Source organism: Gorilla gorilla, chromosome 5 (assembly GCF_029281585.2).
Source record: "Gorilla gorilla gorilla isolate KB3781 chromosome 5, NHGRI_mGorGor1-v2.1_pri, whole genome shotgun sequence".
NCBI classification, from domain to species: domain Eukaryota; kingdom Metazoa; phylum Chordata; class Mammalia; order Primates; family Hominidae; genus Gorilla; species Gorilla gorilla.
The window spans coordinates 164,142,118-164,257,646 of record NC_073229.2 but is presented as its reverse complement, the minus strand read 5'-3'; the positions used below and the strand labels follow the sequence as shown (position 1 = coordinate 164,257,646).

Sequence of the window (115,529 nt, the reverse complement as noted above, 5' to 3'; positions counted from 1 at the left end):
CAGTAATTCCCAATTTTGGCTGCATGCTAAAATCATTAGTGGAGTTTTAGAAAAAAAAATTATACTTAGTGCCTTTATCCAGAGACTATATTTAATTGATGCAGAGTGAGGACTGGTCATTTTATTTTATTTTTACTTCCCCAAGTAATTCTAATGTGTGTTCAGGTTTAAGAACCACTACCCTGTACAGTGATCCCGATACTATGTGACCTGGTAAAATGGTAAACATTATACCACACCATCTTGTAAAATGGCAGTCTAATATAGTAGGTCTGGGATGGGGCCCATCATTCACGTAACTAACAATTTCCCAGGTGATGCTGATCCTGCTGATCCACAGATCACACTTCAAGTAACAAGGTGCCATATGACTCAAACTTCCATTATTGTTTCCTCCGCCCTCCAAATGACTTTCTGTGCGCAGTCAAAAATGGAATCCTCCCTTTAAAAGGGTCCCCATATATCTTATATAGTTTACTCATTCATTCCCTAAATATCTGAGTCCCTACTGTGTGCCAGACATTGTTATAAACAGTGTCTAAAGTGGCTATAACTTATCCCAATCAACTTCTTTAAAATAAACGTCTGAATAAAATAAATCACACTATGTAAAATCAAGAAGCTGATATTGGCATTCTACCTTGAAAATGTGCAGATCCGTGGCTGTCTTGGAAATGGCCAAACAAGGCAAAGGGAAAAAGTATGGTATAGTGTGGAGATTATGCAACACAGGATAAAGAACAGAAGCCTAGGTACTGTGTATCTGAGTCTCTGTTGCCTCATTTTTAAACAAAGATGATGACAGTAGCAGCATCACAGGGTTGTTGTGAGTCAATAAGAGCCTGCATTTAACAGTGTTTGTGAACAGAAATGTATTATATTATTCTCATAAACTGGCTCTTTATGTTGAAATCCTGAGAAAATTTTCCAAAAGATTAACTTCTCATTTATGTGTAATTCCTTGCAAATAAGTTCCACAAATTTTTTTTTACCATTTAGCAGCTTTGTGAATGAACTTAGCATAAATTTTTTAAATAGAAGAGGAAAAATCAATGATAACAAAGCTAATATATCTTTTCCTATAATAAAGACTTCATAACTACATATTCAGATTACATATGTAGATTTTTAAGTATATGAGCTTCAAATGAGTTCTTTGTACATTTTAGAGATGCTATAATAACTTCAAAGCAGTAAGGGGAGGTAATAAAATATGCAAAGCCCTACCATATAGACAGTTTCCAAACACATACTGATGAGAAGATCATCTCTCTCAACAAAGTCACATGCATCCTATTAAGAAAAACCCTTTACAAGTGGTTTCTTTACATCTCATTCTTATAAAGAGAAGGGAATTGCCATCACACCCTTCAAAAACCAGGATGCTTCTTGTTTTATGGATCATAGAAATTTTGCATGATTATTTCCTGCTCTTGAGTTGGGAAATTCTTCAACATGCAAAGTAGTAAGTTTAGGTCATTTCCCCCTTTTTTAGCCTTAGCAACAAAAACTAAACTTGAAGAAAATATTTTTAAATACTTATTTTTTTAATAAAAGTTAACTCTAGTTATTCATACAAAATTTCAAATTTGTGCTGATTTTTCTCATTGCTTTTCATACTTTGATTATATTTGTCCAATTTTTCTTCTGAAATAAACTTTGGCTTTAGCACATCTACAAAAATGCCAAACAGGAAAACAGGACAAGTTCTAATGTCTATCAGGGTTTTGGCAAAAACCCTCTCATGTCTATCAGGGTTTCTGTCTGCTACCGTACAAACTCAAATGAGGACATGAGAGTGCTTTTTAAAAGGTTGTTATGCTTAATCTTTAAGTTTTGATTAAATTAATACTGTTCTACTATATAATTTTTTTAAAAAATAGTGCTGACAAGTGTTTCATTTCCTCTTCTGTAAAAGTGTCTCAAAATAAGCAAACAAATAATATCTGAAGAATAAAAAACAGAACAAACAGCTCTGAAAAAGACAGGTGGCAATCAAAGTCGTACATATTCGTATACTATGATTAGTTTGAGAGGCATAATGTTTATGAATGAGAAACATATTTTTGCTACTGATCAGATTCAAATATTCTAGAAACTTGGAATTACAAACATTTGCTTCTTTGCCTGTCAGGGGGCAAATACAGGCAGCAGCTAGAGAATAATTAGTAGAAATATGATGGCAGGGAGTAACATTAAATATTATTAGTTAAAATGACAGAAGTGCAAATTGTGAAAACTCAATATATGGTCAGCAAGGCATAATTGGAAAATATTTCTTAAAAGTTTAGGCTGTGACTCAAGGAAGTTTAATCTAGAAATAATATCTTTTTTAAAAAATCATTTCAACATAGATCATATCCGCTGCATCTTCACAGGTCAAAATAAATTGCCCTTTTCCTCTGATGGTGAATCATAATAGTTTCACAACATGGTCTTAAAATCCACTTAGATAACAAATGGTTGAAAATAATGAATTCTAGATTTCTTCCTTTCGCCATCAGTCACCTTGAAGATGGAAAGGCAAAGAGTCAGTAGTTGCTTATTGCCTTCCATTGCATTGCACTGATATCCAGACACAGTGGGTGCAAGGAAAACAAACTGGCATGATCTTCCTGCACTTTCTAGCACAGTATCATTTGAAACTAATGAAAAGAGCAAGTCCTTCAGACAACAAAATTGGTTATTCATTTACATGATACTTTGATAAGAAAGAATTGTGATCTCTCTCCACCTTCTCAAAAATATCTTTCCTGTTTATCATAACCATCACGGGCACGAGCACTCCTTTGGGTTAAACAGAATTGTCAGGGAGTCTATTATGGCCATATAAAAATGTCTCTCACTACCTGGAGTGGAATAAAATCTCTAGAAGTCTCTTCTAGCTTTATCCCATTAGCTTAAAAATGTAGACCAGTGTGAGAAATTTACTAATTTTCACTTTAGTTCAATCAATACTGGCCCCAAGAACAAAAATTACAAAGCAAGGAAATGTTGATTGGGGACAGAAGTAATGAGGGCATAGGTGGGCAATGATAATTACACTGGCAGAGCCAGAGGCAAGGGTGAGGGTGTCAGGTGTAGTTGGGGACATCTGTGAATGGAACAGGACATGAGTGTGGGGGTTAGGGACAGGGAGCATCCCGTATTCACTTGATAATTTTTCATAGAACCAGCTCCATAATGTGCCATTTGATGATAGGGGGAGGATTGTTCAGCTTGTCTTTCCAATCAGGGAACCTCAATTACAGAAAAAGAGATGCATGGTAGCCCCTTGCCATTTATGATGGATATATTTTGAAGCATCCATGATTTCCCAAATTCGCAATTACTACTGTTATAACTAATCTTCTCCTAAAATGCAATAAAGTACAATTGAAAAATTTAAGCAAGCTCTTCAAAGCTCTTAATGAGTCTAAGAATATACGGCTAATAATATAGATAAAGTTTTTTCTAACTAAAAACAATCATAAAGCGTTTTTTTTCCCACTTTCTATTCTCTTTAATTTCTGACATTGTCTTTCTATTCCCACTCCCATCTCCCATCTGGGTAAATTTCAACAAGGAATCCTAGTACCCAACACTTCAGACCAGTTACTACAATGCACCCAAAAATATGGAAGAAGAGAGGATGCCTGCTGAGAGCCAAGGTTGTTTGGTTGGACAGGCTTTGTGAAGTATGTTCTGATTACATCACCAATGAGAGCACATTCATGCCTTAGCAAAATGCAAATCATCTCAAGTACTGTCAACTATGGATGTCTTATTTCTTAGGAAGAAACAAATACATGTTGAATTTGTAAATCCCAGTCAACAGTCTACTTTATACAGATTATTAAACACTTTGTGTAAACTTGCTTTTTTTAAACTTCTTATCTCTATGCTCACTGGAGAATTGGGGAAACTGGCAGCTGATGGAGGCATCTCATTTAGATCTTCATATATAACGGTGTCCTGTGCAACCTTTACCCACCAGAGTATTCCATGAAATAGATATTTGCTTTTGCCATAGTGTCAAATTTTCACTGAGGAGAATTTTTAGTTCCTTATTCTCTCAGTCTCCAAATGATTAGTCTGATGCTTTAAATACAGTCATCACTTTTTGCCTTTCTGAGTCAGTTTTTCCTTCACTGAAAATGGCAGCTGCCAGTTCTTCCCTGGCAAGGTCTTTTCTATCTGCCCAGTATTTCAGCTTTCTCCTTAGGGTACTAATATTCGCTCACCACATATCTGTACCACTCTTCTCAGTACTATGATTTCTCTAATACACTCAAACTATTTGTAAGGAGATTTTTACATACGTCTCTGGCTGTGGGCAAAAAGAGAATAAGCTGAGTTCAAATTGAAGAAAGACCACCCTCACCAAGCAGAAATTACTCATTCTCTGATTGTTACCATCCAATGTTTTAAAGCACCGACTCTGGTTGTAGTTGCCTAGTGTTTACTCTTTCATTATGTTATGCTTATTATCATGTAGTCCAGAATAGCACTAACGAGACCAGAAAACACAGATGAACTTACAGGCAATGCCTGCGTTTTAGTCTAATTAATGCCTAACTTCCAACATCTGAAGGTGAAAGTAAGGGCAAAGTATTTTCCACTAACCTAGGGCATCTTTACTTAGGAAACACAGATTAATAAAGAAAAGGTAAGTGTTACACTGCCTACCACTCCTAGTCTGAGAGGTGAGTTTGGGCAGAGTCATTATGTAGCTCCAATACTCCAAGCCAGCTATAGCCATCTTGAAATTGGCTTGGGTAGCCTGCAAACCAAAGAGGGAGACCTTGCCAATATAATTTACTATAAGAAATAGAGGTGATTCTAAAATGCCAGTAAGGCAAGTTGCCTTTATATTGAACACTCCCTCGAAAGCTTCCTAGAACTAAGGATTTAAATCTTTTCTGACTGCTTCATCTATATTATCACTTCAAAATTCTTTGATATGGGATGAGTACTGCCTGGATCAGTAATAGGTTCCTTAAGGAATACCTAACTAATAGCAAGTAACTGATATTTTAATGACATACATATAACTTATGAATTTTCATTTTTATTTAAGCAAAATTCTGTATATCATGCATCTTTAGGATGAGAGGGAGAAACTGCTATCCAAATTGATTAATAAAAAAATTATTTTGAGTTATTGGATTAATATTTATTCTGGTAAGTACTCACACAATTTCAAGCCATGTTACTCTTGACCACCGAATAGAATTATAGGATCATCCTAAAATTCCAACAGAATTTTTTACTAGTCAAAGCAGGTGTTCTAGTTTTAGAAATCAAATCATGATTTTTGGCCTCATAACATGAACAACAAAGCTAAGCTTCCCAGATTTCTATGTTCTCTTTTATCAAGCTTTAAATGTATAAATATTTACATAGGCCAAATCTAGGTTCACACCAAAGTGTTTACATGAGGTTTTGATTCAAGTAGAAACACTGAACTTGATGTATCATTGTGATGATATTATTACTATGATATTATTTATTAAGCCGCATAGTATCTCTTTCTCTGCATGTTAGTCACCTACACCTGGACTTGACTTCACTGAGGATAAGAATAGTGCCTTACTCATTTCTCTCTCTGTGGCTCAATGTGGCCCAATAATGCTTGTTAAATGAATAACTGCTGCCAACAAATACTTGTTCAATGAATGAATCAATCAATGAAGAGGCACTGAGGACATATCTTCCCCCACAGAAAGCCTCTCATGACCACAGTGCACAATTACAAAACCAAAATAGTAGCTAACAACTTGAACTCCTGTATAAAACCAAAGGAGCCTCTTCGGGAATGTCCTTCTATCTGAAACAGCAATATAATAGTTAAATCCATTTCACCATAAGCATTTAATTATCCATTCCAATCTACTCATTTAGGGAGGTGCTGTTCTCATTGATTATTTTACAATTAGAACGGAGTTCAGATTTGTGGAAGAAAATGGGGAGAAATTTGGGCCTTTAAAAAGTAACATTTTGTGCAAACCACACAAACCTCTGAGCCGTATTAAAATTACCGATAAGCAATCTTAGAAAAACATTCTCCAGTAATGGCTAACTGGGTTCTTGCAGCAAAGCAAATTGTTTTTTCTTGGCAAGCATCCCACAAGCAATAGGCAGCAAGAAATTGTTTGTGCTACACATACAAGTTCTCATGTGTATCTGCAATTCTAATGCCAAATTTGGTCCTATCTCAAAAGCCACTTTAACTGAAAAGACAACTGCCGGAGACTTTACCAGGATATCTAGTCAGGAACTCCAAGATCATCAGAAAGAATTTCCATGTATTACTGTGGCCAGTATGGAAAATCACACTGTCCATTTTGGGAAAAGATTCCTACACATTTTCTTCTCCTTTCTCCTGGCAAGAATTTTTGTTTGGTCAAGGACATCTGGTTAGCATGTAGCACACAGAAAACATACTGCTTGTCTTTCAGTAAAATACACTTAAAATAACTAAAATGACATCAATGTCCAGAAAAAAGGAAAAACAGAAGAAATGTGCATTGGTGCATTGTGATGGGTCATGGAGGGCTTGCAGTGGCCAAGCCAGGTGGGCTAAGCTAGAATAGACAAGTGAAGATCAAGAATTTGAAGCAATGTTTTGAATGAGATAGAGATATATAGTGGAACCACTGAAATTTAAGTAGTCATTTCACAGGAAAGGGGGGTCTATGGAATAACTTCTTAGGAGAGAAGAGTGTCGACACAAATAAGGAAGGTTCTATAAGTGTTCCTGAATAGATGTGGGTAGGTGCCAGGTTTACACACACACCCACTCAGACATACACACACAATTTGGCTGCAAGTATATAGTGTGTATTTTTAGAATCCATTTATGAGTTGATGTGACTTTGTTGTTTCTTGAGAAGTAAGAAATGGCTTTCAACTAAGTTAAGCAAGACATAAATAACTGATTTTCAGGATTTATTACCTTTATAGATAATACCTATATCTTAAAACTAACTGCCTTATGCATAGAAAAGAATAAGGCAACAGAGAGAAAGTAAAGGCTGGAGAAAGGATTAGAAAGCAAGGGGGGACTGCCTTCAGGACCTCTATCGCTGACCAATTACATGGGTTTCACAGGAGATCACCCAAATATGAAGTATATGCAGAATTGAGAGTTTGTGCCAAGCTGCCATTGTCTTCTGACATCCATTAAACTTATACTACAGTAGTCCCCCCTTATCCTCAGAGGATATGTTCCAAGACTCCCAGTGGATACCTGAACCTGCAGCTAGTATTGAACCCTATATACCCTATGTTGTTTTCTATACATACACACCTATGATAAAGTTTAATTTATAAATTAGGAAAAGTAAAAGATTGTCAACAGTAACTAATAACAAAATAGAATGATTATAACAATATACTGTAATAAAAGTTGTGTGAGTGTGATCTCTCTCTCTCTTGCTCACTCTCAAAGTATCTTATTGTACTGTACTCACCTAATTTTGAATCCCAGTTGGCCACAAGTAACTGGAAACTGAGGAAAGGGGGGATACTGTATTCTGTCACTTACACATGACTCTGCTTTTTTCCTATCCAAAATCACAGAAGAAAGCACTCTTTTAAAAGATTTATTTATAAATTTAGTCTATTAAGTGGAGGTTTATGTGGTGATAAGGCAAAAAAAAAATGAGAACCAGATTGTTTTTCTGTGTGCAATAATTCCTGCCAAGGAAAGAAGCAAATCAAGGAAATTTTTTTTTTTGGATTTTAAAAACTGTAAAGTTTCCTTTTTATGAGTCTTCACATTATTTTAATGCTTTGGTGATATTTTCTTGTAATACTTTTAGTTTTAGGGCATGTGGATAAAAAAAGTAAAATAGAAAACAGAAACCATATTTGAAGATAAAAGTGAGAATATTATTATTGCTCTAAGTAACAAGAAAACATCCAGATTAAAAAAGATGGGTAAAAATCTTGCTGATGGTTCCTCTATAGGTCATATTTTACTCTTTCTAGCTGTCTTGAAGTTGCCAAATTCTATGTTCAAATGTCCAGCTTCATGGAGATACAACTTTTTATCCATGGAAATAAATACTGAAATAAATTATATTGGTTTATAATTTATTTTGAGACTCAGATTCTGGATTTATACTTATTCCTGGATGTATTTTATTGTCAATTCATGCTACCCTTATATTAGAAACCTGGAATGGAAATTGCTCATATTTATTGTCCTGCAAGTACAAAATTTCTCAGTGTTCACTGCTATTCAATGTAGTATCTGCTAGAATGGGTCACTGTTTTAATCCAGCTGTATTAGCACTTTATAAATGCAATAGAATCAAATTCTGTATTGGAAAAAACTGAACTCTTTGGAATATGTCAGTAGTTAAAGAAGTAAGAGAAAAAAAACCCCAACATTCCATGAGCTATATGTAGCAATAAAGAATATTTAAATATGGAAAATTTCCAAGGAATGAAATCAGGGTTGGGAAGTAAGAAAAATACTGCTGAAATATCTTCAAAAGTAAATTAAACGTCTATGGGAGACTATAACGTCTAGCAAGCATAGTTTGCAAACACTGATGTCCTGCATGCCATTACACCACCAGTTCAGCCTCTTTCTCCTAAAACATAGCTGATTGCACTTTGTCTCCATGTGAACAATGGTTCCATTTTATAATGGAAAAGATACAAAAATAGGATAGGTGTCTTGAGATTCACACTGCAGTAACACTCTACTAAAGATATTGGATGGATTGCTGGATTCCTGAGTAAGATGTGGCGCAAAAGTACTCCCAAGGTTTTGGATTTTCAGGGAATCACACTACCATGGTGCTGCTAACTTACTTTGTAACGTAGACCACTTAAATATTCCAGAATCTGGGGTTAACAAGAAGTTAGACAATTAACGTATTATCATTGGAGTTGCCTCGGCAAGATCCCTGTCCAGCCAAGCCTAAGAGGAAGAAAGAATAAGGACTGAGCTCTGAGCTCCATGTCTGGGCCTTTTAAATCAAAACTGCTGAGGCTCCAGACAGTGCAAACTTCTTCAAAGACAAAATTGTGCCCCATACACCAACGATTGGTGTGTGTTCTCCCGACATCAGGTGGTTCCTATATAACCAGGACCTCCAAATAGGCAGGGGGAAACCCAATCTACTACTTCAGTCTAAAACACGAGCAGAAAGTCTCAGGCATTATCATAGTAACTGTTCTTAAAACTGAAGAAAAAAAAAAAAAGGCACAGTCACATGTGCCTGTAGTCCCAGCTACTTGGTATGCTTGAGGCAGGAGGGTCACTTGAGCCCAGGAGTTCAAGTTCAGCCTGGGCAACAGAGCAAGTCTCTGTCTTTAAACAAACAAACAAACAACAACAAAACTCTGATGCTTTAGGAAAACCTGGTCTTCTAGCCCTCTGCCTCATATCCTGGCTTTCTGGCTTGGTCCTGCGTACTTACCTTAGACTTTGAGAAGTAGATTAAAGTATTGGTTGAGCCGTATGGGTTCTGGGTTCTGATCACCTGGTTGAGGTCTGATCAAGTAGCTAAAGTTTACTCACCAGTTATAAGACTTCTGGCAAATTTCTTAAAGTCTCTATACTTTATTTTCTTCATCTGTGTAAGGGGGTACAAAACTGCATCTTTCTAATGGCGTTTTTATGTGGTTAATTTAGTTAATGTTCATGAAACTCTTAGCACAGTGTCAGAAATATGGCATGTGCTTAGTAAGTATCATAATGAACCCCCACACTGTGAGCTATTGAGTGTTTGAATATCACAGTTCTGTCTTTGCCGTCCTCCTTTGTTCACTTGTGACCTTCAATGGCCAGACTGATGAATTTGGGCCTCAGTGGCCTCCAACTATTATCCTCTGGAGACTCAAGCAGTCAAACTTGCCATAGATGGTGGAGTTCTGTTTCATTAAATTCTGCTCCAGAATACCCATCTTCTCTATTGTTTAATTGCTCCAACTAGGAAGTGACGTGAGATTTTCTAAAAGGCCCCTAGAGCAAAAACAGATATGTTGGTATTTGTACTTCCAAAGCTTCCTCAATTATACTTTAAAAAACAATTCCCGAGCAATGAATTTTGAAACATAAAAGACTTTCTCAGGATTGTTGGATATCATTATATAATTCTATAGTTTCTAAGTAGCCTGATCTTTAGTTCCCAATTTATCCTATGTAGAAAACCCAACTGTGGTGTCCAAGCTAAAATAAGAGTCTATAAATGAAGACACAGAGTCAGCTTTATGTTTAAAACATTTAAACTAACTTTGTTGTAAGAAAAAGCTTACATACTAAGAATTGAGAGAGTTTCTGCTAACTGGTTCTGGAGTTATGTTTTAATTGTGTGGTTTGCTCACAATTCACAAAAACAGAAAAAAATTAAAAGGTCATATACAAAAAACTAATATTCTAATAGATACAATTTAAATTTTGAACTTAGGGTGAAAGACTTTGAAAGTTTCCCAGAAATGTGACATAGACAGTAAATGGTTGGTGCCACGGATTTGCAAAACAAGCTCCTAGTCTTCTGAGCCTGCTCTGAAGAAAGAGAAGATTGAATACAAACAGTGATTGACTGTCACCTCAGGAACAGTCCCCAAGAGTTGCAGATCAACCTTTAATCAAAAGGAAGCATCTGAAATATGGATCAGTTGGATTCTTTTTGAAATACAGGATTTAAATCAATGCCCACAAGAAAAATGTCATCAGTAATATGCACTAGAGAGCTGGTAGTTTAGAGCTTCCAAACAGCAAAAGATACTAAAGAACTAGGTGCCCTTTGTAAACAAAAAGTTTGGCACTGAGTGTGAACACACATCTCAGTTTTGTAGTCCAACCAATGAAAGGAAAATGGCACTTCTCTCTTAAAAGCTTTAACAAAAAAACCATCATTTTCTGAGATCCCCAATAAATATCACAAACTGAGATCTTGGTTCTTCATTTACCCAATACACTAAAGTAGAGAAGACCAAGGAAATTGAAAATGATTGATAGGGAGAAGGATAAGCAGGGAAAAGCTTAATCCTTTTTCCTGAACCTACCTATTAACTAACTATGCCCTGATAGAATTACAAATATCCATGTTTAAATTTTGACAGTTTCACTAACAAATTAAAGGATTGCAATTGGAACTCATAGAAAAAGCCAGCAGCAGCAAGTAGTTTATTGTTCTTAATGCAAAGATCAAATGTCCTGAAATCTCTTTTTCAACTTGGCATGTTTTGGAAGTATTTTGCCTGCTTTACCTCAGAAAGAATAGATAAAAAGAATTCACACAGCTTTACATGAAAATGAATAAGAATGACAAGTATCCCAAAATAGTACATGTCATTTGGTGCAAGATAAAATATACCACAAAATGAAAGATCAACTTTTTACTCCCTTTCTATTCTTAAGCACCAACACAAAGTCTTGCCTTCTTTTTTCTGAGTTACCTGACCAACACATTTTGCCTTTTTCCTCCTATGATTACACACCTTTTTTATTTTTATTTATTTATTTTTTTGTAGAGATGAGGTCTCACTGTGCTGAGCTGAGATAGCCTGTCCAGGCTGGTCTCAAACTCCATGGCTCAAGTAATCCTCCTGCCTCAGCTCCCCAAAGTTCTGTGATTACAAGTGTAAGCCACTATCTCCAGCCTCATTACACATCTTGATCACATTTTTTTTTCTCTCCTAGAAAACTCAATATTCCATGCCTGTTTTCTACAACCCCCCCCAAAAAAAATTCCGTTCTTTCCTTGTGGCAAAGACATTCAGAAACCAACACTGTGTCACAGCTACTCCCTAGCAGTTAGAGGTTCATCTGTTGACAATTGGAAAGGGGCAAGAGAGACATCACTTAGTAGGCCTGTGTTTTTCCCGCAGTTACTGAGTTTTGTGTACCTTAAAAATGAAAATTGCATATTCTTGGCCATGGTCATGTTTTATATGTAGGAAGAGATCTGTAAACAATTCAGAAGATACTAAATTTAGTGAAAGATGTGAATACATTGAAGTCTTTTGAGAACGACTGAAGCTCATTCATTTACAACAGAACGGAACATTTCTGGGGTAAGGAAGAGGCAATAGAACGCAAAACCGCACCTTTCTGAGTGTGAAATAGAAATGAATGGGAATCCCAATAGAGTTTATTCCTTAACCCCACTGTACTGGTAAATAATAGTTCATGTCCATGGTGCTCTTGATTCCCTTGAAATGGTCATTAAAATTTCTTTCTTCCCTCTGGTTCATCTCTCTCTCTTTTCCCTTCCCATCCCTTCCCTTCCCTTTCTTCCTGTCTTTAGTCATGTTTGGATTGATTTTCAGAATGTTTAGACTGTTTCCTCACGTTGTCACCAGCTCATTACCACAGAATTACACTTCACAAACAAGAGCTGGCTGGAGAGCTAACTTGGCTTAGCTGTGCTGAGGGAATTATTATTATTATTATTATTATTATTATTATTATTATTAGAGACGGAGTCTCGCCCTGTCATCCAGGCTGGAGTGCAGTGGCGCGATCTCAGCTCACTGCAACCTCTGCCTCCCGGGTTCAAGCGATTCCTCTGCTTCAGCTTCCCGAGTAGCTGGGATTATAGGCACGTGCCACCACGCCCGGCTAATTTTTGTATTTTTAGTAGAGACGGGGTTTCACCACGTTGGCCAGGATGGTCTTGATTTCCTGACCTCGTGATCCACCTTCCTCAGCCTCCCAAAGTGCTGGGATTACAGGCATGAGCCACCGCGCCCGGCTGGGAATTATTAAAAGGATAAATTTCTTTCTTTTTGAAAAGACAAGCACAGTCTGATCAGCGGGCAGGCAGGGCCGCTGCCTGTTCTCTTTTCAGTGCTGTCTTGTGGCCTTTGCTCCCACAGAGTCACTCACTGATGAAGTAAATAGCAGCAGTGGTGTTTTTCTGCTAGGAACCAAGATCCCCCGTGTGCTTTGCTGCAAGAACACATCCTTCACAGCTTTATTGTAATGATTTTACCATTTCTGCTGTTGTTACATGTACTAACAACTAGAAGTCTATATTTCACAATGATATTAAGCACTGAACTTTACATACACACACAAACACGATAAAGAGTTATCAACACATGCTCTTTAAAGCTAAATGCTTTCCTCAGTACTCCAGCTATGGAATTTTGTATATATATATATAATGTGTGTATATATATATATATATATATATATATATAATGTGTGTATATATATATATAATGACCATATATTCCATATATATGGAGTATACATATATATAAAATATATATGGAATATATATTCCATGATTTTTTATGTAGTGTTGTTTTCCTGATCAGATAACTTTGATTAGGCAAAAAAGTCTAAAACCACCTAGATAAATAATAGTTTAGAGGTATACATACAACATGAAAATGCTGAAAGTAGTGAGCATTGCATATTTGGAAAATAATTCAATAAGAAATTCTTTCTGTGCATATATTTAGCAGCACATAGAGTTTAAAGGGAGAAAATAGAACACAAAAAGTTTATGAGTCTCATATGTTTTGCTCTGTCTGGTAGTCTGTTTTTGACATTATTATCAGCGAACTTTTGGCAAGAGACTGTGATGTCATCAGTGAATATTTAAAAACAAAAACAAAAAAACATCAGACTCCAGCAAGTCTATTTGTCCCTCTCAGAGAATTTTGGCAGATCAGAAAATCTTTGATTTGTGAGATAGTTTTTTTCAATAAATTATCTTTGGTTACTTTCTTTGTTTTACATTTTATTGGTTTTATCAGACATGTGAAAAAATTTTCTATGTTTACCTACTAGAATCTCCCATGGGATGCTTCTTATAAAGAGTTAGTACAAATATGCAAAATTAGAGCAAATTATGGTGTTGTTATTGCCTATTCCAAAAGTATTATGGAAATACTGGGATAAATGTCAGAGAAGCCAGGCCCAAGAATGAGAACATAAGGAAAATGACTTAACTTAGCATTTTTACATCTATTAGAATCACGGTATACAGAGATACTCTTCACTTTCTACCCGTACCTATGATCCTTAGTGATATGTGCCATATCTAGAAACCCAGAGTTTAACATGCATTACTAATCATGCTTCTTCTAAATCAACTCCCTACCCTAATAACTAACAGAATATTTTCCCCTCCTCACTCATTCCCAGCCCTCATTAGCAATTCCTTCTCCTGGGCTTTATTTATCATGAATTGCACCAGTTTGACCAGACATCTGTTCTCTTAGGAGTGTTAAAGCTTCCGTGTCTAATGTTCCTTCCAGAAAAGGCAAGGATCTTACATGCTCTTGACTTCCATGATGAAAGTGCATGGGTAATTTAAAATACACATTATCAAGAATGTGTGATAGCATAAATGAGCCAAATGTGCCTTGAAGCCCTTAACCAAGCCAGTAGGCTATAGAACTCAGTTCCTTCCCCCATATCAACGAGTTGGAAGAACAGCATCTGGCTTGGCTTATTGACCACTGAGGGGTGGACCATGCCATGAAACATAGAGGTCAAAATTCCCAAGGCTGGCATCAGGATGATGATAGGGATACTGCTGATGTTCAGATGATTTCTGTTTACCACAGTAATTGGCTGTTCCTAGGCTAGAGGAAGCCAGGATTAAAATACAGCCAGAGAGGCTTCTTTTTTTTGCTGAGGTCTCTGAAACACCCAACAAAGGGTGAAGTCCAGAAAATAATTACCTTGTATTTCTGCCTTGGCTCTTTCACACAGTTTTTATTCATATCTCATTTGCTATATCTTAATAAAGATATCAGTTACTTTTGAATTAGGCTTTTGTCAGATTGCCAATATCTTGAAATCTTAAAAACTCACTGCAAATGTGAGCACAGACTTTGAATAACCTGGGCAGCTGGCCAAGCACTGAAGATCTTTAAGACAAGAGTAGTCAGCCATCCCACTTAATGTTTTGATTTTGTGCTAGAATAAAAAAAAGACTGGACCAGATAACCTTCTAACTCAAAGATTCCATGACTCTATTTTTCAAATATCTTCATTTTCCAAGTATTCTACAGGAGAAATACTAAAACTGTGTGGTTTGTTGTGTTTGCCTCTCTCTCTCTCTCTCTCTCCCCTCCCCCTTTCTTTTTTCTTTTCTACTCATCCCACACCCAAATATGGTGCAATAACAAATTCCTTCACTAAAGCAGCAGAGTTTTTAGTTATTACCATACATGTTTTTAAATTCTCCCCTCACTGATGAAAACATGTGATATGAAATACTGAAGAAACCTCAGGGGCATTCCAAGCATTTATGGACAAAAAGTCATGACTTGTGGTATTTTCCTTCAAAATCCATGTGAACTGAATCAAAGAGACATAAGAATGTACACTTAAAAACTTCTGAAACAGAATGGATGCATTCTGTCATTGACAATCCATTAATATTGTAACTCTGAAATAACATAAATCTGTCTATTCCATTCCATCTCCCTCAGCATTCTTCTAGTGCAAGGCCCCCTATTCTTATCTAGACCACTAAAGCAGCTTCTACACAGGCCTCTTCCCATTTTGCTCCAGGCTGCCTTTATGTGAGTACTGGGTTAAGCCTCCAAGAGTTCCTATCACAACTCTGCATAAAACCATTAGTTCCCCTCTCCCTACTAAGTAAATGCCTGACCTTGATATTTAAGTATTTCCAAAGTTTTGCCTTGCCTTGTTATTTTAGCTTTATTTTCTACAATGTTGCTACATATTCCCAGAATGCAGTATTTCTCAATCTTGTCACTATTGGCATTTGATGCAGATAATTATTTGTTGAGAGGTACTGTCCTGGACTTTGAACAACGTTTAGCATCATTCCTGGCCTTTACCGAATAAAAGTTAGTAGCACTTCTAAGTTGCAGCAACCAAAATTGTCTTTGGACATTTTGCAGTGTGCCCTAGGTGGCAAAATCATACCTGATTGAGAAACACTGCTATAATAAAATCAAATTGCATTATTTGTTGTTCCTAAACCATGTAGTTCTTCTACTTAACAATACATATTTATGGATAATAATTTCTTCTAAAATATTACCATAATCCCCCTCCCCCACACACTCCTTAGTTTTACATGTTAACATTTCAGGGGACATCTAGAGCTTCCTCCATGAAACCTTTCTCAATTTCTGCGTACCAATGTGGTCACTCCTTTAAACCCATCCTTTGTCTCCATCTTATTCATTAAACATCCTTCCTTTCCGGGCTTACAATATTTACATTGATCTATTTGTCAAATTGTCCTTGAAATGTTCAAATTAATTCGTTCAACTTATAAGCATTGAGCCCCTATAATGTGCCTGGCATTGTTGTATTCGTTGAGAACTACTAGAGTTCTGAGCAGAGCAAGCACTTTCCTTCTGTCGAACTCACAGGTCAGGGAAGAGGTGGATGGTAGAGGGAGTGTGTGTGTACAGGGGGACAATAATAAATGAGTAGTTTCTTTTTTTTTTTTAAGAAATACACCATTTGAGGAAACAAACAGATGGTGCAATAAACTATACGTAGAAACTCTTTAGATACAGCAGTCAGGGAAAAGCCTTACTGGGGTATGATATTTAAACTGTGGATTGAAGTATAAGAAAGCTATCCTCATATTTTTGCCTTTAGAGATACCAGCCTGTGCAAAGGCCCTGAGGCAGAAGTAAGTTTGGCTTATTTGAAAACTTGACAAAAATGCCTAGGGCTGGCTTATAGTGAGCAGAGGAGAAGGATGTAGAAAATTAATTGAGAGAGGCAAGTAGAAACCAAACTGTGCAGAGCCTGTTAGTTCAAGGTAAGAATTCTGGATTTTCGTTGAAATATTTTAAGAAGTGAAGGGTTTTATGCAGTGAGGTGACATCATCTGATTTACACTATTAATACATTACTCTGGGATTCTGTATGAAGAATATGGAAAAGGAGTGTTTCAGTTTAAAGAACCTCAAAATTAGAGGATATCTTAATTTTTTCTATAATGAAAACTCCACAAGGATTAAATTCCCTATTCTAGAACACTGTGCATGTATCACAAAGGAGTTGGTGTATTGACCTCTTCAGCCCTTGGAAGAGTTTGCTTCTGGTTGTATCTCAATGTGCCATTGAAATATTTTCCATGTGTGCCATAGCAGCAAGAAGGATAGGAAGAGAAGCACTGCTAAAACACAGCATTAAAATAGTTGCCCACATGATTATTCAACAACTCCAAAAGACTGGGAACTCATTACCTCCAAAGAGAGCTTTTTCCAGATTTGGAAATATCTGCTTTTCATTGAGCTGAGTCACAAATGTGTGGGATATATTGATGAGCTCATGAGTAGATCCATTTGGCTCAGGCAAAAGTTCTTTTAGATGAGGCTCATCTAACTCAACAAAACCCCTCCTCCATCTACCAAATTGTCTGCCTTTGGGGAAAAATATTATCCTGTGCCAAGGACTTGTCCCATTTACACCTGCTTCTCTGCCTAGGCCTCCCTTAACCCCATTTTCCAATTATTCCAACCAGTCTTCCTCCCTATAAGATGATTTTGGTATCTGTGATAAGCTTCTCTGATCCCATCACCATCTTCAGGTAGCTAGTCATCCCCTCCTCTTCTGTGTCTTCTCTATTAAACTGTAAACTCCCTGAGGACAGGGACTAGGCCTTATTCATCTTGGGAAGTTAAATGTCTACTATATTACAGATGTCTAGTAGAAACTGGTTAATCATTATGGGTGGAGTAACTCTGAGATTTGGGGTAAAATGTTCAAATATTTATTCTACTAATTATGGGAGTTACTCATTCAAACATTTGTTCCACAAATATTACCCAGTGCCTGTGTGCCCAAGTGATGGAAATATACATGGGCCCCACCTCATGGAGCTTATGATCCAGATGAAGAGGCAAACACTAAACAAATATTGAATGATAAATAATTATTAAATGATATGAATTTTACAAAGGAAAAATAGAAGGTGCCATGAGAATACATATCACGGAAACCAAATTTTGCCTGGGTGTTCAGGAAGCCTTTCTTGATGGAACGAGATTGGAACTAAGACCTAAAGGATGAGTAAATCTTGAGAAATGCACTTTAACTCCCTAAGCCTCAGATCCCTCACCAATAAAATGGGGCAATAATGCCTTTTCTTTAGAGTTCTCCCAAGAATTAATTAGTTAGCATATGTAAAGTACCTGCTACAGAGAAGGAATTCAACAACTGGCAGGTTTTTTCTCCCATAATAAATGAGGAATGAAGGCAGCCTGAGCAAGCAAAATAGTGGATGAACCTGAATGCTTCCTGTCATGTGATGAATTGTATTCCCAAAACATATATGTTGAAATCCTAACCCCTAGTACATCAGAATGTGACCTTATTTGGAAATAGGGTTATTGCAGACGTAATCAGCTATGTTAAGATAAGATCATATTGGAATAGAATGGACATTCAATCCAATATGACTGATGTCCTGTTGAGAACGGGTAGATTTGAACACAGACACAGGAAGGAAGAACATTATGTTGCGATAGAGACAGCAATTGGAGTGCTATAGCTGCAAGCCAAGGAATGCCAAAGATTGTTGACAAGCCACAAGAAGCTATGAAGAGGTAAAGAAGGATTCTCCCCTATGGGTTTCAGAGGGAGCATGCCTCCGTCCATACCTTGATTTTGGACTACTAGCCTCAAGTACTGTGAGACAATAAATTTCTCTTGTCTTAAGTCACTCTGTAATACTTTTTACAGCAGACCTAGGAAGCGAATACATCTCATAAAAGGATTTGGAGGCTGGGCACAGTGGCTCATGCCTGTAATCCCAGCACTTTGGGAGGCCGAGGTGGGCGGATCATGAGGTCAGAAGCTCGAGACCAGCCTGGCCAACATGGTGAAACCCATCTCTACTAAAAATACAAAAATTAGCTGGGTGTGGTAGCACATGCCTGTAGACCTAGCTACTTGGGAGTCTGAGGCAGGAGATTCGCTTGAACCCGGGAGGGAGGGGGAGGTTGCAGTGAGCCAAGACCATGCCATTGCACTCCAGCCTGGGTGACAAAGTGAGACTTTGTCTCAAAAAAAAAAAAAAAAAAAAAAAAAAGGATTTGGAGTGCCTGTTACATGCAATGATGCAGACTTTGAAGACTGATGAGTTGGAAGGTAGAAGTTGAACAAGCAGACATATATAAAAAGGTGTCTTAGGAAGATAAGTCTAGAAATTTAGCCATGTTAATATATTTCCTGTTCCCAGTAGATCCATATGCTCCTTGAGGGCAGAACCCACGCCTTCCATGCCAAGCCAAACTCAAAATATACTGACTAAATGAGATCTTTCAAATAAACACTTTGGTGTGTAAGCTATTTATGAAAAATTTGGAGGTAAAACATTTTAACACATTGAAATTTTACTCTTCTAAAGTAAAAATCATCTTCTCATTTTATTTAATTGAAGAGGCAGCGCATGCAGTAAATTAGGCCCAATTTGCATGCAATTGTGCATGCAATGTAGATCTTGGCTTTAACTAGGGAGCAAGCTGTGTACAAACTCAAGCACCCTTACATTTGAAGTTAACATTAATTGTTTGCTTAAATTTTTCAGTACTTTCCTTCTTTTGCTTTCAAAGACAAATATTATAGCATTTTGCTTTCTAATTTAAAGACCACAAAATCCATAGCTGATAATAAGAATCTATCCCTCAGGGGCTAATACATTTCTCTGACAGCATAGTAGTAATGCCCACAAGCTCTGTAGCAAGCCTGTAATTCCGTAAAAAAATCTTCATGGCTTTAATTCATATGATTTTGCTCTGTTTAATTATATTTATCATCCAATAATATTCTGTGCTTATAAAAATAGTGAATGGTATATAGAAGAAGCAATGTACTGTATCATATTTTATGAAATTTCATATGCCATGTGTATTGATTGTGTATAAACTAGAGAACATATTTGTTTAAGTTAAGGTTTTAAATTCAATTTCATACCAATTCCTTCATCTCATTATCTGTAATATATTTGTTTACATCCATGAAAATGTTACCTGGTTAAATTACAAAATTTTTCCTAATTCAGATTGATTTATATCTTCTACCCTCTTAATTTGTGTGATTTCATGTTGTGATCATTAAATAATTAAAAAAGGACCTTAGTTTGATCAAATTAATATTGTTGCCCATGAATGTTAATTAAATTTGCAAGGAAAAAGAAAGCAGAAACCAGATAAAAGAGAAAGCTGGACATGTTTAAAGATGCTATGCTGACCTTACAATAATTCCAGTACAAGCAATTCTCAAGGTCTTTCACATGCCCCCCAGACTCCCACTCCTGTGACACAGAACACCCATTGACACTTTTATTCTTAGAAGCATTCATCTTTAGAAATTGTCCTTTAGTTCCCCTTTCTGCAAATTTTCTTCTTCTTTAGAAACTCCCAGATTTGTCCAACTATCCCCAATCAGTGGTTTTTAAATTTTAATGGCAGCTACAAAGATGCCTGGACCTCCATCAAACATTACCGAAATCAGATTCTTGAGGGATAAGGCCAAAAAATTTGCATTTTTGAAAAACACTCCAAATAACTTTGCTGCAGAAGATCTAAAACCTCAGAGGGAGAAATACTGTCCTGGACTTTTCGGCTCAGTGATGCCTTCCCAGCACACTCCACTTGCAACCACTGGATCCTCCTCCTTCCTAGTTTACAGACATTGTGTCTGCATATACCCTCCGTTGTTCTTTTCTCCTCTTAAATGTCATGTAATCTGCTGGACTATTTGGGCTACTGAGAGAGTGCTAGGAGGATTTTGCCAGTTCACATGAAAGCATCTTCATAAAAGTCTTCTGATGGCTGTGGCCAGCCCCCTTGGAAGAGGTCGTAACCTGGACCTGGGAATATCGTTCAGGTGATAATTAGGATTTCACCATGTTCCTTAAATAATATGTTGTGCACGTCTTCCATTTGCACAATGATATAGGACAACAGTGAATATCTCTGGAGGGGACTTTCTATTGGATAGATCTTAGCTTGAATTCCCAGTCTACTATGTGCTACCTATGTGGCCTAGGTCAAGTAACGTGACCTCTCTGCGCCTTGCATTTATCAAAAGGAAATAATAATTTATACTTTCCAGAATTCTCTGGATTAATAGTAGTGTATGAAAAGTGTCCATAACATGAATACATGGTATTTAATAAATAGCATTAAAAACATATGCCAAAAGTGTATCATTTCTACGAAGAAAAAGACTGGTCTGAGATCCTTAGTGGTGCCAGGTGCCCATGCAATCCTTGCACTACTAACAAAGGCCATAATTGTGGAGTTTGTCCTAAATTCTTAGCTGCAACCCCATGGGTAAATGTAAAGGCTGAGATAAGGATAAAGGCAAGACCATTTAAATTAATTGAAGGTCCTGAATTTTTTCACTTTGGGGAACAGCTTAGGGAGGGGAAAGAAAAGAATCTCTCCATTAAAACGGTCTTTAAATTGGCAAGCAAACACTTTTTGGTTAATATCAAACAAAGGATCAATGTAAGAAAAAAATTATGTATTTCTCCTGTCCAAACTACCATATTTCAGAGCATACTCATTGGCAGTTTTCCATCATTTCAGTTTCTGGGACAGGGACAGAAGCTTTGGACAGCCGGTTTGTTTGTGTTTTATTCTTTTCATTTGTTTGTTTAATTTTCCATTATGAATTGGACAAGAAATGTGCAACCAGATTCCTGCATTAAATATCCCTGGCATAAAAGACATGCATTAAATACCCCTGAGATAAAGGACATCCCCAATATACTCCATCATTAATGAGCTTAGTACTGAGTTTCAATCGCAAGAGAGGAGTGGCAAGTTTTGATATGTCCTACAGCAAATGATCGAAGGTTTTTACCCTCCTTGTAGTATGAAGAAAGTATCAGTCAAGTTATCTCCTAGCCTGGAATGAACAGGTGAGTAGTTTCTATGTCTTAGATATTACTACCATGAAGTGAAGGATACAATTACATAACTGTAGGCTGGGCGCGGTGGCTCACGCCTGTAATCCCAGCACTTTGGGAGGCTGAGGCGGGCAGATCACAAGGTCAGGAGATCGAGACCATCCTGGCTAACACGGTGAAACCCCGTCTCTACTAAAAAATACAAAAAATTAGCCAGGTGTGGTGGTGGGTGCCTGTAGTCCCAGCTATTTGGGAGGCTGAGGCAGGAGAATGGCATGAACGCTGGAGGCAGAGCTTGCAGTGAGCCAAGATCTCGCCACTGCACTCCAGCCTGGGCAACAGAGCAAGACTCCATCTCCAAAAAAAAAAAAAAAAAAAATTGTGTAGCCATAGAATAGGTTTACAGCCTAAAATCCTACACAAACCTACCATAAGCTTTTGTGAATTAATGAGACCTTTGAAGCATTAGACATTTTATTCCCTCTTTCTTAGCATCGTAGTTGGTCCTCAATATCGTGACAATTTCATGCAGGCAATACTTATTTTGAAATACGTATTTTCAAAGCATTTCGATGCCTACTTTTCCCATAAGAGCATTTAGATTCTTCAGTAAATGAACCTAGACATACAATTTGTGTCTTATCTTCCACTGGCCAAAGCAACTTATATAGATTTGTTTTCTCACAACTCTGCAAAATACAGTAAATACAAGAATAGTGACTTTTTAATTTTGTGGACTAACTGAGGAAAACAACGATGAGGACAGTCTGGAGCAGGAGTAGGCAAACTATAACCCATGGGCCAAATCTGGTTCAATGCCTGTTTTCATACATAAAGTATTATTGATTGAAACATAGCCAGGTTCATTTGTTTATGTATTGTCTAAGGTTGCTTTCACACTAAGATGGCAGAGTTTTAAATATACAGATACTTATTATCCACAAAATCATCAGTACTTACTATGGCCCTTTACAGAAAACATTTGCCAAATCCTGGTCTGGAGCACAGCCCTAACAATTTGAAGACCAATGTCTGTGGCCTTCCATAAATTTTCACTTGTTGACAATCCCTGGACAGCAGATGGAATTTAAGCTTAAACAATCTGGTTATTTTTATATTCTTAAATATGAGAAGTTATCTTAATTTTTGTTGAATACCTACTAGAAGTATATTTAATTCTCTATTAGATGATATGATTTCCAAATAAGTTTCTGAAAACTACCATCCTACACATTATTCTTCTTCAGAACTCTTTGAGTACATTTTCAAATATAGACAAAATGAAAAGCAGACTTTTAAAATAGTACTTTGATGGGAAATGCATTATTGTAGTAGTGTATATAAGAAAAAGAAAAGGACAAGAAGGTGATGCACAGAAATTGCCTTTAGATATTTGAGGTTATATGTATAAAGATATATATGCATATACATACATATAATCTTATAGATAATTTGTATACTCCTTTTGATTCTGGTTTGATCCTCCAGATCTATAATTCAACACAAATAATAGTGAATTGCATGTTTATTGACTTTTTTAGGTAAATACTTTTACAGCCTAATGTCATACAGTAGCATCTGATAACATCAGTTTAGACGTGGAACTGCTTTACTTAGAATTTGTTTTTCTCTGAAAGGGTCAAAGTATCCTTAATAAAAGAGAAAGATTTCCCTTATGTTTTCAGCTGGCCACAGCAACTAGGCATAACACTGAAAAAAAAAAAAAAAGACAAGTAAAACTGTCTTTCAAACTTCTATTTGCCCTTGCAAAGTGTCCTGGCTTAGGTGGATATTGAATATTGAATAACTTTGTCTATTCTTAATCCAAAGACAGTGCAAAGCAAAACACTAATAAAGAAGGATTAAGACTAAGGCCACTACATAGAGTCATCAAGTCGTAGAAAAGACTATCATAACATTTCTGTCTCCACATCTAAGTTATCCTAAAATAGAAGCTGTTCTTTGAGCAATAGAGCGTCCTTGCACTGACCTGGAGCACTGATGCAGAGACCAATTGGGTTAGAATTAAATTACATAATCATTTAGTCATAGTACACATTCTTATTGAGTGACGCAGGCATCAGACATGGTACTATGTACTGAGTGTCCAAAGTCATGCAACGCAAGGTCCCTGTCTTCATGGGGCTTTTATTTAGCGGCAAAGGGAGACAACTCAATCTGGGAGAATGTGGAGAGTGCTATACTCTACTGGAGTTCAAACCTGTGACTCCCACCCTTACGTAATATGAACATGTTTTATTTAACTCATTAATTAATAAGATGTTATGACCAGATCAAAAGTTGTTTTATAAGCTGGACAGAGACCATCTTAGAATGAGATTGATGGGTAGATTTAAAAAGTGGCTCATGTCCAACAGGACCATAAACCTTTGGAGTTATCTGCTCCACCTGGCAGAAATTATTTGCAGCTCCACCATGCAAAAAGCTACAAGTCAACAGCGAATGCTACAAAGTCTGGAATTTGTAATTAATAGTAAACAGTGAGGTAACCTAAGTATATTAGTTAATCTGTAGGTGGCCTTCTTTCAAAAAGACAATGAATGGAGGCTGTCCACATTTTTTACTTATTTCTTAAGCTTCAGATATAGTTTCTGAAGCACAGAGGAGGCCACCTTGAGGTCAGGATGGGGCAAGGCAAGCATGGCAGCATTTGAGCTAAGATTTGGAAGCTAAGTAGGAAAAACTGGCCATGGATGTGAAGATGGGCATTCCAGGAAAGTAAAGAAAAATATGTGGCAACTTCACATTCATTCCTGTGCTACGCTGTGTAATTCCCCTGAAGGCTGGTAATTCAAAAAAAAAAAACCTCTAGAAAAAGATAGAAAACACAGAAGTTCCCATTTTTAGAATGGAGAATCAATCTGCCAAGTTTAGATAGGCATGGATTAAGAAATAAACTCACAAGGAAGCATTATATTATCCAGAAGCTGTGAAGGACCAGAATGCCTCCACAAAGCCTAGGGGATGTTCCACATTGGACCATGAGCCTAGCGAATGACTGAAAAAGGGCAAAAAGGGGGAAAAAACTGTAAATGGTCTATTTCCTAGCCACATGTGCTGCTTGTCTGAATCAGGTTACGGTCTCTCACTTACTCTATTTAGAATTCTGTGCATCTGGGTGTATTTTTTTCTAGTGTTTCCTATCATATCAGTGACAGAATTGTCAACACAGAGGTATCCATAAATTATACTGCAGTCTAGTAGTTTCCAGTGTCTGCGAAGCTTGGAACAAAAGACTCAAATGCAAATGTGAGCTGCTTAATTCAGTGAGTATTTGTGATGTTACCCAGGTGCCAATGACATCTTTCTGACCAGCTCAGAGGCACCAGGGAGCAACCCAACATACATTTTTAATGTGCTCAGCTGTGACAGCATATACACACAGAAGACCTTAAGGCCTTAAAGCCATCCTCCTGGAAACCACTGCACTTTTAGGGACCCAGAAGAAATGGTTTAATTAATCTTCTTTTTCAGGGTAGCTTTTTTTGATATAAATTATGTACACTGAAAACCTGCCAATTATAGCAAATTAAGGGACTTGGCAAGTGCATCCCTTAGAGGCAGATGGTAAATAATATCCAGATTCTGATTTGAAATAGGACCAGAGATTAGCTGGTGCAGAATGTAAAAGCAATCCAGATATGAGAAATAAACAGATTTAGTGTGAGCTCAAGAGGAGGGCTTTGGTTTGGGAGAGCTACAGTGATGCATTGAAAATGGATGACTCATTATCACTACGCGCATTTCCCTGAGATGAGCCAGCTCCAAGTGCTTCTTTCTGTGATTCTTTGATGAACAATTATTTACTGCATTAGTATCTTCACTATGTTACTCAGATGCTTCCGTTTCCTAATCTGTGCAATGAGCATAGAGCAGGTTGGGGTGAGTTTTTAATGTCATCACCACATCATGTGCTCCGTGTAGTACTTGACGTACAGTAAGCGTTCGAAAATCTTAGCTGTTTTTGTTAGTTATGACTACCAAAATAAAGAACAACTCTCACATACCTTCACCCTTATGTTTTGGCCAAAAATCCTAGCTAATGCTTATGAAAGCTGATTATGTGCTTCTACCTGATTCCATCAATTTCTTTCCTTATTAATAGCATTCAAAATAAAGAGTCTGACCTTAACTTTGTTTATTTTTCCTTCTTAAATCAACCGTTAGCATTCCTCTTATCTATTAGGGCTTCCCATAATACTCTCCCCCACCCTCTGCCTTTTAATGTATAGTCTAGATCATTTGTGCTTAATTAGATAAAACCTCATCTCTTGTCTCTATACAACATTTTAGTATCTATTGCTTCACTGATAATGTAAAAATTTTTGCCACATACAACACAGCTTTACAACATAAAGCTTCATGCATGATTTCATACCATGCTTCATACTCTTACTAGCTCTTCCACTATTCTCATTTATGCATGAGGAATGGGAGGCTCAGAGAGTTTAAGTACTATGCTTTTGTCACACAGATAGTGGGTCCCGGGAGCTGACTTGCCTTGACATTCTGTTGTCACTCAAAGACTGAAAACCACACAAAACCAAAGGAAATCGTGAAAGATAAAAGTGTTCAGGTTGGTGTATCCTTGAAAGTGCCAGAAGAGAACTCCACTACGTATATCAAAGTTAAGGTGATTATCTAGGGAGAAGGTTAGACACATGTAAGACCAGATAATATTACTTCTCTGCTCACGTTTTTACTCCTCCAACCTCAGTTTGTATCTGGTTTGAGTCACTACAGCAAGGAGGATGGTGACCTCACCTTATTTGCTTAGTAACTAGATTTCTTGTTTTGCTAATTCACCACAGAAATAATTTAGAACAATTACTGGGTTCAGTTACAGATTCCACACTTTGGGGGAAAAAAAAAAGTAGGGTAAAGGCAGGGAGACATCCACCAGATGACAAGGTACGAATGGAGGTTAGAATGAAGGTAAATGGGCAGAGCCAACAGAGCAAAACTCTCAGGCTCTGCTTGCACAAAGCTGTCGCAATCCTGCAACTCCCAGAAAACAGTCGTCACATTAGCCAGTACGTGTACGGCAATCTTCCCGGAGTCCGAAGTCTCAGATAGGACAAACTCAAGCGCACATTCGTCATGTAATTCATGTTCAGCCTAGGTTGCTAAAATTAGGGAATGACTCAATCATCATACACCATTACAGCTATTTTCAAGGCTGTAAGTGATGCGTTGCACCGACACTGATGCAAAAGCTTACCCCAATTAGCTTCTGCAAATGCTCTTCCTGCAACAGAGCTTCGTTTCCTAGGAGCCTTCAATCTAATTACAAAGCTTGATTCTCCCGCAGGGCCTGCCTGGCCAGATGATTTCATTTTACTTTTAGGCTAACCTTTGCCATCAGTGATGTCACTGAAGTGTTCCTTCTCTTGAGAGGCTCCTAGGAGCACACTAAAAGGTTAATTTGTTTGATATTTGGTTAAAGAGACTTCCCTACTGGAGGGGCTCTGTTTTGCTGTAGGCAGGTAATGGTACAAAGCAGGCATCTTCAGATGAAGGCAATTTGCACCCAGCCAGCACCAACATAGCTTTATGTACTAACTATCCAGGAGCCACTCAGATAGAAAATCACTGCTGAGACAGAAGTCAATGGATCCTTTCTACAATTCACATTATTCACTCAAGGAGATTTTGCATATTTCCTAGTGCTTTTTTCTCTCAAAAACAAGAGCTACAAGGCTCAGTGGAAAATGTAACCAGCTACGCAACAGGAAAAACTTGTGTTCAACCACCTTAGGCATCAGAAAAACAAAGGAAAAAGCACAAGTAACGTACATGCCACAATTCCATAATTATTATTCTCCAAACTCAAAGTATATTTGCTACCTATAGACATCCTCTCCACCCTTCTCTGCCCTTTCCCTAGTGGCCCTTGCTGTGCAGAACTAAAGATGCTATAGAAAAGCTCAGATCCCAACTATGGCCACCTGTAATGGTTATGCTTATTATAGAGAGCCAATGCTGACAATGAGGGTGTATAAACCAAACCAAGGCCACAAGGTAAGAAGCAGAAATCAAGGCAACCTAATTATTTTTTATGAGTCACGTAATAAAAAAGAATCGATTCCACCAATTTTCCCCATTTACTAATGCCATTCAAAATAAACATTCTGACTTTAACTTTGTTTATTTTTCCTTCTTAAATCAACCCTTAGCATTCCTCTTATCTATTAGGGCTTCCCATAATATTCTCCCCCACCCTCTGCCTTTCAATGTGCAGTCTGGATTGTTACTTTTGCTTAATTAAATAAAACCTCATCTCTTGTCTCTATACAACATTTTAATTTCCATTACTTCACTGATAATGGAAAAACCTTTACAACGTAAGAATATGAAGCATGATATGAAATCAGCATATGAAAGTAGCAAATGAAAAGGGGTAGCTATTAAAATGAAATAGGAGGGTCCATGATCAAATTCAGCAAAACAAAAAAACATAGACAGAATGAACGCACACACAATACTCCCTGAATATAAAAATGTAGTTTACATTAAACACTGCCATATGAGATAAAAAAGAAAAATTACTTTATTCAGCAGGTAATAAATTATAGGACTTGTCTAAGGGCTCTTAAGTGAAATTTTTAAAATAAATACATCCTTAGATAAGTTTGTAAATAATAAAGTAAAACCTGATTGTTGAAAGTTTGGGTAAAGATAGCAAATGGAAGAATGAAGACACATCAGATCACATCATTTACATTTTCCATTATGCCTTCACAAATGAACAAATGAAGAAATTTCAGAATAAAATAAATCATGATCAGCAGCAATGAAAAAGGAGTGCTGCACAACTGAAACTATAAAACATTATTAACAAGCAAAGAAACCAAAATGAAGCAACAGAAGATTCTAGAATAGAGCAGAGCAGTGTGGGCAACATAACTGGCTTCTAAACTTTCACCAGCATTCTAAAAGTAATAATGCTGAGTTGATAATATACGAATGATTTTCACTGACTGCCAAACTTTGAAGAAGCAAATTGAAATTGTACTCTTGTATTTTTTTTTCTTCTAACTGAAAAAAAGTGAAAGTAGTTCCTGGGAGGGAGAGTGGAAAGGAGGAAATTAAGAAAAAATGAGGATAGTTAAGTTTGCAGGGGTTCACTGTGGGAACAATATGCAAACCTTAATGTCTACAGAAAATCATGATTTAAGATGTTCAACACAACCTTAGCTTATCACCTTTTCATCTCCCATACTCTCAACTTGTAGCTCAAAGCAACAAAAGTAGATAGCAATCATGGTGGAAAAGAAATAAAAAACTTTTTTTTCATTTTATCAGCAAAATTAGCAAATCAGATTACCTCCGCCAAATAATTCACATTAAGTATAAGCAATGCTAAAACAATCTGAATGCCAACAATTGAAAGACATTATAGGGGGAAAAAATCAATAAATAACTGGAAAGTAAAAAATAGCATAAAATATGCAAAAGTCAAGAAAAAACATGTATGAAAAAAGCATAGCACAGGAAGGAACAAACATCTCCATAAATGCATTGCATTATGCTATAGAAATAGGTAAGAAGAAGATCATTTCAATTTAAAAAAAGAAAATGGAAATATGTTTTAATAAAAGCATCAAGCATTAAGTAAAATTGATGTCCAAAGCAAGAATATTATGAAACATATTAATCAATTTTAAGGAAGAAGGAATACAATAGACAAAGCTAAAATAAAATTGCTGCTCTAAATTGTTTTTTATAATCATGATAAATATAGAGAATGAAGAAAAACATACAAAAGAAAGAGAAAAGAATAAATAAATACAAAACACTCAAAGCTCATAATCACATCATTTGCCCTTGCTTAAATAGTTTTAGAATATCTGTCTTTTATAAGCTGCCTCAAATATTTTGGAGGAAAGAGGGATTGTAAATAAAAAGTGCAGCAGTTTACCTCTAACAGAACACAGGGAAGGAAAGAAGGAAGGAAGGAAGGAAGGAAGGAAGGAAGGAAGGAAGGAAGGAAGGAACTAACAATGTGACCACATTCAAGAGAGATAAACCCACTTAAAATAACTGAATTCCTGTGAAAACAAAGCCAACCATGAAACCAAAAACATATTAAAGAATATAAAACAAGAAAATTTTGCTGAGATAATTGGGAAAAATAACTAAAAATAAAAAGAACACACTCTAATCCAGGCAAAATTTTTACAAAACACTTAAAGCCAAAACATATCTTGGTCCACTATTGAACTTCAAAGATAAAGCCTTTTTCAAGCTACCTCCAGAAAACCCATGTCACATACCAGAAGACAAAATCAGGATCCCCTGAAACTTCTTTGCAGCAATATTTGAAGTTAAATCCTACAAAGTTCTGGAGAAAGAAAATGTGTCACATGAATTGTTTATCCAACCAAGTCTGAAAGAACAAAGGTAATAAAAAGGACATTCGGAATCATATAATAACTCAGAGAACACAGTATCTGAGTGATTTATGCTTAAGAAAGCTACAATAAGCCATTAGAATCCACTTTAAAGATTTTGTTATTTTTTAAATAGAAGAGTATTTTAAAAGACTGAGATTGAGTTGAGTTTGAGTACCAGAGAGAATTTGTTTTTAATAATGAAAGATGGATAAAATGAAGGCATTCTAAGCTGGTGGGAGCACAGATAGAAGGGAAGAGACACATTTTTAAAGTTTGCAAACAATAGCAGCTAAATTGGTATTTTCTTGCATGCACAAATCTCTCAGCTTCACAGAAGATTTAGCTATCCCAGTATGCTAACACTTTATATTTGTATACATTCTATACCCATTTTTGTCAACTTCTGAAGCTTGTTTTGTTTGCTAAAAATATTTGCAAGTCAAATCACAACAATCTTCCTTCCAGAAATTTAAAAATTTATGCAACTTTTAGAATTGGTAATGTAATTTACACAAAATAATTGGAATATCCATTATAACTTTTAAAAATTAATAAAAAGTTTGAGTATTATTTAATTTCTATTCATGCTTCAGGGATTAAAATGCCATATTTTGGAAGGGAAGTTCTGATAACTTTATTACCTTATTATTGCATTGCTGATGTAATGCCATACTAACCAGGCATATTATGTAATGCCATAATTCCCTTGAGGAATTAGCCTAGTTTTGAGTAGGGTAGATAGTTACATTATCTATTGGTTACATTATCAACAGGCTCTGTTGAAAAATTTGCTTTTAGAAAAGTTGATAGATTCTGTGGTTGCATATCAATAGGGGTGCTGATTGTGGCATTCAGCCTCATTTCAGCCTTACACAACCTAATTTCAGCCACAGCTGCCTAGATGAAGTAAGGCTGTTTTAGTCCCTTGACCCCAGAATGCAGAACTTACCCCTTTTACTAACTTCCATGAGAAATTTACTCATACAGAAGTAATCCGGGGCATTGCAGACTTCAGTGAAGATCTGGATGATTCCAGGATGGAAAGTCATATCTTACAACACAAAGCATTTTCTTCTCTTGCTGGACCTTCTGCCTTTCTTTCTCCCTTTCCCATAGATCCCCAGTCTTTAGGTAGAGCAATTCCCTTTAAACATAGGAGACCACTTGTCAGCCTCATCAAGTCCTGAGGAGATCAAACAAGGCACATGCTTTCAAAAATGGGATCTGGTAATGAAGAATTCTCAGGTCACAGGTGAAGGGAATGTCATTTTTCTTATATTGTGGCAGAGTTAAATATGGAAAACCTCACCTATAGATAATATTCAATACATTCTGCAGTAATTCATTCAAGAAATGTTAACTGAACCTCTATTCTATACCAACCCAATTGTTATAAATTTAATAAAGGCCTCTGTTTGGGGGGAGCTTCCTTTCCCTGTTCTGTTTGTCACTCTAGCTACACATATGAAACCAAGGCAAGAGTGTGTTTGTGTGAGTGCACTTGTGTGTTGTGTATGTGCATTTGTATGTGCTGTGTGTGTGCATCTGTTCATGTATGTGTGTGGGGTGTGTGTGTGTGCTATGGTGTGCATATGCATGCATGTGCGTATGTGTCTCTGTGTGTTGGTGTGTATGTGTGAGTGTGTGCATGTGTGTGTGGTGTGTATGTGTGAGTGTGTGCATGTGTGTGTGTGTGGTGTGTGCTTAGCTCCCCAAATCCCACTTGGCAGCAAAAGATGAGAACATCCCACTGCCTGTGGCTTGTCACTGGGGCCCATGCTCACCTTATTCACCCCTCACCCTAGTTGGAAGCATGACTAATCTGGGATTGGTCTGTAAGAACACATGTGGTATAGCCACTCCCTTTCCCTATTTTTGGATTTGTCCTCTTATGAAGCCATATCTTCTGGAACTCCTGCTTCCACACTGTAGGAACATTTGGATCAGGGTCAGGCCTGTCTTCTAGAGATGGATCTGAAGACTCATGTCTCTCTCTGTCCCAAACATGGCAGGTAGATAAGGCAGCAAATCTGAGTATGTCTTCTCCGCAGACTCAAATAGGCCTTCAGCTAGGCCTTTCAAATCCATCTGGCTTGGGAGAAATGATAGAAAGCCTAGTATGGCTATATATTTATGCCACTCTTTATTCCAGTTTTGATAGCAATATACCTAATAATTTATCTCAATCTGACTTTTTAATCTACTTTCAAAAATTTCTTCCTAAAACACAGGAAAGATGTATGTAATTATCACTCCCTAAAAAGGTTTAAGAAAAAATAAAAAATGACACAAAAGATTTAGCTAAATGATTTTCACATTGGCATAATAAGAGGTCCATGAAATTGACCAACAGACCTTTTCCCTTTTCCTCCCCTCCCTTCTTTTCACCTTCCTTCCTTCCTTCCCTCCCTCCCTCCTTCCTTCCCTTCCCTCCCTCCCTCCCCCTTCCTTCCTTCCTTTCTTCCTTCCTTCCTTCCTTCCATCCTTCCCTCCCTCCCTCCCTTCCTTCCTTTGTTTCTTTCTTTTTTCTTTAATTCTAAGATTATACAGGATTGTGTAGGCTAAATAGAGCCCAGTCCTAACATCCAACTAGACCATGCCTCAGTCATCCTAATCCTAACAGAGGCTGCCCTGTGGTGTCTCTGTGATTGCTGCCCTAGGGCAGTCATACAGCAGCCAGGTATGGGAGTGAAAGTCTCCCCTTGAAAGCTAGCCTTCTGCCTTGAATCTATAACTGCTCAAATATCAGACTATATATTAATTAAGGGTAATATTTTCCCACAATTGTATCCCCAGTTAGGATTCTGTGAACATTCATTAGCTTATATGTTCCATGGTGAGAGACATCTCAAATGTATGACTGGTTTTATTCAACTGACCAGCTACCTCATTGAAGACAGGAACAAGTGATTGGTTCTCCTTTTCTTTGAATTCTCACCCTACTTACTCAGTCTCACATTATAGTTCTGACTCATCCTCAATAAACTTGCCATCTGATTGACAAATCACACTAAATGGTAGTACCGTCTCCCTCTTAAGCTTATATTCTAGAATAGAAGATACTAATGCAGACATTGACATTTATTAAAAAGGCAAAATGATGCACGTTGAAAATAATTTTCAGGAAGCTCAAAGCTAAATTTGATGCTCAGTTTCAGAAGCTATCTTTAGCCTATAAATTCTCTCTTGACCTAGCATAGCCCATAATCACATTCATTTGCCCTTGCTTGAATAGTTTTAGCATATCTGTGTCTTTTATAAGCTGTCTCAAGTATTTTTGGAGAAAAGAAAGACTATAAATAACAAATGCGGTTTACCTCTAATAGAATACTGTAAGAGTTAAAATATCATAATTGCATTATTTACATGTAATGAATAAGGCACAGAACACATGTGGAAAAAAATAATGAATAAAGATGAAAGGTGGTTTTATAGCTCAAATCTATTTTGGGGAAACAGAGAGATGAGCAGCTTGATCATGTGAACTTAGAAAGGGCAGAACATCAAGGTTATCATCTTATCTGCTTGTGAAAATGATTGCACAATTTTTAGCAAGTGGCTCAGAGCAGGATCTATGTTCAATGACTCATCCAAGAGATGGCCCTTCCATTAACTCCCCAACTATAATACTAAGACATTCATTTAATTCTGACTCACATTGTTAAATGCCACACACTGAATCACCAGTCCTACTACATAAAGCACCTGGCTCAAATGTCTCTATAAAATACTTATCCAGGCTGAAAACCTCCTCTTGGGCCTTGGAGACAGTAGTAACTGTGGTTACAGCTAGTTGCCTTGGAAGTCACATATGAGTTCAAGTTCATTTGCTCTCTGGATTCAAGATAAAGCCCAAATAGTCAATGGGTTTTATATCTGCATGGTGCTTTATGATCCCACTTATACCTTTATTGTGTGCAATAAAAATTCTCAATAATCCCATTTCTAATAATTCTTGCTTTCAAAAATATTTCTCTTTTACTGTATGTTGTTTTCCTACTTGTGTTGTTTTCCACAGGAATGCTCTAAATATGGAAAAAAATATGCTACAAGGGCCTTCAATTGAAATGCATTCTCTAACTGTCCAGATGTTCATTTCAATGCATGCATCATATAAATCTCAACTGATGAGAACGGTAATGGCCCAGCTCAGTCTGTTTTAGTTGGTGAACTCTGAAACACAAATAATAAAAAATGAGCTTTTTAAAAAAAGTTATGAGTTTTAACAGCTCAAGAAAAGAAAATACCTTTTAAATTTTATTATTTTGATTTTGTGGACAATAAAGTTGAGTAGTCTTCTTACTATATAACAGACAAATATTACCTCTGTTTCAAAACCAGGTCCAAAAACTCCCTCTGTAATGAGGCTATGTTTGTAAAAAGACAAATAAAAATCCAAAGTAATCCCAGAACAAATACCAAAATATGACCGTAGTTTCTATTGCTTTTCTTTCTAAAGACTTTAAGAGATACGCTGTATCTTTACATTATCTTTTTACGCATCTCAAGTGTGGGCAGATGTGATTATTTGTATTTCTTCCACCTTGAGAATTTACATGAAATTATACAAATGCCATATAATACAGCTTCATTTGCTATTTGATGTCCTTTGAGAGACTGGAAGAATACACTTCAAACAAGGCTCAGCATCGGTCCTTCATAGCACCCTTATTGTGGGGTTATCAAAAACAATCATTTCTTCTGATTAATAAATATGGCTAGGAATCCTCAGAGGTGGCTTCTATTTAATAGAAGGAAAGGGTGTCCCTGATGCTACATGATGCAGCTGGTCTTGCTGTAATTTCCACTCTGGGAACCAGAGAGAGAGCAGCATCTATCTCCTCACTCTCACCCCTAGAGTGAGGCAACCTGAAAACCTGCAAATGTCCCTAGAGCAACCTTGTTCCTGGGCCTTCTGAACTCTATGCTGTCAATTGAGGTATAGTGCTGCATTGCTTATGTTTGACCCAGACCTTCCCCCAAAGTATAACATTTCCTGTAGGTGTGTTTGAATGAGGGCTCTTAACCTTGCACATGCAGCTGCTTAAATCATTTCCATAGCAACAGCCAGAGTTAACACCTACTCTGACCCACAATGCCCCAGAGCTGGGTTGCTAACATTGTACCCCAAGAGGAGAATATTTTCAGGGATCTTACCTTACACATCATCAACAGTAAATATTCATTTGTTCCTGCCTTATGCCAGACACTAAATTCAGCCCATATTTATAGTACTTTAGGAAAATCAACACATGTAAGAAAAACCTTGATTAACTCTATCTGCCCCTAATCATTCATTCATTATGTACATGCCCTTGGCCACACCAAACTCAGTTTTCTATGAAAATGTTCTTAAGGCTTTTCATGTATGATTCTTCTTCTCTAACCCCTACCCCCTGCACTACTAGATTATGAACTCTCCCAAATGCAAGGGCTGTTCAAGAATCTATTTTTCTTTATAATCCTAATACAGTGCCCTGGATGTATCAGATTCTTGATGACAAACAGCTAAGTCAACAGAACTGGAAACAAAAGAAGATTCCTTTTAGCATGGAAGAATAGTTGCTAGCTTTCTTGGCTCAAGGAGAGGCATCAGGTTCAGTATTTATAATAGTAAAGAGTATTTGCCATAAGTCCATTTATTATTCTAGTTTGATTAACTCAATAAGTTAGCCAAATGAAAATGAGATTCATGGTTTCATATACTGCCAAATTAGCACTGTCCTTTGAAACTTTAGGTAAAAAGGTCTTGAAAATTCTCCTGGAACCACTGAAATAAATACCTTTAAAATCTGGAGGTAGTAACTTATCTTGTGGCACTAAAATTAAGTATGTGGTTATGATCTGGCACAATGACATTTCCCTGGATAAGTCTCTAAGTCTTTGGGACAATTTCAAAGGAAACTGTCCAAAGGCAAGGAGATGGACCAAAAGCCTGCAGCCTTCTCTAACCTGATGATTATGTAACACATAAAGACAGTGTGAGTGTTGTGGTCTTGGCATTTATTCTAGAAGCACTACAGCACATCTTACAATGCAAGAGTCCTTCATAGATCTACAAACCAACAACAGCCACCTTTGCTCTTATCTCAAGCAGCATTTGACCTGGAGAGGTTGCCCCCTCTAACAGCATCAGGGCTCTTCTCTGCCTAAGGGAATATCCTCAGTTCAGCACCCCTTTCCATGCCTCCTCCATCCCCCAATTTAGTAAAAGACTGGAACAACTTTGGCATTTTCATTTTAACACCTTCTTCTACATGTCCAATGAATGATATTTTAAGTGTTTCTAAATCCCCAAGTCTACTCATTTTTTACGAACTCTTCTCGTTAACACTTTCTCCTGGCAACTCCTCATATATGTATATATATACTACTTAAGTAAAAGGTGCCATTATTCATTTCCACATTTTCTCATGGCGGGATAAATCCTGGCTTCAAATATTCAGATTTACTCATGAACCTGGTGGGCATCTTTATCTTCCCACACTAACAGCAGCTTCCTATTTTCAAGGTAACATTCTGTTTACTATATAGAATGCTGCTGAAGTACTTGTGATCTCACTATGAGTAAGGCAATTACTCAATGTGCTTCTGAAACTTTTTGAAGAAAAGATTTTGTCTCTCCTCCCTGGACTGACCAGGTTGATCTTCCCTGGTCCAGAGGTCTGTACACATACCTCCAGGAGCAAAGCTGGGCCTATTTTCAATCTGGCTCTATAAATATTTAATAAAGAGTTTGAGAAGAGACTGACTAGAGATCCATCTGTTAAACTGCTGGATCCATACCAGACACCATGAATTAACTACAAAATAGGTCCATTATATTGTCAGGGTTCGATAGAGGGCCAGAGATATGCAGCTGATCCCACATTCTGAATAGACTAATGTTGAGATAGGAATAAGGCAGTCAACAGTAGATGAATACAAATTCTTCCATAAAATGAAGTTAATTCCTTGTGCAAATCAGTTAGCAATGATCTGACCAGTTTAAAACAACACAACTAACTCTGATGTTTTTACAATAAGCTATCTCAAGCTGAGCCAAAATTCTCAAAGTCTGATCAACTGCCACTAGCTCCTGAATATTGTCATTCCTCGACAAATGAAAATAGGCCAGAAGAAATGCAACAAAGATAAACTAGATGTATTTGTTCTTTCACAGTCATTCAACTCCTAACACTTTATAAAATTAATGAAAATAATTTTAAAAACCGAACATCCAAACAACCACAAATCAGACTACCACGGTGCTTTGCTGTCACAATATGAAAGGTGCTGTTTGTATTCTGTAGAATGAAGAATGTCAGGATTTTTGATATAGCATTGATAGTTCATAAAAAGTTGTGTCAACCTCCTTTAGAGCAAGTGGATCTATTTTAATATGGTAGGTGAAGGATAGAATACACGGATACCAGGTTCTATCCCTTTTAAGCTTTCCATCCTGTTTTTCTTTCCAGGGACAATTTAAAATAGAAATCAATGGGCTTAAATAAAGATAAGTGTCAGTTTTTGTCCACTCAGATATTCTTTTTCTCATATCCTCATTTCTTTTTCTGTCCTCAACCCCAAATGTTGAGAAAGAATACTTCCACCCAAGGCAGCAATAGGCTCCTATTTCTGGTCAAATGTCTTCCATCCCTTTGCCGCTTTCTAGCTCTTTTTTTGTTTTGTTTTGTTTAAGCAACCATGTCCTTTAGGCATAAAAAAAAGAGTAGCATCTATTAGAAGACTCTCCTAAGGCAATTTTTTAAGGGAGGGAGAAAGAAAAAGTACTTAACACTGAGAAAATAAGAAAATAAATTAAAGTTCTTGATTGCATTCAAATTCACATGCTAAGAAAAAGAAATTGACTCTTCTTTCCACTCACAGTCTTAACCCATGTGCACATACCACACATGCATACATACACACACATAGCAAAAGCACACTTACATACATGTAGTCACACTGAAATGAACACAAACCTCCTGCAGCATTTCAGGTAAAAGTTAAGAAATCTATTTATCTCAGATATGTGGGATATATACATATACAATCTTACTTTGAATGAATAGATATATGTTCCCAGAACAGATATGTTCCTAGAGTAGCCTTTGCTATTCTGTTGATATAAGGCCACCCAAAACCCCATCAGTAAACAATCTATTAGCATTTGTACAATGCAGTAAGCCCATTTTTCATGCCATGTTATGATTGGGCTTTAAGACAACAGGAGAGTGAAGGAATTGCAACCCCTACATAAAGACTGTCTGGTGGCTACTGGACCATATTGTACATTTGAATATATCTGTTTTAAGACTAAAAGTTCTGTAGTATGGATGAAAACAGATTCTCACCATTCAAGAATGATTACAGCTCCATTTGGTTGTGGCCCCAAAGGATAATAACAAAGCCCTTTTTCAATTCAGGATTTTAGAAAGTAAAGCTGACAAATAGGTTTGGATCATACTGTCAGAAGGAATATCTGTATTCTACAGCACAGCCTTGTTTACAGCACCTGAAAGCTTCTAATAGAGGCACAACTTTGACAGATTGTAATTTTAAGACTCTTTGTTATTACTCTTAAAGAATAAATGAAATAGTGATGCTATTATTAAAATTTTCCAAATCCTAGTCCAGATTTGGGAAGTAAAGGAGTAAGTTCATTGACATATTTCTCTAATTTGTAAGATTATTCTACAGTCATTATAACACACATATGCATAAAATATAAGGTAATGACACAAAGAGGTTGTTTCATGTCATTGGACCTGCTCTGTCCTTTGCGCTGGGAAATGAGTTTCCTGGGGAAGAAAGAAAATCAAGCTCTCAGATTTCTCTTCCAGATCTAACATGCTAGAATTGAGTCTCTTTTCTCATGCATCAAGTTGCTGGATGTAAGATGTCACCAGCTCAATGGCTGCCCATACAACTTACAAATGTCCATCGGGTGTAACAACACAGGAAATCAGTGCCACAGCACCAAGAAGCCATGCATGATGACCACACACTTTGATACAGCTCTGGGGTCTGCCGTGCCACAAGCTCTATCCCCATGTTGCCTTCCCTCCTAGACCTCTTGGCAATAGGGTTACAAGGTTACCATGTATTAGAGCCTGAGAGGGTCACAGGGATCATATAATCCAACATTCTCATGTCATAGATGAGGAAGTGAGAGCTACGTACTGCATGGCATTCCTGAGGTTTCACAGAAAATTTCTGTCAAAGTCTGGACTGAAGCATATGATTCCTGAAAAACAGTTTTCTAGAATCTTACTATGCAAAGCATAGTATTCAGAGCAGCAGCGTTGGGAAATAATTAGAAATGCAAACTCTCAGGATTTGCTTTATACCTACTGTATTAAACAGTAGGTATAAAAGCAAACAAACAAAATCAGTAAAATATATGTATATATGCCTATGTGTGTATATATACATGTATATAGATCTATCTATCTATATATATATATATAGATATATATATATATAGAGAGAGAGAGAGAGAGTGTGTGTGTGTGTGTGAAGAGACTTATTTTAAAGAACAGGCACATGCAATTGTGGGAGCTGGCAAACCTGAAATTTACAGAAAAGGCCAGCAGGCTGGAAACTCAGGCAGGATTTCTATGTAGCAGTATTAACAAAGGACTCTGTCTTCTCTGGGAAACTTTGCTTTTTACTTTTTAGGCATTCAATTGACAGTGCATCATGGTCCATTAACGGTCCATCCACATCTATGATGGCAAACTCCCTTACTTAAAGTCAACTGATTATGTTAGTCACTTCTACAATCCTTCATAGCAACATCCAGACTAATGTTTGACAAAAACACTGGGCACAATAGCTTAGCCAAGCTGATAAATACAATGTATCCATCACCTCTACTGAATCAGAATCAGCATTTTAACATGATCCCTAGGTGATTCTTGTGTCCATTAAATTTTGAGAAGCTCCGATTTTGCTGTTTATAAGTTTTGGCAACATCAAAGTTCCACTGTTATAACAGAGAGACCCACTGTAACAGTGCATTAGGTAAGTTAGAAGTTTATTTCTCCCTCATGAAAAGTTTGAACATTACAGTCTGAGACAAAGAAGGAGATCTGACAGCCTCCAGGAACCCAGGACTCTTCTAACTTGTTGCTCTGCCATCTTTAATGCATGGCTTCCATTTGCTGGGCCAAGTTCATTGTTTCAGATCTTGCTATCATGCCTTTGTTCTCATCAGGATAAAGAGGGAAAACAGCCAGAGAGGGCACAATTATTGCCTTTAACTATGTGACCCAGAAGTTACACTCATCTCAGCTGTTCAAATCCCATAGTTCAAAACTTGGTTATGTAGCCACATCTAGCTGCAAGGGAGGCTGGAGAATATTGTCCTTTTACAGAGTGGCCAATTATGCAATAATAATTCAGTCAGATTCAAAATTCTGTAATTAAAGAAAAAATGGGAGACTGGTTACTATATAAGACAGCTAATTATTCCTGCTGTTTATTTTTCTGCACCAGGCTACCTGCAAGATGAGGAGATAGGAGAAGCAGCAGAAGAAAGGAACCAGATTTCCTGCTTTCTTCTATAGTGAAGAGAATTGAACCCAGAGTATCACTTGCATAAGGAAACAAGACTGTTGGCTGCTCATGCTTTCATTGCATTGATTAGCTACTTCCTCAATATGGAGCCACTCTTGACAAATGCAGGCAGAATGTAAGTTTTCCTTCACCGACGGAAGTAGCTGTGGTAGAAGAAAGAGAATTCTAGACTCTGAGGGTTTTTGGGGGGTTTTTGTTTTGTTTTTACATTTCATCACTTCCATTTCCTCATTGTCTTACAAGAATAACTCACTTCTTCCAGTTTCCAAGGTCAAGAAGAAATATAAGGAGAAAATAACTCTCTAGCTCAATTTTTGTAATTCTCATATTCCACATCTGGGAATAAAATCATATACTGCCACTTTTAAAGTTTATGCTGACCATCAAACTCCTTATTTTCTTTCCTTAAGCAGAAGTCTCTGTGTCTGGTGGGTAAATGAGAAGTATGCAGAGGTATGCCTAAGGATAGTTTTAGGCAGAAGAGTGATGTTTGCATAAGTATATTTTTATTTAATCGATGAAAGAAGGTTGACACAAAAATTACTTAATAATAGAAGAAAAATCTGTAAAAATATATCAATTTCTCTTTGCTACTACCTCCCACAATAACACATACACAAATTTCCTTCAGAGACAAACAGCATATTGTGCAGAATTTGCTGTAACCAAGGTAACTAAACATTGTTCTCATATCAACTTTTAAGACGAAAAAAACAGGCATTGTTGTATTGAATGTTTCTTTGTAGTAGTGTTTATTGCTATGATATTTCCTGAAATTTTCAATATTTAGGTTTATATCAGGCTACTTGTTTTCTTCTAGGCACTAACTATACCTTTCAACAGGTAGTTAGAGGCATCCGCATTATAGGCCAAAGTGTTTTTTGAACCAAACAAATAAAAATATATCAATGACAGGATTCTACTTATTTTCACATCTCTATAATAAAAGTATTTATTAGCATAACTGAATATCAATTTGTAGATGCTATATATTAATTTCATGGCCCACAAGAATAAGTGTACATATAAAGAATGATATATACAGTATGACATTATCAATAACTTGCCTGTTTACCATTTTATATAAAACCATTTGACATCTTTCTCACCAAACTTAATTCATTAATAATTATCTCTCATCTAGTTTTTTGATGAAAAAGAATGAGAGAGTTCATCCCAAATTTTATATAACTTTATATGAGGATCATTTCTCCCAAGTGGATATAAAGACGTCTTTCTTAATGCAGATACTCTTTCAAAGTTTTCATTTATATGAGCGTTGCTCTTAGATGTCCAATTATGCAATGCAAACAAAACTCTTTTTGATGTTCATGAGCGTAGAACCCAGTCTGAAGTTCTGTGACATTACATTTCCCCACTAAACTTTATCCTCTTGATCTTCAGTTAACATTAATCTTTGATAGACATGCTCTAATAGCCCTCATTCATTCCTACATGGATTCTAGTTTTCCTTTTAAAAATATCTCAATTACTTTGTGCAAACTGGGCTCATAAGGGCACTTTGAGCGTCCTTACATTAGGCTCCTGGTGAATGACTGCTGATATCATGAGTATTACCAAGTTCCTGAGAACTTTCACTTGTGTATGGTGGGTGTGTATGTATATGTGTGCGCGCATAATTGGCATTTCCAACTTATCATGTAACTGCAAATGGATATTGTCAACATCACTAATGTAATGATTGAGTTTATACTTTCATTAACTTAAAAGTGGCCATTTTTATTCCAGAAACTAGGGGCTTTTCTTCTATCTTTCAAGAGAAGTACACTATTTTCTTAGAGTTTAATAGAGCAAATATTAATTTGTTATCACAGTGCTCCCAATGTCCTCTGGGAACATGTCTTACTCAATCTGTTTCTCTTATATTTTTCTCACACTAAGAATAAATTTCTGCTATAAGGATAGGGATTTGTATTCCCTGGAACTGTGTTCCCCATATGACTTAGTTTGATGAGAATAATTTCCACTCTCAGCCAGGAAATGAAAGCATAGGGCAGTATAATGTGCATGTGATTGAACTTTTCCAATAGTATAGACTATTAGCACTAAGAATTTGCAAATATACATGATTTTTTTCCTACCTCATGATATTTTCTCTGTAGCTCTTGAGTTAGATTTTTTATTCAACTTCACAAATGTCATTTTGGTTTCAGACTTAGACATCTTCTAGAGACTTAGCACAGGGGCTGCACTTACAGTCTTAAGGAGGGAAATATTTATTCTTTTTCCTTCTGAACTGATTTTAAGAGAATATTAAGTCGCAGTATGTTTTAACCTATATTCTCAACTATTTTGAAGAAAACGTTGATTAACAATATTTAAGAGATCTGCCTAAAAATAGGAGTATATAGAACACAGTTCAACAGTCTCTTAAAAGCATCATTAAATTTTGTCAACTACTTTATGGTTTAAGTCATTATTATAAGCAATGGTTATTAATTTTCTCATGGATATTAAGGTTTAAAAAACTACATATACTTGTTTATAAAATCAAATTATATCTAGCTCTAAGATCTACAGCCTGGATAACAGAAAACAGTTCCTGTTTGGAAGGCTCCTATATCAGTCTCTCCAATTTAAGCCATTATAATCTAGGGCTGCGCAGGCAGCTCCACCGCTCACATTCTCTGCTCTCGCCATAGGCATCTCAACCCTAGAACCTTTGCCCAGGTCCCAAAACATTTGACCGCAGGCCATTGCTGCATCCACAGCAGCGTCCTGCCATCAAACTGGCAGCACCAAGGAGAAATGAACAGGCTACCACTTGCATGTTCCCTACCCTCTGCTCTGCTCAGTCTCAGGGACCCACAAGTTGGTCATGTTCTCCTTATTCAACTCTTTCCATCATCTTTCAGAGTTGGAAAAGTCAGGCTGCAATTTCAATGAGCCCAGGTTTTTAAATCAATCAGTCAATAAATAATAGTAACAGCAAAGCTTAATTAGTGCTTACTGTATGTGGCACTTCAAATGTTTTAACTTAATAATCACAACATTAAGACCTACTTTTATTGTATCCATTTTGCAGATGAGGAATACTGAGACACAGAGAGGTTAAGTGACTTGTCATTTAGTCAATAAGTGACAGAACCAGAATTCTAATTGATACATTCTGGCCTCAGAGCTTATACTCGTAGCTACTACATTTTGCTGCCTCTCAGTATGATGAAGCCCTATTAATCTTTTCCTAAGTAAAATAAGTTATCTACATCTTCAATTTATTGAGGCTTGATTTTATGGAGTGGTAACTGTGGTTGGGGAAAGAATAGGTGAAGGAAAATACTTCCCATACTTAATTTTTCATGAAACACCTCCAGGAGAATATAAAATACTGTTAAATTGTCAGCTAGATAATTTTTCCACATACATGTTGTAAGGCCTCAAATATGCTCCCATTATAACTGGGATATGCAATGAAAATGTATTTTCCTTTTTTTCTTTTCTTTTTCTTTTTTTCTTTTCTTTTTTTTTTTTTGAGATCGAGTCTCGCTCTGTAGCCCAGGCTGGAGTGCAGTGGCTCAATCTCAGCTCACGGCAAGCTCCGCCTCCTGGGTTCATGCCATTCTCCTGCCTCAGCCTCCTGAGTAGCTGGGACTACAGTCGCCCACCACCACACCCGGCTAATTTTTTTGTATTTTTAGTAGAGACGCGGTTTCACCATGTTAGCCAGGATGGTCTCAGTCTCCTGACCTTGTGATCCGCCCGCCTTGGCCTCCCAAAGTGCTGGGATTACAGGTGTGAGCCACCGCACCTGGCCAAAAAAATGTATTCTCTATATTTTCATCTTTAAGTGTTCTGGTCTTCTATGTAAGCTCCCTCCTGCTTGATAATGTGATGGGAATGTTACCAAAATCCAAAGTAGTTGCCAACTTAATTTGATTTAATAGTTTAAACACCCAAGTTGTGCACAATCTATTGGGTTAATTACCCAAATTATCTTATTTGTAAACTCTCCCTCTTTGAGTCCTTTATAAAATGGAGGGTATAAATTAAATTTTGTCAGCTACATTATGGTTTAAATCATTATTATAATGGGCAAGTGGCTTACAGGACTTCATGCTATGGAGGGCTTGGAATCCCCTGGCTTTTCCCTGTGCTTGTCATTCAGCACCTATGACCTTTGAAATGTTACTGGCCCCATGTATGAATTTTCCTGTGACCTCTTGAGCAAGAGCAACTCATGGTGTCTCTCTCTCTCTCAGCTTGGTCATAGCCCAGAGGCAACTTTCTGGATACCATGGTCTCCAGGGCTTTTTCAGCCCTGCTGAAACTTTACCATATTTTTCATCATGTCTTTGGCCTAGGTGGGCCACTCATACTTCTCCTCTGGTATTGTCTTGCTGTGGACTAGGAGGAGACTACTCATTCTCATCTCAGTGGTCAGGTCATGCAGAAAAAAAGGAGGTGACAGCCGGACCTGGTGGCTCACCCCTGTAATCCCAGCAGTTTGGGAGGCCGAGGCAGGCAGATCACCTGAAGTCAGGAGTTCGAGACCAGCCAGACCAACATGGAGAAACCCCATCTCTACTAAAAATACAAAATTAGCCAGGCATGGTGGTGCATGCCTGTAGTCCCAGCTACACCAGAGGCTGAGGCAGGAGAATCACTTGAACCTGGGAGGTGGAGGTTGCAGTGAGTCAAGATCACGCCATTGCACTCCAGCCTGGGCAACAAGAGCAAAACTCCGTCTCAAAAAAGAAAAAAAAAAAAGGAGGTGACATTTAAGTGAAAATTAGAGCCTCCTTTTCTCCTTTATTATGCCTTTTATTATTGTTTGCCTCTTAACCCTGCTAGTTAAGCCCCAGTGCTAGTGTGAAATGTTCCATCCAGGGCCCTCCTCATAGCGTATCAAACCAATGTCAGAGCAAGAATTCTCACCCCTGTGCTTACAGCTACTACCCCTGTCACTAAGCTAAACCAGGCAAGCGAAATTGGGACAAATACCTGATTGTATTCTTTTCCGTCCTCTCTCATTATGTCCTCCCCTTTTACTCCACAATCCCCTGGATGAACTCCTGCATTTCTCGATATCATAGTCACCTTCTACAAAAGATAACAAGCTTTATGTACACAACTTTCTTTTCATAAGTTATATTTTTGCAATTCAATTTTGTGGCTATGAAAATCTTACTTGCTAGGTACATGATAAATGGATTTTATAATAACTGTTCTTAGCTTTAATCCCCAACTCCCATTCCTCAAGAAGGCAGAAAATTAATGTTCCAGTTATTTATGGCTATGTAACAAACCACCCAGACACTTAGTGATTTAAAATAACAATCATCTTTTATTTTGCTCACAGATTTACAATTTGGGCAGGAAAGTCTCATCTCTGCTACAGACTGAATTAATTGTGGTAGCTCAACTAGGTCTGGAAGATGCACTGCCAACATGGCTTACTTACATGGCTGGCAAGGTGGCGCTCAGCTGAGGCTATTGGCCAGGTATCTTGGTACCTTAGATACCACAAGGTGTCTCGTGCCTTTCCACAAGGATTTTCCACAGTCGCTTCTACTTCACAGCACAGTAGCTATGTTTCGATTTAAAAAGTAAAAGAGAGTAAAAGCAATCAATCTTGTAAGTCCTGGGCTAGAAATTGGCTAAAAGTTATTTTGCTATATTCTGCAAGTCAAAGTTTTCACTGAGCCTCCTGAATCCAAAGGAGGAGGGGAAAGGGAAGAGGAATGCAGACGCCACCTCTTGATGGGTGAAGTACAAAAAAATCTATGTCCATCTCTAATCAATCATACTTAATTTAGTAATTTCAAGTTAAATTAAGCTGGGGCTTTTGCAGTTTATTACTCTTTAAAAACAAGTCAGATGGGCAGATCTTTTAACGATGGTAAAGAAGTCAGCAAATCCTGTCTCAAAAACAAAACTATAAAACTAAACAAAATTTTTAAGAACAATCACCTAAGAGCTCAGAACATCAAGCAAGATTAAAAACAAATTAAGAAGTATTTATTTATGGAAAACTGTAGACCATTAGCTAAGAAGAGTGGGAATCTGTTGGTACTATCCCATTTTGACAGCTCATGTGGTAGGATGGTGATACCAAGGCAGAGTTGGTTATCAAAACCAGCAACTTCACTGCTGGATGGGGCTGGGTTATTTTTGAACTGAGGCCAAAAAATCCATTTCTAGCTGGACTGTTAGTAAAAATGGTAAAATTGGTAGAAAATGAACAAAAAAAGCACACAGCCCTGCTATTCTGAGTTGTGATTACTCTTAATGGAAGATGGCAGAACCAAAGAGTAGCCTGGAATTTAACAAGGAGATCCTGGAAATAAGAGAACCATACATGGACAAGGTAATTTCTGCATACAACTCTAGCTAGGGTGACACATAAATGTGAAGAAACCCCCCAAAAAACCAATCTCACCACACATTCTTGGCTGATTTGGAGTCTGTGTGGACACACAGGAAAGACCCGAGAAAGCTTAAGCTCTTCATACATCCTTCATTGAAAGAAAGGTTGTGCATCTACGCGTGAAAGATTTGGGAGGGCCTAGTGAAAAGAAAAGCAAGAATAAACTAGAAAAATGTATAAGTTTTGAATACACTCAGCAACCTACACAAAGATCCATCAGTAAATGCTAAAAGCCCTTTTAAGTTCAGAAAATCGAAACAAACAAAAAGCAATAACAGTTCTCAAAGGGAAAAACAGAATCCAAAATTTCTTAAATGTATTACCCAAAATGTCTAATTTTAAACAAAGAAAAATGAGACATGCAAAGAAACAAGACCCATATGCAGGGGAAAAAATGTAGTTGAAAGAAATGAACTCTGAGTGAACCCAGATGTTGGATTTGGCAGAGTTGTCAAAACATCTATTATAAATATATTCAGAGGATTAAAGGAAGCCCTGTTTAAAGATTTAAAGGAAGATATAATGACAATAATTCTGCAATAATAAATTTCAATAAAAAAATCAAAATTATTTTTAAAAGAAACAGAATTGACATAAAATAAGAAAAAATCAGTAAACTTGATTATGGATGATTAGGAATTATCCACCCTGAAGAACACAGAAAGAAAAGATTGAAGAAAATTTAAAAGAGCCTCAGATACCTGAGGGACAACACTCAGCATACCAAATATTTGTAGTAGAATTCCCAGAAGGATAGCAGAGAGAGAAAAAGGGTAGAGAAAATACTTGAAGAAATAATGAACAGGGACTTCCTAAATTTTATTTAAAAATGTTAATACATAGATTCAAGAAGCTCAATGATGCCCAATTTTAAAAAGCACAAAGAGATCCACACCTAGACATATCATGATATTCAAACTGTTCAAACCCAAAGAAGGAAATAAAATATTAAAAGCAGCAGGAAAAAACAACTTATCACACACAGGAGACAATACATGATTAATAGATAACTGCTCATCAAGCAAGAAAAATAAATAAAGGGCATCCAAATAGGAAGAAAGGAAGTCAAACTATCCTTGTTTGCACATGGCATGATTCCATATCTAGAAAAGCCCATAGTCTCAGCCCAAAAGCTGCTTCAGTTGGGAACCAACTTCAGCAAAGTTTCAGGATACAAAATCAATGCACAAAAATCACTAGCATTCCTATACACCACCAACAGCCAAGCCAAGAGTGAAATCAGAAAGGCAATCCCATTCACAATTGCTATAAAAAGAATAAAATACCTAGGAAAACAGCTAATCAAGAAGGTGAAAGAGCTCCACAATGAGAATTACAAAGCAGTGCTCAAAGAAATCAGAGAAGACACAAATGAATAGAAAACATCCCATGCTCACAAATAGGAGGAATCAATGTCATTAAAATGGCTATACTGCCCAAAGTGATTTACACATTCAATGCTATTCCAATCAAACTACCAACAACATTATTCACAGAACTAGAAAAACTATTTTAAAATTCATTTGGAAGGAAAATAGAGCCCAAATACCTAAGGTAATCTTAAGCAAAAGGAACAAAGCTGGAGGCATCATATTACCTGACTTCAAACTATACTATGGGGCTACAGTAACAAAAACAGTATGGTACTGGTACAAAAACAGGCACATAGACCAGTGGAACAGAACAGAGAGCCCATACATAAGGCCGCACACCTACAACCATCTAATCTTCAACAAAGCTGACAAAAACAAGCAATGGGATACAAACTCCCTATTCAATAAATGGTGCTGTGATAACTGACTAGCCATATGCAGAAGATTGAAATCGGAACTCTTTCTTACACTGTATACAAAAATTAACTCAAGATGAATTAAAGATTTAAATGTAAAACCCCAAATTATAAACATCCTGCAAGGCAACCTAGGCAATATCATCCTGGACATAGGAATGGGCAAAGATTTCATGACAAAGACACCAAAAGCAATCACAACAAAAATTGACCAGTGGGATCTAATTAAACTTAAGAGCTTCTGTACCACAAAAGAAATTCTCAACAGAGTAAATAGACAACCTACAGAATGAGAGAAATTATTTGCAAACCATGCATCTGACAAATGTCTAATATCCAGCATCTACAAGAAACTTAAACAAATTTACAAGAGAAAAACAAACAACCTCATTAAAAAGTGGGCAAAGAACATGAACAGACACTTTTCAAAAGAAGACATGCATGTGACCAACAAGCATATTAAAAAAAAGCTTAATATCACTGATCATTAGAGAAATACAAATCGAAACCAAAATGAGATACCATCTCACACCAGTCAGAATGGCTATTATTAAAAAGTCAAAAAATAACAGATGCTGGAGAGGTTGCAAAGAAAAGGGAACACGTATACACTGTTGGTGGGAGTGTAAATTAGTGCAACCATTGTGGAAAGCAGTGTGGCAATTCCTCAAAGAGTTGAAAGCTGAACTATCTATTCCACCCAACAATCCCATTATAGCCAAAGGAGTATAACTCATTATACCATAAGGACATATGTGCACAAATGTTCATTGCAGCGCTATTCACAATAGGAAAGACATGGAATAAACCTAAATGCCCATCAATGACAAATTGGATAAAGAAAATATGCTACATATATACCATGGAATACTATGTAGCCATTAACAAAGAACAATATCATGTCTTTTATGGGAACATGGATGGAGCTGGTGGCTACTATCCTTAGCAAACTAACACAGGAAGAGGAAACCAAACAGTACATGTTCTCACTTATAAGTGAGTGCTAAATGATGAGAACTCATGAACACAAAAAGGAACAACAGACACCGGGTTGTAATTGAGGTCGGAAGGTGGGAGGAGAGAGAGGAGCAGAAAAAATAACTATTGGGTACTTGATTAATACCTAGGTGATTAAATAATTTGTACAACAAACCCCTATACCACGACTTTACCTACATAGCAAACCTTCACGTGTCCCCAAATGTAAAATAAAAGTTAAAATCATATGCAAACACACTGTACAAAATAATTGCTGTAATAAAAAATTGTCCTTGAATAATTTGGTGTCTACATAACATGCATTGAGGGTTACTTCCAGTGTCATAATATTACTTATTTAATGATAATATTTTTGGATAACGCTACTAAGACTGCATATAGAATATTTTTTAAATAATACTTTCTCATATTAAATTTCCAGTTGGCAAAAACGACAGCAAAAAAAGGATAACTGCTCAACAGAAACAACAGAAGCCAGAAAGTGGTAGAATGAAATATTCTACATACTGAAAGAAAATTACTGTCAACAAAGAATTTCCAGCAACTTCAAAAAGAAGGCAAAAAAATAACATTCTCACTTAAACAAAGGCTGAGAGAAATAAATGCTGTGAGACCTGTCTTACAAGATGCTAATAGAAGTATCTCTGGCTGAAAAGAAATGACACCAGATGGTAACTAGATTCCATAGGGAGAAATGAAGGCCAGAAATGGTAAAGATGTGAGGAAATATAAAAGAGTGCATAAAATATTTTCTCTTTTCTTCTTCAATTTTCTTTAAAGACATAATATTTTATCAAGCAATAATTATAATAGTTAACACTCTATTTGGGGTTTATAACATACTTACATATATCTGAAAATAGATGGTGAATAGAGCAATATTAGAGGAAATGTGCTATATGTAATGAAATTAAGTTGTTATATTTAATTGAAATTAAGCCACTTGGGTAGAACATGTTAAGTTAAAATTCATATTGTAATCTCTAGGGCAATTACCAAAAAATAACTCAAAAATATGTTTTAAAAATCAAAAGAAAAATTAAAATAGGATGCTAAGAATATTCGTCAACACAAAAGGTGGAACAGAGAAACAAAAATGACAAGAGACAAAGAAAACAAACAAGAGATAGACAAAACTCCAAACTGGTGAGTAAATATATTAAATATTAATGGTCTAAACACTCTAATCAAAAGGTAGAGATTATCAGATTGGATCAAAAAAGCATTATCCACATATGTCCCATTTACAAGAGAAACAGTTCAGATTCGAAGATACAGATAGATTGAATGTAAAAGAATAGCAAAATATATACTATGTAAACTTTACAGTTTAAGTATACTTATTAACGAGCTGGAATGGCAAAAATATATGCTTGAGAGAAGAAATATTACTACAGGTTTATCACCCCAATCTGAAAATATAAAATTTGAAATGCTCTAAAATTTAAAACATTTTGAGTGCCAACATGATGCCACAAGTGGAAAATTTTACACGTAAGTACTTAACATAACCTTTTTGTACAAAATTATCTTAAAATTACATGAAGTTACCTTCAGGCTATGTGTATAAGGTATATATGAAACACAAATAAATTTAAATGAATTTTGTATTGAGATTTGGGTCACATCCTCAAGATATCTCATTATACACGCAATTATTCCAAATCTGAAAAATCTGAAATCTGAAACAACTTCTGGTGCCATGCATTTCAAATAAGGAATAATCAATCTGCAGAAATAAAAAGGAACATTTCATAATAACAAAAGGGTCAATATATCAGGTACATACAGTAAGTCCTCAACATCATTGACAGGTTTTTGGAAACTATGACTTTGAGCAAAATGACATGTAACAAACCAATTTTTTTTCATCAATGTTACAAAGAAACAATGTTGAATAAAACAACATAATTTGGAGGACCTGCTGTACATAATTTCATTTAAAATTACAATTTCCAAGAACATATGGACAACTTTAAGTGAAGATTTATTGTACAATACTTATAAATGTATATGCACCTTAAAAGGAGCACCATAATACATGTAGCAAAACAAAACTGAAAAGACAAATAGATATTTCAACAATTGCTGTTAGAGACTTCAATATCTCCTTCTCAATAATCGGTATAACAACAACTTGGAAAATCATCATGGATGAAGACTTGAATAATATCAGTCAACTTGACTTAACTGATATTTACAAAACACTCCACCCAAAAACAGCAAAATAATCTTTCTTTTAAATACACGTAGAACATTCTCCAGGGTAGACCAAATACTATAGGACATAAAACGAGTCTTAATATGTTTAAAAGTATTACAAATCATTTAATGTATGAGTTACTATAAAAATGGAATACAATTAGGAAGTGACAACAAAAATTACATAGAAAAATCCCCAAATATTTGGAAATTAACAGAGAGTTAAAAGAAGAAATCACAAGGGAAATTAGAAAATATTTTGAACTGAATGAAAAAAAAAACAACATATTACAACATATCAAAAGTAACAAGATGGAGGTAAATCAGTGCTCAGAGAGAAATGTATAGCTTTAATTACCTATTTTAGAAAAGAAGAAATTATAACTCAATCGTTTATACTTCCTCTTTGAGAAACTAGAAAAAGAAGAACAAATTAAATACAAAAATAAGCAGAAGGGAGAGAATAATAAAAAGCAGAGCAGAAAGCAACAAAATAGAGAAAAACAATAGAGAAAACCGATGAAATCAAAAGTTGGTTCTTTTAAAAGATCATAATATTGTAAAATCTTTAGCTAGACTGGCCGAGAGAGAGACAGAAAGATAAACCACAAATCATCAAAATTGGGAATAAAAGAAGGGACACTGATACTGACTTTACAGAAATTGAAATATAAGAGACTATTATGAACAACTCAATACCAACAGATTAAACAACTTTGATAAAATGAACAATGCCATAGAAAGACATTAATCCCCAAAACTGACTAAAGAAGAAACAGATAATATACATGTACCCATAACAAGTAAGAAATAGAATTGGTAATTAAAAGTTTTTCCACAAAGAAAAGCCAAGACCCAGATGATTTCGACCATGAATTCTGTCAAATACCTAAAGAGAGTATATTATCAATGCTACACAAACACTTTTCAAAAATATGGAGGGATGAACACTTCACAACTCATTCTTTAAGCCAGAAATATCTGATAATGAAGCCAGAAAAAAAATCACAAGAAAGCAGCAGATAAATATCTTTCAAGAACATAGATGCAGAGAAATACCATGAGAAAATGTTAGCAAACCGGACCCAACAGCATATTAAAAGGATAGCTAGTAAGCACACGTAAAGATAGTCAACACTGTAAGCCATTATGAGAATGCAAATTAAAACCATAATGAGATATCACTATATACCTACTAGAATAGCTATAATTAATGTATCAAAGTTACTGTCAAGATCAAGTGTTAACAAACATATGGAGAAATTAGAAGCCTCATACATTGCAGGTAGAACATATAATAGCACAGACAATTGGAAAAACAGTCCAGCAATTTCTGAGAAAGTCAAGTATAAACATACTATTTCAATCAGCAATTCCACTCCTAGGTATCTATCCAAGAGAAATGAAAACGTATGTCCATGTTAGTAATTGTATATGCATGTTCTTAGCAATGCTATTCTTAATACACAGAAACTAGAAACAATCCAAATGTCCATCATCTGGTTAATGGATAAATGAAATGCATTATTATCTATATAATGAATACTATTCAGCAATAAAAATGAATTACTAGTACATTTACAATATGAATGGAACTAAGAAATTATGTTAATGGAAAAAATCCAGATGCAAAAGACTACATACTGTATCATTCCACTTAAATAAATTTTCTTTTATTTTTAAGAAAAGAGAATCTATAGGTAAACAGCTTAGTGATTGCCTGGAGAAGTTTAGAATAGGAATTGACTACAGTGAGGTACAAAATAACTTTTGGGGATGAAGAAAATGTTCTAAAACTAGATTGTGGGCATGGTTTCACACCTCAATAATTTACTAAATGTCATTGAATTGTACACTTATACAGGCATTTTTTGGCATGTAAATTTTATTTCAATAAAGCTGTCTCTAATAAAGCAAGTCAATTTAGTATTGTCCTTCTTTTGAACCTCTTACTTTCTTCCAGGTTAGATTATTCTTCCTCTAATAGCATCCCAACAATTTGGAGGGGATTTGGGTGACAGACCGTATGTAGCAATACTGTACTGGAATTCATTGAAATGTATCCGTATTCCATTAAAATCACTGTCAGCTGCCTTCCATATTTCCATTTGCTGAAATTCCTGTTCTCTCACAGGCCTTCTGTCCCGTGCTTCATACTGCCATCTTTGGAGAGCAACCCTTTAATCCACAATGCTCTTGTAGGTTTTTCCTGATGAACATTCTTCAATAAAGCATATGCACCCAAATTCTTATTTCAGACTTGGCTTCTAGGGAACCTGACCTCTTAGCCCTGACACCCTATGCAATATTCTGTTTACTAACTCTACTCTTCTGCTGTGTGCAGTGCATTTAAAATCTTGCTCCACACAGAGTTCGAGATGGTCATGCCTCTGCAATTTCTACCCTACTATTTAGCATGTCGTAATAGTGTGAAATAACTTTCTATAATGCTTTCTGTCTTCCCAAACATCACTCAAGGAATGAAACAAAGACTCACTCTATTCTCAATACTCCAAATCCCAGGAGTTGAAATGCCTGGGAGAGGGGTGCATTCTAATCTAAATACAGATGATCTTGTCTCTAATCCTGGATTAACCTCCAAAATCTCTTTACCTGGTCTGAGGAACCACATTTTCTTCCCCAATCTCTCTGTCTTTAAAAGCCAAGTGTATAGCATCTTGGCTGGACCCTTTCTCCATTGGAACACTAACGCTTTTGAACTAATGAGAATGAAGACAATCTGTGGCAATAAAGTGTGGGATTTCCTAAACAACCTGATTAATATCAAAATATCACCCTACTCTATATGATAGTATACATATATATATATAATTGATATACATATGCACAGTAACTAATATTTTGGGTCTCATCTTAACATTTTTAATTCTAAAAATTAACATCTAGTGACAGATTGGCAGAATTCCCATAATGCCTAGTGATTCCTTAGATGAATGCAGTTACTGATTGTCCAGTGTTGTCCCTGTTGACAATATTTGAATGCTAATATATTTCTACTTCCTAACACAAAGAAGTTTAACAAATTGTCATTATCATTATCTTTATTCCAGTACTTCTAAAAACTTTTGAGACTATCAGATACAATAATTTTTTAAGATAAGATAATGTAATGAAAACTGCAGAGGCTCTGAAGGCAGATAAAAACTTGAGTTTCAATTCTGGTTCTTCAATTTTTTGTGAATGACCAAAAAAGGAAAAAAAATGTGGCTCCCTTAAGTGTGAGTTATTCATGTAAATGAGGAGTTGTTTTGAAAATTATGTGATAAATGTATGTCACAACTCAATATAAAACATAAAGCACATCAAACATATTGGAGTAACTTTATTGGATACTTTGTAAGTAACCGCTGAGTTCATCAATGGGAGTGATATGGTTTGATTTTGTGTCCCCCGCCCAAATCTCATGTTGAATTGTAATTCTCAATGTTGGAGGAGGGACCTGGTGAGAGGTGTTTGGATCATGGGGTGGATTTTCCCCCTGCTCTTCTTGAAATAGTGAGTGAGTTCTCATAAGATGTGGTTGTTTCAAAGTGTGTAGCACTTCTCCCTTTGCTGTCTCACTCCTGCTTCACATGGTAAGATATGCTTGCTTCCCCTTTGCCTTCTGCCATGATTGTAAGTTTCCTGAGGCTTCCCAGTCACACCTCCTGTACAGCCTGTGGAACTGTGAGTCAATTAAACCTCTTTTCTTCATGAATTACCCAGTCTTGGGTAGTTATTTATAGCAGTATGAGAACAGACTAATGTAGAAAATTGGTATGAGAGAAGTGGAGCATTGCTATAAATACCTGGAAATGTAGAAGGAACATTGGAACTGAGTAATGGGAAGAGGTTGGAGCAGTTTGGAGGGAACAGAAGAAGAAAGGAAGATGAGGGAAAGTTTGGAACTTCCTAGACACTTGTTGAGTAGTTGTGACCAAAATACTGTTAGTGATATGGACAGTGAAGCCCAGGCTGAGATGTTGTCAGATAGAGATTAGCAACTTATTGGGAACTGAAATAAAGGTCACTGTTGCTGTGCTTTAGCAAAGAGACTGGCGGCATTGTGTCCCTGCTCTAGAGATCTGTGGAACTTTGAACTTGGGAGGGATGATTTAGGGTATCTGGTGGAAGAAAATTCTAAGCAGCAAAGTGTTCAAGAAGTGGCCTGGCTGCTTCTGAAAGCCTATAGTCATTTGAATAAACAAAGAAATGACTTGAAACTAAAACTTATATTTAAATGGGAAGCAAAGTATGAAGGTTTGGAAAATTTGCAGCCCAACCATGTGGTAAAAAAGAAAAACCCATTTTCTGGGGAGGAATTCAAGGCTGCAGAAATCTGCATAGTAAAAAAAAAAAGAGGTGAGTATTAATATCCAAGACAATGGGGAAAATACCTCCAGGGCATTTCAGAGACCTTCATGGCAACCCCTCCCATCCAGCCCTGGAGGTCTAGGAGGGGAAAATGGTTTCATAGGCCAGGCCCAGGGTCCCACTGTTCTGTGCAATCTTGGGACATGGTGCACTGCATCCACGCAGCTACAGCTGTGGCTAAAGGAGGCCAAGATACACCTTAAACCATAATGTCAGAGGGTGCAAGCCCCAACCCTTGGTGGCTTCCCTGTGATATTGGGTCTGCAGGTATGCAAAAGGCAAGAGTTGAGATTTGGGAGCCTCTACCTAGGTTTCAGAAGATGTATGGAAATGCCTGTATGTCCAAGCAGAAGTCTGCTGCACGGGTGGAGCCCTCATGGAGAACCTCTACTAGGGCAATGTGGAGAGAAAATGTGGGGTTGGAGTCCTGACACAGAGTCCCCACTGGGGCACTGCCTAGTGGAACTGTGAGAAGAGAGCCACTGTCCTCCAGATGCCAGAATGGTTGATCCACTGACAGCTTGCACTATGCTCCTGGAAAAGCCACAGGAACTCAACAGCCTATGAAAGCAGCCCCGGGGCTGTACCCTGCAGAGCCACAGGGGCAGAGCTGACCAATGCCTTGGGAGCCCACCACTTGTATCAGTGTGGCTTGGATGTTAGACATGGAGTCAAATATTATTTTGGAGCTTTAAGATTTAATGACTGCCCTGCTGGATTTTGGACTTGCAGGGGGCCCCTTTGTCTTGGCCAATTCCTCCCTTTTGGAATAGGAGCATTTACCCAGTGCCTGCACCCCCATAGTATCTTGCAGGTAACCAACTTGTTTTTTATTTTACATGTTCATAGGTGGAAGGGACTTGCCTTGTCTCAGATGAGACTTTGGACTTGGACTTTTGAGTTAATGATGAAATGAGCTAAAACTTGGTGACTGTTGGGAAGGCATGATTGTGTTGTGAAATGTGAGGAAGACATGAGATTTGGCAGAAGCCAAGTGTGGAATGATATGGTTTGGCTCTTTGTCCCCACCCAAATTTCATGTTGAATTGTATTCCTCAATGTTGGGGGAGGGTCCTGATGGGAATTGATTAGATTATGGGGGCAGATTTCCCCCTTACTGGTCTCATGATAGTGAGTGAGTTCTCGTGAGATCTGGTTGTTTGAAAGTGTTCTCACTCTCTCTCCTGCTCCACCATGGTAAGAAGTGCTTGTTTTCCCTTCACCTTCTGCCATGTTTAAGTTTCCTAAGGCCTTCTAGCCATGCTTCCTGTACAGCCTGTGGAACCATGAATCCATTAAACCTTTTTTCTTCATAAATTACCCAGTCTCAGGTAGTTCTTTATAGCAGTATGAGAATGGACTAATACAAGAAGGAATAAGGGCAAATTTCAAATCTGAAAGGGGAATGAGAAGAGTTTGATGAAAAAGTAGTACATATATCTGTGTGTATGTAAGGGGTTATTTCTAGTGAGAAAGATACTATGAGACAAAGAGAGAGAGAGGAGAGAGGCAGAGACACAGAGACAGAGAGAATGGGTGTAGTTTTATTGTCCCAACTTTATTCCAAAAGAGGAGGAGGAAAAGAAAGAAGTATGATGTCAAGAGAAAGCAATCAGGTACTTTGTTTATTTTTCTCTCATTTATTAATGCTTTCACATTTTCTGGTTGAACTTACTTATCAGAGAAAGTGAGAACCTGAAACACAAGTGGAAAAAGTCAGAGAGTGTAGAAGCTGAGTATAAAATATAAGACCTGATATGAAGAACACAAGTGCTAAGCATTGTGTTGCATGGAGGCCAGGTTCCATAGCAGAAAGGAGGAATGGTCTGGGTTCTGCCTGTGTCCTCTGCCAACTGCTGGGACCACCTGTTGCTAAGATATGATTCTAGCTCTAATGTTTGAGAAGAATGGAAGAAAGAAGTCAACTGAGGCCACGGACACATCAATTAACTGAACTCAGCTTCCATTTCCTTATCAGCAAAACAGCAGCAGGGCTGGCAGAATTGGAGATAATGTCTGTGGAGAGCCTAGCACATATTAGGTAATAAATGAATCATGTCTCTAATTATCCCAATGTGCAAAAGAAAACATTCTCTACCATGCCAGCTAAAATAAATGAGAAGACATATATAGGAAAAAAACAGTTTCAGCTTTCATAGGCCACTGTAGACATAATCTTTTTTATACCTTTATTATTGCTACTAAGTTTAAATCTTCTTGTGCTAAAAGGGCTTGCAAAGGATGAGAATGAAGGAGCATGAGGCTGTCCAAAATAATGGATATCTTCTGGTGCATGTACCAGAACCCACCAAGCTATGTGAGAAATTCCTAAAATAATAACCTGCATTCCCACTACTATGGAAAGGGAATATTTATTGTTGTCATTTCCTCAACTGTTATCATTATTGCAATTTTCTGAATTCCCTGCTAGACCAATTAATTCCTAAGAAGATTTAGCAGTGCAAGTTTCATGTCTGTACAACCCTACCTGGAGGAGTCACAAGCACTTGAAACTTAGCTCTTGTCCAAATTAAGCTCACGGCATTTTCCCACATGGCAGTTACCTGCCTGGCTGTTCTATCTTGTTTAGCTGCAACACCATTCACTTAATTTTCCAAGCTCAAAACCTCAGATTCATAGTTTACTCATCCATCTCTCTCTCTTTCCTCTCTTCTCAATGTTCTATTCTTATGTATTGCACCTTCTAAGAGTCTTTTTAATTCCTTTTCTTGAATCTCTGCCAGTTGCCGTTGCCTTATTTCAAGACTTGAATAAAGAAAAACTTCTAACAGTCTTTCTACTGCCAGTATTTAAGGAGGACATTTCAAGTTAATGACTATTGTTTCAAACAATCCTGTATTTAAATATTAAAAACTTGAATTTTAAAAACATGAGAGACTTTAGGATACTCTAATAACATAGAACACTCTCTATTTGAGGGTCATCTTAGGATGTCCTCCATTATATATTTTCTCATAAGTAATTAGTCCATTTTTCTACCACATCCCCTTTGACTTTGTTCTTATCTTTATTGCAACATTTATTACATTCCACTCTAAATATTTACTCTGGGTACTACTCTGTACACTCTAAAAGGAAATCATTATGATTTATTCTTCTATGCATCTGTTGAAACACCTAGGATGGTGCATAAACCATTAAAAGTCTACTATAAATGGCAACAGAAGATTTCACCTAATACAAAAGAAACAGATCTTAGAAAAATGGCAACCCAATAGCCCTAATATCAAGGAAATTGATCAATGTTCCTCTAATCAAAGTTCTGGGATTGAAGGCAATCTTTGATTGAAACAACCCCAAGGGATAAGCAGAGACTATACTTGCCAGAGTACACTAGAGGTCACCTGGTCTGAAAATGATATGAATGATACTTCTTTGTATGCATCCCCAAATAGAGCAAAATGTAATAATTATGAAAGATTCTACCTCTATAGGTACATTTAAAAGTTTCACTTTAGCAAAAGTGGAAAAAGGGAGAAATAATTTCTCCATCTTACTGTCAGTTTCAGAAGTTTGGAGGGAAGCTGGAAACAGATGCTGTGGGCACCCTGCCCATATACACTAGCCCTCACCCGATCAGTGCACACTGGCTGGACTTGCAGCTACCAGCACCTGCTTTCTTCGCCTGAGGACTTTTTCTGTAGCCAACCTTTTGCCCACCTGTGCAGCATTCTGGATATGTTTGAATATTAACTTCCCCTGGGAATAGGCTTTGACCAATTAATGCAAATAATTGGTATATAAAAACCCCACCAACCTTACCCCTTGGGTAGAACAACTCTAAAGTATTGCTCTAAACTAACTTTCAGAGCTTGCCCAGTGGGATCAAGCTCAAGTGGACCACATTGGTAGGTGCCTTGATAATGTATATTTTGTTGGCTGCTTTTCCTTCATTATTTCACTTCCCCATTCTCCTACCATTGTTTTCTTCTCTTCTCAAGTAAGTTACTTGCACATGAATCTATGTTTCAAGATTGATCTCTGAGACAACCCAAATCAAGACTCTAATCCTATCTCCACCAAAAAAAAGAACTGATTGATACATCAGAAACAGTAAAAACCCTAGGATAAATTACCCACTCAATTCAATTCAGCAAGCAATTATTGAGTGCCTACTGTGCCAGGAACTATGCAAAGATAAATAAGACATAAACTGATCTCTAAAAAGACCACTAATTCCAAAAGCAGACGACTACTGACTTTTTTAGTGCAGAAATAAGTATATGCAGAAATAACTCTTTATTATGCACAGAACGAGGAGCATCAAAACGTTGTCAGTGTGGAGATGTGAAGCCACAGAAGAGTTGCCAAAAGAAGAAATAGTTGATCTAGTTTTTCTAGGCAGATGTGGAAGGGGGAATACCAAAGATAGGAGACAGTATGCAATATGTGCAGAAGAGAATTGTGTGATCTCCTTCATCACAGGGATTAGGGGAAGACCTCAGAGAGACTGGACAATATAATGATTAAGAGCATGAAACTGAAACCATACTGTCTGGGTTCAAATTCTAGCTTTCCTACTTGTTGTCTGTGTGATCTTGGACAAATAAATTAATCTCCCTGTGGCTCAATTTGCTCATCTATAAAGTTAAGGTGTCTAGCTCCTATCTTTTGTTCTCATTAAACAACTTAATATGGCATGGATTAAAAGTTTAGTACAGTACCTACATTATAGAAAGTGCTAAATAAATGATAATTGTGATTTATTATCATGGCTGGTTAACTCACAGGAACAGAAATGGGAGATAAACTGAAAATTCCAAGTAGACAGGAGACAAATCATGTCGGCTTTTATATTCCATACTAAGGAACTCCTTCATCCTTCAGGTTAAGGGTCAGCAAACTACATAAAACCCACAGACATATCCAGCCCACCACCTGTTTTTATAAATAAAGTTTTATTGGAACATAGCTACACTCATTAATTTTTATATTGCCAGTGACTGTTTTCATGCTACTATGGCACAGTGGAATTTTTGTGGTCTATCTTATAGACCACAAAATCAAAAATATTTACTCTTGGACTTTTACAGAAAAAAAGTTTTCTAACGCTAGCTATAGAAGAAAGGAAATGGCATGCAAAGTGAAGAATGAGATGAATGGAGTCAAAAACTGCAGGGAGTTAGATGACCGTTCCATGTGTCAAGATTAAAGTTGAGGTTAATAAAGCCAGATTTCATAATTCTCAAAAGAGGAAGGGTTTGGTATATAGACAAAAAATATATTGAGAGTTGCTAAAGAAAGAGTAGAATAAAGTTTACAAGCTTGCATGCAACACAGCATATCTAATCTAAAGATAACTTTATTCCATAGTGTTCATTCATTTTAAGTTAGTTGTCAATATTTAAAATAGAGATATATCACCAATAAAACTTGAATTTCTGGCTTCTGTAGAAATATTGGAAGATGGACCGGGCATGGTGGCTCAAGCCTGTAATCCCCGCACTTTGGGAGGCCGAGGCTGGTGGATCATGAGGTCAGGAGATCGAGACCATCCTGGCTAACACAGTGAAACCCCCTCTCTACTTAAAATACAAAAAATTGGCCGGGCATGGTGGCACGCACCTGTAGTACCAGCTACTCAGGAGGCTGAGGCAGGAGAATCGTTTGAACCCAGGAGGTGGAGGTTGCAGTGAGCCGAGATCACATCACTGCACTCCAGCCTGGGCGCGAGAGCGAGACTCCAAAAAAAAGAAAGAAGAAAGAAAGAAGGAAGGAAGGAGGGAGGGAGGGAGGGAAGGAAGAAAGGAAGGAAGGAAGGAAGGAAGGAAGGAAGGAAGGAAGGAAGGAAGGAAGGAAGGAAGGAAGGGGAAGATCTCAGCAAAAATTTGCTTATAATCTTGAATGACAAAATCTCCTCTAGCTCCAAGGCAGCTGCTAGATTTACATGAGGCATATGCTTTCCAATGTGTCACATCCTCCACTACTTCCTACTGTATTACAACTGGATCAGCTTTCTTCATGTCATAAGCACCACAAAGAGGCCACAAAGGGGTGGGGTATGGGAGAAGAAGCAGTTGTCCCTGAAAACAGCTGTAATAGAAACAGCGGCCTTGAGGGAAAGCCAGAGTTTTGTAAGAATGGGTAAGGAGAGAGTACCATCTGAAGAGTAGAGGTAGGAGATCCATTTATTTATGAAAGAGCAGAGATTTAAGATGGCAGAGGGCAAAAATGTTTAGGAGCAGTTGCGTGCAGAGTCAAGGGGAAGAGTCAAGAGGGAGGATCAAGATAACTGGAAAAACAAGGATTGGTAGTCAGATATGTTACATTTGGATTAACGCATGAGCTTGACTTGGATGAGAGCCAGGGAAGGAACTGATTGGCCTCAAGGTCCCCACCTTTCTAGTAAAACTGCCACAGTGTTAGAACCAGTTATGGCTTAGGGTTAGTGTGGTGTTAAGTTTTGTCTTCACAGATGCTGCCTACAAATCTGTGCAAGTTCATTAGAACCATCCTTAGGCTAAATTAAAGTCATGGTGATGTCTCTATCAGGGAAACTCTGGTAACAAGTGCTGAGTTGAATGGCTAAATAATTTCTTTGGTTACTTTGAACTCTAAGGTCATATATTTCTCATATCTTAGAAACGGAGGAAAAAAAGGTCATGTAAAACAATAACTATCATAAAAGAAACTCATAACCTCAGTATTCTTACCTTCTTTTCTTCTTCTTAAGCAATAGGTGCAGCTTTTGTTCACTGAGCACCTTGGTGGACTTTACATATGGAGTCGTATTTCTCCTAAGCATCTGAAGATGTAGACCTTCTCACCCTGCCTTGCAGAAATGAACCTGGTCCATCATGTGCCTTCCATGATTTTTCCTCTTAATTTTTCCTTGATTTTCTATTCATTCATGTCAGGGAACACTTACCTATTTAAAAAAGAAAAAATACAGAATATAATGAAGAGGAAAATGTCATTAAAATTCTTAGCCTTGGCCGGGCGCGGTGGCTCACGCCTGTAATCCCACCACTTTGGGAGGCCTAGGCAGGCAGATCACGAGGTCAGGAGATCAAGACCATCCCGGCTAACACGGTGAAACCCTGTCTCTACTAAAAAAAAAAAAAATACAAAAAATTAGCTGGGCGCGGTGGCAGGCGCCTGTAGTCCCAGCTACTCGGGAGGCAGAGGCAGGAGAATGGTGTGAACCTGGGAGGTGGAGCTTGCAGTGAGCCGAGATGGTGCCACTGTACTCCAGCCTGGGCAAAACAGCGAGACTCTGTCTCAAAAAAAAAAAAAAAAAAAAATCCTCAGCCTTTTCAATTATGTATTATTACCTTTTTTACTCTATCAAAGAGAAACATGTAATTGGTCTTACCTAATGAAACATTCCTTCCTATTCTTTAGTGTCTGTTCCAGAAAATCCTAGCAAGACACAATTTATTCCATTAACTATTAGAAATATCCATGAGGGAATGGCACCCCTCAGCCATCCACATCTGCCCAGACTCTGGAGTAGAAGAATCAACCTTGAAGGGGATGAAAAGGCCAAGGATCCCCACTACTTCACAGGCAAAAATCTTATACTGTGTGCTTGAGATGAAAAGAAATTTTAATGTTTGCATTCTTGACTGAAAAGATTCCTTATTCAAAATAAAATATTTTACATTTCAAAAAGAAAAAGGAAACTGCAGAAGGTACAGATGCAGATACCTAGAGTGATGAGGTTTAGAAAACAAATCTCAGGCCAGGCGCGCGGTGGCTCACGGCTGTAAGCCCAGCACTTTGGGAGGCCGAGGCGGGTGGATCACAAGGTCAGGGGTTCGAGAGCAGCCTGGCCAACATAGTGAAACCCCATCTCTACTAAAAATACAAAAATTAGCCGTGCATGGTGGCATGCATCTCTAGTCCCAGCTACTTGGAAGGCTGAGGCAGGAGAATCACTTGAACCCAGGAGGCAGAGGTTGTGGTGAGCCGAGATCGCGCCACTGCACTCCAGCCTGGGAAACAGAGAAAAAAAAAGAAAGAAAACAAATCCATATCAAAAAAAAAGAAGAAAGAAAGAAAGAAAACAAATCTCACTTAAATTTCTTCTCAAAGGAGTTATCAATGTGTTAGGGAATGGAGAGCAAACAGACAGTAGCAAAGAAATGATTATAAATAGATCAGAATATTATAAACAGTAACACTCAAGTAAGAGAAAGATAATAAAATATTTCATATAGTGATACATCCCATATATACTACAATTCATCCTGATCTATGCCCTGGGAGAAAAGTCTACTTGGAAATAGATAAGAATTATGGCAGACATTTCAGAAGTTAATGGACATGGCTCTCCTCAGTGTTTTATAAAGTTGATTTCCCACAATGTTTTAAGAAAGGAGGAAGGAAAAGATGAGACAGGAAATACAAGTCCCTACTGACTTCTCTTTTGACCCACAAATACAAGAAGAGGATGAGAAAGCACAAAGTGCTGCTTAAAGTTAAATCATCATAGCTCGAATTTGTGCTAGAATTAGAAGTTCTTTACTTAATGGAAAAAAAGTAAGCTATGGGTTTATATTTAGTCTTCTTAAAGCCTAAGGAACCTAGGAATTTAGAGCTTATTTATTTTCTTTTTTCCTTTTCTTTTTTTATCTTTTCTTTATTCTTTTTATTTTTTAAGATAAATAGACTCATGATCTTTTTAAATAATAATCTATATGCCGCTCTTTTTCCTTTATAGGCATAGACAAAATGGCCCACTAGCAAAGAGTCGATGCAATTCTTGCTTTCTTTAAAAGTTTAAGGACAGAAGTCTTCCTCATGGTATAAAATTTGCTTTCTCTGTCATAAAGTCAAATTACAAATTGCTTATGTGCTATGTGTGTTACTATTCTTTTCAATATGAGAAATTTAAGAGATGCAAACAACCACTTATTTTCTCCACTAGGCACAGAGGTCAAGATCCAAGGGTGCCTCACAATCTGTCCTGAGCTCTGTTGCAAGTAATTTGTTACTATTAATAGTTCAAAGTTAGCAAATGATTTACTTTTGTTTGTGAGTTAGAAGTCAAGGTTATCCTGAACTATCACTCCCACTTATCTGCTTTCTGATATCCTTTTCTGAGTGAGAGAGAACAGAAGGCTTTATAAATAAGATCCTGGTGAGCGAATGTCACCCACTGTTTGCTTTCTAGGGTAAAAAGGTTGAAATCACTGCATCGGACTGAGGTCAGACAGCACAACACACCATAGATATTCCAAAAAAAGATGCCATTTGAAAGTTAAACCGTAAAATGAAGACAAGGTGAATATGCAAAGCCATTCTTAAGTAGGAGAAAGTGTGTGGGGCTATGCAGGACAGAAATTCCAGGCAATGTTCTTTGCCCTGCATGGTGTGCTCAGAGTCCTATTTGGTTTTATATGTTTGATTTTTTTCTTTCAAGGAGCTCAAGTATCTAGGACTTTAGACATTTATATTTGTAGGATAAATTAATAAATTAGCATTCTGGTTTTATGAAGTGTACTTACTGTTTCATTCTAGATCCTATCTGGGTTTGCAGAGATATTTAAGAAAGAGTCTTCTCAAGGAAATTCCTTTGTGAAATTTATTAATGTGAGTTTGTTCCAGAAAGGCTAATATACTCTGTGTGCCCTGAAAATCATGTTCATGAACCTACAAAGTTGAAGAACAGACTTTGGATCATGGTAAATCCATCAAAGAAAATAACATATCACATTGTATGAAGCCCTGTGAGAATGAAACAACTGACCTCAACTAAAACTAAAATCCCACATCATGATTCTCTTGGTGTTCATGTAGAGATTTAGTCATCATGGAGAGTCACTGTCACTGAGCTGAAAGTCAGATGATCTGGGTCCACTGCTTATTAGCGTCAGTGATTGTAAATAAGTTAACATCTTTGGGACTCGGTTTGTCCTCTTATAAAAGGAGGCTGATAATTCTTCCTGTCTCCTCCACATGGATGTTGTGAGAGTGGGAGGGTGGGAAGAGGCAAGGAACTGACTGCTATTCAACAACCACGGTGTGCCAGAAACAGGGTTGTGTGTTTCCCCATGTTCCCTCCTTGAACTCTCTCATAGCAACCCTCCCTGTAGGGTTAATTGACTTCAAAGCTGGCTTTCTCTCAGCCACATCATGTCATGGTGGAACCAGGATTTGAAAACTAATCTGTCTCCAAAGCCCTTGCTCTCCATCACTTCACCCTGTTTATGTTACATCTGACACAAAACCACTCTGAAAATTTAAAACTATTCTACCATTATCATCCACATCTCTGATCTAAGAGTAAAAGGATCCCCTAACTCACTCTGTTCTTTTACTCATGGCCATTTTCCCACTTGATAAATTATTTTCTCTTCCTATAATTATTACCCATTCCTCAAGGTTACTATATTCCTCTAGGCAACAGTGATCTTTCCTTGCTGAAAAATCTGACATATCTATACTATTCTACTGTCACATACACTTAATACGTTGTTTTCAGCAATTGTTTTGCATTTGTCTGGTGTTCTCAACTACAGTAAATGCATGGTTTGATACTTAAAGATTCTAGTAATATTAAAAGCATAGGTCTTCAAGTATGTTGTATACTTATATATTTTTAAAATATTGTAAGACAAAGACTAAAATCGTGGTTACAAAAATAGGCATTTTAATTAATCTGCTTTTAAAATAAATATAAACATCTATTTCCACCCATGTTATAGAGAAAGAAATATCAATTTTTACAATCTTTGTCTCATACTGAAAACACTGTAATATGAAGAAAATTAAAAGTATGTTATCGCCTAGATATAACCACTGTTGCTGTTTTGTGTATATAATATCTCCCTATATGTTATCTATACATGACTACACTTCTAAAACTTGAATTTAAAAATACAACAAGAAATTCTATTTTGTTATATGCTTTTTTACTTATAATTTACAGAGAATCTACAATATCGTTTTCTGTTGCATCATTTTAATATTAAAATACACCGTGTGTTTATTAATTTTTTTCTCATTTACTCTTGTCAGTTCATTCACGGAGCTCATTGCTATAGGGGTCTTTCATGTGTGCTTTGAGTGCCAGCTGAAGGCTTTCTGCTCAGTTACCACTTCCCTCTTGCAAGACATCTCTATTTCTGTTTCTAGAGAGTTATAGTATCTCTTTCTCTTTAAATTTTATACCTAATAGGGAAATACAGACTTCTTTCCCATCCCCACTGTTACCAAACTCTTCCTCTCAAAACCATTATCACTACCTATGTGTGTACAATACCAATATTGCAATGTTGTCTCTCCTTTTTCTGTAAATATTTGTTAAATGCTTATTCAGCAAATATTTACAGATTACTCCGCGTGTGCCAAGTTCCACTCTAGGTGGTTGGGATGAAGAGCAAAGCAGTTCAAACTCTCTGGGATTTATACTCTAGCAGTAGGATATAAGGAACAAATAAAAATATAACCCAAAGATAAGTTATAAAATAAGTTAGAATGTTAGTCCTATGGAAAAAAAAGAAAAAGTGGAGCTGAGTAAGTGAAATTGAAAGGACCAGATGGGGTGAGGGTGCATTAATTTGAATAGATTATATATATGCATGGTGAAAAATTCAGGTTGTTTAGAATAGGCAATACAGGTACATGATAAACAAATGATTTTTAAAAGTCTGCAGGTGAAGGAAGCCTTCCTCCCATCCCTCCTTCCTCAGTTCTCCATTTCCCCTAACCACAGCGATTATTACCAAATTACTGCATACCCTTCCAGAGTTAGTCTTTGCATATAGAAGTTAATAATGGAAGTTTGTGTATCCATCTTTTAAAAACCAGTAATGGATGCTTAAAATATGTACTGTTTCTTACCTTGTCTTTTCAATCAATAATGTATTTTGGATATGTTCCATATCAATGCATATAGATGTGTTTCATTTTTCTTAAGGGATGCATAGTATTCTATGCCATGGATTTACCATAACTTATATAATCAATCCTCTAACCAATAAATGTTATATTTCTTTCACTTACATGATTTGGTACACATGCATAGTTCTTTTATTCCAAATAATCCATAATATTATCTTTTCTAACAAGTCTTACTCCTTTGTTTTCTCCTGCAGGCTTTGCTTCTACAGCCCTCCATTCTGGGGTTTCTGTCTAGGTCTCTTGCAAAGCTGCTACTTGAGTCTACTTCTCATCTCTCTCCTGGAGTTCACTGTCCTCTAATGACTATAACTTGCTTTTTCTTTTTAACTCCTTCATTTTGCTATAGCACATTGTCCAGTTGCTATGTAAGAAAGGGTCATCTGATGTCTAAACTGCTTATTTTGCCTTTCTATGTATTTTGGTCAAACATACAATTCCATATAGAAAATGTCTTTTATTCAGCTGTTGAAGGTATTAATTGCTTAACTTCTAGCATCCAGAGAAGCTACTGGAAAAGCCAGGGTTCTTCAGAACCTAGTACATTGACACCTGTGACCCTCTTAGTTGTCTCTCAAGATGCTTTCTTTGTTTTCTATTTTCCAAATTTTTTTGCAATTATTTTCCAATGACATTCTATCTATTTTTCTGTGTTAAACTTCATCTATTTTCTGCAGTGGAGTCTGGGAAAGAAGAGGCAACAGATACATATATCAATATACTATCTCTAGTCCTAAAGCCCAGTATTTAACTATTGTGCTTCTATTGAATTATTTTTTAAGGTCAACTTTTATTTTAGATACAGGTGATATATGTGCAGATGCTGAGGTTTGAAGTGCACAGCCTGTCACCCTGGTAATGAACATAGTACCCAAAAGGTAGTTTTTTAACCTACTTCCCCCACCCTCTAGTAGTCCGCAGTGTCTATTGTCCTCATAGTTATATCCACGTGTGCTCAAATTTTCTGAGCATGTTTATATCCATGTGTGTTCAATGTTTAGCTCCCATTTGTAAGTGAGAACATGTGGGTATTTGGTTTTCTGTTTCTACATTAATTTTCTTAGGATAATGGCCTCTAGCTCTATCCATGTTGCTGCAAACAACATGATTTTTTCTTCTTTTTTTACGGCTGCATAGTATTCCATGGCATACATGTACAACATTTTCTGTATCCTATCTAGCATTGATGGGCACCTGGGTTGATTCCATGTTTTTGCTATTGTGAATAGCACAGCGATGAGCACGCAAGTGCATGTATCTTCTTGGTAGAATGATTTATTTTCTCTTGGATATATATTCTGTAATGGAATTGCTGGGTTGAAAGGCAGCTCTGTTTTAAGTTCTTTCATAAATCTCTGGACTGCTTTCCACAGTGACTGGAGTAATTTATGTTCCCACCAACAGTGTATAAGCATTCCCATTTCTCCTCACCAGCATCTATTGTTTTTTAACTTTTTAATAAGAGCTATTGTGACTGGCGTGAGACGCTAGCTATCTTTGTGTGTGTGTGTGTGTGTGTGTGTGTGTGTGTGTGTGTGTGTGTGTTTGCTTTTTGAGATGGAGTCTTGCTCTGTCACCCAGGCTGGAGCGCAGTGGTGCAATCTGGGCTCACTGCAACCTCCAACTCCTGGGTTCAAACAATTCTCCAGCCTCAGCCTCCAGAGTAGCTGGGATTATAGGCATGCACCACCTCATCCAGCTAATTTTTGTATTTTTAGTACAGACCAGGTTTCACCATGTTGGCCAGCCTGGTCTAGAATTCCTGACCTCAGGTGATCCACCTGCCTCAGTCTCCCAAAGTGCTGGGATTACAGGCGTGAGCCACCCCACCCGGCCTAATCATATTTTAATGTGGTTATTTGTTTTTTTGCTTGTTGATTTGTCTCACTTGTACAAACACTTCAACGTTCTCATGGCCAAGTAGAAATCGTAAATCTTTAGGTTACATTTGAAGTCAAACTCTTGGATAAAAGGTTTACAAAATTTCTAGTGCACATGATAGATATTTCCAAGTGTATTTGTTTTCTATTTCTGCATAAGAATTACGAAACTTGGTGGCTGGCTTATCTCAGTTTCCAAGGACTAGAAGTCTGAGCGTGTCTTATCTGGATCCTCTGCTTAGGATCTCCCATGGCTGTAATTTAGGTGTTGTTCAGCGTTGCGGCCCCATCTGAGGTGGAGGATCCTCTTCCGAGTTGACATGGTGTTGGTAGAATACATTTCTTTGCAGCTCTAGAGCTCATATTGGCTTTTTTTCTTCAAGGCGTAAAGGAGATGGAATGTCTCATCTCAACGAAAGCCTGTCTTCTTTTAAACTGCTTAAGGACCTGATTCCATCTGAAAAATTCTTTCATCATGGCCATATAATGTAATCTAATCATGAGAGTGACAGCTATCACATTCACAGGTCTTTTCCACACTGAAGAGAGGGAGATGATACAGGACAAGGAAGCAGGGGGCAGGTAGGGGGCAAGAGGTAAGGAGGGATGGGTCTTGAAGGTCATCTCAGAATTCTGCCCCCAGCACATTACCATAATACAAATCTACATATTGTAAATAATTACAGTTTATAAATCACTTTCAGTTAATTATATTAAAATTTGGAAAACAATAAAAACTATTTACTCAAAGTATATTTATTCTGATTTTTCTACAATTTACTTTATCTTTTAGTTAGCCATTCAACAAAATATTAGTAAACCTCTATCCATTACTTTCCTTCTGATTATTATAGCTTTTCAATGACCATATTTAATTCTTTTTTTTTTTTTTTTTTTGACAAAGTCTTGCTTTGTCACCTAGGCTGGAGTGCAATGGCCATCTCGGCTCACAGCAACCTCCCCCTCCCAGGTTCAAGGGTTTCTCCTGCCTCAGCATCCCAAGTACCTGGGATTACAGGCACCTGCCACCACACTCAGCTAATTTTTGTATTTTTAGTAGAGATGGGGTTTTGCCATGTTGGCCAGGCTGATCTCGAACTCCTGACCTCAGGTGATCTGCCTGCCTCAGCCTCCCAAAGTGCTGGGATTACAGATGTGAGCCACCGCACCGGCCATTTAATTATTAAATAATGAAATTCTGTCCATTCTTCAAAAACTAGACGAAAATGCCATGGCAATGCTTTTGGCTTTTTACAAAAATGTAATTAGATATTAGTATTTATCCAGGCATTCTGCTAGTCCAGTGAGTATTGGGGATACATAAATAAGTAAATTAATGTCCTTGATCTTGGGGAGTGTCCAGCCTGTGATCAACAGTGAAAAGTATATAACAAGTGTGCCAATAAAATGAAAAACTGCCAAGAAAGGCCTTTTTAAACATGAAACCAATGGAAACACTCACAAAGGAAAAAGATGATAAAATGTACTTCATATAAATGAGGACCGTCAATTTCTCAAAAAAAATGCCAGTACAAACAGTTGAGGGAGTTAATAGATATATATATACACACACACATATATGTATGTAAACATTACATATGTGTATATACATGTGATATGTAGATGTATGCACACAAATAATCAACAAATAGATAAGTCAAAACAGAAAAGCAAACATAAAAGCATGAATAGAAAAATGCTTTGCAAAGACATGGATGAAGCTGGAAGCCACCAACATTTAACACTGTTAGGAAATAAAAGTTTGGGTCAATGTGCCCCAAACTGTTATCAGTGGTTGCCTCTTGCAAGTGAGATTACATGAGACTCTCTTTCTCATTTGTATATTTTTATACTGTTCAAACTTTTTAAGATAGTATGTATTACTTTTATAATAAGAATAAAAGCAATAAAAATACAAAAAAAACAGTTGAGGGAGTTAATACGTATATATATAAACATTACATATGTGTATATATGAGATATATAAATGTATGCACACAAATAATCAACAAATAGATAAGTCAAAACATAAAAGCATGAATAGAAAAATTTTCTAAAAACATGAATCCAAAATTTATAGAATAGTAAAAATGACCAGTATTTGAAAAGTTATTCTATCTCTCCAGCAATTAAAGAAATACACAGAAAGATAACATTTTCATTTCTAAAACTAGAAATAGAAATTATCTTTAAAATATTATTTATTTTTATTAAGTGCTGGCAAGGGTGTGAAAAAACAGCCTCTATATATGTATACATCGTGTGGAAGAATAAATTGTGCAACATTTCTTGAAACAAATTTGTTGATATTAAGGAGGACAAAAGAGCTTTATATTCTTTAATCCTGTAACTCCACAAATGATTAAAAAAAGAAAGGAATTGAAGAGTTTAACAACAAAGAAATTTTTAAGTAAATGAAATATTACACTGCCATTGAAAATGATGTTTTCTAAAATATTTAATTTGCATGGAAAAACAAATACTTTGATATATTGAAGGAGCCTAAAACAATATTAATCACTTTAAGATAAACCATGTACATAGAAAAATCTTGAAAAGAAATACATTAAAAATGTTAGCCGTAATTATCTCAAAAAAGTAATTCCGTAATTTTTACTTTCTTATTACAAATCTTCTATACTAAAAAGAATTTCCTTAAACAATAATAATAGTTCCATAATATTATGCAGTTGATTAACAGAATAGTAAAATTCAATGTCTTTCCTATCTGCAAGAAAAAGGTCTGGTCATAATTAAAGACCTGAGACTTTAGGACTAGTATTGGAAAGCAGCAAGTCAGCATGAAATCCACTTCCTGTTTGAAGACACAATATTGCTATTGAAAGCAAGGGAGGCAGGGGAGGCTCATACTCACGTGCTGGTCGGAGAGCTACCAACAATATAGGTCAGATGGATGAGAATCAAATGCTGGGGAAACTAACCCAGCAAGAGGGGCATTTATTGGCACAATATGATTAATTCTAACTAAAAGCAAATCGCATCATCCTAACCACAGGGCACACTTTAAATATTAGTCAAAATCTTATCTTAATATTTTTTCTGGTTTAGAGGCTTGTGGTTTAAAAACAATATACACAATTTATCTTCAAGAATATGAAGAGTTTTATAATGAGGTTACTAGCAAATTGTTCTTCTTTATAAAGGATTGAATAAGAGAAGGAGAAATAGGTTTAAATCACAGTAAAAATGTATTAGTCAGAGTTCCCCAGAGAAACAGAACCAATCTGATATCTAGATATCTATCTTTCTATCCAAAAAGAGAGAGATTTTTTATTATAAGGAGTTGGTTCCCTAATTATGGAGGGTGACAAATCCCATGATCTCCCATTGGCAAGCTGGAGACCCTGGAAAGCTTCCTTCCAGTACACTTTCCCTGGAAAGAGTACTTCCAGTCTGAGTGCAAAGGCTTGAGAACCAGGAGAGCGGATGGTGCAAGTTCCAATCTGTGTGTGGGTGTCCAATGGCCTAGCTCAAAAACAGACAGGGTGGGCAAATTCTCCCTTACCCAGCCTTTTGTTCTGTTCGGGCCTCCAAAGGATTCTCTGAGGCCCACCCACATGGAGAGGGCAATCTGCTTTACTCAGTCCACCAATTCAAATGGTAATTTACCCAGAAACACCCTCACAGACACCCTCAGATACATGTTTAACCAAATATCTAGGTACCCTGTGTCCCAGTCAAGTTGACATACATCAAATTAACCGTCACAAAGAGAGAAGGGATTTTGTTTGTTTGTTTGTTTGTTTGCTTTGCTTTCTTTTCTTTCTGGAGGTATGAATAAAGAACTTCTGATAAAATTTTAGCAACCAATTGCATAGAAGTTTATTATCTTGCCACTCCTAAGCTCTTCAAAATAGTACACTCAAACATCTAACTTGCTTTAGGTTTTTACTGCAAGCCTAAAGTCTGCTTAGAAACAGAAGAATGGACAAAATGACCTGTTCCTCTTCCTTAAAATTCCTATATTAATACACTACAGTCCATTGTTTAAGATACAGAGAGTAATAGATGACACACAATATTTAGTTTTGAGTAGCAATTAATAAATATTACATTAGAAAGATGCCAGATGCATATTAGACTATTCGTCTTTAATTTCATATCACATCTTTGCAAAATCACAGCGGATAGGCCAAAACTGGAGGAGGAGATTTGAGAGAATATATGTGAACCTTATGGGTGGGCCCTGCAATTGTTAAAGCATTAGTGAATGGGATCTTTTTCCTAGAAGAGAAATGCAATTCTGTCAGGATAAAGAGGGAACTGTTTTCTTTTTTATGAAGCAGAATTCCTTCCTAATTCTCTTTTACTATAACTGCTGTGGCATGTGTTTTAAATTATATTGTATGCATGTGTTCCCTATAAAATTAGCCATCATGACCCATTGTTCCACAGTTCTTCTTTCATCACATTTTAGAGGCCGGTGTTCCATATTAGCAAATAGCCCTTAGGGAAAATTATGCATTTTTCCATACACCAACTTTGTTACATGTTTGATAACACTTATTGTATATTTAAAGATATAGGTCAATATACAAAATGTTTTAAATAGTAAAACAAGTCACGAATTGTTTCCTCATGGCAAACAAATGAGGAAGTCTAAATGAATATATCTAGCTTTGATATCAAAGCAGAATTAACAGCTTCACTTTTAACTCATATGTACACGAATATATATAACTCCATCAATACGTTAACTAGGATGAAGGCATATTGCCAAGTTTAGAACCCACTCAAATTCCTTGGGTTCTGAGTTTAAATAGAAATTTGAAACTTTCCAGGTCCAAGGTCCTTTTTGGTGCTTTAAAAATGTGACTTTCTGATTTAAAAAACTAAACATTTTTGGACACCAGCTTACTCACGCAAAATATGATAAGTGTGAATGAATCAGTAACATATGGATTACATTTTCTTTCTTAAAATCTATGATTTTTTAAAACCTTTTAAATGAAAAATTCATGGTAAAAACATGCATTGGATTTAGCCAACTCTAAATCATTCGAAAAATATTTGTAAGGCATTTTTCCCTCAATGGATATGTGGCAGAATTTCCAGCCCATAACATTGATGTAATTGCACTCTTTCCCCAACCCTGTCCCCACACCCTAGAATTAATACACAAGAGAAAGCAATTAAACTGCTGCTAAATTCTCCTTCTCACTCTTGCTCTTTTTCTCCCTGCTTCCTTGAATGTGTCCTGAAAATCATATATTATTTCTGTTGCAATGACATAGATGTTTTTAAATTAAATTTGCTCCAAACTATTCTAAATGTAAAGCCCTAGGGAATAGCAGCAAAGATATGCATTAATGATGATAAGGAATACATTTGTTTGTGATTCAAACCGGACATCCCAAAGATAAGCATTTTCTTGTCTTCAGTCTACAATCCATTAATCAAAATTAACTACAACCAAGATATTTTCTCAGAATGGCCTCTCAGTACTCGAGTGGTAAATAAAACTACAAGAAAATAAGAATATTGTAATGTCTTCAATCTCAATATATTGAGGTGTGTATGAGGATGTGTTTGTGTGTAAAATACTATTTTCTGTATTTATAAACCTTTATTTGGAATGTTTTCTGTCATCAAGCACCTTGAATTAGGCTTTGACATAGAAAAAAATGATTTTATGCTGTAGTCAATGCTATATCTAAGGTCACTGAATTATCTGCATGAATTATCTATGAAAACAAGATTATATATCCATGCTGCCTGATTGCAATTCCGTTCCGTTTTCTAGAATTCGGCATGTTTATAGCCCTGAGTTGTGCATGTTTTCTGAATTTGGTCAGGCCACTTTGCCAACTGCACATTTGGAGAGTTGTACTATCTTATCTATTCAGCTCAAACACTGCTGAGGTCCAAGCTAGGTTTGGACTATCAATCAGAAATTATTACCTAATGGATTTCTGATTTAAGGATATAAATAAACATTCCATTTGTTCTAAATAATGCTTACCTTGTATAGATATGGCATGCCACCTATTTAATTCAGATTTTTCTTTAAATAATATATATATATAAATATACAAGCATAGTATATGGAATATTAAATACCATGGTGTATAATATCCATCTAGGTTATTTATACATAGCAAAAACTAAGAATCCTAAAATTCTCATATTTTATGCAATAGTGCAAATGCTACAACATTATATAATATTTATCTATACAAAACTTAACTCTGAAGACATAGCCACAATTACACGGACTATGGTAGATTAATCTGTGAAGATTGTCTCCCAACTCTCTAATGACAATTAATAAATCCAGTTACTATGAAGACTTGAATACTATGTTTTTGTCTTAAAATCGACTGTGTCTGTTTTCTGCATCCCATGTAAAAGAATGTCACCCTAAAATTTTCAAGAATGGTGAAAATTTCCTAAAGAATTTAAGATTTAACTGTGATAAAAGTTGGGTTTATTTATTCAACATTCAACAAAATGTATTGAGTGTCTACAAAGTGTCAGATATCCTCCTACTTCTGGGGGTTTTCAATGGCTGCATAAAATTTATGCTATGTCAGGATAGGAAAACACCATATGCCATAATGGCTATGATATTCTCTTTCATGTTACCAAAAGTTAGTGACTCAATTTTCCACTCTGTCTTCTCTAGATTTTCTTATTTATCTTTGATATAATATTATAAGGAAGATTGCCTTTCTTTTCATCCAAGTAAAATTTTGTTTTAGTAAAAAGGAAGACAACTAAACAGTCCTCTGTTACAGTCACTTGCTGAGTTCTGAGTGCATGTTTAAGGCTGAAATGGATTTAGGAGGCTTGATTCCTATTGATCAATTCTTGGTTAAGAGTAAAATGTTGAGAGGTGGCAGTGGTGGGAGTCCTCACAGCCCTCGCTGGCTCTCGGCGCCTCCTCTGCGTGGGCTCCCACTTTAGCGGCACTTGAGGAGCCATTCAGCCCACCGCTGCACTGTGGGAGCCCCTTTCTGGGCTGGCCAAGGGCGGAGCGCATTCCCTCAGCTTGCAGGGAGGTGTGGAGGAAGAGGCACCAGCGGGAACCAGGGCTGCCTGTGGCGCTTGCGGGCCAGCTGGAGTTCCAGGTGGGCGTGGGCTTGGCGGGCCCGCACTCGGAGCAGCCGGCGGGCCCTGCCGGCCCCAGGCAATGAGGGACTTAGCACCCGGGCCAGCGGCTGCAGAGGGCGTACTGGGTCCCCGCAGTGCCAGCCCACCGGCACTGTGCTCGATTTCTCACGGGGCCTTAGCTGCCTTGCCGCAGGGCAGGGCTCGGGACCTGCAGCCCTCCATGCCTGAGCCTCCCACCCCCTCCATGGGCTCCCGTGTGGCCCGAGCGTCCTGGACGAGTGCCACCCGCTGCTCCAGGGTGCCCAGTCCCATCGACCACCCAAGGGCTGAGGAGTGCAAGTGCACGGTGCCGGACTGGCAGGCAGCTCCACCTGCAGCCCCGGTGCAGGATCCACTGGGTGAAGCCAGCTGGGATCCTGAGTCTGGTGGGGACGTGCAGAGTCTTTATGTCTAGCTCAGGGATTGTAAATACACCAGTGGGCACTCTGTATCTAGCTCAAGGTTTGTAAACACACCAATCAGCACCCTGTGTCTAGCTCAGGGTTTGTGAGTGCACCAATGGACACTCTGTATCTAGCTGCTCTGGTGGGGCCTTGGAGAACCTTTATGTCTAGCTCAGGGATTGTAAATACACCAATCGGCACTCTGTATCTAGCTCAAGGTTTATAAACAAACCAATCAGCACCCTGTGTTTAGCTCAGGGTTTGTGAGTGCACCAATCCACACTGTATCTAGCTGCTCTGGTGGGGCCTTGGAGAACCTTTGTGTCCATACTCTGTATCTAACTAATCTGATGGGGACTTGGAGAACCTTTGTATCTAGCTCAGGGATTGTAAAGGCACCAATCAGCACCCTGTCAAAACAGGCCACTGGGCTCTACCAATCAGCAGGATGTGGGTGGGGCCAGATAAGAGAATAAAAGCAGGCTGCCAGAGCCATCAGTGGCAACCCGCTCGGGTCCCCTTCCACATTGTGGAAGCTTTGTTCTTTCACTCTTTGCAATAAATCTTGCTGCTGCTCACTCTTTGGGTCCACACTGCTTTTACGAGCTGTAACACTCACCGCGAAGGTCTGCAGCTTCACTCCTGAAATCAGCGAGACCACGATCCCACCGGGAGGAACGAACAACTCCAGACGTACCGCCTTAAGAGCTGTAACACTCACCGCAAAGGTCTGCAGCTTCACTCCTGAGCCAGCGAGACCACGAACCCACCAGAAGGAAAAAACTCCGAACACATCCGAACATCAGAAGGAACAAACTCCAGACGCACCACCTTGAGAGCTGTAACACTCACCGCGAGGATCTGTGGCTTCATTCTTGAAGTCAGTGAGACCAAGAACCCACCAATTCCGGACACAATGTCACTCAAATTCCAATAAGAATTGCATCATCAGAATGTCTTATTCCATTAACAAGCGCTTAATGTTAGGAATAACTCCTGTGTTCTATCACCGTGGCAATCTTTATCTACCATGTAACTGTGAATCGAGGTGACTGAAATAATAAAACATTAACAAATGATAAGTGTTTCTAATTAACAAGTTGTAATAGCAAACTTACATATCCCTACATACATGAATCAACACATAAAAACAGTTTTAGTGTTATTTACAAATTTTTCATGCCTTCTTTTCCCTATTCAGCATCCTCCTACCCAGGAAGATGGTCAAGTCATAAAGTAATTACTGAAAGTAATGTTGCATTTTTCAAAAATAAAGAAACAGGCCTAGTTGAGAAATGTATTGCTGGGGTATAATATTAGATCATCAGCTTTGTCATTTAAATTATTCATGTCACTAAATGTGGACTACTAAGAGTTGGAAAGAAAGGCTAGGAATTGTTGAAAGAAGAGCAAATCTTCTAAAAACGAATGAAAAATAGAGATATTGTAAAGAACATCCCTGGGTCTAGATCAAATGTTACACAGGGTATCAGAGAGTCTTTAAGTTGAAAGAAATTTCCATGGCATGTCTGGTAGCTTTGCTATTATCAAATTTCTATTAGGTAGCCATAAAATTCTGTTTCTACCAGTTCAGAGTTTGGGAATCCACCACTTCACAAGAGCAACTGAATTTATTTTTAAGAGCTTTAGCCATAACAATCTTGCTTTGCTGCCTCACTAAAAATTCTACTTACGGGTTTGAGTTGGGCCTTGTAAAGTTAAACAGAAATCCACTCCACACATCATCTCTTCATGTACAGTAATCCCCCCTAATATATGTTTAAGACGTTTAGTGGATGCCTGAAACCATGCATGGTACCCAACCCTATATATGCTATCTTTTTTCCTATGCATATCTACCTACAGTAATGTTAAATTCATAAATTAGGCAAAGTAAAAGATTAACAACAATAATTAGTAATACTATAGGACAATATAACAATATACTGTAATAAAAGTTATGTAAATGTGGTCTTTGTTTCTGTCCTGAAATTATCTTATTGTACTGTACTGACCTATTTTCAGACAGTAGTTGACTATGGGTAACTAAAAACTTGGAAAGCAAAACTGCAGATAAAAGGGGACAAAGTAGGCCATTATGTCTACTTTGTCTTCATTTCTTCACTTCTACCAAGGAAATCTCCTCAGTTCATCCAAATATTTGTCAGAGAGCTTGGCCTTCGCCCCATCTCATAATCTTGATGGCAGCTCGTTTGTCCTTAATCCCTGGAAGAAAATACTCCTGTGCATTATCATGAGTGAGTTCAATAAAAAATTAATTTAAAAAAGTCCACCGATGTAATCTATGCTTATTTAACCTGATTTTAGGATTGCTAATGAACAACAGAAATCCACTGGCTGAGAAAGCAGAAAAGAGTGATCCTGACCAAGTGTTCTCAAAGGAATTTAGTAGGAGATTTGTCCAAGAACAGAGATTACACACACCACCACCTCCACCACCACTACCCATTTCACCAGAAAAGTGCATGACTTTAAGAATATGGCAGATACTTTCATTCTGGAAGAACTACAGAATTGGATTACTCTGGTGCTGTATATGGAGTTTGGTACTACTCTGTACTCCCACTCCCTCCCAACGAACACAATCACACCAAATCCAACAGAAAAACTTCATTGTAAGTTACTTCTATACCAATATTATCTTTTCCCAACCAGCATTCTAAAAATATTAACATAGTTTTACCAGAGTAGGAGAAAAAAACTGTAATACTAAGACTTTCTCTCCCTGATCACAAGATGTGGCACCCTACAAGATAGCCAAAAACAGGAAAGAATCAATGAGTTTCATCAAATTCTAATAGTTCTCTTCTGAAGGCTGAAAAACGTCAGAAGTCATGTTGAATGGTTTTGTTTGTGTATGTATTTCTGTGTGTGTTTGACTTTGAAAGCCCCAGGCCATGAGGTGGGGCAATGGGGAGAGGTGGCTACAGCCAACCAGTAGACATTCCATGGTAAACCACAAAACTCTAGATGGCAGCATGTTACTGGCATAGGGTCCAGAGTTAGTTATTAAGGGTGCCTCACGTTAAGCACCAAAACAGGTAGTGATGGCTCTCACCATCACAAGGGTATACGTAGAGCTTCATAATGCTTATCTAACCAGGGAGAGAGCCAGTGACTGTGGAAGCAGCAAACATTCACAGCTGCACTCTCCAGGCCCAGAGTGCTGAGTATGCAAGAGTCACCAAAGAGATCCACAGAATTTCAGGGACTTGAGTGGGAGGGAGATGTCTGAGTCAAGGGATGACTGGAACATTTGGACAATCTCATATAGGAAATTTTTTTTCCATGCTTGCAACCTGGACGGCATCTCTCACATGCCTAGATACCCACACACGCAAAAAACTATCTTTGCATCTCACAACCCAAACTACTGTGCCATCACTGGGCAGCTGAAGCAGAGCATTCAACTAAAATCCAGCAAGTGGACAGAGAGTAGATCTGGGCCCAGGGACGGAGAGAAGCACATCTATCAGCTCAAAAGCTTCAGGAACATTGATAAACATTAAAATTAAAATACTTGATTGGTATAAGTAAGTACTCAACTGGATGATATTAATAAGACAACTTCTACTAGAAAAAATAGTCTAAACCCTTTTTATATCTTCCACCAGACTCAGTTTCATTTTTAGTCTCTCCATCTCACGCTCTATTTATTTTTCACAATCACTTCATAGGGTAAGCTCATTTAGTGTTGGTCAACTAAAATACTAAGATGTGATTTATAGATTTCATATGAATTATTTTCTACATATATCGCTTTTCTTCTGTAATATGAATTTAATAGCATAAACCTCAATGTAGGACTCAACTTTGATTCCTGCTAAATTTTATCTTGTTAGTTTTGGTCCATTATTTAAACCAATTGAAATAATTTTTCATCTTGATTCTCTCATCCATTATATTACCTATCATTCTCATCATTGTATAAATGAATATATAACTAGTATCCTCTATCTTTGAGGTCCAAATGGACCAATCACAAATAGAAAATGTTCCTTAAAAAGTGATTTTATTCAGTCTATTGACTTTTGAGTGCAATCCATTTGCCTTTTTGGGGTTTAATGAATGTACAGGTTATGAACTGAAGCTTCTCCTAAAAGCAAATAACATAGCTTTTGGGACAAAGCATCATTAACCATGATTTGTAGAATGATCATCAATCAAACTATTCTCCTTATTTATTTGAATTTTTTAATGCAGTTAACTTTTTATTATTTTTCTTTATGTGCTTATATTCTTCTATGAGTTGCTCTCCGAAATGTTTAATAGTTCAATTCAAAGGAATAGTGCAAAGGAAGGGAGAAGAAAACTAAATGTATGATTCCACTATATGAGTCAAGCACTTTGATTGACATATGTGACATCATTCCTCACCACAATTCAGTGTATGATGTTTTACTCTCATACATTTTATTGACAAGGGAACCGAGACTCCAAAAAAAAAATGTGTGTCTTGGCCAAAATCACAAAGTTGGTAAGTGAGGAATCTATAGCATAAAACCAGATTGATCTGCTTCCAGAGTTTTCCTTGCTTGCTTTCCACAGATGGTGCATTCATCCCACTTAAAAAGTACCCTTTGATGATTTGTCTTAAGTCACTTTGTGCAAAGAGCACCAGGAATGCAACTATGAGAAACACAGCAGAAGTAAGGAGAGTAAGAATAAGACAAGTGTAAGAACCTCCAAAGTACAAGATGAATGGGATTAGCAACAACAGAGGTATAAACTATGCTAGAAAGGGTGGCGGGGGGCGGGGGTGAACTATTTTTTATTTGGACTTGCATTCCTAATTGCCTGGATTATTCTAGCTTCTCCCAACCTCCTCTACACTACTGTAGGCAACTGCATGGCACAAGAAAAGACATGTTTTGGAATCGGGCACACCTGGATCTGAAACCAATCTCATCCTCTTACCAGTGGTAACTAATGAGAGTTGGACAAATTACTTTACCTTTTCTTAGCTTCAGTTTCCTTTTCAGCAAAAAAAGTCCCATTAACACCTAAACATGAGATTGTAATTATAAATGAAATTACATCAAACATGCCATGTCGACCCATAGCAGGTGTTCTGAAAATGATTTTTCCATTCTCTTTCTGCCTCTCAAAGTAATTTTTTGTTGAACACTATTTTATGTATGTGTTATTCCTGTTTTTTTGTGTCATATGTCTGCTGTGATTTGAATGTTTTTGTTCCCTCTGAAACTCGTGTTGAAACTTAATCCCCACTACAACAGTGTTGGAAGATGGGGCCTAATGGGAGGGTCTTTAGGTCATGAGGGCGCCACCGTCACTAATGCCACTATAAAAAGGACCTGAAGAAGTGGGTTCCCTATGTCTTTTGTTCTGCCAAGTGAGAAACAGCCTTCCTCTACTTTATATGATGCAGTATTCAAAGCACCAAGTCAGGATTGGGGACTGGGCCCTCACCAGACACCAATCTTACTAGTGTCTTGATCTTGGACTTCCCAGCCTCCAGAGCTGTAAGAAATAAATTTCTGTTCTTTATAAATTATCCAGTCTATGGTATTCTGTTATAGCAGTACAAACAAACTAACACAGTGTCATTCTTCTGTTTAGAATAATTAATGACTCCCTCTGCCTTCCCCTTCATATCCACTTTCCAATGCCTGGTTGGTAAAATACGCTCATAATCTAGTCTTTCCTACCCATGGATCATGCCATCTCAATTCTGTATTCATCAGACCAGAGTTTCACTAACTCATAAATACATATCATTCTCATCCCAGTCTCAGAGGTTTTGACCACTTTTTCCTTCCCTTTTTCCTGGGCTTAGTTATCCCACAAATCTCATGCATCATTTAAGAATTCAGCTCTGATCCCACCATAGTTACAGTTAACTACCCAAGCCTTTATTTATTCTTCCTCCTGTGAGGGCTTACAGTGATTAGTGTTTGTAGAAAAGAATTGAGCACTTCATTTTCAACCCTTCTCCCCTAACCCTGCCTTATTTCTCCCAGACCCACACATCTAGGCCTCACAAGTTTATTCTATCCCAATTTTCAGACCAATCTAGAATTGAGGTCCAGAGGTTGTCACGTCTCACACAGGCTGAAACCGTGGTATTCCTCAGGCCACTTGATCCAGCATAAGTCCCCATCAGACCAAAGCCCCCAGACCCAGACAACCTCCTAGTTTCTACACTGCTCTCTGAGTCTGTTCAATGGCATCCCTAAGGTTCACCCACAGTGTCAATGTATTAATATTTCCAATTTTTCTGTTCCCTTTGTTCCTTCATGTTGGCTCAGTGAAGTAAACTGGATGTCTGTCTTGTCCTTCAGATAATCTCAGCATTCAAAACCTAGTGAGAACCAATTTGCCTCAAGCATATACTCCTTCTTGATTACTTTGCTAATTTTTGCCAGTTATTTATGCCTCTCCAAATTAAATATAACAACAATAATCATCATTACAAATAGGCTCTGCTGAGTGCTCACCCTTTTGTAGGCACTGTTTCAAGCACTTTACATGGCTTATCCACATGCTTTAATCTTCATAGCAATCCTATGACACTTACTAAAATGGAAACTGAAGCTCCAAAGGTAACCAACTTTTCCCAGCTCATATCACTAGTAAATGAATGATCCAGGATACAATGCAAAGCAAGTCAAACTGTCTCTAAAACCTGCCCTCTAGGTACTACTCCACAATTGAAATGTGTGTCACTTCATACCCATCAAAAGAATCCCTGAAATGTGACCAACCTGACAGATTCAAGACATGATTAAAGTCTAGCTTACCCCTCTGTGCTTCATTTAGCCCAACTGGAAGTCCCTGGTGCCAAATTTGAACCTCATCCACAAGCTCTACCACTCAAGTTGCCCTACTATGGTGTTAGTCCTCTGTGCCTGGCAAGCCCAGTTGGGCAGGTGGCAGAGCCTGGCTCCCTTCTGGCTCAGGCCATAAAGAGACAGGGCCTTAATTTGAATGTAAATTTCCTGAAATCAACTAGTGTGCAATCTAATTGTAGTGCCACCCTATACCGTACGGAATCATACATTCTGCATATGCTGTATGATCGTATCCTCTGTGTTTCTGTATTAACTGTTAGAGATATAGGGTAGCACTCTAATTAGATTGCACACTAGTTGACTTCAGGAAACTTACATTGACTCAGTACATCAGAAAACACTGAATATGTGGTATGTTATTGTTTTGCAATTGTTTTTCAAGGGTATAAAGGAATGATTATAAATAGCCATGATAGCCATGTATGCTCCAATTCATTATATCTACATAGAAAGCTAAAGTAGCATCTTATATTGCATCCATTCTTCAAAATGTCCATGTTACAAACAGAAAACAAAGACTTTTGTCTCATACTGGCAACCACCACCAGCATATATACCTGTACATAACATAAATTTCTTAGGAACTAGATCTAAAATTTTTAATTTTAGGAGAGTTGGAAGAAAATATTTCTGAACTGAAAGAAACATAGTAAGCAAGAAAAAAGAAAATGGAAGATATGACAGAGATGTTTAGTATATGACCTCCCCAAGAGAATCATGGGTTTAACTAGAGAAATTGACAAAACCTCTATTGGCTGTATTCTGGGCAAGTGAATCTCAGGAGTCTCAGGTATAAATTGGGGATAATAATTTAGATGTACTTCAATGTCTTATGGGAAGAACAGAAAAGGCAATTACATAAAAATACTTACTACCTTAAATTGCTGTATAAATACTTTTATTGAACTTTAGCTCAATTTTATTTGCACTTAAGGCAACTCTACTAAAAGTATCACCTTTTATCCCACAAATTTAAATAATTCTAGACATAAAACCTATATATACGCATCAAAAGTTAAATTATCCAGTATGTAAATGTTGATTTTTGTTGTTGTTAAGTCTTTTAAAGTTTGTGTTGTTGGGAAGAAATGCCTGGTGAATTATTGTTTTTGTGTTACATGTATAGTCAACCATAGTCTTAAATCTCCCAGCTCAGATCTCTGCCTCTTGCTCTCAGCAGTTCTTAAACACAGTCCTCCCCATAAGGGGAGAGTCACCTGAGAAAAATATACTTGGTCACATCTCTATCTCCAGGCTAAAGCTGACAACAGCCTCTCATCAAGTCTCTCCATTTCACTGCACAGAAATTCGGTGTGTTAAACAACACATTCAAAAATTCGAGAAAAAAACAGCATCTGAATGCCTTTAATTTAAAACAGCCATATTAACTTTTGCTAGTCTGCTTACCTATGTGGTAGGAGAACGAGGCGGAATACTTGAAAACAGCACTACTCTGATGACTAAAACAACTCACTGGCATTTGTTTTGTTTTGTTTTCTACTTGATACAGGGCTAGGATTCCATCTTGAGTCTGAAATAACTGAGATGGGTTATGTAAGCATAAAAACACACTGTCATCGTTTGCTTCAAAAGTTTGTTTGAAATGTTTTAAATCCTAGAAAATCAGGGAAGTGTCAGCAAAATCTATATTTGGTATGGCATCGGAAAAATCACAAGATTAGAGTCTTCTGTTGAAACGAGGACTGAAAACATGGCTGTTAAGAGAAGTATGTGCTGTCGTAAGAGCCTGCAGTGAAGGAGCTGGCCTTGATGAAGCAGCAGAACGTGAAATGCCAAAACAGGTCTGTGCTTTCACAGAGCTAGTTGGAATTACAGGGGATCATAGGCAGGCAAGGAATTGTAATCTTGCTTGGTGTTTGAGAGTATTAAGTAAAATGAACAGCCCTGATTTTATTTTCAGGACTCTTCTATAGGAAAGAGGGAGTAGCAAATTTCTTTTAAAATACAAATTGTTTGTTTGATTCACAGATCTTTTATTTGGGACTGCTGCTTAGAAAGACCTGCTACAATTGCCATTTGGGAAGACATATTCATTATCTCCAGGCTGTTTGGCTTTTCTACCCTTGGGGAAAAAATTGGACATAATTTCACAGAATCTCAGTTCTACTATCATTATTAGCAAAGCTAAGAAGATAAGGACTGATAACTTTTTTCCTGCTACAGATTATTTTATATGTGGTTAAGACATGCTGCCAAAAGGATGTAAGACAACATAAAATTGTAACGTAGAATTTGCAATACTGGTGGCAAAAGCATGGATGATTATCAAGTGTAGGTTTATGAACCAATTTCTCGTCACTGTTTTCCAACCTCAAAAGCTTGTTTGCCTCTGGCTCATTCTAGAAAAAGAGAACTGCCACCAATGTACTCACAGAAGGCTGCTGAGCATTGCATGATACAGTGGAGAGATTTGAAGTCATGTGTCTTAGAAGGGGAATCTCCTTCAAATATAACTGGGAGGAGTGATTTCATCAACAAGTGCCACTTTGAGATGTATTTGGCTCTAGTTTGGCTACATTGAGATAAATATTAATCAGAATCTTTTGTTTATATTTTCCTATCAAGATAAAAAGAGGCATAAATTCAGCTCTGAGGAAGTGTTGCAGAGATAGTGAGAGGTGATTTGTTTTAGAGTGTAAGCAAACGCCAGCTCTGTTGACAAAGCCAGTTCATTAGAACACACTAGCCTGTCCTCAACCTCTCTGCTAGCTAGAAGGGACCACAATGGTCATGACAAGACTAAGACAGAAGCTCACATTACTAAAAACGTACAAATAAGGAACAGGTAACAGTTGTCAAAACAATGCCATCCCATCACCAGGTCCTAAGCTGTATGACACCATCAAGGGCCATACAAGGCAGGCTTTATAACAGTAATCATGCATTTGGATTCAAAGTTACTTCTAAAAAACATCAAAACTTTCAGCTTAACCTGATGTGAGTGAAAATGAAACAAAACAAAGTAAAGCAAAAGCATCCAGGGATTGTATGTATAGACCTCCATGGCTTTTATTTATAATACAGGTGAAGTGGGGCCCTAACTCTCATTATGGGAACAAATCAGAATGTGAAGAAAAGTCCAGTTAATTGTGAGAAAGATAATGAGTGTCACCATCCTAAACCAATCCACGGAATTTCCTCCTGAGGACTTTTCCTTCAAAAGTGATACAATTAACAAATAGAAAAAGGCTATTTGGCTTCTTGAAACAAAACAAGAGACACACAAGCGATGCAGTTTTTCTGCATTCCCTGGCTAAGAGTTATGACTTTGGAAGGACAACTACTTGTATTCAAATCCTGGCTTATTTGCTATGTGACAAGGGGCATATCGCCTAACTTCTCTGTGCCTAATTTCTCCACTTAAAAGGGAGTAATAAAAGGAATTACCTCAAAGATTGGCTGTAAGGATTAATTGAAACACTATATATAAAGCGATTAGAATGTTTCCCAACATATGGCTGATACTTCATTCCTCCATTTAGCACATATTTATTGAACTGATCCATGCAGATAGCATCTTAGATGCTTGGGTTACAGCAGTGAACAGAGAAATGTCTCTACCCTCATAAAATTTACATTCTAGTGGAATTTAGCTATTGTGATTAATCTACTATCCAAGTATCTACAAAAACTATTTTAAATAATTTCAACTTGTACTGATAGCCTAATGCATTATAGGCATAAGGCAGAGTCTAGCACTCATCTTATTGAGTCTGTAACTGAGGCTTAAAGAGAATTGAGAACATATTTCTAAACAAACAAAAACATTTGTATAGATGCCCTAAAAGCAGGGCTACTTTACGTTTTGGGATACAAGGTCCCTTTAAGAGTTTATTAAAAGCTGCAGGTCTGTTTCTAATAAAGTTAAAATACCTATCTGATGACCCAGCAATTCTACTTCTAGTTACTTACTCCCCCAAAATGAAAAGATAATGTCCACAAAAAGACATGGACAAGAGTGTTCATAGCAACTTTATTTATAATATGCAAAAGCAAGCCAAAGGTCCATGAATAGATAAAAGGATAGTCAAATTGTGTGATAGTCATGGGAGAATACTGCTCAACATTGAAGAGAAGTTATTGATTGAAGCAATAATATGATGAATTTCAAAAAATCAGAAACTAGACACTAATGAGTATTATATACTACAGGATTCCATTAAGATGAGGTTCAAAAATAGACAAAAATAATTTATAGTGATAAGTATCAGTAAGCAGTTGCACTGGGTGGTGGATGGGAAATTGATTAGAAAAGGCCCCAAGAGAACTTTGGGTGATGGAAATCTTTTATGTATTGTTTTAAGTTGTAGCTACACAAATGTATACAATTGACACAACTCTTAGAAATCACCTTTAAAGGTCTATGCATTTTGTTATATATTATACCTCATTAAAAAAAGAAGTCATAAAAAACGGTAGTGACTTTCCCCAGATAAATACTCATGCATTGCACATAAAATTTTAGATGGTAAATGGACCCCAAGGTAAAATTTCCTGATATAGAAACTAGTGATTGAGTTGGCTAAAAATGTCACCGTTAAAATATGTATATAGATAATTCAAGAAGAATCTTCTAGAGAAAAAGCTTGGTGTAATTCACCGACATTTTCTATATACCAATGCTATTTTGAAATGCCTTCCCCATAGAACGCTGTACTTGATCAAGACATATTTACCGTGAAGTATTTTACCATTAATTTTGAAAGGCATGTGTTTAGAGTAATTTAATATTTCCTTGAAAGTCATGTAGAATAAAAAGGAAGAGTGTTAAGTGCATTAACTATGAAGATATCAATTCATATCTCTGCTTAAACAGCATGTTATGCTTTGAGCAATGTTCTAATGTGTTCTAAAGAAATATAGGCTTGGGCCTTTAAAAGAAAAAAAAAAGGCAATTTTCCGTCAGGGGGTCCATGACCCAGGCCAAACTATACATCTGCAAAAATGACTATAGAGACTAATAAGGAACCCAATTGTATGCTAATTTCAAATTAGCTTTTATACTTGCTTCAGGCTTCAAAGGGGACTGAGAGAAAAAAAGTAGTTATATGGAAGAAAATTACTCATTATTAGAAAAAGGCCATCACAAGGGATTCAAATTTCTCTTATTCTGATTATAGCAAAAGGTCATGCAGAAGAGAAAACCATAAAGATTTCTGAGAAAAAAAAAGGCATAAAAGAAGAAAGCTAAATACAAAAATGGTAGACAAGCCCAAAGGGGAAATGAAATGATTCAGATTGAAAGCTTCTGATTTGTGGAAAAAAAAAAAAATTGGGATTAGGCTAAAGATAATTGAAGTTTAATGAGAAGGTATCTAATTATACTGGTATATTTATTTAAGTATTTTCTAATTGGGTATTATTTTTATAATGATTTAATTACTTAATAGTGCTGCTCGTTGATTTAACAAAGAGTTTTGTTTTTACAGAGAGAGCATGACATAACAGGATAAATGTTCTATCTTCTGGATGCCTGTGGGTAGTTTAGACATTTAATATGACCTAAATCTACCAGCCACTGTCCCCATAAAGAGGCTAGCCCTTATTGCAGAAATACAACCTGAGAGAATATAATCTGTATCTGTACACCCTATTTCTCTAACCCATGTCTAAAATATGACCAAATTTATATATCTGAAATAAACCATAAGTGCAGACCAATAGCTTTCTAACTTTTTGACCAAGACCCTTAGTAAGAGGTGCATTTTACATTGTGTCGTAGTCAGTTTGGGCTGCTATAACAAAAATACCATAGACAGGATGGCTTTAACAACAGAAATTCACTTCTCACAGTTCAGGGAGCTGGAAAGTTCAAGAGTGCCAGCCAAGTCAATTTCTGGTGGAGGCCAACCTCCTGGTTTGCAGATGAATACCGTATTTCCACCAACATTCTTTACACTATTATTTAAGTGTTCTATGAGAAGATGAACCTCTCTCTTCAGCTTTCCTCTTCTGTTTCTGAGGTCTTCCTAGAGTTGCCTTTAAAACTCTCTTCACAAAAACATTGGCTTTTGCTAGCATGCACCTCAAAACTCTTCCAGAATCTATTATTATTATTATAATTATTATTATAGTAGTCCCCTCTCCTCTGTGGTTTTGCTTTCCTTGATTTTCATTACCTGCAGCCTACTGCAATTCAAAAATATTAAATAGAATATTCTAGACATAAACCATTCCTAAGTTATTAATTAGTTTTCAATAGTAGCCAAACGCTGCATCACAACACCAATGTCGTTCATCTCACTTCATCTCAGAAACAGGCATCTTGTCATCCCACATCATTGCAAGAAGAAGAGTGAATAAAGTACAATAAGAGATTTTGAGAGACATAGAGACCATATTAACATAACTTTTATTATAGTATATTATTATCCTTTGCCTATTTTATTATTAGTTATTGTTACTTTCTTACTGTTCTTAATTTATAAATTAAACCTTAGCATAGGTATGTAAGTATAGGAAAAACATAGTGTAAATGGGGTTCAGTACTATTCACAATTTCAGGCATTCACCAAGGGTCTTGGAACATATTTCCCTGTGGATAAGGGGGGGCTACTGTATTATAATTACCATAAGGCATTGGGTCACATGATTACGGAGACTGAGAAGTCCATGATTTGCTATCTGCAAGCTGGATACCCAGGAAAAGCAGTGGCATAGTTTGAAGGCCTGGAAGTCAGATAGCCAATGCTATAGATTCTGAAGGTCTGGGAACCAGCAACACCAGAACCAGGAGAAAACAGATGTCCTGCTCAAGCAGTCAGACAGAGTTAACTCAAACCTTCTTCATCTTTTTGTTTTATTCAGGCCTTCAACAAATTACCTGATGCCCACATACCTTGGGGAGGGCCATATGCTCTACTCATTCTACCAATACAAATGCCGTCTCTTCCAGAAACACTCTCACAGACACATGCAGACATAATGTTTAATCAGATATCTGGACATCTTGTGTTCCAGTCAAGTTGACACATAAAATTTACCATCACACATCATGACCCAGAATACAAATTTATATCAGAAACAGAGAAAAGGAAGGAGGGAAGGAAGGAAAGAGGAGTGAGAGAGGAAGGAGGGAGGGAGGGAAGGGAGGAAGGGAGGAAGGAGAGAGAGAGAGAGAGAAAAACAGAAAGAAAGAAGAAGAAAGAGAGGAAAGGAAGAAAGAAAGAAAGAGAGGAAAGGAAGAAAGAAAGAAAGAAAGAAGAAAGAAAGAAAAGACAGAGAAGAAGGAAGAAAGGAATGAAGGAAGGAAGGAAGGGAGAGAGGGAGGGAGGGAGGAAGGGAGGGAAATAAAAGATCCATAAAATAAATCTAAGTTGCAAAACTTTTATATATTTTATTATGTTCTATTTTTTCATTCTATTTTTAATATGAATTGTTATCCACTAAATTGATTTTGCTGCCACAGTTTAAAAAGCAAATATTACAAATGCTTATTTGACTCCTCTTTACTTAAATTGTCTCTATGATTGGTAAAATAGCCATAAATTTTCTTTGCTGACATGCTGGATTCTGAGTGCTTTAAGACTACCTGAGACATGACCAAAAGGGAGAAGCCTTGAGTCTTTCAAAGAGACCTCTGGGAAAACTCATTTCTGTCTGAAGCTTCATCAAAATCATCCTGAACATCCATATTTCTACTAACATCCTGTACATGATTATTTATGTGCTCTGTAAAACTATGGAGCTTTCTCCCCAGCTTTCCTCTTTTCTTTCTGAGCCCTCACCAGAATTGCCTCTAAAAGTCAAAAGGGGCTGAAAAACTAGTAAGATATCTTTCCACTTTGCCCTTTTCTCCACAAACTCTGATGCTCACACTGCGCTGTTCTGAGATATGATCAGGCTCCTACTGATCCGACTCCCAGAGCAGTGCTCAGTAGCCTGCTTTTCCTCACCTGGGCAATTCAACCTTCACCTACTCAGGAATTGAGATTTGCTGATTTACTACAGCTAGAAATGTAATCAAATATTTGTGTTAGTTTTCAACCACTCAATGATTTATCATTCTTTTCATTATCTATTGTCTGGCTTCTAACCACCATCTTGAGTATAAACGGTGAAGATGGCAAATATAGGAAAGAACGGTCTTTTACTGTAGGAACCTACAAGTAATGAAGTGGGACCAAAGCAGTCTCTGAACCAGGCTTACATCTTTACAAGGATGTCTAAGAGAAGAAAGGTCGCTCTCCAGCATGTTCAGTCGCAGCAGTCGAAGAATTTATGACAGTGGAAAATGTAGAAGGTGGAATAGGCCAACAACAAATTAGCTGATTTTTGGTGAAGCAATAGGGGCCAGGATACCTTTTATAGGCACACGTTCCAGGCCAGTGAGTCGCCTTTCAGTATCAATCAGAACTCCCTAAGTAGTCTGCTTAAATCAAGATGAGTTGTCTGGTGTGTTCTGCAGCCCTAGACCCTACCACTAAGTGGGAAGAGAGGGAGACAAAAAGAGGGTGCAGGGAACCCTAGAGAAGCACAGGGCAATTCAAGTAAAAGTGGGGAAGGAATGTACCAACTGTGCACTATCAATATTTTCCTACCAAGACATCCGCTGCCTCAGAATCACATGGTGATGAATCACAACAAAGACCCAACAAAAAATGTTGACACTTTGAGACTCTTACTTAAACATGTACATCAAGAAAGTGGGAGGGGAGAGGTACTCCAAGCTGCATGACGTGATATTGACTTGATCCTTGCACAGACTACAGTCATCATTAAACACACACACTCTCCCAGTTTGTATGCCCATACCACAGTCCTCACTCCTTGCTGAGCAATAACAAGGAGATCAGTGTGACTGGAACCTAGTTAAACTATCATGCTCATGATGCTATGCAGTAGCTCTAGATTCCATATTATAATGTGTGACGTTACCAAAATAATATCCTAAATTATCACAAAGTGGTATTTTAAAAATGCAGTTTTGCGATCCAATTACTTCACAGGTCACATGGCCTCAATCACTGACCTTAGAACTTAACAGCCATCTATAGTGTTTCCATGAAAAATATGTTCCAGGCTCCAAACAGCATTCTTTTAGGCAAACTTTTAAAACACAATCTGCTTAGGAACTGTCTCTACTGTTCTGTGATACGTTTGTTTTGCACATGAAGTTTATTTCGGACTCTTTTCTACAAAGATATTTCCTGCCCTTGGAAGATGACTTCAAATAATAAATTGTCACCAAAAATGGACATGAAACTTTTAAAAAGCAGTAGGGAGGTGGAAAAGATGAACAAGCTGAAAACAAGTCCATTTTGGGAGGGTTCTGAACATCCTGGTTAAGGGAGTTTTTCATTTTAAAGGAAAAAGTATTCATCTGATGTGCTTCTTTGTTCATGGCACTTAATATAGAATTCTACAATGTTAAAAATAGGAAGTCAGGTTTATATGGTGTTTGCTTTAATGACACTAAACTGCCTGGAAACAGCAGCACATGCTATAACAAGTTTCAGATATTAAAAGAAAAGCTACAATGCTAAACTCTTTTCAAAACTTTTATATGAAGTCCCAGGCTTTGTGGACATTCAGGAGTAAATCAGGGCTAATATGGGAAGCTTACAGATGGTAAAATGGCTTCAGGCATCCCAATTATATTAAAAAGTTGAAAGCGGCAGATTCATATTCTCCCTTTTTACATGTCATAAATTCCAAAGTGTTGGTGTCAAACTGTGTCAATTGCACTCATTTATTAATACTTGGAATACCGTCAGTGAGCTGCCTAACTGTTATTATCCATTTATTCATTTACAGCCATCTAATACTAACAGCACCAGCCACAGTTTTCAATCCTTTCCCTAAAACCATACATGCCTCAGGGAGACTTACATAAGCCTGCATCTGGGGAGAGCGGGGAGGAGGAAATAGCAAATTGCAGGATCTGCTGATCTTGGATATAGGTCTCTCTGCAGGAGCTTCCAAATGGTCTTTGTTTATGTTCTGGGCTCTGGGTTGTTGTGGGGCACGGATCTAAGGAGGAAGGAATTTGTTGCCTCAATAAAAAAAAAACGTGTAATTAAGATGTGGAAGAAAGGTTAGGTGAAAGACAGAAAAAAAAAAGACTATCTCCGTGTATTCTAAAACAAATATTTACACATTCAAATATCATCTTTTTTTTTTTAACCATCTGATCTTCAGTCTTGGATGCAGTGGTTAATAAACCCTGATGTCTCCACACAAAGTAAAAAAATAAATAAAATAAAAAATGTATGGCAACGATGCCATGATTCAGACCCAAAAACCACCCTGCATAAAACATTCATTATAATTAATGCAGTGTTTCTTGGCTGGTATTATTAAGACCTTAATTTTCCACTTGGTGGAACTTACTGTATGTAGTAGAAAAATCACTGGCTCTGAGTCAGAAATGCCTTGATTCTAATCCAGCCCCTGCCACTTCTTAGCCATGCCATGTGTGTAAATTAGTTGACCTCTCTGAGCCTTGGGTTTGTTTTCTTTAAAATGTGAATTATAAGGAAATATTAAATGTGATGATTAAATAAAAGAAAGAAAAACAACTACACAGTTCCTCTAAATTGCAGCTTCCCTCCCTCACCCCTTTCCTCTTTAAGAACTGCACAGACATTTTTAATAAGAAAGGATATAAGTGATCAACATAATTATTCTGAAAACATATGATTCATTGCAGACATTGGTAGTGTGCCCTACGTGCTATTGGGCATGAAAGAGTTCAGTGGGAAGGTCACCTTAGAGTCCTGGGGGAAGGGTGGAAGGGAGGGTAATAGCAGATTTAATAGTGTTTCACAGGCAGAGTCCTGGTGCTGTGCAAAGCTCCAGATCGTGTTTCTTCTTAGACGCCAATCAGTCAGGAAGTGATTCTCAAAGAAGTTTACATTGCCCTACTCTCTTTACACTGCTGCACAGTAGGAAACCCAGGACACAGAATACTCACAAGAAAGATGCTAGCATTTCCTGAGATAATAGGGAAAGCAAATGAGCCTCATGTCACATAGCATATCATAAGGAAGCAAAGCCTCCTACACAACATTATACTAAAAAGACCAAACTTATATTAGGCCTTGAACAGTTGCATATGTAAAGACCAAGAAAATAATCCAAATAGTAATCAAAAGCTCTAATTCTTCTTCAATTCCAGTTCATGTGCTACATTTTGAGAAGAATGACACAAAAGTGTGCATGCTCTCTCACACACACACATGCACACACACAAATATACACAACTCATGCAACACATGTTCACACCTTCTGGTCAATACAAGAAAAGAAACCTAGATTATATCAGAACACAGACAGTCTTACTAGTCAGGCTGTGTCTTCACCACATGCTTAATGGAGAAAAATGGGTAAGGTATATCAGAACTTCATCACAGAACATTCCAAAGCTGTTACATACATTTATGCTTGTCAAGTGTGTAACATGCACATAATTCTCTTTTATTCTTTCACCCAGTATTTATTTTCTGTTAGCCAGAAGAGGGCATAGGCTTTGTCTATATTGCTTACTTTTAAACTTGTGACCACCTGGCATATAGTAGGTGCTCAATAAATATTTGCTGAATAAATTAATGAACATTTCCAATTCTAGGGGGGATTCTGCCATTTTAAATGAGCAATTACAGTAGAATAAGCTAATTTGATTTTTGATGTCCCAAGGAACCGTTCCAAGCCCCTTTTGTTAGTAGTTTTCTTTTTAGAACACTGTCTGAACTAGGCCTATTTTATATGGCTTTGCTCCAGCTGACTGGAGGTTCACGTGGTAGCCTGTGGAGAGGTATCTACATGAAAGATAAAGACATTGGTTATATTTGTACAGATATTACACTGTGCTGCAAATAACCCACTCTGTTTTTTGTTTTTCTTGAGACAGAGTCTCACTTCTGTCAACCAGGCTGGAATGCAGTGATGCAATCTCAGCTGCAACCTATGCCTCCCGGGTTCATGAGATTCTCCTCGTGCCTCAGCCTCCTGAGTAGCTGGGACTACAGGCACGCACCACCACGCCTGGCTAACTTTTGTATTTTTAGTAGAGACAGGTTTTCACCATGTTGGCCAGGCTGGTCTCAAATTCCTGACCACAAGTGATCCACCCACCCCATCCTCCCAAAGTGCTGGGATAATAGGCATGAGCCACTGCTCCCAGCCTACCCACTCTGTCTTCTATACATTAATTCTAAATCAATGATTTATGAATTTACCCAAATTGATTTTTCTCTACTTACGTTTTCAGCCTCTTCTCCTTCCAGGCAATGAGCTCCATGCCAGCATTCCCGTTTTCTTCAAAGTAATATCTTTTATTTTTTCTTAGAATTCACCACAAGCAATTCACCAAAATGTCACTGGCGCCTCCTACAAGATACCATGACAGCAAAATTTTATCTTTACTACATGAGGATTTTTTACTTTTTCTAAAGTTTAAATTTTTTCCACTTCTTTCTCCCTTTATCGTGACCTTACAAAGAACCGTCATGGTCCAGTTATAGGATGTCCTCTTACAGAAACCATATTTTCTTTCCTTCATTAAGTTATGCAAGTTTAACCAACAAGTGACTGTCTTCATCATAACTTCCAGTGGGCAGTTCAGGGACTGGAGGGGGACCTACCAGTCTGCAGACCCAGCACATTTTCTATAATTTTCTTCTAGAAAGGGATTTCATTAACAATCTCCCGACTTTCTTCAGGTTTGTAACAAAAGTGTCACAATCTAGTCCCTAACAACCAAACCGTTTTCATTATTAAAATGAATGTCATCATACATTTGTCAAAACTCAGTATGTACAACCTAAGAGAGAGGCCTAATGTAAACTTCGACTCTGGGTGACAATGATGTGTCAATGTAGGTTCACCCATGGTAAACAAATGTACCAGTCTGAGGGGAATGTTGATCACGGGGGAGGCTGAGCATGTGTGAGAGCAGGGGAGATATGGAAACTCTCTACTTTCCACTCAACTTTCCTGTAGACCCAAAACTGCTCTAAAACAAAAATAAAGTCAATTACAGTAAAATACCTGCATAGGACATAACTTCACGACACTGTTCAAAACATTTTACTTATTTTGTGAATATAAGTATATGCAATTCTTGTAACAACATTATGAGAGCTATATTACTACTATTATCCCCTTTTTGCTGATAAGAATTCAGTTACCTGACCCTGAATGTCATGACGGAGAAGTACCAGAACTGCCGCCTGGCTGCAGCCGACACACCCGTCCTTACTCCGCTTGGGTGCTTCTCAGTCATGCCAAACTAAGTCTCCAGCCACACATTCCTTCCCTTCGCCCCAAGCACAGTTCTTTAAGCTATTAGCTATGGTTGTTCTCATAGGCGTATTGTGTACTTAACAGTAAATATACACGCATAAAAAATATTTCTGCATGTGCCACTCTGAAGGATATGCTTTATATTTAAAAAAAAAAAAATGGAAGTGAAATCATTCCCAACAGTTTTCTCAGTAAAGACGAATATAAGGATTCATTTGAGTTCATCAAAGTGCCCCACAGATTCTTTGGTTATCTGTCTAATTCTGACGTAATTCTGGAGTTTTTAGAACTCACTTGGCAGTCTACTACAACCTTGATTATCCCATGGTTATTTAAGGAAGTTTTTATTTTTTAATATATTTTCTGTTTTACAAATTATCTGATGATGTGTATCATTTCTAAAAACAGAACAGAATCAACATTTTTTAAAAGTTTAGTCAAGAAAGGGACATCTAAATTGTTTAGATAACTGTGGTGACATAGACCAGAGAAGGTTTCAAAGGAAATCACTGTTTGTTCGTAAAGTGCAAATCCCTTTCCAGGAAATTAGTATCATGAAAATTATTACCAAAAAATCATATATATATGCAGGGTTTTGTTTTGAATATATCTCTCATTAAAAAAACAAATTATTTTTTCAGATGGAGTTGCTTGGATACAAGGAGAATCTTACAGAATACAAATGAACTTGAAGGCATTAGTAATATTTTCAAAATAACAGAGAAATGACACAAAGAGTGAAAGAGGTGAAATCTGTCTTTGATGGGAATAATATCTAAAAGGAGTATTGTACATATCTGCTGGCAGCTTTAAAAAAATTAATGATTACTGAAATTCAGAAATGTCAACAGTATGAAATGAGCAAAATTACTTCCCTAACAAGATTTTATAAGGTGAGCAATTGTTTTGAACATTTTCTAACCTTGACTTTTCTATTTATCTTAAGAATTTAAAAAACAAACAAAAAAAACCCCTAGTATTTAAATATGAAAAGGAGACTTGTGGCAAATTCAGAATATAATAGTTGACGATTAAAATAGAAATGTCTTCTCTAACCAGAAAAATGAATAAGGAAATTATAACTTACATTCTCTATGGATGTCTTTACAGAGATAAAGTAGTGGGATATTTCCTTGAAATAATGTTCATCATCAATGCTGAAGTTTACAGAGGACAAAAATATGAAATCATGTGTTCATAGACAGCCCCAGGACACACACAGTGGATGCATTGTGTTCTCCTGGGTTGCATAACTACTTTGAAAGAAGTTTTCTTTTCTGTGTCATAAAAGAAGACTTTTTGGCTCTGCCAGGATACTCTACCATTTGGCCCCATAGACTTCAAGCATGCCTGAAGATACGTGCCAATTGCTTGTTGGTTTTTGAAGATCATTCTGATCTCTGCTGAGTTACCCAACTGGACTCAGAAGGGTCTGACCCACGTGCCACATTCCAGCTGTTTGCTTGTTTGTTTTTAATCTCAACCTAGTTTAATGGGAAGAAGGTGAGTCACCTTGTGTGTATGTCAGCTGATATTTATGTCATGGAAACTTAAAGGGGATAGACTTGAAATTGAAAAGATAAGATTGTGATTGAATGGGCCTTGTATAAACTATGTTTTGTTTTTGTTCTCTTGCTTACTTACCTTGTAAACAGATTCCTTGAGTCTTAAACCAAGGATCTTAATCTTTGGTATTTACAGAGCCTTTCTTCCACGAAGCAGAGTTATTTAGGATGCTGCCAGCAAATGAGCTCTCAACTGGATCTGTCGTCATCATCATAGAACTTACTATGGTCTGGTAGTATTCAAAGTGCTTACTTAAATTAATTTCTGGAAACAACCTCACACATTTGACTCTATGTATTTTTCCACCTCATGATGAGGAAACAGGCACAAAAAGGCCAAATGATTTTTTCAACGACATTCAGCTAGGAAAGGGCAAAGACAGGCACAGATGAAGAAATAATCACAGGTACAAATGAGGTATCTATTAATAGAGATCCTAGGAATCTGTGAATGTCAATATGAATTACAAACATGAAAATTATTTGTTGAATCAACAAAGTGGAAATAAAACTATTTTTTCTTAGCTGATTTGGTAATGACTAACAGTCAACATACCTATTAAGTGGTTTTGGTTGAAATAATTTAATTTGTTGTCAATACTAGTTCCTCCCTTTAAATTTAATGATACAGTTCCAATACCTAGATGAACAAATAAAGATAGGAGAAAGAATTCTATATTTTAGTCATTTCTGCTTATGGACTCAATTTCAGATTCCAGAAATCCATAACTAAGTAGTTATAAAGCAATTACAGTTGTTAGAGTAGCCCAGGATGGCTGGACAAAGTTGAATATTTCATGACTAAAAACAACAATAGCCAGGCACAGTGGTTCACACCTATAATCATAGCACTTTGGGTGGCTGGCTTAAGCCTGGAGTTTGAGACCAGCCTGGCAGTAAACTGAGACCTTGTCTCTACAAAAGATACAAAAATTAGTTGGTGTGGTGGTGTGTGCTTGTAGTCCCAGCTACTTTGGAGGCTGAGATGGGAGAATCACCTGAGCCCAGGAGGTTGAGGTTGCAGTGAGCTGAACTCGTGCAACTGCATTCCGTCGCTGCACTCCAGCAGCCTGGGTGACAGAGCGAGACCCTATCTCAAAACAAAACAAAACAACCAAATCAATTCTCACTAAAAATAAACATACCTAAGACATCATCGTATATTTTAAATTCTTTCTAATTAAAGCAATGTTACTAAATATATTTTAAAGAGGCTTGTTATAAATGAAATACAAGGTCATTGTACTGAATTCAAAATTTTTGTTATATGGAAGTTGTAGAACTTTGGGATTATGAAATACTAACAAAAGTAAAAATATAAAGTCCGATCTTTGATAAGAAGATACTTTGTCTTAGTCAGTTTGGGCTGCTACAACAAAATACCATGAATGTGGTGGCTTCAACAACAGACATTTATTTTCTCACAGTTCTGGAGGCTGGAAAGTCTAAGATCAAGGTACTGGCCGATATGGTTCTTGGTGAGGGCATTCTTCCTACCTGATAGATAGTTACCTTTTTGCTGTGTGCTCATGTGGTCTTTCCTCAGTACCTGAGCATGGAGAGAGAGAAAGCTCCTGTGTTTCTTCATTTCCTTTGAAAGACATTAATCCCATCACGTAGTCCCCAACCTCATGATCTCATCTAAGCCTAACTACCTCCCAAAGGCCCCACCTCCAAATACCATCAAGATGGGGATTAGGACTTCAACATATGAATTTGGGAGGAACACAGTCAGTCCATAGACACTTCTAAGAAATCTTTTCCATGTAGTCCAGATTCATCTAGCATGCAAACCACAACAGGCTACAGAAGTGACTTGAGGGCAAGAAGAAAGCTCCTTCTTTCAGACCCTAAACTCATCATTCATGGACCCAGGAAGGAGCCCCCAGCATGGAGGATACCCAAAGACTGAACAATAATATGAAGCTTGAGGCTCACAAATAAACCTCATTAAGAGAGAACTGGGAAAAATCAGAGTCAGAGAAAGAAGGAAAAAAGGTATGGTGGTGGGTAATGGGATTTGAGGTAGGAAAGGAAACGGGAAGGAGCAGAGCACTAGGAGGGAAGGGGAGGCAAAGGGGGAAGGTCAAAGGAAGAGAGAGGGAAGAAGATGACAAGAGCGAGCATAGTTTCGCTTTCTCAGCATTAAAATCCTGAAATGGACACTCTAAAAATAAAAATTACAGGAGGTGGGGATTTTACCTGTAAATAATTTAAAAATCACTGAGCTTCCTGCCATGATAGCGCAGGCTATAGATTCCAACAATCTGAAGTGATTTTAAACGTCCCTCTCTAGAGAATAAGGAAAAACATCCATCTCCCCCATAGAACAAAATTCCCTTTCTTGATGGAACTGAATGGGGTCAGTGGCATTTTTTTCTTGGAATCTTCACCAGCCCAAACTATAGACATAAGCCAACTTTCACAGAGGCTAGAGATTGTTAAGCTGTGGCTTGTCACCTATAACCCATTTTTATAAAATGTGAATGAAGGCTACTATATTGTTAGTGGCCACCTGTGGACATAAAGAATTTATAAGAGAAAAGTCAATAATGTCTTATCATGTAAGCACATCTGAAATACTGATATGATTTCAGCATTAAGTAAACACTAAAGCAAATTTGCTGACTAGTTGTATGTGTGATACACATGTACATATGCATGTATGTATACCATTTAAAAAGAAACACCAAAAAAGTTTAAAATATACTGATTTTATGACAGCTGAAGAGCTAATTGTTGCTTTCCACTATTAAAACTTGGTAAATGCCAATAGGAGAGGAATTGCTCAGCTTTAGGAAGGGGTAATTAGGTTTAATGGAACCAGTTGAGAAGAGGAACATTAAGCCTATTGGGAAAAATTTCCTCCCAATGAAAACTATTAGATAATGGAATCACTTCCCAAGAGAAATGCCTGAAATCCTATCACTGAGGATATTTAGGATTCAGCTGGACATTACAAGACATTTCATGTCTCAGACTTTATGCCCTTTTATGTCCAAAATATGTTAGTATTTTATTTGCTGAAATATATTCCAATCCTTTCTTCAGGACTACATATATAAAGAGACTGTGTATGTGTACAAATATGCATATATAGTACAAATACATACATATATGTACTATATTTAGACTATATATGTACAGTCCAAATATACACATAAATACACATATACATATACATACATACTAAATATATATATACATATGTACTATACATATGTAGTCTAAATATAGTACATATGTGTATATGTGTATGTAGAGAGAGATAGGTAGATAGGCAGGTAGGTAGATTAATTGATAAATAGATAAATAGATATAAGGGAGAGAAACAAAAAGAATCTTAAGATTCAAGGTTCTTTTCTGTTTGTTTTTAAACTTGCAGGTTACAAATGAAAACACTAAAAACTGTGATTGATGAACAATAAAGAAATATACTCAGATAACAAGCACCTCCCTTTTTCTTGTTATACTAATTTCACCCTCAAGAGTCAGAAGCAACCAGGTTTGCATTTATTTTCAGTTAGTACTGGTTGCTTCTGAGAATAAGCCCAACTATTAATCTGAAATTCCAATAAAAGCACCAAAAAAAAAAACCTCAGATGACAAAAATTAAAAATGTTCAGACTCTTAGTGAGAATTTAAGGTTCAATGACTTATCTAACTTTTTCTTGTAAAAAGAACAATCACTTTCAGAAAACCTATGCCCGCATGGAATGACGCATCCACTTCCTCCTAAACATAGATCACATTATCAGTGTTGCCAAATATATCAACAACCGCCTGACTGTTGAACACCATGTTTATCTAATGGACCATAACAGACAGCGAGAACAAGCACAGTTGGAGACAGCAATCTCTAAAAGTATTTCCAAACCAGCACCATTCTTTATTTTTTTTCTTTCCTTTTTCAATTAAGGGAAAGGGAGTTATTAAGCAAGACATACAAAAGCACTGTTAGGATAGCTCCACTGGAATCATTTCTTTCTGCTAAAATGTAAAATAATTCTGGAGGGTCACATTTTTATGTATTCACATGAGAACTAGGACAGAGAAGAAGGAGGGCCGTGGAGTCAAGTTTACACTGGACACCCAATCAAATCTGTTGTGAATTGCATAGAGAAAATTCCTAAGGACTCCGGAGATAAATTCTCAACTTTTCCCCTCTGCAGAGTGAAACAGTTCAAAGCTGAGGATCAGGATGGGACTGAGAGGGATTTTATTTAAATGCTTGTGAGAAAAATAATGCAATTATTCAAAATGTTTAACATGGTTTAATTTCAGGAATGAGACAAATTTGTTATAAAATGTTGAGAAAATACGGGTAAGTCAAAAGGAGAAAATAAACCACATATAATCCAATAATGCAGAGATAAGTGCTATTAAAATTTTGGTTTATATTTTCCCAATCTGATATGTCCTGAAACAGGTATTTTAAAAACAAAATAGAATATTTTTGTATATATAATTTTGTGTAGTAATATTTTTCAATACATACCATATTCTGCACATTTTTCATAACAATATTTTTCTATAACACTGTTTAAATTGCTATTTGATACTCTGTTACATCAAGGCCCTCTATTTATTTTTCCAGCCCCATAGTGTTGTTACCAAACCTTTGCTATTTTTAATAGTTCTGTGATATGTACTCTTACATTGTACTTTTATATGTGACCATAAATATTTCCTTAGAATAACTTACTTGAAGTGTGTCATAAAATGAACAAAACTCCAAGACTTTGTAACAGAGTGAAAATGCCCTTTATAATGTTTGTAATAATTTTCCTTTCTGCCCACAACAATGTTTATTGTGGTTTTGACAGAGTACCTTTTGTGTATTTGTTTTTGTTTACTTGAACCTATCAATCTTCTTTTATGGTTGCTTTCATAAGTTAACATTAAGAAAACTGTCACTATCTAAGATTAAATAAGTAATATATAAATAAGCTATATAAATCAAAAAATTTAAAAGATGAACATTTATTTTCTTCAAGTGGCTTTATACATCCTTTTAAAATATATAATATTTGCATCGTTATTTATTTATAATTTATGTTGATAAATAGTATAAAACAAAATAAGTTGTTACCGAACTTTCTCAATACATTTGTTAAATAAGCCATCTTGATTTGCTGATTTGATTTTATAGCACCGATTTGATGTGCTACCTCATGAAATTATTATATGCACACTATTCTTTATTTAGTTGAATCTGTAAAATTATTATAACCACTTCTATCATGTGTCTCTAAAGAACCCAGGAGTCGCAATTATTTTACCTGTGCAGGAAGCAGTTAAAATTGAGCAGCTTTTCATCATCTATGTCTATGTATTCTCAATTATATAAAAAAACTTTAAATATTAATCTTCCCTCAAAATCTTAATCCATGAATAACAAGAGTGTAGCAATCAGTAAATCATATCAAAAGGGTTTATGCAGCAACCACACTAGGGTGAGGAACCAAATTGCAAGAGAAAAATGTACTCTCATTTAAACGACCAATAGGGTTTCCATTCTTCTTTTTTTGCTTCCTGTTCTTTCGTTACATTTCATTAAAAGCAGAGATTCTCAAAGAGGGGTCCCCAGACCAACAGCATCACATGGGAACTTGTTCGAAAAAAATCATCCCAGACCTACTGAATCAACAATGGGGCCCGGAAGCTATGCTTTCACAAGTTTTCTACGTGATATTGATGCACACAAAAGGTTGATTTAAAAGAACTTCTTCAAGAAAGAATCTGAATAGAACCCACAGAAAATATTATGGTATCTGTGACACGATGGTACAAGCCTTTACTGAGAGATTTAATATAGACCTTTCTCCATTTGTCCTTTCCCCATTTATTATGTATGCACTCATTTATTAAACATTTTTTCTATACCTCGATAAGGGCTGGAAGCTGAGTATGGACACTGAATAAAACAGATCACTTGCCCTCAAAATATTAGCAATTTATATATGGTTTTGTTCTACCTTGAAGGGAAAAGAAAACAAAAACCTATAACAGAAAAGAAAACTAGACTATTAGTTCTTTCATTTGTCAAGTTTTTTTTTAAATACACATGGCTAGTTAAAATAAAGCCAAGTATTCTGCTTCTTAGAATATAAGCTTTTTTGTTGAAAAAACTTGTGATAACATTCAAGATGAGAGCCTACAAAAATAGTACTAAAATGATCTTTAATTAAATTGCATATTACAGGGAGCGAGGTACGGAGTCATTATACTGAAACAATCAATCCAGAAAAAGCCCAAGGAAGGTGAAACTTTTGGAAAGAGTAGATAATTGACAATTTAAAGTTATAGTAATGACAGTGACAGATAACTGAGGCGTCATTGAAAGGGCTCTCTCTGGAAATGAAGAAGGACCACATGATGTATAAAAGATTGAGAAACAGCGACAATTTAGATTTGGGGAGTAGATGTAAGAAATGGAAGGAGAGAGCAGGATGATTTTGAGTATTAGAAACTCAAGAAAAAGGCATAACCACAACCTTTTTTAAAGATGAGGACCAGGACTAACTAACTGAAACGTTTGCTTTGTGCTAATTATGTTAAACCATCAGTTTCTCTCCTCTAAGCCTGTGCCTCTTTCCACCGTGAGCAAAGCAATCATTTGTCCTAACATCAAATCTCTTCCTCTTTAGGCTCAGCTCAGGACACACTTTCTCTGACAAACCCCTTCCCCATGCTGACTACACAATGCTTCACCTGGTCTCTTATTCAAACAATTCTTACGATAATTACAGGAGACCCAGTGCAATTTTAATAGCCTGATCCAGATTTATGAATGACATAGTGAGATAAATCAACTCAGCTTGCCCCAAAGGGTAGGTAGTAATGAAGAATGATACAGAAAAAAAAAAAAAAAAAAAAAGGTCTCTAGAATGTTCAATGGGATACTTGCAGCAGGGTATTTTCCACTCTTAGGAAAAAAAAAGCTCTCCACCGCTAATATCTGATCACACTCCCATATCAGCCAGTATTTGTTCTCTTCACCTAGACAACTTCTCATTCTTCAGAAAGAAATTTAAGCGTCATTTCCTCCATGAAGCTCATTCTAATTTGCTTGGACTATTCAAATTTTCCTGTGAGAGGTTCTTATTGCTTTTGGATCCCTCTTCACAAAACTGACCACAATTATAACTTTACATATATTTATGTGATTAAAGTTCACTTACTTCCCCTTTCTACATCTATTTTTTTCTTTTTTGAATCAGAACCCAAGGTACTGTCTAACACATGGCAGCTGCTTACAAATTCTTTAAATACTTGTTGAATGAATAAATGACTATTCACATCCTTGAACAAGTAAAGCAACCTCCCATTCCTGACTTTTAAGGTCTGTTTTACTACTGTTTTCTCTGTCTAGAATATTCCTCTCTTAAAATCCATATCTTGTTCCCATAGTGCCATCAGCAACATTTGTCAAATTATCAATAGAGGTGTTTCATCCTGTGTTTTTTTTTTTAATTTTAAGTTCTGGGGTGCATGCGCAGGATGTGCAAGTTTGTTACATAGGTAAACATGTGCCATGGTGGTTTGCTGCATCTATCAACCCATCACCTAGGTATTAAGCTCAGTATGCATTAGCTACTTTTCCTGATGCTCTCCCCCACCCACCCTCTCCCGACAGGTCCCAGTGTGTGTTGTTCCCCTCCCTGTGTCCATGAGTTCTCATTTTTCAGCTCCCTCTTATAAGTGAGAACATGTGGTACTTGGTTTTCTGTTCCTGTGTTAGTTTGCTGAGAAAACAGCTTTCAGCTCCATCCATGTCACTGCAAAGGACATGATCTCATTCATTTTTATGGCTACATAGTATTCCATGGTGTATATGTACCACATTTTCTTTAGCCAGTCTGTCATTGATGGGCATCCTGTTATTTTAATACAAAAAGCCACTTTTCTTTCTCATAAGTTCTTACGTATTCCCATTTACTATTTGTTTTCTCCCCAACAGAATAAACTTCTATGAGGATAAATACTGACTCCTTCATTTACTACTGTATTTCCAGCATTGTACTGTGTTTGAAGGAGTGAAAAAGGAAATTTCTACCTCTCCTGTGTTAGAGTAACTGAAGGAGACCGTCACGGGACTGAGGTGCAGCAGAATTTACCAAACTGATTGTAGTAGCCACAAGATAAGGAGACTGTCTATTTTATGTGGTTCAGACTTGGAGTAACAAGAAGTGGAGTAGCAGGAAGAAGAAAAGGGAGGTGCTGTTGTGTACAAACTTGAGGATGTGTTGTCTTTAGCCACTGTCACCAAAGCAGATGACATCTCAAGATTTTAGACACTGAATGGCATGAATGGACAAAGCAAAAATAAAGGCTTTTTCAAGCATAAGCTAATAATTTAATGCTAATATATATTTTTCTGTTAAATTAATATAAATATAACTCTAGGCCAAGAGCCCTCGCAAGATACAGGTGATAATGGAAAAAGAACATTGCCTGGTCCCACATAGGTGGTAAATGCAGAGATACTCCACTCACCAAAGTGAGTTCATTGTAAGAGTCATCACCTCACCTCTTCATGACAATTGCCAGGATCTTATGAACGTTGTGTGCATTGTGATGTTTGTTTTATTTCTCATTGCCCTCCATAATGGACCTTGCTGTGTTCCCCCAAAATTCATATGTTGAAGTCCTAACTCCCAATACCTCAGAATATTACTGTATTTAGAATGACCTATTTAAGGACATAAAGGTTAAATGAAATTACTGGAGAGGGCCCCAGTCCAGTTTGACTGGTTTCATAGGAAGAGGAGATTAGGACACAAACACACACACAGAGGAAAGACCATGTGAACACACAGAAAGAAGACGGCCATTTGCAAGCCAAAAAGAGAGACCTCAGAAGAAATCAATCATGCCGACACCTTGATCTCAGAATTCCAGGCTCCAAAACCATAAGAAAAAAAATTCTGCTGCTTAAGTCACCCAGTCTATGGTATTTTGTTTTGGCAACCATAGCAAACTAATACACACTCTATTTTAAACAGTTTTAATTTATACTTACAAACTTAGTAAAATGCATAATGCCCGAAAGGCCTATTTGCTGATTTATTGAATGAGAATGGAAAAAATAGTTAAATTTAGAATAGATATCAGCAAATATTAACCACAACGTGAAATAGACAAAGTGTTTAGAAGATATTTACTGGCGATATATTTGCCTGAGGAGAAACCCCTATCATTAGGACAATGGTTCTCCAAGGAAGTATATAGATTGCACTTCATGTACACTGATACCTGAGAGTGCATAATTTACACATACTGATAAATGAGAAAATACAGCTGGAAAGAGAGATAAAAGAAGTATGTCCCCAAAGAAGTGACAAGCAGTGGAGATTTGGGAAGATACAGGTGTCAAAAAATAGATTATTTTTGGAGGAGTGGGAAGGAGCAGGAGATCATGAAAATGACAGTGAAGAAAAGACCTATGGAAATGATAGAAAAATGAGTCTAAAATGTAAAGTAGAGGCAGAAGAACAAAAAAAAAAGATGATTATTAGCATCACTGACCCATGGGCAAGGGCCCTAAAACTTTTTCAGGGTCATTAGGAATATCTGAAGTTTGCACATAAAATGCATTGAACACAAACATGAAAAGAAAACTGGAAAACCAAATTTTAGGATACATAGGGTTTACAAATGATGTCCTCTGGTCAACTGTATTTTATAAGTATATAACAGTTATGTATCAGTTTTATATTACGTGGGGAAAAAGAACATTTAACATGCTTGGTATGATTCATGTGGGCGTTCAAGAGAGTCAAGGATCTTTGAAGTTTTTTTAAATTGCCCCAGAAAAAGGTGACAAAGCAATGTAGAGGAGAAGGAGGATATGGTAAAGACAGTATGACTTTATGTAAGGTATGGAATTGTGAGCTTTTTAGCAATATTGGTACCATCAGACAGTTGTTCCTAGAAGAAAACATTGAGGGAAGTAATAATCAGTGCTGAAAACTCAGACATCATGTTTTATCTTACTTTTTGGCATTATGGTTGCTAAATTATAATGCAAAAGCATATTCTTGCATTAGCAATCCATTTTTTCAAAAAGCACATGGTTATGTCTAAATGATAGCAGGTAAACATTAATTGAACACACTCAGTGAAAGAAATATGCCATCAGAGGAAAAAGCATCATTTACCAATTGCTTGGCATTATGAAGAGAACTTTTTTTCTTACTTTTTCAAGAGATTGAATCACCACTTCTTTTAGAAATGACCTAATAAAACATATTTGGTTGCTCACATCAATATGAATCCATTGCTCAGTAAAACATGGCCAGTGTTGACCATTAAAAAACAGTGTTCCTGGGGAATGCAAATAAGCAGTTATGTTAGTATCTTCAGAGAAACTTCTATAATACTTCAAATAGAATAAAAGTCTATTGATTAACACTTAATTAAAAAGATAAAGCAACCCAGTGTGATTTCACACTTGAAAGAAGAATTATGACAACTTAATTTAATGCCAAAATATGGAGTTTTATTTTAATGGAATAGTATGGGAATTTTAGGGAGGGTATAACAAATAATAAAAATCAGGATGTTTATCATATTGATAGGGCATAATAAATTTTTACAACTTTCTGCCAGCATGTGAAACCTGAAAATAAATTTGACTAGAAGATAAAAAAGCCTGCGTTTCAGTTCTCAGAAGAGGGAAATTGATTGTTTAAGCCATAAAAATTAAAACCATATCTTAAATTTTCCACCATTACAGATTCTAAGGCCTAGAAGTATACATTTTCTAATGTGTACAGGTACATCTCTTATGCAGTCAGACTAAGTAAATCCAGTATGCTAAGTACTTCACACAATATGTGTAGATGGTGAATTTTGCAGTTATAGAGTTCAATTATTAAACAAACAACTGGTCTCCTTTCTTGACACTAAAACTATCATTCGGTATAAATCTATTACTATACTTTAAGCACAAGTATCATTGCATTCCATCAATATAAAAGAGATTAACCAGTATGCTCTCATTCACACATGAGCATTTCTGGGATCTGAGAATATGGGAAATAAACCTTCACTGTTAATGTGGGCAATATTGCTAAGAGGTAACAATACCCACCATACTTAATTATACTTTGAGCTTTGCATTTTTAAGCAGTGAATTTTAAAATAATAAATATAACCAATGTACACATGTCAAGCCTAAAACTCAGTTCTATTTCAGCAATTATACAGGCTGAAATTTATCCTTTTATATGTCTATTTCTGGTATCATAGTGAGAGCACGGGGCTGGACATTCAAATGCAAAGCTATTGTCCAAACCTGTTGATTTAGAAGCTCAAGAATTCTAACTAGTCACCTAACTCCTCAGAGCTGATTCCTTCATCTGTAAAATAGATATAATTGTACTTACTTGCCATAACCTCACAACAAGATAGGAGAAGCAGAATACAATAGCAGGTATCACAAGTAAAAACTTTGAATCAAATACTAACTAGATGCTCCTAATGGACATATCACATTAGGCAAATGATTTCATCTCACTGGGCCTTGCTTATGAAATAACAAGAACAGTAGTAACAGCATCACACATGTGTATAGCATGAACTACATGCCAGGGAGTGTTGCATGTGCTTCAAATATATTAACCCATCAAATACCCAACATGCATGTGAAAGCTATACTTCATTGCCTAGTAGATTTCAGTCTGTTGAACAAAAGTTGGATAAATAAAACTGAAATATGATTTGAAATACAAGATTTTGGCATTATTTCTGTGTAAGATAAATACCTAAGTGTCTTTATAAGGAAAGGAAAGGTAGAAAAAGAGTTAAATTTCTGTACAGGTGGAAAAAATGTGAAAGGATATTTTATGTTTCTAATTTTCATTAAAAAATAAATTAAGAGCAAAAATATATGAACAAGAAAATACAAAAATGGGCTACTGAGAAATATGTGGAACAGTCCAGCTGTTAGAATTTGCTATTAAACTTGATCTAAAGTAATAAAACAAAGCTTTACATATATGCTTACAGAAGCCTTCGAGTTAAGGGTTCCATTCTAACATTTGTATTTAGTGATGTCTGGTTGCTAATTAGTTAAAGACACTCTGGAAGTGGGCAGTTCACTGCAGGGTAAATTGTATACTAATAACCTAGGGAGAACCATGATCCATTTTCAGGATTTAACATCAAGAGTGGCAAGAAGCAATAATTATACTGAAATAAACACACACACATAAATGCACAGAGACAATTTTAAAACATTTAATGGTAGTGAAGAGTAAATTATTTAACTCCAACCAGGGATAAGAGCCTTTTGGTAGCTATCACTTACTGCAGTAAATCTGCTGAAGTTTGCATTTCCTGGCTGCTGGCTCTGTTTATTTAAAGTCATTCTGAATGCTCTGCTAGAAAGGATTTCAGTGGTGCTGCCAAATTTTCACTAGATTAAAAATGTGCTCTGCTGATAATATTTTTATAAACACTGCACACTGAACAAGAGCAATGTTCTTTAGATATCAATTTGCTGCTCTTCTACAGCCAGTCTTTCTGCTAGGTCTTGTCAATTGACAGATTCTGTTCAATATGGTTATTTCTGCTGAAATGTACTAGAGAACTTACATCAAAGTCCCCTTATGGGTTAAAATGTTGAATTTGGTGTCTCTCTTTAACTAGTACAGCCACTAGACAATTCATCAGTGTGAATGCTGGAATGTCCAAATATTTGTTAGAAAAAAAATGTCTATAAAGCCAAGGCCTTCAACTTCAGGAAAGGTAACAAATGATTTGATGTCAAATGTGACTTGTAGGAAAGCACTCAGTTTAAAAATATCTTCCCTCAACCCTGATGCTCAGGTAGAAATTGCTTTCACTATCATTAAAGTAGTCATAGTGAAGGAATTCTTAGGCTTTCCATTATTTCCTTAGATTTATCCCGGGACACAAAAGCCACAGGAGTTTCATTAAAGCAAACTTAACTCACAATAGGTTTCATGAGTGGCGGAGAGGAGTCTAATCTGAAAACTAAGGAGTCAGCAAAAGTTAATGGCTGGAGCAAAGGGAAACTCAAATTATTAGAAAAGAAAAGCTTTGACTAAGGAGTAGCAAAAGTTGGGGATAGAAATAGCGGCTATACAATAAGAGATAAAAATACATTTCTAAAGGGTAAAGGCAAGAGAAAATCAAGTAAAAAGGCCAAGTACAAGAAGAAAAAAAGGAAAAATATCCCAGAGGAAAAGTATCAAAATAGGTAAATGTGGAAATATTGCTGAGTCCTCCCTCATTGGCAGGCCTTTTCCTATGAGTTATCTAAAATTACTTTCAAACTAAAGTTCCTGGACCTCAGAAGATGTCTGAAGCTTTAGCATCAATATAGGTCAAATTGCCTGGATCACAGACTTTGCTGGGAGATAAAAGTAAAGTATTTTAATATTATTTAAATTGTTTATCTTATTTTTAAAAATACTTATATGGCAGAGAGTAAGCTTACAAGATGTTTTTAAACTAAAATAAATTTTAGACTAGCTCAGGTTCACTTTCTGCTTTTGCCCCAGTCTACTTTCTACCCCTCCAGTTAGAGACACTTTGAATAGAAGAGAAGGGTAATTATTTCAGCCACTGAAAAGGGAATGAGGTTTAGAGTAAGTTCAAGAAGGGCTTCTTAATTCTTCCCTGGTACTTAGACTTCACTCTGATAGCTGTTACTGGCTTTTTAATGGGACTTCATTAGGGAAGACTAGTTATAGCCTTTTGACTTTCAACAAAGATAACTGAAAAACACAGTCATGTCTCAATTTATTTCAAATATATATATATATATATATACATATACACAGAGAGAGAGAAATATAATTTTAAAACAGACAAATTAATTCAATTTTTCTAAACATGAAACAAGATATAACAGAGAACAAGTGCTAAAAATCAATTCAGGGTGGCATCATTTTAAGTGATATTTTTCTTCTAGATTTAGTTAGTAAGTTATAAAAAGTTATCCCCATTGACCCTAAGAAGATTGAATATGGGACGCTGATGAGCAGACATGACTTAATTCCAATCCAATCTTACTTCTTCTTGTGAAGGTTAAGCACCATCCTTAGAAAAGAATTTCAACTGTATCAACAATTGGGGTTCAGGCTTGTTTTGTTTATTTGACTACAAGGAACCTAACAGAAGCCAAATGCCTAATGTGGAAGATGAGGAAAAAGGGAAGGGAGTTTCTGTGAGGCTCCAGGGAGCAAGTTCATGAAAAATAAAGAGGTCTAGCACATTGAGTCAGATTCTGGAATGGGGTTTGAAGATGGCAAGGCAAAGAGTACAAATAGCTGCCCACCCTGAATTATATAAGGCCCTGTGGGGTGTAAAACTGAGTATGAGTAAAGTTTAACAAAAGTAATAACACTTTGAGGCCCAAGCTACATTGCAGTGGAGACCCTTTTGAAAGAGTCTACCATAGCAGAGACAGAGCCAATGCCCCCACCTGTTTACGGAGGGACAGTAAAATGTTACCAAGCAATCAATGGGCTTGTTGCCCAATGTGCATAGAGACCAATGCCAAGGCACCAGCTTTCGAGAAAAGAAAAGCTTTACTATGAGTCAACTGGCAAGGAGACAGGAGAAAATGCTCAAATGTGTCTCCCTGAGCTGGGGTTTGAATCGACTTTTATAAGCATAAGGTAATGAAGTGCAATCTGATTGGATCTTACAATGAGGTGATGCTGGGAGGCATGATCTGACTGGATCCTGCCATGGAGTCATTTCACAGCTCAGTCTGATTGGATGCTGTATCTTGCCATGGGGTGGCAGAATGGGGCTTCTTAATTCAGTCTCCCCCCCTTGGTCTGAGCACTTATGTTGCCCCTGTGGTTGCACACTTGGTTCATCTGGGCATGCTCAGGTTATGTGACCTTCAACCTGCGGGGTCCATGACAACTGAAAAACAAGTCACAACTTTGTTACATAAAAGTTGAACCAGATTGTTGTGATCTGTTTACAGAAGCAATCCTATTTAGAGTGTAACAGCACTGCTTCAAGTAGTGGCCAAAGTAAAAGTAACTAGAATGTGTCCTTGAATATCTTGCCAAGTGATCACAGTGGCCCTGGGGAATAGTACAGCATCAGCCTAAAACAGTGACAAAGTGACAGCAATACCACTGGGAGCTGCTTACAAAGCAGACTAGACTGCAAGATATCAGAGAAAGGAGGAAATTGTGATGGGTGGAGCTAGAGTCCTCGCAAACTGATGGTTGAGAAATAGCCAGATAGTAAAAGCCAGGTATGCATATCTATACCTCATTGTACCCGCAACCTAGAATATACTCTGGGAGTATTTGGAAAAAAGAGAAAGGAACCGATATGAGACATTGCAGTGATAGAATTGAAAAAAACTCAAAAAGCAATAGAAGAATGGTGATAAGAACTCCAAGATGACAGCGACGTCTTGAGTCAGAGTCTCTGATGGAAGATTGGGAAAATTGTTTTTAAAACATGTAATATTAAATATAAGTGTTATTGATTCAATGTCATCTGGTTTTCTGATTAGTATACAATACAATCTGTCTCAAAACAAACCTCTTACTCTTCCATCTAAATGTGTGTTTCCTTTGTGTTTCTCTTCATTCTCTTGGGCACTCAGATTCAGGACTTTACCATCATCCTAGACCAGTTCCACTTCCATGTCACTCATATTCAGTATCTGAACTCCTTGATTCCACTTCAAAAATGTCTCATGTTTGTCCTCTTTTCTCCATTCTTATTGTTCAGTTTACAGAACATGACATCAGGAGTGGCTTTAAAGTCAGTTATTTACTAATCATCCCCAAACTTAACAAACACTCAAGCATTATTATCTCTGATTATCTAAAGCATATCTTTTTTATGACCATTAGCACTTTGTATTTATATTAATTTCTGTGGACATTTCAGCTCCTCTATTAGACTATAAGTTTGTGGGAAGAATCTGTAATGAATCATTTTTAATGGGCTTATGCATTGTAGCCTAACATGAGTTAAATGAGGGCTGAAAAGATGAATAAATGACATTCTAATCATCTGTAA

The 115,529-nt window shown here is 36.9% G+C and overlaps 2 long non-coding RNA genes across 2 annotated transcripts; one reads left to right on the top strand and one right to left on the bottom strand.

Moving 5' to 3' along the window:
• Positions 1-45,789: 45,789 nt before the first annotated feature.
• Positions 45,790-78,802, bottom strand: LOC129534217 (uncharacterized). Its single transcript, XR_008680711.2, has 3 exons — positions 78,680-78,802; positions 46,233-46,358; positions 45,790-45,871 (listed from the first exon to the last, which is right to left on the bottom strand). It is a non-coding gene; the product is annotated as an uncharacterized lncRNA (long non-coding RNA).
• Positions 78,803-86,193: 7,391 nt separating this feature from the next.
• On the top strand, positions 86,194-101,117 carry LOC109027279 (uncharacterized). Its single transcript, XR_002006400.3, has 3 exons — positions 86,194-86,462; positions 98,568-98,819; positions 99,037-101,117. It is a non-coding gene; the product is annotated as an uncharacterized lncRNA (long non-coding RNA).
• The last annotated feature ends 14,412 nt before the right edge of the window (positions 101,118-115,529 follow it).